At 40.3% G+C, this 144,179-nt stretch overlaps 4 protein-coding genes across 4 annotated transcripts; 2 read left to right on the top strand and 2 right to left on the bottom strand.

The window, feature by feature from the left end:
* Positions 1–75,819: 75,819 nt before the first annotated feature.
* On the top strand, positions 75,820–105,512 carry zcchc2 (zinc finger, CCHC domain containing 2). Its single transcript, XM_073488175.1, has 14 exons — positions 75,820–76,748; positions 81,378–81,495; positions 83,125–83,195; positions 85,812–85,883; positions 87,222–87,322; positions 91,644–91,747; positions 93,163–93,225; positions 94,006–94,066; positions 94,599–94,719; positions 96,449–96,516; positions 96,818–96,894; positions 97,407–97,523; positions 97,620–99,275; positions 101,379–105,512. Exons 1-14 carry the CDS (start codon positions 75,954–75,956, stop codon positions 101,438–101,440), a joined length of 3,486 nt encoding a protein of 1,161 aa, XP_073344276.1. The 5' UTR covers positions 75,820–75,953; the 3' UTR covers positions 101,441–105,512.
* A 545-nt stretch (positions 105,513–106,057) lies between these two features.
* Positions 106,058–123,818, bottom strand: ift74 (intraflagellar transport 74). The gene is made up of 20 exons (XM_073488394.1): positions 123,650–123,818; positions 122,554–122,696; positions 122,030–122,171; positions 121,817–121,865; positions 121,580–121,678; positions 119,371–119,431; positions 118,983–119,042; positions 118,758–118,819; positions 112,605–112,743; positions 112,381–112,443; positions 110,723–110,866; positions 110,465–110,505; positions 109,965–110,044; positions 109,427–109,480; positions 108,898–108,995; positions 108,570–108,696; positions 108,273–108,436; positions 107,887–108,012; positions 106,680–106,740; positions 106,058–106,509 (listed from the first exon to the last, which is right to left on the bottom strand). Exons 2-20 carry the CDS (start codon positions 122,680–122,682, stop codon positions 106,394–106,396), a joined length of 1,815 nt encoding a protein of 604 aa, XP_073344495.1. The 5' UTR covers positions 122,683–122,696; positions 123,650–123,818; the 3' UTR covers positions 106,058–106,393.
* Positions 114,161–116,857, top strand: LOC141014877 (uncharacterized). Its single transcript, XM_073488815.1, has 6 exons — positions 114,161–114,259; positions 114,466–114,713; positions 114,904–115,015; positions 115,270–115,357; positions 116,239–116,430; positions 116,535–116,857. The coding sequence occupies exons 1-6, from the start codon at positions 114,161–114,163 to the stop codon at positions 116,855–116,857; spliced, it is 1,062 nt and encodes a 353-aa protein (XP_073344916.1).
* A 3,759-nt stretch (positions 123,819–127,577) lies between the features above and the next one.
* On the bottom strand, positions 127,578–132,962 carry LOC141014678 (major histocompatibility complex class I-related gene protein-like). Its single transcript, XM_073488567.1, has 7 exons — positions 132,914–132,962; positions 132,329–132,592; positions 129,640–129,918; positions 128,630–128,932; positions 128,385–128,486; positions 128,143–128,160; positions 127,578–127,988 (listed from the first exon to the last, which is right to left on the bottom strand). Exons 1-7 carry the CDS (start codon positions 132,960–132,962, stop codon positions 127,939–127,941), a joined length of 1,065 nt encoding a protein of 354 aa, XP_073344668.1. The 3' UTR covers positions 127,578–127,938.
* Between the last annotated feature and the right edge of the window lie 11,217 nt (positions 132,963–144,179).

Here is a 144,179-nt window from a genome sequence, read left to right as displayed (position 1 = left end):
TGATCCCTGTAGCAGCTTAAATGTTGCTAATCCCTGGACCTGGATCTACATAGCTGCTCTATATCCATAGACCTGTTCCCACTGATGTTCACATAGCTGATGTGTGTGAATACACAGCTCTTCTATTTCGTAAAGGCTGTTTAGGCGTAAAGGCAGCCATCTTGGAGCTGTAGAATAAACTGCTTATTATTCTGTCTTATTTATGTCCCATAAAATCAGTCTTACTCTTGGCACTGTTCAATCTCTGTCTATAGACATGTTGCTTTGGTGTTTGTATGAGCAAAATACCGTGTAATGCTACAACTGGTTTTGCTAACAATGGCTAACCTGACTAGAACTGGTTTTCTGACTTCTGCTCAACTCAGGTATGAAGTCATTCCCAGCTCAGAATTCAAGATGTTATCATTGGTCAATACTTTTCACAAAAAAAACAAGTATTATTCGTAAAAATAAATGTAAAGAAGATGTATTTGCATAACTTTAACAGAGCCAAGGGAGAGGCTGCACCTATACTCATAGAGTCTGCTGTTACGGTACATAACTAACACTCACAATTCCTTTGGCTAAGTACATTTTAAATCCACCACAGAATGAGAGAGAGCCTCGTTTTTATTATCCAACCAGTTGAAAAGATTAGCAGAGAAATGCTAATGTACTCTGCGGGATTTGAGTAATTTCCATACCAAATCTTAAAAGAAAGGACAGAAAACTTGATGTTTTTTGTATTAATGATGTCAAATAACGTCTCTTTTGTGGGCTCTGTCTCCTCAAATGTCTGCACTGTCAAAGTGGTTTACTATTGGTGAATGCTGCAACTGATTTTGGGGATGGTGGGGATTAGTGGGATGGCCAACAATTGTACCAGGGGGCCATGGCCCCCCGTGGGGACACCACTGACAGATTTGATAGAGAATTCCCTCTGAGGCTTTCAATGATAAACATCAGTACAGGTATGGTGCTTGTATACTATATTTTTTGGTAACTTCAGTGACCAAAACCGAAAATAGCGATTAGTGCTGTGAAAATTAAATGACACTGTATTTACCAAGACAGGCAGACATTTTGAGTTTGCAACAGCAAACAGCAAATTAAAGTGGGAGCACAGTGAGAAAAGGGAAGCTTCTTACTTAAAAAAGACACACTTGCAAAAGACAGAAATTAGAACTAAAGGTCTGTCAGTGATATAGGCCTGCATTAATCTGCAGCTGAGGTAAATAAAGGTCATTATTTGATAATCCATATAATACTGGCAAACAAGAAAACAAGTCTGATAGGTAAAAAAAAAACAGTGACAGGATTCTTACAACCAAGTGTGTCACAGTGATGGATTAGCACAAACCCTGCCACTGCGTTCACAAAAGGTAATAGAAATATGTTCTTCCACCAGAGGGGATTACATTTAGGAAGCACATGATGCAGGCAGACAGTGAAATATGCACTGCAAACTAGTGTTGTTGTTGGAATGATTTCAGCTGTGTTTCTCGTATTCATTTATGAACTTTTGAATTTCTTTAGGTTCTTATCTTTGACCAGACAACCTAACAGTTAGCTGACCTTTAACAAGATAATTATATGAAAACGGTGTGACCTGTTCTTTCATTGTGACATTGCCTGATTTTTTTTTTTTTTTTTTTTTTTTAATTTATTTTTAAAAAAAATTCATTGTTAAGGGAATGTACTGTACTTTTCATGTAATTTCTATATACAATCATTTCTGTGAGTCAGAGCTGCACTGAAGGCAGAAATAATCTCTGGCTGATAGATACCTCATTTGGTAAAGTCATGAGAAGTACAGCATGAGAGCTGATTTGTGTCCGCTTCTGTTAATGATATGCAGTTTTAAACAGTTTTTACCATGGTCTGCATAATAACTACAAAATAATTAAAGAAGACTTTAATTACCTGAATTTCCTGGTCGTCAGTAGGAGATCGCTGATTGAAGCTAGTATCTTTTTTGCCACATTAGCCCACATAGAAAAGCCCAAAGTCTTCTTTAGCATTATAAAAAATGCATTTGGACTTTTTTTTTTATTTTACTAATATTTTATACCTTTTGGTGAAGAGTTTTGTTTGTGTTCTTTGCGTGCGTTGTGAAATTTTGATCCGGCTGCTGGTGTGGTTAGCCTATAAGCATCATGTCTTGTTAGCAAAGCCTTCAGTAATACTGACTTAAACATAAAGAGCAACTCAGGTGAAAGAGGAGGTAGCTGTTTTTAATGTTATTCCAGATCCTAGTTCTATCTAATAATACTATTTTGGTGGATTAGATCTCACTCTTTAATCCTGATATACAAATTCTGCAAGTTTAAAGGTGCAATGTGTAAGAACTGGCCACCTGTCGTATTCATATTTCAAACAAATAGGGGCAGCATATCACCAGAGAAACCGCTAACTGCTGCTAACTGTGCTATTAGCCAGTGAGCTCAGTTAACCGTACAGCTAGCGGGATGTGTTCGCTGACTCTGTCCAGACTGGGAGCTTGGAGCACCAGGGGAGTGTCGGTGTTGTTTACTCTCAGACTATCACCTCTTGAGGAAAAAAGTGCTAGCTGGTTAGCATGCTAATCTCAATAGATATCTCAGCAACACAACACAAGTATGTTATTTCTTCACATTCTGTTGACAATATTGGTTCATTTTTTAATGTTTGAAACCTAAATTCTTCCACATTGCACCTTTAAAGCCACACTAGTCTGGTATATCAGCTAGCTCACTAGCCTGCTGACTGTTTTTCATGATATGTCTTCATGAATTCCATAATCATGAATCAATGCCCAGCCCATTTCAGTTTAACACAACTAATGAGGTTGTTTCTGCCTCCTGTGCAGCTGTTCTCCAAACACACTTTGTCATAAATGAGTCAACAGTCACACACTTCTCTGTGATACAGTAAATCGCTTTTTAAAAACACTTGGGTGTTTTAGTCACCAGCAGCCTCTCCCACGCTGCTCTGTCATCAGACGTTGGGTCCTTTGCTGTAATGTTCCCTGAGGTTGTACGTCTGATAGCACATGGAAATGTCACAAACCCCCGGAAGGCCTGGATTGCCCCGTTTCCCGGGATCTCCTGGTGGCCCTGGTTTCCCAGGAATTCCCTGGTTGCCTGGATGGCCGATTCCATCGAAACCACGAGGACCCTGAATCCCTGCAGTGACAAAGAAAGACAGAATAGAAGATAAAAGTAAACTGCAGCTGCAACTGGTATTTTTGCTCATTTATGGAAAGGAAGTTAAAAGTTTGACTCAATGTGTCATGGGTTCTGAGCCATGAACCAAAAATAGCACGTTATATTACAAATGACATCTACTAGTTAGTAAACTATTATAACTTCCACAGAGGCTGAGCTGTCACTAAGAGCACTCCTTGAAAGTTACATACAAACAGGGTCCACCCACATATTAATTAAAAATGCATGACTACAAACAGCCTTGAATCAGTTTTGTTAAAAGTGCACTCACTCACTCACAGATCTAAAAAAGCTCAATGTTGGAACACTGTGGTTAGGTTGCTGAAATAGCTGCAACTCCACAAAAAGACTTAATAGCTGAAGGCATTTCAGAAACCAGGCTGACAGGATGGACTCTTTACATACCTGGCTGTCCAGGTTGTCCTGGAGGTCCACGATCACCCTCTCCTTTGCTGCCTTTGAGCCCTCTTGGTCCCATGTCACCTGGAGACATAACATGTCTGCTTTGAAAAATAGCAATAGGGCTTCTCCAAATGAGCTGACAGATTTAGAGCTGCAGGAAGCTAAAGGTGATCTAGAGTCGTGTCCAGTCCTGTGCTGTTAAAGAATCTGCATGCTTCCATTAAAGTTTATTTAACTAATTCTGATTAATCGGATTAAATAAATGCAGCAGAAAATATTATGACTTTTGTCCTTGCAGAAGCTCTGAAATGTTGGACACACTTCCCACAATCCAACGTGATGTCTTTAATTCGACCAGGGTTTGAGGGAACTGGATGACCGGGGAAAAAGGGAATTACTGGTCTTTTTTCATCGCTTGCTTGACTTTATTTGAGCATTTTTACTAGCGTTAGCCAAAACTCAGCCACTGGCTACATCCTGAATTCCTTACCAACGTGTTGTTTAGTACGCTTGGACAGTATGTGGGGGTTTTATAGTATGTCAGAACCTTAGTTTGAAACCAAAAGTATGTGAATTGAACAACACCAACAACAACAGACAATGTTTCTTCTTCGGCTTTGGATCAAGCAGAATAGAGGCTCTAATGCCGTATTGCTGCCCTCTACTGTTTTTATTGATGGTCCTTTTGACAGTTATTTACATTTTCTCTATAGTCCCAAACTGTGCTGATTCTCCATCAGTTTCAACATTTTAGTCCAGCTTTCTGTGCTGTGTAAAGTGTAAAGTGAGTACAAACAGTTTCTCCCGCTGCTTCCAGCTCTTTGAACAGCTTCCTCCTTTGAAGCAGTGCTGGCAGCTTTTGAAGAGTTATTTTTTTACCACTGAAATGACATGTATGTTATTACAGAGAGAGTAAAATACTGAAAAAAGGTACCATGGGGCACCAGTGTGAAATTCCAGGTTCAAATGTGAATGGTACCAAACCCTAATGAGTATGGTTTATGTATGGAAAGTAAACAAGTTGTATGATGTTATCGTGCCGTCGTTCCCCTCTCTTTGTTAATGGTTGATAAAAGTAGTAGGGCAGGTGGTTTGCACTTTCTTTCCGCTTCTATAGCAGTAAATTTCCACTGTAAACTCCATGCTCCCAGTTTGAGATGCATGTCTGATAAAACTCTAATCCAGTTAAGTTACTGCTCTCCTGACCTACCGAGTGGAAATCACACACAGCAGTGAAGTGGTACAGTTTGGCATCTTTCACAGCTGATTAGCCACTCCCTGTCTTGAAGTAGTGATAAATCAAAAACAGCTCATTGAGATGGCTTTGCATTCAGTATTTGTTGTCTTTTGCTCTGCTGACTTTCACTGATGTTCACTTGTTTAATGATCTTGTTTTATGGGGTACTGTGAACATCAACAAATCCAATTTGTTTGTCGTTGACACTGTTTTGATTTTAATCGTTGATGAAAGCAGCAATAAATTTTGCCCTAGCTCTCGTTCATGAAGTTTTGTTGTTATTTATTGTCTTGTTTTCATCAGGGTAAATGGACTGATTGAAAGATATTGTCACAGTTTCAGACAGTGGATCAGCACCACTGGCTTAAAAGAGAGCATTAAACATGGATATCATAAACCTGTCCCAGGGTGTTGATTATTCCCTTTAAAAAAATCCTCCATTTTGTGTCATATCACCTTTGAGGCCTGCAAGACCCTGCATCCCAGGGGGTCCTGGGTAACCAGGACTGCCACTCCTGCCAGGGTAGCCTTGAGTCCCCATGGAGCCTTTGGGTCCTGGTGCTCCTGGCTGTCCTGGGGGCCCCTTTATGCTCTGGCAGGGCTCACATTGAGCTCGGGGGGCCAGGCTCTGGAGCAATGCTGGAAGTTGATCTGTGGGGCACAGCCAGAGGGTGCTGAGTTATTCATTAGTGTATTGAATATCATGTCAAAACTCCTTTCATAACAGAGTGGGGCCACACCATACTGTATGCTTAACCACACAAGAAGCCGTACGTATTCAGTGTGCTGAACCAATCACAATGTTTGTTTACAGTAACTTCCAGGTAGAAACCCCTGTGTCACATACCAGCTCATACAACTGTGAAGCTCTTCTAATCCCTATCATGTTAGTTTTGCACTTGAAGGTCTCCACGGTAAGTTAGCACACTTGGTTAAACCTATGCTACTTATATATGTTCCTTAACATGACTTACATAACTTACGTGATGTTATAAACATAGGTTACCTTAAAAACAAATTAACCTTTCTCCATTTCAGCTCATGACCCTGACATTTATCTGGGTTGACCATCATGGAGGATGTTCCAATTAGAGCTACACCCATAAATTGGCCAATATTTTAGCTGATATTCATAGCATCACTGCAAATCCAGTGAACTACCTGTAGGAAATGAATTAACAGCATTCTTGTGTTACTGAAACTTGTTTTTTTCAAATTCTAAAGACTTCAGTTTGAGATTGAGATGGTCTTTGCACTTTTAGGAAAACATTTTGTCATCCACAGAAACATTGTCCCAGTACACTGCCAGCCCAGCACCAACACCAGACACTGGCAACTAGCTGGTGAACATGGTGGAACATTTAACAGCTAAAGAACCTGATATTTCCTTCAGGAGTCAGCAGAGACCAAACCAGAGCTAGATGACCAAATAAAAGTCGATGATATGTCGATGTTAGCTATATCAACTTATACAAGGTTATGTCAGTGTTAGCCAAATGGAAAGCAGCCATACTTGGACTTAATTTGCTTTGGGATAAAGACTGTGGCATGTACCAGTTAATGACTGAAACTATCCATTGGGTTATTTAACACTGTGCCTCTGTTCTATAGGAAGAGTAATCCCCAGATGTCCTAGTTTAACCCTAGCTTGTTATAATCGATGTAAATCGATACAAGGACAATTATGTGAACTGTTAGCAGGAGTTGGTGTGTGTTGGGTGGGGGTGTCAAACTCTCTTGCTTGCTTGCTTTCTTTCTCTGGTTCTCAGCAAAGTGACATAAAAACAAACAGATACTTACTACGCAGAACATCAGCGCAGAGCTTTAGAAGATGTTCATCTGAGGGAGGCTTACCCTGCAACACATAATTACACTTTGATTCAGCTGAATCAACTGTGGGACTGAGAGAACAGACTCGACCTGTGATTGAGTACGCCTGCAGATTTACAGGATCTTCTCAATGCTTCATTCTCTGTCTTCACAAAGCCCACACACACTGACAGCTGTGCCCCCATTATTCCCCAACATAACTCCCCCAAACCAGGCAGGATATCACTGACTGTTTCTTTCAGACAATTTTTTTTTCTTTCAGCCGCTCAGAGGAGATGGTCAGGACGAGGTTCACTCACAGGTTTCCCAGGATATCCTGGTTGGCCTGGTTGGCCCGGCAACCCGTCCTGGCCAGGGAATCCCCTGGGACCAACAGAACCCATGTGGCCCATGTCCCCTTTCTTTCCTTCAGTCCCCCTGGGGCCCACGTCGCCTGTCACCCCTTTCTGAAGAAGCGGGAGGGAGGACAGAAAATCTCAGGTTACTAAAGGAAAAAGTTGAAACTGAGACTTATTTTACAGTCACTGATGAAATTCCACTGCCCAAACTGTCCATAGTAGAAGTAGTAGTGAGCTATACTCAGTATTAAAAGAGTTTTGAGGGTTGTGTAACCTTTTTTGACTTTATCAAACCAAAAAGTGCAAAAGTGCAAGACATTGATCGAACAGTGCGTTTGTGTTCTCTAATATCAGTTGAAATTCTAAAGGACTTTTACTGTCTGTGTTCTTACCAAAGCAAAAGAGCATATCACAAAAACATCTATTTAATCGGTAAATCTGCCACCATAACCTTTGCAAGCTGCATGTGTCGTGCGAGAACAGAAAGCTTGGAAGGTCTAGCAACAGTAACTACTGTAGGTGGGACGGGATCAGCAGATTATACACAGCAGTCAAAGGTTTGTACTTTGCCACTGTTTTTTGGTTAGTGATCACAAAGCATGCCAACACAGTGTGGGTTTGATAAATGATAAATGAGATCCTAAAAATGGTACAGCACTCGCACCACTGAGGGATGCTATATCTCCGTGAATTGTGATTCTGTAGACAGTACAATAAGTGTTTGATATTTCAGATGTGTGCGTCTTTAGAAAAGAGGGCTTTTGTGATGTATATTTTTGCCCAGGGGGCCAGATTTCCCCAGGCCTGGAGGTATCGGCTCTGTAAGTCTTCTATAGCAGCCGTGCAGGCTTGACAGGGCTTCTCACTGCGGTGCAGAATAAGACAGAATGGATTATATCTAATACCGCAAAGTCTAATTCGACAAACCTCTCCTCTCCATCCCTTGGGTCCCACTTCGCCCTGGCGGAAGAAAGAAAAGAGAGCAGGACGGGTGGGGAGGGAAAGAGAAGAGGGAGAAATAGAGAGAGACAGTTAGAAACTTCTGCTTACATATCAAAGGCTGAGTTAGTGTGTCAGAGAAGCTACGCTCGCTGCTCTGCATTGCTGATGCAGAACCGCTGTCTTCCCTGTCAAAGCCGGTGGCTTACAAAACATTTTAGATTGGTTATTGTAATGCGTTCTCGAAAGCTTTTTTTCTGCTCCTTGTGGTAATGTGATGAAAAATGCATCTGTGGATCTGCAGGTCCTTAAAAAACACCAGCCAGCGGAAACACCAATTTTGTAGGGCTTTTTGTAAAATGAAGTACAAGGATCTATCTGAGGCTCTGGGTGTGTTCTGTTTCCTTTACACTGATTCACCTTTTCCACCCAGTTTTTCTTCTTTCATGGTAAGTGAATTCAGCCATCCTAGTGCTATAGGAAATAAATAAACCAGGGCTTCCTCAATCTGCTTCGAGGAAGCTTCCTGGGAGGAAACACGTGAGTAGTGTGTAGTACTTTTTAATGTTTATCAGTGCCCAAAGCACAGCTACGCTGCTCTTTTTTTTATTATGAGTTCTGCTGTCATAATGGTTCACATTTAAGCAGAGATACAGAACTCAGCAACTGTTTTCTGTTTGTCTCCGACTCTCTTCTACACAGGTTGCATTTAGCGACCTGTCTCAGATGTCAATCTCACATATTTCTTACAGAGCACATAAACTTCAGTCTTACTCAGTACACTACCATACAGCCTGTGCTCCACATCAGCTTACATCTACCATTACTGTATATGAGGTATGTTTCTTTACGTATTGCTAAGGACCTACGACCTGTCTGCTTTTGAACTTGTTGCTATCATTATCGGTTGCGATCAGAATCAGAATTGAATCTTATCAAATCGTTCTATAATAAAAAGAATCGTACCGTAGCCCATGTGTCTAGATACACATTGAATCATCTTATAAGGGAGAGATGCACTTCCCTAGTCTCTTGTGACTTGTGATGATAGACACGTACATCACGGGGACAAACGGGCACAATGTTCTTACACAAAGAAAGAAAGAACTTAATGTATAACATTTGCAGAATGAACAAGAAGTTCCCAATAGTGAAGAATTTGTTGTAGACAGCTTTTTACAAAGTTTCTCCCACAAAATTGAGCGTTTCTTAAGTGAGTCTGGGGACTAATTTACAAAGAAGTAGTCTGTATTAGTTACTTTTCTAAAATGTATTTGTAAAATGTTGTCTTAGAGCTGTCCACCTGTGATCAGATCACTGTGGACGGAAGAATAATTCCAGGTCTGAACAGCCTCCTAGAGGTCCTCACAATCATGAAACGTCTGAATATCTTCAGTTTCACTGAAACTATGCAAGCTCAGACTGCTGATGAGGACTGTGTGATACAATCAAACACTCCAACACAGATGGACCTTCAGTGGAGATTGTTTTGTCAACCAACAAAACATTTGCTTAGCTAATTATGAGCACTCAGGTGCAGCTAGCAGATTTGTTCTAAAGATGTTGTTGTAATCTGTCTGATCTAAACACTGATAATAATGCTCACATTGTAGTTTACAGGTTTTTGCAAAGTGCGCAGTGTGCTCAAGAGTCTGGCTTCCGCACTGTTATCTGAATGTCGCGTATGAGGAAGGAAACCATGAAAACAGAACACACACTCTCCTGAACTGCACTGGAGAGTCACATTTATTTTACCCAGTTGGAATTAGGAAGTCTGTCCGAAGACAAAAATATGCCATATTCATTTCAGCAGTGACACACTTGTGATTCACTGCTGATGCATTTAGCCTTGAGAGCGTGTCACAGAGAGGCTGTGCTGCTCTCAACGCTGTGGAATAACAGAGTGTGAACATTAAGCTGCATACTGAGAAATACAATCGTTTTATCTGTCTCAAGTGTCAGAGACAAGACTACAAAACTCTGTCTCCTCATGATGCAATGGAGCTGCTGCTGTACACCCACACCCACACACACACACACACACACACACACCTCAAGCTGGATCATTGCCTGAACCCCTTCTAGGAATGTGAAGATCGATGCCTCAGTAATCGATACTCACCAATCGATTCTTAAATGCTACTCATTTGGTTTTGTACCTATTAAAAAGTATCAATTACAAAGCCTGGCCTGAAAGCTGGAAATTGCAGATCACACAGCAATTCACAGGATTATGTTTGTTAATTAGAAAATATTGAAAAAGATGATAATCTCAACGTGGATAAACATGTTCAATCAATTATGCAAATCTACCCTTGTAAAACCTTATTTCACCTTGGCGCTCAGATCACATCATTCCTGCTTCCTGCCAGCAGTTTGAAATTATTTGGAGTTCCATTATTCAGCATTAACAAACAGTCTTTCTTTACCTGGCAGCTGACACAAGCAGGCAGAGCTTCAAGAACAGAGAGTATATGACGCTGACCCTTTCCTCTCTTCTGTTGGCTACTGGAGTGTATATATGTTGTATGTCACTGATGTCTTCAGTGCGGCTGTGTGCACATTCTGATAATCTTCCCATGACTTGTTAAAAGACACTTACATACATAGTTACAGTGATTAACCACTAAATGAGTCATACAGTTTGGGTCAGGATCATTCCTATACAGTAATCTAGAAGTCAACTTACAATGTTCATTTTAGGTCTTTTCCTACATGAAAATATGTAAAACTATGGTAATTCTATTTTTTTTTTTTTTCTCTACTCTGATAACCTTCCTGCTTCCAGCTGGCTACCTGAGGCTGGTACTATGTGCACATTGAAATCATGAAGGGAAATGGAAATTATTTCTCAATGAAAAACATAGTTATCTTGAAAGTTATGACAAAGTGTTTAAAATCCAACTAAACTTATAGCAGTGAAACCTTGTTTCAAGGCTGCTAGTGATGAAGACAGAAAGGAATGGTCACGGGGAGAGAACTATAAAAAAAACATTGAATTATGCAATTAAAAAAAGGGTTAAACAGCTTTCTGTTTTATTACTGTACTGTATTTTCACGTAAATATATCTATAGGGTGGAAATCTGCATGAAAAATAAGGAAAAAAATCATTCTAATAATCATTTGCTTGTTGTGATTAATTTGACCCTGACAAACTCAGTCACTATAAGACGTTTCCACTGTATTAAAAATAATTATTTTTTTTTTATAATTATCTTTTCTCCTCTTCCCATATCACATCTCTTCAGTTTTTTTTCTCACCTGATCCAGCTCATGCTGTCACGCCTGCCTTTTCTTATCTCATGAAACCAATAGTTCAACAGATGGTCAAAAGCAGCAGGCTGGCTATTAATTGTATCTTATTTTTATTATGGATTTACTCTAAATGTAAAATAAATAGCACCTAATGTAAAATATCAGAAGCATGATATCAAACAATTCTCATTATATCAATGAGAAGCATATTTTGTGTATGCAACACACAGGGGGAGGCGGGAACTCACAATGCAAACCAGCGATTCCTCAACAAGTTGACCTGGTTTATCTGAGCGAAGTGTAAAATGACAGGTGGAAGTCACTGCATCCAGCACGCAGTCACATAACCCTCTCTAAAACCAGAGCATGCAAGTCACTTAATTTTTGCACGGTACGTTTTCGGCACATGTTGCACAATAAAAGCTTTGAAATGATTCTACCCACTGAAATGCTGAAGAACTAAAGTTCCAGCATCTTACCAATATCGTAAAAATGTTCTTTTTTCTTTTCTTCACATGACAGTTAGCTTAAACCAGCATCACCTTCATTTAACATTCATTTAACGTTTCTGTTCAGTTTAAGAAAGGTTCACGGTCGTACGTCACAGCACAACTGTACAATGTTGTGAAATAACTTGTGAAATATGATTTCCTCTCGCTTGGTTTTGGCTTTCTTTAGAAATGAAAAAAAAAACAAAAAAAACACGCAGCAAAAAAGTCTGGTTCTTTCTTTTGCTTGAAAGAGCCGGAAAACAGCCACCAGATGGTTGTGATAGAGATGCACGTCACCGGCTGGATGTGGCATTTACATTATACAGTGTATCTATGATCGATCAGTCAACAAGTTGTTGTTGTTGCTGTGAAGTCTGCACATTAAGTTCACGCAGTCATTTGTACCTGTGTGTCTAATCAACGTCTAACAACGTATTTCAAGAAGCTGTTTTGTGATGCCCGCTGACTGTGGTGATTCCTCATGAAAGAGGTGATTTTGCTGGAGAATGTTTCTGTTTTAAATGATGGGCCTTAGACCTGCTGCCTGTCTCTGATCTGCGCCGTGAAGTCTGTTAACTGACCACTGATTGTTAGTTGAATGCCTGTAATTCACCCATGGGTGTCTGCGTTGGGTCCTCTTCACTGTTCTGAACCATGACACTATGATCCTCACATGGTTGTTCTGAGGTTGAGCAGACTGTGGCTTTGCCACAAAGGCCAACTCCTCCAAACAGATCAGCTCGGCTGAATAGTTACCTCACTCTGTGTCCCTGCGTCACTTTTCAGACTACATTTATTTGGTTTTTATGATTTTATATTACTGTCTGAAGCCTCCATGCTGTTTTATTCTCCTTTTTATTTTGGCTCTTCTCATTTAGTCTGTTTTTCCTTTTTTTTTCTACACTGCTGTTTGTTTGTGCTGTTTTCTGTTTGGTCTTTTATTACATTTTTATGTGTTTTTATATGCTGTCTGATTTTAATCTTGTAAAGCACCTTGTAAAGTCACTTTCAGAAAGGTGTATATTAGTAGAGTTTATTATTATCATATTTATTTTGTGATAAAGTTTTTTATGTGACTTGTGTCAGGCGATTTATGACATTAACTCCAGAGAGACTTCACAAAAAGTTAAAACTCAAGCTCTAACCCCAAATTAGCTCTTTGTAAATGATGACCGGCTAATACATTCTCCCTCGTTCTTATGACCTTGCAGGGACATTTATCCTGGTGTCAGCACACATACACACAAACACACACATTTAAAACCCAGCCTCAGCCCGCAGAAAGATGAGCTTCGCTGCCATCCAGTGGAAACAGAATGACCTTACACTTACATTGACACCGGGAGTCCCTGGATCTCCATCTCTGCCGTTCTCCCCCTGCAAGCAGATACATCATGATTAACTGAAGGTTTGTGACAGTTTGTTTACACACGTGCTGCTGTGGCTCCATGTTGTGTGTGTGTCTGTGTGTGTTAGGGTGAGATTGAATGTGTACAACAACTGTGCGCGTCGATTTAGGTGTGTGTATTACTGTGTGCTGGTCCATGTCTTCATTCTGTGTGTGTGTGTGTGTGTGTGTGTGTGTGTGTGCGTGTGTGTGTGTGTGTGCGTGTGTGTGTGTGTTTGTGAGTGAGTGAGTGAAGAAAAGGTCATGATTACCACTAGCAGCCAATAAGAGAAACCCAGGGAGTGAGGGATAGGAATTGGCTAGTGGTGACCTTTAACAAACCTGACTTTTTATCTCGTGTGGTTTTCCTGCTGCATCCACACTGTTCTCCTTTCTCTGGGCTCTGACATCGATGCCCATTAGTGCATGTTAGGGGCTAGCTACTGAATCAGAGCATTCATCACATGCTTTGATTGATCAATTTGTGGCTGATCACAACGGTAGAAAGCACAACGGGTTGGGACAGACCTTCAGTGACATGAAGCATAAATGAACCACAGCACATACTGCACGTCACATGTGTAGGTGCGACTGTCAGAGTGAATTAAATTATTACACTAGTGTGAACTGGCTTTCCTTTACTTATACCAAGTACAAGTACAAGCCGACTTAAACATCCCACATATCCCAATTATCACTCAGAGGCTGATGTAAATGACTGCAACATAACCCCATCAAACATGCAAGCTGAAGACAAAGTACTATGGCTGATTCGGTAGTCACTGTGAATCAGGTTCAAAGCAGGGGTATGATGCACGAGTTTGCACTGCTAAACCTTGAGGAATGTATGGTGGCCCTGAGGGTCAAAACACAACAACCTTTCAGAAAACACAACATTTCCCAAACACAATGACATTTCAGAAAATGTTGTGTTTTGACCGCAGTGTTCCAGCTAACGGAGATCTCCAGCTCGGCCGAAGCTATCAGCTGCCCAGGATGCATTTAAAGCCCTAAAAGATTTTACAATATTCAGTCCACTATCGTAGTGTGATACTATGATGCTGGATTGGTGTTCTTATTATATACCATTGGACAAGCACTGAAAAGGTTTTAAAGCTGGGGTCAGTAAGATTGGAGAAACTAGCATGAGCAAGCTAAATCCCGCCAGGCCTCCCTCTAGAACCAGTCAGTCAAATAAATACCTAGATAAACAACTCTGTCTATGCCACGATCATGTAAACACAAGCAGAATAACCGACACGAACATACATGCTACCTGCATGCACCTGGTTACTCCTCACCGCTGTACGTGTGTGCTTTGTGCTAACGTTAGCCGCTAAACAAGTCTGTTGCTGCGCAGCGGCTCTGTCCTTTGGCTCTGTGGTCGTGTCTCACATGTAAGACACACCATACATTATCATAATGGACGTACAGCTAGCTAGCATGTTAGCATAGCAGTTTATTCATTTTCAATTAATATTTCTTAATTAATTAAGTTTGATATTTTATACAGAGACTGGGTGGCTGAACTATAAACTCAAGTGTACATTCTCATGACCATGTGCACACGACTATCCAGTAAAAGTGTGAATAAAAAGTCCAGTACCTGATATCCTTTAGAGCCTGCCTCTCCTCGCTCCCCCTAAAAATACAACACAGACCATTAGAACATGTCCGACTTGACACTGATGGTGTGACATCTAAATAACAGAATATGGTTTGATGAATTATAACGGCTGACAGCGTACTGCGGAGAAGACAAAAAACATTATGTTAAGCAGACTGATCCGGGTTGGGACTGCTCGTGTTATGTACCTGGGCGTACTGTGTTTGAAGTGTGAAGGACAACCTTCAGCACCATTCAAATTAATCATGTCATCTAAGCAAGGTATGAATAATACATTAACAAGCATGTATTATGTTAAGCTTAGAACATCTCCACAGTACAACATGAAAATGTACAAACTCCTGACAGCCAGAGCTATGAATCATTCATGAAGTGTCGCCTCTGTTGTAGACTTCATTAAGTCCGGACAAAAGCACCCACGTCATTTGTTTTTTTTTGTTCATGCATGTTAGTATATGAATTGACTCCAACCTTGTGACCTTTGAACCCCGGCAGCCCCATGGCGCCCGGCAGCCCTGGAAAACCTGGCTCCCCTGTTGAGCCCTGAACGATTTTAAATGAAATGAAAGAAAAGGTTGATATGATGCGGTTCTCTTCAAACCGGCCATTTATTTCACACAAGATGGAAAACAGAGCAACAAGGGACCGTCTTCATCCAGCAGATGAAAGGAGAGAACTGGAATAAAATATTAAAAAGTTGTCAAAAATATCAAACTTGAGCAGTTTCCAGGTGCGTGTGTTTGTGTGTGCGACTGTCTGCTCTGTCCCGTGTGACAACCTCCCCGGCTGCTGCAGTGAGAAAGAAAATGTTCTTAGCCAGTAATCAAGGCTGGTTAAATATGGGTTATAAGGACGTGAGTGAAAACTTTTCGAGCTCTCGTTTACTCATGAAATCATCATTTCCTAAAAAGCCGAAGTAATTGCAGCTTTAAAGGATGGCACCTTCAAAATAACTAAGGTTACCTGTAATTAAGTAGCACAACAGAGGCATCTTTTTTAAAACTACAACGGCTGACATTTATGGGCGTAATTGCTCAGAAACATGTCACTTAACAAACAAGTGGCACTGAAAGTGGAGCTGTCACTCATCAGCAGGATCCAAACTGCAGGCTGCTGGAATAAGAAGCGTCGTGCAGGATGAGAGGGAGCACGCACAGAGAATGAGGTTGGTTTTAGAAAAGAGAAAAGGCAGAAGCTGTCACCCAGATCTCACCCTGATCCCTCAGGGGGAATTAATAGTGCCCTCACTAATCCGACGACCATGTTGAATTCTTATGTGGCCCTGATAGACTACCTTGGACGGAGGAATAAAGGTGCAAATGGTGTACATGCTCCTGGCGAGGGAAGGCTAAGGGACAGGACAATCGAGCGTCCGTGAAGGGTCACATGAAGTATCGAGCTGTACAGAAACACAGGACACAGAGTCTGTGCCCTGAACTGACTGCTTTGCTGTGTTTTGGAGTGACCGTGGATTCTGACTGAGAAACAGAAGGGTGATGTTTTAGCATTTTGGAAAGTGAATCATGAATCTTTGAAAAATGTCTGTGAATTTCAAAAATACCTTAGTATTTGGTATGTCCCCCTTTTACTTTAATGAATGATGTGACAGTGTTCCACAAAGCTTCTTGTGATGTCACAGACTACTTGGCTTTCTCAGTCTTTTAGTGCCCCCATAAATATTGAATGGGGTTGAGGTCAGGACAGTCAGGACTCCTTGGCCTTCTTTGGTCTTCAAGCAGTTCTGTCAAAGTTTTGAGGTGTTTGGGCTCATTATTACGAGACCTTTTTTCCACGAGGAGGTGAGGAAATAAAATGATCTCAGTTTGTATAATTCGGTTGAAAATCAAATACATTTATATACACACCTGGAAATCCAATTATCACTAAAGCGTCTGTGATTCATGATGTGAACTCGTGCTTTGAGTATCATCCAGGAAAAAGTTCCACCTTTAAAAGATGCCAGTAGTCTATGAATGATTGAATGAATTATTAACTTTGGGTCTGCTCGATCGTGCTTTGGATGCGACTGGTTCAGTCTCCTCCAGTCAAGTCCTTGTCTCCCATGATTTGGCACTGAGGAACTCTTGCTTAGAATAACAACTAGAGTTCAGAAACTTTCACTTTCTAACCCTAACCCTTTCTTGAATTGTCAAACTTTCTCATTATTTGCAGGTTTACTTGACAATATTAGAGATTTTCAATATGTCTCAGACTTTTGGACCCCACTGCCAATCATGCCATCACAGTGAGGTTGCAACACGCAACAAAAAACCTGTGCACACCACTGAATCTGCCAACCCACACTGAAGCAGGAGAGGCTGGCTGGGTGCTCACGCTTTTGTTTCTCAAGAAATGAACACACATACAGGTTGATTAATGAGCTTTACAGGTGTGGGTGGATGTATTTTTTTCACTTTGGGCAGAATCAAGTTACTTTTGTTGTTTTTAGGCTTACAAAATATTCATCTAGCAACACTAGGAGCGATGTAAATGCTGGTAAGATGAGATGTATTAAAAAATAAAAATATGCATTACAGAAAACACACGGAGGCAAAGGAAAAACACAGACAGAGAAAGGGAGATGCTGAAACCCAGTGAGGACAGAGGTTAAAGAAAACAATGTAATCAGGTTGATAATCTGCTGCTCCACTCACCTTCAGGCCCGGTGGACCAAACGGACCAGCAGCCCCTGGATCTCCACGACTCCCCTGAATAAACACACACACCGTATTTGTCTGACAATGTTTTGTTGAGTTTTGTCCTGAATCTAATCCTCAGCACAAGTCTGAGGGCTCCATTTCTACCATCACAAAGAGCAGCACACAGGTCAGTGAGGGCATCTCAGAGTGTAGCAGCTATTTGCATTCATATAGGTGCAGCGCAGCATGCACAGAGAGGCTGGCTGAAGTGGAATATAAATCACAGTATGTGGTGATTAATCATTATCCTCTCAGCCAGTCCCATTATTGCTATCTTTCCCATTAAACAGCTGTGCCAGCTGCACAAGGCATGACAGTGGTGCCTCACAAAAAAGCTTAAAAAAAAAAAAACTGAAGAGAGAGAGCTCATGGAGGTGATACCGCTGAGTGTGTTCAGACAGACACGCTCATAGGGGCAACACGCACATCACAGCAGAACAAATATTGTGTCGCCAAAAGTCATGTTTTGTGAAAGTAAGACTAATGCACATTGCTGTTTTACAGCTAAGTGATGTTCACAATAACTGTGACGTCCAGTTAGTGAGTCTGTCGCAGGCTACAATGAAATTAGTACAATAAAAAGGGACGTGGTTTGATAGTAGTGGAAGAAGAATTGAGTTCATTTACTGAAGCTAAGTTAAGAATAATTATCATAATAATAACTTTATTTATGTAGCACATATCTAAAGTAAAGCAGTGTCACAGTGTAACAATACTGTGTTTAAATAAAAGTCCTGTGTGGAGGTAAAGGTAGCGCAGCATTTTCAGCTAAATGTTTTGTTGGGAGTGAGACTCAAAGATCAACTTTTCTTGCAAATAGGACCTTTAGACAATCAAAAGTGAAAAAAATGGTGGGCCTGTTCAGAGCCTTATATTATTTTATTTATTTTGTTGGACCTTTTTACTGACACAATCACTTGTTGGCAGATGAAAAAGGAGCCGTTTAAATAGTATGCTTATCTCTAACAATGCGTTATCTAGATTGCTGCAGGGATGAGTCCTAAAGCCCAGAGATAGCTAGAATTAGCATTTTTGCACGTCCTGTTCCATCGTCTCATAAGTCTATAAATTAGATGCCTTAAAAAAGGTCTGTGGTTAACACAAGCTTAAGACATATTCATGTTTTGTTCTAGGACATACAATATCAGTAGATAGCCCAAAGTTTAATTATAAAGCTCTTCTGTGTGTTAAAAATGAGACTACAGAGGTTGTCAGGGACATTAAACGTCATCAACGTCAAGTGGTGTTCAGGGCAACGCTAAACTTCATGTCAAATACATGTTGTTAGTTAGTTGTTTAGTTAATATTTATTTGACTAACAGTGAAATGCTTTATAAAGCATTTATCAAGCAATGGTACAGGTTAATAAACCACACAGTATTTACAAAATGTTATAAACATTAGTTCAACTTTACAATGAACAGCTTTGCTTAATAAATGGTTAATAAACATTTCATTGTTAACAGTGAAGTAACTGTTTAATCAACTATAAGTTAACCATTTATTAATGATGGTTATTATAAAGTGTCACCACAGACTCAAACTGATGACGGCTCGTCTGATGTGTGCAGAAGTACAGTCGTCGTGATGTTGGTTATGCATGATTTAATCAAGGTAACCATGGTGGATCATTGTGTGTCATAGTGCTGCTCTGTGTGTTCCAACTTCAATTATCTGCTGCAGATGGAGCACAGCCACCAGACGTCAGTGGGGATTTAATCAGCTGATAGGGACGTTCCCATGCAGGTGTAAAAGCAGGTGCAGATAAAAACAGACTGGTGAGAATCACCCAAGACCCCTCAGCTCGATACAGCCCGCTTTACCGACTGCTTGGTTAAAAAGAAATCATCTAAATTCATTTACTAGTGAGGGTGTGTATAATCAGAAGTGTTTACTTTCACCTGTGTGTGTTTACTGATCGAATCACCACATTATCAGGAGCCATTCTGCTGAAAACAGGCCAGCGCCTCGTTCTCAAAGAGCCAATTTTCACCTTCATATGTATGAAGCTGTATCTCCACTGCCGGCTCTCCTTCCATCTTTGCGCTGTGCTCGGTATACAAATTCCAAAGGGACAGGAAACGTGCATTTCAAGGTCAGGGGAATCTTAATATGCCTTCCTGCCCCTTGTGATAGTCTTTGCAAAGAGAAAACGGAGCCAACATTTTGTCACCTGTCATTTTTGCAACTTTCTTGGCACTAAAGTCAGGATGACGTAATATTTGTTACTTTGATTCTGTCTCTTTAACGATAAGTTCGCCCAAAAATAAAAAATAAAAACACACTTTTGACGTCTTTTCAAATAAATATGTGAGTTGTATGGAGTCATGTTCTGTTTTTTCCATTTTAAAACTAGTCCCCAGCTTCTTCAGTTGTTTAGGAGAATGCTGCAACGCTGTTTTGCTTTGAAGCTCCAGAAATGATGACTGGATTTCCATTTTTGGGTGAACTTATCCTTTTATTTGTCTCTTGCAGGTGCCTCAACTTTGCGATAACAAATCCCCAAAGTACCCCTTCAGTCTGCAGCCCCCTTTTAAGTTAAGTATTTCAAAACCTCACTTTGCATTTCGTCTCTTTGCAAGACTTTGAAGGAGAAAAAACAAGTATACACACACTAACAGTACTAAGCAGGATGACATTTATCACATATTCAGAAACACCTACAATTTGACTCCAAACAAGCTGACTCCCGTTCAGCAAAATGCACTTTTCTCTATGGGAACATCAAGAGAACAGGGAGGGAGGGTACAACATTTAAACAGGCTGAGAATAGCCGAGCGGCTGGGGAGCGGCAGGCCATTAGCATAATAACTAATTATAACGTTCAACGCACAGACCTTGGGACCATCTCGGCCGATCTCTCCGGGCGGCCCCCGGGGCCCCTGGATTCCCTGGACAGAGAGAGATATTGGAGGGCAGAGGGAAAGGGAGAGGGGAAGGGGGAGGGGAGGGACGGGAGAGGCAGGGAGGGAGAGAGAGAGAGAGAATAAGATGAAAGAGACAGACACAGTGCTGTGGGCTGAATGAGACAGAGTGCGTGACGGCTTAGTCAGGAGGCACTGAGGGAGAAATGAGATGGCTCAGGTCCACACACACACATGCACACACACACGCACACACACACAATCATAATTGCAGACTCGTGCATGTCCACATTTGCCCACTTGCACACTTTTCACATTGAGCAGTCCAAATTCTTAGTCATTTTCCAAATAATGGTCCTTAGCTAGATGTAGAAGAAGTTATCTAGCTAATTGAGCTAGCATTAGCTTCATGAGTTGCTGTCCAGGGTTCTTACCTTCAAGCGAGTCAACTGCAAACATTAAAACACTGACTTGATGGCTACATACATGATGTCACACTCAAAGACAGACGCTAATCAGCATCCCCAACCACTTGAACCACAAGGAGCAGAGGCGTCATACTTATTCACGTCTGGATTTTTAAAACATTTTGTTTCATTTTATTACTACTATTCATTTTAAATGTGTAGTTATGATCAAACCAATTCTTATATCTATGTCATAGGTCATTTCTCAAAAAGTCAGAATACCCCTTTCCCTATGGTTTTGGTTTCTTCCAAAAGTGCCGCATGAAATCGGTTAGTGATGCTGGAGGAGCTGGAGGCTACAGCCTAATGTGAGTTGCTGAAGTGATTAACAGAACATCAATCCCTCTTTCAAACGTGTGAAACTGAAATACAATTAGTCACACACACACTTTCTTTTTAAGAAGTATAAGCATAGTTGGCTGGTACCAGTTAACGTCAGCTGTCCCTCAATCCAGCCGTTAGCCATCTGGTTCACTAGCTAAAGGTGAATAGGTATAGATGGTCTTTGCAGTCGGGGCAGAGAGGACCCAAGATGTGACTCAGAGATTCCTTTTGGAGTATTGCAGACAGATGTTAAGGTAGGCATGAAGATCCTATACTTGGCTATTATTGCTCCCCTTCCTCTCTCCATCAGTGTGTGATGGTGTGGTAATATAAACTTAGGCACTGGTGATGATGGATCTGCTTCCTTTCATCTGTGGCTTTATGATCTACGTTCTCTAAATGAATTTGCATTGTGGATAAAGTCTTTTCATGCGTATCTAATTATGCTCTTCATTTTGGGAAGTGAAGCAGAAGATCTAGCTCCTTTTCAAAAAGTGGAAACAGTGCAGACCTTGTGTAGAAGTGAGTTTAAGTTTCAAAAACCATAACAGCAGAAATAATTGCCATTAAGATCTCTAAATAAATATACAGTATTCAGCTTAATATAAAGTGGGAGATTACGCAGCTATAAAAACTGGTTTGATGATTTTCTTCAATAATCCCCCTGAAGTCTTCATTATTGTATTTGTTTTTCTGCAAAAGAACCCCAACAAGGCTGGAGCTGCTGACGTTTCTAATCGTCTTAGATGGATTTATTATATTCAGAGGATCTTCCTGTTGATTGATCTGTAATATTGTATTGGCGTACAGTTCTGTGTGTGTACATGTTTACATAATTGAGGTTCAGCCCTGGGTCAAATCAGGTGTATATGCACCTTTTTGTTCACATGTTGAGTATTACATTGTTATTCAGTGTGTAGGAGGCTATGTCCTTGATATTGTTATGATCATGACACAGTCTCACAGGCTTCAAAGCCTACAGTTTGAATGACTGGTGCTGACATTTGCACACAAACATCTGAAGCCCTTTCAGCTAGTGAAAAGTCAGATGTTAGCAGAATCCAATACTACATTTGAGAGCTTGTAGCAGAAACAGTGATGGTGACAATAAAAGGAAATGAAATACACCATTCAGTGCAAATAGAAACATAACACTGTGTGTCCATTGATTTATAAAGAGCCAAAGCTGGAGTATGCACATCTGAAATGCCAAATTTGATTGGTGTTGGCCGGGTCAACTGACAATTACTTTGACTTCCATGTATTTTTCTTATTGCGCGATTGTATGTGGTTGCCTAGATACAAGAGGTGGCTCATCCTGCCTCCTCCTCCTAACTCTGTGCGTATATGTGTGTGTGTGTGTGTGTGTGTGTGTCAGATAAGTCAGAGACCCACTGCAGGCTTAATGTCATGGCGATGTTCACTTCTTCTGACAGGAATAGAAAGAGGGGGATGAAGACTAAAAGATGAAGCTTGTGGTTGTGGAAAGGTGAACTCTGTGCACTTTGCAGCAGGCTGCAGCAGCGTCTGGATGCTTTTAAAAAGGCTTTATGTGCTGCAGAGAAAGTATGAGTCAGGTGGAAAAGACCAAATTTATATTGAAACAATTCCATTTAATTATCAATCCAATCAGAGTTTCATATTTATGTGGGATCAGAGTGCAGGTAATGTACTGAATCATTTTTTGTCTTTTATTTTGCTCCATGACCGTTCACCAGTTCTTCTTAACAGGTTCCTACAGTGCAAATGTGTCCTTTCATGTGTTAAATGTCTTTCTTTTCATTTGTCACTTCTTCCTCACTCCATCTCTCTGTACAGTCTCACATTGACCACAAGAGGGCGGCACAGCTACAAACAAACTGCCGATTGACCACCACAGAAGGCTGCTTCCTCACAAAGCTCCGGTGTAATTACATGTGGCCACGTGTAATCTTGTTTACCAGAGGGGGGTGCCCTTACTGTGTGTACAGCCGTTGCCCCGCACAAACTCTGACTTTGGTTCCAAATTAACAACCACTCGCCGCCTTAATGGCACTGCTAAATAAACCAAATGGACTCATATGGCGCTTGAGCTAAATTAATGATCTCATTATGAGCCGACTGCAGAGAAGGTACTGTGAGTGGTTTTATGTTTGGAATTCTAGTGTGGGAGATAAGTGTGCATTAAGAGACAAATGTGAAAACGGGTGAACCTCGTTACCTTCTTGTCACTTTATGTTTTAAATGTGTGGGTCCTACCGTGGTTAGTGGACAGGAACTTGGATCAGTCACATCCCTCAAGGCCCATGTGAGCTGACTGTATGTTTGTAGATGTCTTGTGGACGCAGTAAAACCTGACCAAATGTCCTTCCTCCACTGTCGATTGGTACAATAGTCAGCAGACTTTGATTATTCAACATTTTTTGGAAACAGGATGAGGGGAAAGGCTGTTGAGGCTGTTCTGCAGGGCCACAGTCAAAATGAGTCAAGTCAAGGAGGGAGGGGGGAGTTACTCTAATAATGTAATCTGATACAGTTACTAATTACCTCTTTAAAATGTAGCCAGTAACTTATTCCAAGTATCATAATATTAAAGTATTGTAACATGATTACTTTCTAATACTTTTGAATTTGAGGGCTGGCTCAATGGTGGGCACAGAGCTGGACAGTGGCAGAGAGAAGGACCCTGGACAAACACCCACCACCCTCTGCATAGCACCTTCACCGGGCAGAGGAGCGTGTTCATCGGAAGACCGCTGTCCCGGTCCTGCTCCACTGACGGACTTAGAAACTCTTTTGTCCCCTTGGCCATTACTTTACTTACACCACTTTAATATCAAATATTCAAATAAAGACAAGCAAAAAGACATATCCTGCACTGTATTATATGAATATTTGTATGTTTTTCTGTTTTAAACACAAAAAAAGGTCATGATAATGAATTGGCAGCTGTAAGATCAGCTGTGGTTTCAGAAAATGGATGTGTGGCGTGAAAGGTGTTCATTGGGTGAGTCTCGCGGTCAACGTGTGAAAGTTTGCAGCCACGTTTAAGGTTGTAATCCTGATAACAATTCAACAGTTTCTTTTTACAAATGTATCAGTAATCTGATTACATTTTTTTCTGTGACTTTATCAGAATACGGAATTTCCTGTTTTTTATCCTAATAACATAATGCTCAGTTAAAAGTCAATACATGGTCGACACCATACACCAGACACCTTAATCTCTCTCTATGAATTCTGGGTCTTCTGTGTGCCTTTTTAGTCTTAACACAATGAATTGTACTAATGGAGGTAATGACACTCACTTTGTCACAAGTGTGTCTGGTCCAGTCACAGTGGACTAAAACTTGTGTCACAAATAAATCAAAAAATAATGGTTAGCTTTCATTCTGCAGGCAGACACAGAAAGAACCACATAAATCATCAACGTTTTGATGAATGGTCACATGCAAACCTCTCAGTGACAACTTGTGTTCATTTGAGCATGCTGAAGAAGATTAAAGGATTCCTGTTACACCAACCGTTAGGTTAACTCCAGTTGGTCCTTGAGGCCCAGGCAACCCCACCTCTCCCTACAACAACATTCAAGAACACAGATAATAAACAACTGGTCAGAATGACTTAAAGTAACAAACAACTCTGACAAGTTACTTCAGGTCACATCTTACCTTTGGTCCCACTGGTCCGGCTTCACCAGGAGGTCCCTGGACACCCTGTGGACGACACAGTGATTGATAACCAAGATTATTAATGTCTTCATCAAGTTTCCAACACAGTTTCAGTGGGAGGTCTTTGCATGTGTGTCCACTCACTGACACTCTGCTGGACGCGCATGGTGTCTATACTGAAAGCATTTGGCCGTGACTGCCAGTTGTGTATTGGAGCTAATATGGTTCCACCCAACGTCCACTTACTCGCTCTCAACCACATCACACAGTCTTCGTTATTATGTTTGCTTTTCCATTATTCTGAGCGCATTTTCCACTTGTCATCAATGTTGGCCTTAATGTTGAGTTTGACAGCGTATTCTTTACTTTGGAAACAGCAGATGACAAAACAATCTCCCCTCCAGAACAAGCCAGCAAGTGGGCCTTGAATGGTCCACTTACTTGGTCAAGAACAAGCTGTCTGCTACTTCCAAGGTCAAGTGAGTTGAGCTGCAAAGCACTGTTTTACACATGTTAATGAGACCTGTTTCCACTTTTGTGCCTAAATGCTTCATCTAAAATCTCTGGACAAATAATTTCATTATGTAACTAAACCAGATACAAAAACAAGTCACCCTGTTTATCCATGAATATCATTACAAATACAGCAGATGGCAGAACACAAGTGTCCATTAGGAGATACTTGCTCCAACAAGGGGAAGTGGCTGAAATCTCCTCCTTTGAAATGGGACAACTCTTCATACCTAATATGGGGGTTGCAATATTTAAATATATATCAAAATGCTTGACTGTCAACTCACAAATCAGTAAATAACACAATCATGTTAGCTAGCTAGCAAGTTAGCTGCCAAGGCAGTAGCAAACTATCAGCGATTGTTTTATGCTTGTTGCAAAGAAAAAGGCCAGACAACATTGAAATGACAGAGTTCTCATAACCCTCAGTCTGAAGTGTGCCTCTGATAACCTCCGTTTGCAGGGCCATGTAGCCCGAACACTTCACCCAGCACCTCTGTCCCAACGAGAACCAGGACACCCTACCCAAACAAGTGAATGCATAAAATTGAGGGGTAGGGCCAAGTGGTGAGCACAAAGGGTGTGTTGAGGTCAGACCATTGTTTCATTAGAGCATATGTTGTTGTATTGGTGAGGGTCAGGTTTGAATGTTTCTCTTGCAAACCTCTTAACAGTCATCCAACATTAGATTGTACATTCTGACAATCGTAGCGGTGAACACACTGAGAATTGTCTCCAAACTCTGCAGTTCCTCTCATGTCTATGGAACATTTTAGTATTTTTCAGCTTATTGTTTTGATTTCACAGGCAGCAGTTTTCAGTGATAAATCCACAGTACACTTCCTGTCAGTGTTTAATTTGTAAATCCAAAGGTCCCAGAACACAGACGGTGCTGTTCTGGCAGGTCAGGGGGAGTGAAAAAGTCAGGGAACACATCTGAAATCCACAGTACCTGGAGCACATTGGACAACGCCTGGAGGTAGTAAACAAAACTAAACTGTTCAGAATGAATCATCATATTTAGACACTAAGAAGCATGCCAGCTTAGCTTGCATTCTATGCACAAAGCTCACAGCTTTAACTACGCTTTTGGCATCAGACCAGAGTCATCAGTTATAAATGTGTTTTTTGCTGTGAGAAAATGGATGTGTGGCGTGAAAGGTGTTCATTTGGTGAGTCTCGAGGTCATCTATCTGTCCGTCCGTCCATCCGTCCATCCGTCCAATTAAGGTCAAAATGTGTCACTTATCTTCTTCTTCTTCTGTTGTCAGGCTACCCTCTGACATTAAAGAACATCTACTCTAATCCAGCTGGTAAAGAGGCTACAGCCCTGCATGGAACTATACAGTGTGGCATTGTGTGACAGTACTGCTGAAGGAAATAATGGATGTAAAGCAGATTCCACAATATGTTTCTGTCACTCTGTACTTTGCACATTTTATTGATGAAACTTTTTTTTCCTTTCATTTCTCTTTTCAAATTTAAAATCCATCTCCAGACAGACGGATGGAAATGTCAGTCCAATTGTGTGCACCAGTGTAAGAGTCTGTCTGTGTCTGTAGGAGTCAGGAGATGGGACTGATTGTGACCTTGATAAAGTAAATATGAATAGGGGTCACATTATGCTCTGTCCTGTCATGTCATGCATCGTTTTTCAGATGTCAGCCTGTGATCAAGTGATAGTTGAAGGCTTTGGAGAAGCGGCTCAGTTGAAGACTCCGTACCTGTCATGCAAATACTAATGGATCATACTGGAGGATCAAAGTGCTTAGAATTCAGACTACGTGAACCTGCACTGATGTTTCACCACAGATAAGTTTGCCGTGTGATAAAGTAAACTAAGTGTAATCCTCGGGGTTTAAGTAAGTCTGACAGAGCCGGATATCAGCGGGCGTCTGACATGGTGGCTTTACTTCAGTAACAACATCGGGGCTTTTTCTCTGCTAACATGACTTCCTGTGTACTCTCTGTCATCCTCTCCGAATCCGCCCGTTTGCAAACGATTTTAGTCAGTGTCACATTTTCATGTCGGAACAGCCAGAAAGACAAATCTAATTGAATCAAAGCGATTTGATTTGTAGAGGAAGGTGGTGTAGAATAACTGTGATGTCAACTGAACTATTAACAAAAGTTCTGTGGCTTTTCAGAGATCAGTTTTTCTGGTAAAAACCAGAGCTGAGCGTCGATAGGGGTCGTAACAAACATTTTACCCTGAAAACATTCACAGACAGAATTCACAGTGAAGCGGGCCCTGCATCATAACATTCAACTGACTCATCCATCTCTCATCAGCATACCAGTAAGTCTGTGGATAGATGATGATTTATGATCGGTCTTTAGATGATCCCGGTTATTGAAAAACCATCATACCTTCACTTTGAGGTGAGCAGAGGGCAGGGCAGGAAAGGGTAGGATGACAGATGGACTGAGAGGCCAGAGGAGGCAGGGAGAGGAGAAATAACAAAGAATTTTAATTTTAGTTTTGGACTGAAGAGCAGTGAATCTGTTCAGGACTAACGCCATTAGAAAACAGTAAAAGACTAATACCAAATTCCATGAAGTCTAAAATGATTCACTGAAAAAAGTCCAAAGTATTTGGTCCAATATGTCGTGAAGTCAGTCTAATGAATTTTGGATGCTTATTATCCTTTGCTGCTTAAAGTTTTATTAATAATGGTGAAGTTGTCAAAACACTGTTAAATATGGCAAAATTGCAATTGCAATCAATAAAATCCTATAAGGTTCTTCTGCAATGGAGATGTTGTAAATAGGACAAGCCTTACGTCCAGACCAAATGCAAAGAAAATATTTTGAGTTTGATTGCATGGTCATTGATTTTTATTCGTGTGTACAGGTGCGATGCAAATAAAAATAACCGCGAACACGTGGCACCCAGCTAGGTGGATTTCAGCATCTGGAGCTGTGTCCAGATGACTGCAGCTTCCAGCGCTACCTGAGGCTGACTGACCATTTGTCTCCACTGAGTGGCAGCTTCTTAATAGGTGTGTTAAAATCAATAAATAGTAACTGTGACCAGCAAGAAGACGTAGACTGAATTAGTATAATTAGGAGTTTGGATCGATCAGAGCTATGCTGTGCTGAGACATATTTCCAAAACTTACCAGGTGGTCTCACTTCCTTGATCACTTCCCTACACGGCAGCTCCTTATTTGACCTGTCTTGGTACGAGTAGATAGTGTTAGTGATTATTATCCTCTCCTCCATTGTTTTTCATGGTCAATGTCCAGACATCAGCAACGCAAATTTTCGCATTTTAGCTTCATTCGCACTGATACAGGGTCTATTCGCATCTTATCATTGACTTTGAATGTAATCTAGTCGCACAAAAAATTTGCCTCACGTTCGGTCTGAACACATTAGAAACAACTTAACAATGGGAGATTAACTAGTCCAGTCAGCTCGTAGAACCCTGTGGTTCAGCTATTAAGCATAAAGCTAACGTTATGCTTGCAAGATTCAAAGTCAATAACATTGCATACAGTTGATAAACAGTGAATATAATTGCTCAGTATGTTTAACAACAAGACTAGCTAGCTAGCCGGACATGTCATTGTCCCAAAATCAATCTCAAGATTTTCACAAACAAACAAACAGTCCACATCTGGCCACAGCCTGAAGTAAGTAAGTAAGTAAGTTTATTAGCGAATGGGATAAGATGATGACTTGTGTTCAGAGGGACAGTGCAGGCTGCTTCTTGCAGTTTGTGTGTTACAGGCGCCATCCTGTGGTGTTCAGAGGATGATGCACTGAATGAAGGCACTGTGTGTGTGTACAAGATATTCAGATCAGATACAGACTATAGCACATTACTTTAGAACGGTGAACAGACAGTTTCACTGGAACTGCTTTTGTAGTTCTTTAAGCATCTGTATATAGAGTTTATTGACAGACCCTGGTATAGTTAATATACAAGTTGTATTTGTATCAACTTGTGAATTCTATAAAATTGTATGTATAATTCACCAACCTGTCCCAAGCCCGTGTGTATTAGTGTATTAGTCAATACTGTATACAAACACATTTAATGCATTCTGCAGGTATATGGGTACACTCTTGTTGTTTTGTTATGTTTTTTTCAAGCATGAAAATCTTTCAGGCTACCCTCTGACATTAAAGAACATCTACTCTAATCCAGCTGGTAAAGAGGCAACAAATCCGGTATTAGTTATATTATAATGATATTTTTAGTTTTGCTCATTATCCTTCATTCAGGGATGCATTTGTGATATATGTCAGCACTGTTTGTGTCTAAGTTTGTGTGACAATCAAACACCCTAAAATGAACGTGGAGACATTCAGTCTCTGTTACAAGGCAATAACAACTGGGATGATGCAGTATAGTAAAACTATTTACAATAATAAAATCTGCATTCACAGTTTTTCTACCCCAGCGTTTCATGTAAACATCAGCTTGATTAGGAAGGGAGGAGGGTTTGGCTTTGCGATGCAGTGGTGAGCTACTCTGCACGCAATACTGTCTGCCACTGTGGACTGATGATGGTCTGTGTGTGTGTGTGTGTGTGTGTGTGTGTGTGTGTGGTGTTTGTGTTCACAGGCATATGTTAACATCATGTCCACTGTAATTTAAATAGTCTTACTGGGTGTCTGGATATCAGCACTGAGGGTTGTGTAATTAGCACAGACAGGAAAACAAGCTCCCAGTTTGTGTGTGTGTGTTTTTGTGTGGATATATGTTTGTGCACACAAGTAATGCATGTATGTGTGCTTTGCTTTACACCCTGCCTCCAATAAAGAGTGACTGTGTGGTTGTGGGAAGTGACAGTGATGAGTTTACCAGTCTGACACTTACAGACGTGTACAGGATGTAAAAGTGTGAACATTTAGAGGACGTAAATATGGAACACAACATTCAACAGTTCTCTTGCTGGAGGACTTGAAGAAATAAATGGTGACTTTCCATATGAATAAACCTGTTTATTTTTCACTGTCTGATATAAAAGTATATTTAACCTACAGTACAGCCAGAAATAAAAATCAAAGTCTAGTCCTTAAACAGCATGTGCAGAGTGTAGAATAATGTGGAATACATCAAACCGCAGTATCTTTTACTATCCAAGCACTGGCCTCCATGGCCTGTCAGAGAACAGGTACAAGAAAACTGATCTGCATCCATCCACATAACACTGCATGTAGATTTTTTGAATTAATATATATTTGGTACACATTCTGCTGAACACACTAGACTTATCTCCTGATCGCATTTACTATATGTTGGCCATAACGCTGCCTTCAGCATATCAGACGTAGCAAACATATGCGACCAATGTTGATGAAGGTTCACAGTCATCCAGGTCATGGTAAGTCTAGGTGCTGTATCGTAGGCAACTGGACTTGTTTCAGTTTTTTGAAGACGTTTCACCTCTCATCCAAGAGGCTTCTTCAGTTCTAACTAACTGGAGAAGAGTTGGCTGGCTTTTAAACTCCGTGTGGAGTTGTTCTTACAGAGACGTTAAGGACACGTGCGTATGTTGTTTAAGACTACAGGATTACCTGATAGGTCTTTGTCATGGGGATTTTTTTTCTTTTCATTACTACAAGGACAGTTTTGCCTAAACACTGACACCCGCTTTGGTATGGAAGTGAAATATACTTTGATGAAGCAAAACATGGTGCAAAATGATGATCTTTAATGCTTTAATGAGAAGTGAAAAATGCCTTCGGTTCATTATGAAACTGTGGCGGGACAAATTAGATGAAGGTGGGCCACGACGGGCTATAGTTAATTAATGGTAAACACTGTATGATATTATTATTGTCCAGTATATATATCTTGCATCTCCACGTGAAAGATGCAATCACAAAACTTTACTCTTAATCAACCCAACAGATTGATCAATCAAGCCTATTCTAGTGTGTGCACTCGTGTGTTTGCAGTGTGTGTGTGTGTGTGTGTGTGTGTGTGGGCAGTAAGTTTATAGCGCGCAGCAGTGTGTAAAAGCAGCAGTGAATTGTGAACTCTCATGTTTATGTCCTGATGACTCTTTCCTACAAACCTTTATGGGACCATTTAAACACTAGTTGCTTGTTATATCCACAGAATGCTGAGTTAACAGGAATGATGTTCTGTGAGCAGTCTGCATTCATTAACACTGAGCACTTTGTGAATCATGCTGTAGTGATACATTGATCTTTGACTGTTGTAATTGCTGCATATTCATTACAGAGTTTCATTATCAAGTAGCTGAACCCTCAACAGCTGACAGATGTCACATGTTCACAATATAAAACCACTTCATGCAGCCTTCTGTAAAACAAATGGAAACTACATATAATCAGTGTCAACTCACCTGGGGTCCTTGAGCTCCAGCAGCACCTGTTGGTCCAGGGTCCCCCCTCTCTCCCTGAGGACATAACAGACATGTCAGTGCCTTTCACTGTACAGGTGGTGCTGAGCTCTACAGAATAGCATTAGTTTTACAATGTCTGATCATTTCCATGTATTCATACATTCCTGTGAAATGTGGCTGACCTGAATGGATACAATTAGAAGAACACACGAGAGATACGGTGCACCTACTTGGACGTATACAGTACGCTGTGTAGTTCAGCAGTATTGTAAAGCAAATGCAGATGAATGATTATGGATTATGATTATAGAACATAGTTGTCGTTATTCAGATTATTTTGCAGCTGCAAATTTGAAATATTTGCGACAACTTTCTACAGACTTCAGATCAGCTGAAGATCCAGATCAGGAGAGGAACATGTCATACCTGGTGCTGCATGACAGAATGTCTCAGCTCAAGATCCACTTATTAACTTTTTTAAAGCATTGGCTTCATCCAGCAGTCTTCATTAGTAAGTGGACATGGAATCACATGGGTAACTGGATGACACCTGAGCCATTTCCATTCACTGATATACACCAACATAGTAGGTAGGTTCATAACTGAACTTACAGAAGTGACATAGTGATTTTAATCCAAACCATAATGTTTTCCTCAACCTAATCAAGTAGTTCTGTTGCCTAAAGCTAACCAACTGTGAGTGCATGATGAAGGTCCAGTACACATGTCATTGGTATGCTGCAGCGGTCATGTTCTTATGGAACAGTGATATATGTGATTGGGACTTACTGTCCATCGAAATATTCAGTTTAGTTGTGAGGATGTGTTGGACACATAACAACCAATCATATGGATGCAGGTGCCCAAGTTTGTCATAAGTTGTTTTAACTTAGTAACGTACAAAACATAACTTCAGCTATGTACGTGACATATGTATGTACGTCACGTACTTAACTTAGATTACACCACAGTGTTTTCTAACCAAGTAGTTTTAGTGCCTTTACCTACTGAAGTAGTTAGTATAACACTGTTGTTGGTTCCTAACATTGTTATTCACAACCACAGTGTTATAAGATCACTTAGTTTCCGTTGATGCAATACCTGTAGCTACCATAGCAACAGCAGGTATGGTGTTGTGTGTGCACATTACTCAGCAAAGGTAAGATTTTTAATTTAAAATATAATGCACGTAGTATATGCACTATTGTTGAAGACAAAAAAAGTGGAGAAGCATTCAAACACTGCATTAGTTGCTGTTATAAAGTTTGTCACACACACAAAAGTCATCTTTCAGTGCTGCTTGTGTCTAAGGGAATTGCCTGGATGTGGCTTGCTGTGAGTTTATCTGTGGCAGTGACTGACGTATGAACACCAGCTTGTGTGGCGAGTCCTGTGGTCAGAGATCTTGCAGTGAGCCGGAGGCTTGTTAAAACAAAAATGAACAGCGACAAACAAACACATTTAAAGCCGCAACACGACATGCAAATAAAGTTTTAACCGTCCACAAGACACCAAAGAATCCGCTGCTCAGACCTCTCCATACTGTTTAACTGTGTTTGTTGGATGTATTACATCAAAAGTGGTATGTGAGCAGGTTCCAGTGTGGACCGCTGTAATATCTGACACTGGCAATGAACATGTGAAAGAAGCTGTAAAATATATTGTGGTACTTCAAGCCATTCATTTGTAAGCTTACATGATATTGCCCGCGGAGCTCTGACGCATGACTGCTTATCATACAAATGCAGGCAAAGAGAATCTGTTGATTTCCACATAATACGGTATATATATCAAGCACACCACTTCAAGACTTTTTGTGTACTGTACTATACGGGCAAATGCTCTGAACATTATCATAAAACAGAAAATCTTAAAGACAAAAAAATGTAAAGACTAGAGTGAGTGAGTAGTTTTGTGCAATACACTCTACCTCAGGTGTTACTGTCCCATTCCTTATTATAATCACAGTGCCTATTACATTCATTTAAAGAGCACTATTATTATTAAAGTAGCAACAGACACAACCTTAACCATGCAACCCTGAGATCCTCAGACAGAGAACTCGACAGCTTAAGTGCCTGGCAGGCTTCACAGATAAGCTCTGAAGAATGAATCGATAAAATCTTCAAATCGATTCTATAACTCAGAGGCAAAAAGTGGAGGGCAGCGAGGATTAGTGTAATTTGATTGTACCTCTTTGGGTTTTGCTCATGCCTGGCAGCAGCATCTCACACAAACTGCAGACAGGAGATATCTCTCCGTCAGAGCCCAGAATGAAAGGGATTACACCAATCAAGCCTGCAGCAATCTTAGCCATGAATAACCTTTTAAACATCTTCAACTTATAAAAAGGATGTCATTTCGGCAATTGGTCTCAGCGGCGGAAAACATGATGGCATTCATCTGCTGCAGCTGAAGAGCGAAAGACTTACAGGAATTGAAAATCACAGTTGAATAACAAGCCTGAGACTTAATATTAAATGACAGACTGGACTGTGGGAGGCTGGTGAGGCTGTTGCCACCCACACAGCAGCCTCAGGTGTCAGGTTTCATTCAGGTTGTGAAGGCTCAGCATGTATTCAGATATGACCCGACCTCTAGCTAAATGTAAATCTATCTATCTTGTATCTACTGGATATAAAGTCCTACACCACTGGACCATTTGTGAAACATGCCCCATTATGTGTCAAAGCACATCTGAAGGTCTTAAAGGTCCCATATTGTAGCTTCTTTTTATGATAAAGCAGGTCTAGGTGCTGCATAAACACTGTGAAAGTATTATCACAATCCACAGAGAAGTGCACACAGCCTGTATTCAAACTGTGCCTTCTGCAAGGTTGTGATGTCACAAGTCCTCAGCCACCAGTAGAGCTGATGTGGAAACACCTGGGCGGTGTCTTGTACTTGCACTGTAATGTGATATTTTGACGTTTTCTGCTATAAAGTTAAAATAAAGGTGAAGCAGTTTTACAGCAGTGGACAGAATACCATGAAGCCTGGTGCAGATGTTCAGGCCCCTGAAGGTCTTTCGGTGACCCCCTGATCTTTCATCTCGGGCCACCAGCAGATTTAGTGTGAAGTGTCTCAGCAGCTGAGCAGTGAACCGCCTTGACATAGACTTGATGTACAAACATTCACGTTCCCCACAGGATGAACTGTGTCAACTTTTGAGGACCTGCCGAAATGTGTCCACTACTTAAACTGATGGCATTCTTATCAGCCTCAGCTTTACTTTGTTTTCTTGTAACAAGCACACTGAAGCATGCTAAGATGCTAAACAAGATGATGACTGTGGTAAACATCACCTGCTTATCATCAACTGTCACTGCATTTCCCACTTCCCCTCCCTCTCTACTGCATTTTTCACTTTTGCACATTTGCACAACTTGTTGCTGCCTCTTAATGCACAACCCAGCCTGCCTCAGTGCTACCTGCACCTCATGTAAATACTGTAAATATCTTTTTAGTTTATTTAGTCTATTTTATTCTATCTGACTTGTTTGTGTCTGTGTAACTAATGTGCTGACTGTGTACTTAATATGCTGACTGTGTACTGAACGTACAAGTCATTGAAAGAAATCTTTTAGCACAAGTTCTACCAGGAGGTCGGTCTATTTCATCATCACACTGAAGCTCCGCACTTTAACTATTGTCCAATGATTTCATTGGGTTCTTAAGAATATCTCAGCCACCTTAACCTGTTTTGTCTCTCTCTGCTGTCACTGCAGCCACTTCACAGCCTCACCCCACCACCAGCCTCCTGCCACCAGTGTCAATCTTCTGTCTCTCGCTCACCATTTGGTTGTTAGAGGCTCTGTCCTTGTACATCTATCTAATTAATAGGTAGGGTCATCTCCAAAATCTTCAACAATTAAAGCTTCTGCAGCCATGTTAACTTGTGTTTTTCCTGACAGAACAGCCTCACAGAGCAGCGAGCATGGCTGCAGACTCACAGCGTTGTAGGGATTTAATGATTTTGAGGACAGTATAAAGAAAAAACACATTTTTATGTAAATAATTTACAAGATCAAATAAAACAGGATGTTCAAACATTTTTAGACATGTTTCTGCATTTATGGTGAAAATGAACACATCTAAAATAATTTAATTTGACTGGCTCTTGACTCGGTGTTCAGGTCTTTGGAGCTGCTCTCGACTTGAACCTGCTCTTCCTGGATTGATCTGTGTTGTAATTATAGTCCTGATTCAGTGCTCTGCAGGACTTTGAGTATGACACCATGAGGTTTGAAGCACTTTCTTTCGGTTCGAGCTCCCTGCAGACACAGAGGTTACCAGGTCCCACCAACATATATTTTAAGTGCAGAGCTCTGCACTTAGGCAGCGAGGAAACAACTGAATTAGCTCTCCACTGCGTCTGTTTTCTTTTGAAGTGTCTCACCGCACTACGCACATAAACCCGTAAGAGCAGCAGACCTCATAATTACACAGTCAGGACGCCCACCACGGCCCAATAAATGACAAAATGACATAAATCTCTGGATGGCTAGAACAAGAGAAAATAGACAAGTGCACAGAGACCAGTCTCACACTGTCCTGTAAGCTGACTAATCTGCTATTCAGTCTGCCACATATTGTTTAAGACTAAAGAGACTGTGACATGAAGGAATTCTAGTGGGGCATCTGGAACAAATGTCAATAAAAGATAAAGACAGCTAGCAGAATAAAACAATGACAAACTATACTATGTCTGACCAGATCCTTTTATAACAGAGGATCAAACTAACTGCTCACTCTGTGCTGGGAGTGAATTACAAGACGGACAAATCTACAAGGTCATCTTTTATTTGATTTGGCAGACACGTTTGGTCGCCCTCCCGTTCACACAGATCTCTGGCCCGGGTTAGGCCGATCACAACTGTTTATCTAATATCAGGTGGGTTTGACATAATGAGTGCTTAGCTGAGGCATTTTCATAAACAATCAAGATGGCTGCCACAGATGTGGACTCTTCTGATGAATCTGCGATCGTGTCATTTTTGCTTTTGAAAATGAATAAATTCATCTCAAAACGATGTAACTGTAACTGCCCACATACTTCCACGCGTCCCTTATGGTGGCATGGATGATAAGCAATATATCCACTAGAGAGCAGCTCAGTGTCAACAAACAGTGGAGGAGGTTGTGATTGTGTATTGACTACACTGCTGCCCAGGATTTCCAGTCGTACTGCTCAGTTTTCGTCCGCATCCATAAGCCTCCAGAAAAGGTTCACAAATACAGACAAAATGAAGGCAGAGTACAGACAGAGGGTTCTGTCTGTATCCATGTCTAAGGTTGAGCCTAAATGAGCTTATATATATGAATATCCAAATGTGTCTTGGAAATGAAAAATTAACTGAGAGGTTCCTGAGTAATTTCAATTTGCAAATTGGTCTGCTGATGTCAGGTTATGCCCCAAGTGAAAGAGTTCAAGTATGGCAGGATAGATAGAGCCAACTGGTGCAGCGTCAGCGGGGATAGAGATAGAAGAGATAGAAGAGACAGAAAAGAAATAAGAAGAACATGAACAAGAAAAGACTAGAAAAACTTGGCCCAAACGTTGGTTTAAAACAACACCATCAGATCAAATGAATATTGGCAACTAGGGGCAGTCAGGTCACCCAGTGATAGATTGACTGTGCAAGAGGAGCTGCAGTGTGTAGTTACACTCTATGATGGATTAAGGAGCTTCAGATAAGGCTGGTTTTCAGTGACCAGGTGAAACCCACTTGTATCGTACCATGATGCTGAAACCAGGTTTAACTGCAGGGTGGCTGAGCTGTCACTCTGAGAGACGAGTAAAGGAAGGAGCTCAGACATTTGAGGGGTCATAGCAAAAAAATTGCATATTGGCTGATATATGGATATCACAAAACTTACATCGGTATCTGTGGCAAAGATCCAGTACCTGTCAGGCTCTACAACACACACACTATATATTTTCAACCCCTATACTTGTTGTACAAAGTCCTAACAGAGCCGCCTGTCAGCAGACTGTCAACAAGCTCAGACTTGACTGATTGATTCCAACCTCAAATTATGTCACTACCCCAGGAAACTGTCATGTATAAAGAGCGGGGCCTGCGTGTGTGCGTGTGTGTGTGTGTGGGTTTAGGGGTGGGGGTCGGTGTGTGTCGAGGGATGTGCCTCATTTGCCTCACTCTGAGCATTTACATGAGTAAAACAGCACCTATTGTGCCTCCATAATCACCATGATTGATCACCTCATTAAATTGTGTAATGTATGATGGTGCAGCTATTACATGTCTTTAGTAGAATTCATTGTTCTGGAGATATTTCATTGAGCATCAAAGTGGGAGTGAATGTTTGAGGCCTCCAGGGTTCTGTAAGTAAAAGGCTTACTTCACTTTCTGCACAGAAAAGAGACAAAAACATACAGTTTAATTTCAGTTGGACTTCCCTGAGTGAATCAACGGTATAAAAGATAAAATGATTGTGTTATGAAATATCTGGGTCTTATCTAAAAATGAAAAGTCTGTGTTCTTAAAAAGGTAAGAAAAGAAGATACAATGTTTAGCTCCAGGTGCAATATTTGTAAATTGTGTTGTGTGCATCACTAACATGATATTCAGCAGTTTAAATCAACTTTTGGATTCTGCATTTTGGATGTATTCAGTAACCATGGTACAGGTCGTGAGTGAGTGTCATTGACTGCTTGCCAATCACACACTCGCTATACACACACAAACATTAAGCTACGCTACTCTTGGATATCGAAGGGAAGGTGGTCTCAATAGGTCCACACCTTGTCAATTGGCCGCAGCATGGTGTTATGGGCTGCCATTTTTACGTTGAGTAAGTATAAAATTCAGCAGCTTTTGATGGTAGCTTGGATATTTAAAAATAGGCGTGATGATTTTGGTAACACGCCACTGGCCAATCACCACTGTTGTTCAGTTCAGTTAAGTTTGACTGACCTTTAGGGCAGATAGCTATCCACACACACACACACACACTCCCACACACACTTGGCTGCATGATCTAGCAACAGTTCTGGTGGATATTTAGAGCTCCTGCTGGTAACATAGAAGCATTAATGCTTTGGGTTTGCCAGCTCGTCAAACACTGACGTTTCAAGCTGCTGTTTTCTGCTGTCAGACAACTGAACAATTATGAAACTGAACTATGTTGAACAGCATTCAACTGCTGCTATATTGACTTTTAAAAGATGACAGAGAAGGTAAACCAACTAAAGCTTGCTAAGTTCAGCCAGCTGTCAGGTGAGTGCACAGGGACCGTCTGTAAGGTGCAATACCAAAACGCAAAAGTGACACCAAATTCACTCCACACATGGACAATTCAACAAAGTTTTAACCTGCAGTCTAACCAACAGGAGATCACGGATGTGTGAAGTGATGTAGGCAACACTCCACTGCATAAGAGTGCTGAGTGTTGCACTTTGTTGACGGTTTCAGCGCGCTGGCCTGGCAGTCAGCTGCACATACAGAACAGTGTCATTTGTCCAGCTCGTTTGGACACAATAAGGCTGTAGTTTGTCGTCTATTTTGAATAAATGAAGCATTGTTTGTGTTTTGACAATCATTGTTGAGTTATTGATCTTGTGAGTTCTGTAACTCTGAGTTCTGTAACTCATTCCAGCTACTGAAGTTGACAACATATTGAGGAGATAATGTCAGAAAATATGAGTAAAATACAGACTTGGTTATCCTGGTGTGAATGTGCCGCATGAAACACAAACATCAGGTGGTGATTTCTAAATCACACGAGGTCCTCTGATAATACTAGTCCTGTGCAAATGGGCCTTAAATAATACCCCTTTTAACATGTTTTACCCTCATAGTTTTCTTATCTGTTGTTAGTGAGTGGTGAGTTTATTAAAGTGTTTTCCACATCAGTAGGTTTACCACAACCACGTGACCCCCGGGGGGTTCTGTGCATCTGCACTTGTGGTGAACAACTGACAATTTGGAGGTCTAACAGTCGGCAGGATGGAGGAGCTGTTACTTAGGAGCTCTCTGAACTTACTGCAAAATTACAAGCATGGGTTAAAAATAAACCTGACTTAAATCCAGTGGCTTCCCTCTGATTTGTAGCAGGACTCTATTGTCATGTGTTTGCTTATTTAAGCAGCCTAATTGAAAGCATCCGTTTGTTTCTTTGGACTTTATAACACACTTCTGCTGATGGTGTTTAATCTTTATTTTTTTGTTTTTTCAGAAAAATTCCCATTTTAAACACAATACCATGTTTCCAAATGTCTACTCACAGGTAACAGTTATACTATGAGTAATTATAGGGAAGGAATGTGTGATATACAGTATCTTTATCTCTCACACAGCTGCATCTCAAAATCCATAATTTTGGGTGTAGAACACTTTCTGCCTGATAATAAGAGACCTCTGACCACAAAGCTGATAATTTTTAACTTGCTTCACTTTAGTGTGAAACATCAAATCCAAAATTGTTTAAAGCTGCAGTACATGCTGCTGAAAGAAAGTTTAATGTGTATGTGTGTGGGAATGTGTGATTAAAGAGCGTGCTGACAGCCTTAAGCCTTGTACAGTATATCTAAGTTTAGGCCTCATTAACATTCAATGGAGCTGTCACGGATGGGTGGCAGAAATTCTTTACAGTCATAAGAAGATGTTTCCTCCGGCGGCGACCACACTGGGAGCTAATTTGGTTCCGCACGGATCACATCTGGATCTCCCTTTTACAACTTTGCCATCACTGGGTGTTCACTCTCACTCTGGCACTTGTACGAGCGTACAGTACAGCAGTATTTACAGGCCACATTCTGATGATTTCACAACACTGTTACGAGAGATCTGTGACATTAAAAATAACACACTAATAGTAAGGCCGTAGCCAGCATTTTGGACGATGGTCTAATTGCTGTTTAAAAGGATCAGCCTTGTAGAAAATCCTCCATGTGGCAACAATTGGATGTAAACTCCTTCTCAGGTCATTAAACCCCCTAAATTCCCAGGAACAATACTGAGGACATGACCTCAGTGGTACTGGAGCTGTTACAGGTTAAATAGTAAGAAGCTTGTTGGTGAAGAAAATCTAGGCTGTAAAGAAACAAAATTCAGTCACTAACCCAAACCCTAAATCTACCTCACTGTGGTTTGAGAAAGACAGAACTGCTTTACTCAATCGATTTCCTGTCCTACAGCTGAAGTGAAACCTTGTTAGGCCTGTGACACTCTGCTCACCTGTGGTGTATTTATATTCAGGCTGCTCCAAAATAAATGTCCTTGTCAGACTTCAACAAATATTAGAGGAAAACCAACATGTGCACACAAAATACTTCAAATAAGTGCAGCCATAATGCTTCCTGTTAAATTCAGAGATCCATGACGGGCCAGCAAGGGAAAATTAGAGTCATGACAAACACTGGATCTCATGCCATTTGATTTGCATTGTGCCAAGCATAAGAGAGATCAGTGTGAGAGGAAATATCTCAGTGGTTCAAATGTCTCAACATGGTAGGAAGTGTCTGCTGTTAATCTAAAACTACATTTGTAGCGTTGTCCTTGACTCTGCATCTAAACTCTGCCCTTTTAACCCCAACATCACACTCAACACTCCATTAGTCCTTCTCATAGCTCACGTTGCTTTGTTCTGTTAAAGGCAGGCTGTTCCTGATAATCATTAAGACGTTCAATGTTCCCTGACATTGTTTGCAGGAGGAAATTCTGTCTGTTTGTTGGTTTTGTGGAATCTGTCATGCAACTCAGTTCCGGCCAACACTGGATTGTTCCAGGAATTTGTGAGAAGTCTGGCAGTCTAGCGAGCCCTATAGGCACTTTTGTTTTGCTGTGTATTAACGTAACATAATATAACATAACATATATAAACACTGAAGCAGTCAATCAGTCAAGTGGTGGTCTACAGTTCATCCGTACTGATTCGGTTCCCACTTCATGCTCTCATCAGCACCGTTCCCATCAGCAGCAGGCAGCTGTTTTCAGTGATATAAACTCTGATGAAGTTGATGATAAACTCACTGAACACTACTAGGTACAGTTAGAGACTACTTGGTGAACATAATTTAGCAGCCAGAGAGCCAGATATGTTTCTCACAACTTGGTGAAGACCAAGCTGCAACTTCTGGGCTGCAAAATGAAGGAAGTACCAAAACTTGTAGTTCCTCGAATGACCACTCGAAGGTTCCAAAAGTGAGTCAATCCCTATGAGAGCCCATGTTAAAATGTCCAAATTTACATCAGAAATAAACATGTTTACAGCCTGGTACATAGGCTTTGCATAATTATGCATAATTAATGGCCACTTGCTGCCTCCTGGGCTCCACCTCAGCTAATTCACGATCTTCACCTCTCGGACATGTGTGTGTTGTTTTGGAGAATTTTTAATGCAAACATAGAATAAATAATATCATTTTGTGTGCGGTTAATTGTACTAACAGACCAGGGACAGACGCTGGTTTTTCGCATAGAGACCCTGAAGACTAGCTTACAGCAGCTATAGCAGGTAAGCTGTGAAGGTTCATCCATGGGCAGAGCCGTTAGCTTCTGGAGTAATACACACCTGGAGTCCAGGAAAGCAGCAAGCTCAGAGCTGCTGAAATCCACATTAATATACTGTAATTCTCTCTTAGTTGAGTGCTGAATGGAAGGGAAACACCAGTGAAACTCAGCACTGGTGAGTGCTGACTTTGGTCAGAAGCTATAAGATTACCAGAACACAAACACAGACACACACACCCTCTGTTACCCGTAAGTCGAACAAACACAAATGATCCCTGCGATCAAACTCAAGTGAATACACCAGGTGATTCACAATTAGCTTGTTAGCCTCTGCTCACTCAGTAGCTTCCAGATTGGTGGCCTTGGTTCACTAACAAGGTTTCATTCACTTTATGTCAGCTCCATCCATACTCCACCTTTAAGCCTATTTTTGATTTAGAATTAAGTGGAGTCAGGTACTGCCAATATGGTGACGGCTGGTACCACCCACTTTGAGCTTCACATTGGACCTTCAGAAAGCATTTTGTGACGTCACGGTGGCTCTGTACACTATTTTTACAGTCAATGGTGGAGACCAAACTGTAGCTAAAATCGTGAATGAAAATTCTTTTTTTATTAAATACTAAAAAGATTAAAGCAGCTTTAAGGAATTTCTTTGGTCTCTGGACTCGCTCAAAGGGACATAAACTTGATTCTAGTCACTGTCAAGGCTCCAGCAGACTCCCTGTCTGAGGGTGAGAGAGTCTGACAGGCTCATGGTTAGTTAGCTCTCACAATAAAGTCTACGTGCTCCAGGTACCTTGACCCCTCAGCATCACACACTATGTAGCCATGGGACCACTGCAGCTGCTTGGACACCCACTGCTCTATTGAATTGGGAAGGAAAGTTCTAGCAACATTGAAGTACTAAAGCAGGAAGTGTTCTGATGTTCATTTAGAGCAGAAGATAGTAAGGTTGAGGAGGCCAATGTGGAGAAGCATCGACATCAGAGTCTATGTCCTATCTCATCCTTGAAATCAGCTGAGTTTGATTCATGACAAAGATCTTTCCCTTTATGTCAACAATATATTTTTCTGAAAATATGTTAAGCAAAGTAACTTTTATTTGGTTTGCTTGGATGGCTAAACCTCAGCAGGGAAGACACTGCTTACTGTCTTTCCTAAACACACTTACCGCAGCACCCACCCCTACCCCCCAGACATCCACACATGGAAGCCAACTGTGCACTGTTTCAGCTCCCTGTGTACCACCACCCTCCACTTGGTGCAGAGCACTTCCAGATTCTGGGGGAAAGTAGTTTATTGTGATAACAGGAAGAGCCCCAAATTGCTGAGCAGGCTGCCAGTCAAACTGGGAGAACACTCCAAGGAGTTCAGAGAAGACTCAAAATAGCATCACACACTTGTAGCTGGTGGGCGTGCTCACATGCTTGCAGATGTGTGCATGTGCTGTTTCATTTAGCCACTTGTTCTTTTCAAGTTACCACAAGAGAACATCCCATACAGTGTGGCCTGTGACCCTGCAGCAGTGTTAATTTCATTAGCTGACAAAAGAGGAGAGTGTTTTCAGATTTACTGTTTGACTTCATATCAATGCATGCAAGTGTGTTTGATTATATCCCATAATAGTTTTTATCCCAACACAGGGGAAGATGTTGACTGAGAAATACTTTGTTTCACTTTCACACAGGAAGCTACTCACTTTCCATTTGTGGAGCCACTGTAAAAGTTGTGCTACAGTGCACTGCAGTTCATCCTGAGCACTATCCTGGCTTTAAATTCTTCAGTGTGGCCACAGAGGTTTGATTACTACATTATACAGTACAGTCAGGCACCAAGGCTTGAGCTTGTTCTGTCATTTACATTCATTTGTGGCGTTTAATTGCTTCATGGTGAAGCAACTGAGTGCACAAATTTAGATTCCTGCAGAAATGTCATATGACAAAAAGCTTACATTTTAAAGACCCAGACCAGGGTTTTTGCATGTTGTAGTCCATTTAGTGTAAAGGATGTAGGCTTTGCATTTACTGCTGCCCACTTTTCAAAGCAGAGAGCTGTTTCAATTGTGATGTACTTACATTACAAAAGGCCATTGGTATCTATTTTTTACAGACTTAATTTGTAGCAGCTACAACTTTCTTTAATTAAATAGTAGGCTAGTAAGTAAGGATTGCCTGTGCTTTGATCTAAATTATATATGTGGATATATACAGTATTTATTCGTACTTTCAGCTGTAATTTCAGTTAAGATAAGTGCTAACACTACGGCATGCAATGATATTTAAAGATGTGCTCAGACAGAATGCGAAGCACAATTTATATGCAATGTGATGGCATGACTGTCACGTAAGCGGCACGAACAGATGCAAATTCACTCAAAGCAATCCTGCAGTGAGAGTAACAACGTGTCCACACAAGTTGAAAATGTTTCACCTGTGGCAAAAAATGCTCACTTATCACGGGTCTTTATAAAGACTCTTCACAGACGTACAGAGATGACAGGAGAGGAGCAAAAAACTGAAAAAACCAGCTACTGCTGAGCTCGGAGATCAGTCAGCGCCAGAGTTGTCACACACACAGTCAGTGCAGTGCAAAATTTGCAACAAGATTACTTATAAAGCCAATGCAAAGACATGAATTCACATCTAGCCGGACAGCACAAATGACACAGCTTGAATGCATATTTGCTCGAGTTGAAAATATTTGACTTTCAGGGGAAAAAGAAATTTATGTCGGGTGCAGAGCCAGACCTTCTGGAAGAATAAACATCTGGAGTCACATCAAGTTCTACTCTGATCCGGAGCCATTTACTGACGGTAGGAGAGCTCAGAGATTACTTTTTCATTTTTGGAATTAAAAAGTGCATTTATCCTCACTCCTGTTTATCAACCTGACTGCAGCAGTAATCAGCGGAGGTGACCTCCATTGTTGGGTGTTTATGTTCTGTAATGTTGACTGCTGACTGGAGCTGGAGGGGAAATGTCCTTTACTTCATGAACGTAATGTTACAGAGAGGAGTCAGAGTCTCTGCTGAGTGCTGAGTTTAGTGAGAGGTTGACCTGAATTTAAACACACAGACACAAACACAGACTGCAGTTGCTCAGTAGCTTACTGCAAAGTACAGTAAAGTGTTCTGGCTGTTTAGGGCAAATAAACACTCGCATGAGAAAAGTGAATAAACACAAATGTTCCTGCGGTCAAACTCACAGGTTCAAACATCTGGTGGGAAGGTTTCCCAGAAGAGTGGAGGCTGTCCTAGCACCATACCGCATTAATCCCTATGGTTTTGCATTGAAATTTTCAACAACGAAGCAGTGTGATGTCTGGATGTCCACAAACTGTACTTTGGGCCAAGTAGCGTACGTGTGTCCCAGGAGCAAAATCCTGCACTAACCTCTGGTCCCCGTGGTCCAACCAATCCACCAGTGCCTGGTAGTCCTGGCTCCCCCTGGTTGGACATTAAACACACTCTGAGAGGCAAGTGGAGCAGCAGAAGCCAAATTCAACACTATCGCAGCAATTATCTATCCCACTTGAAATACTGCAATGCTAATACTGCTGTGACAGGAGGAAATCCTAAACACACACACACACACACAAACACAAACACACACATGCACAGAGGAAGCCAAACCTCCAGAGTAAGAGACCAGTTCTGTTTACTTGATTTTAGAGTAGAATTATTTACTGTACCTCTAATTTGATGTGGTTAGGTTGTTACATCTGGCATAATATTTTATTTTCATGAACTGACACCTCAGATTTAACATCCTGTAACTGTCTGTTAAGCTGGTTTTCACATGACTGTTGAACAGAACTGGATCTTACCATTAGTCCAGCTTCTCCTGGAGTTCCCGGCTCACCTCTCTCACCAGGAAGACCCTGCATACAAAGACATCTACTTACACTCTGTAGTGACATTTAAAATATTTAAATCTAATCAGTTGTCCTTTTTTATTCTACCTACAGTAGTTTTCCTACCTTCAACTACTGACACTCACCACCGCAAACCCGGAATAATAACTAATGTTAGAATCAATGTGCTTCCCTATAGTATCCACAGTGACATTGCATAAAAGTTAATCAAATCAGATTAAATCATGAGAAGGAAAATACTGACAGCATTATACCTTTAATGAAAGAGATATTTTGGCTCCATATATTAGTCTATCCCTCATTATGGTGCTCTGTTGGAGGGACACATAAAAGTCTCTTTAAAGGACCACTCCAGAATTTCACTTTATCTCCTTTATCTCAAGCGTCTTCCACCAGGAGGATTTCTAACCAACAGGAACATGAATCGCCTCATCACTGGAACAAGATGATCACAGTGAACGTGGTGAAATAAGCCTACAAATAAGGCCACTAAGTATAGCCACTTGAAGTGGTCCTAAAATAAATTGAGGGTTCCTATGTACAGTATATATGAGTGGTGCTCATGACATCAGGGTGTGGTATGGTACTTCTGGTTAATTTCTACTTTCACATACTGCACATAAACATATACATGAAGATATACATAAACATACATATGACATTTGACCGTCTTTCTTATTGAGTAAAATGCTTTCCAAACTCATCAGTAAGACAAGGCTATCCTCAGATCCAACAAAGATAGACAAGTGGCTACTGGGTCATATATGTTGGATTCAAAGTCGACAATTTCTGCACGTTTTTAGAGCTGGGTATCACCACTGATTATTTGAAAAATTGATTTATCGATTTCGAAATTGCCTATAGAGAAATGAATGGGATTTTGTCAGGATTAGTTAGGACTCTAGTAAATGAACAAAGTAATGACAGATGTGGGACTATGTATTTCAACAAAGGAAAATAGGAGTTCACAAGGTGGATTCAAGTGCATCTGTATGCACCATGAAGTCTCTGTCCCTGTGCTGTGTGTGGAACTCCCACAGAGACAGAGTCTGTAAATGACACCAAAACTCAGTAGGGACTCTGCATAGTTTTTAATTACATGGCTGTTTTGGTACAAACATTTATACATCAGTGCAGAGGATAGCGTGAGTTAAGTAGGTAGCGTATTTTGTTTGTAACAGAAGTATTGTAGTGAATGGAACCCAAACCATGATGTCTAACCATATCTCTAAACCTAACCAAGTATTTGTCTTGCCTAACCTCAACTACGTAGTTTTTTTGGCAAAATGTAACCAAACTGCCGGCGGACAACAAAGGTCCGCTACATGCGTCGCTGTGTACGCTGCAGCAGCCATGTTGCAATGAATGAACGGTGATATATGTTGTTTTGGGAAATGCAGAGAATCAACCTAGTGAGTTGTTTGGGTATGAGGATGTATTGACTTAACAATTTCAGCCAACCTGAACATCAATAGCCAATCACAGCGACTATGAAACTGCAACAACAATGACAAAAGCCCAAAAAACATTTTCCCTATAGACCACCATTAAAAAAGCTTCTATGCATCATAGCCTCACCTTCAGTCCTGGGGGTCCTTGGTCTCCCGGTAAGCCTGGTTCTCCTCTGTCTCCCTGGGCAGTATCAGAACAATCAGGTACTATCAGTACTGGCAAGCAGATTAGAAACACCACAGCACTGATACATGTGCTTCTTTAAAGACTCACCATGATACCTTTTAGACCGGGCTCCCCTTTTAGTCCTGCTGGGCCACTTTCACCCTGCCCAGTCAGGATAAAGACAGTAGGTAAGAGCTTGCAATCAAAGCCAGATATTTTTTCACTTAATAAATGAATAAACAGTATCAAACATTTGCAAACAAGGTTTATTATGTGGCTTATAATACATGTCCGTGTAATGTTGAAGCCAGTCTCAGAAATCTCCAGCGAGCCTTGAAGTTCAGAGCATTTACATTTGTTGATCAAACTCCACGAGGGAGACGTTGGTCACCAAAAGCTCAATGACTACAGGTCATTAACCTACAGATGTTGTTCTGTTTACCTATTAGATATAGGAGAACAAACTGATAACCCGCTGATATACTGAATAGTAAGGCCACATTTGGAATGTATTGGATGGATTTGGAATACAATCTCAAACTTAACAGGAAGCAAATGTGGTCATTTCTTCATTGAAAATGACAGGACTGAAAATGACAGGAAACCATTTAGGTCCTATCTACTCATATACTTCCTTAGTTGGTCCATGGAATTGATAATTGGGTATAAATCAAGAACTACTCAAATGTAATTTTGGCATGATGGGACCACAACATGATCCTTTGTGTTTTCACTTTAAAACAGACATTTATCCAATTTTTCCAAAAAAAAATGTAGGTATAATTATGCAGAGTCCTGTAAGACTGGAATTGACATGAGTTGAACTTAAGGGATATTGTAATGTATTCCTCTGTTTGTTGTAGCAGCAGTGCAGTAAAATCCAAGTAGTAGTAACCGACTCTTTACCTTCACCCCTTGTAATCCAAGAGGCCCAGGGTCCCCAGGAGTCCCGTCTTTACCCTGAGAAAGGAGACAACATTAGCAGATTCTACATTGTGCAGACAACGACGTTTGAAGTGAAAAGAAAGACAGCGACGAAGAAACTGATGAGCACTTACAGGCTTACCATCAGGTCCTGGTGGTCCTTCCCTCCCTTTCTCCCCTCGGAAACCCTGCAGTATTAAAACACCCCGTCACGACACACAGTAACGTACACTGCTGAAATAGTACATTGTAATTATTTGCATGAGTTTTCCTCCTACATGAACAAATTCTTTGGTTTATGACCAAATATCCCATCAGCCTCAGCAGTGCTCTCTGTTTACTGCTAATTAACAAATGTTAGCATGCAACATGCTAAACTAAGATAGTGAACATGATGTAAACATATTGAATATCAGCATCGTCATTGTCATCATGTTATCACACGAATGTTAGCATTTAATTGAAATCACTGCTGTGCCTAGACTGTCTATACAGTAAACCAGCTCTCAGTATAGCTTATGCTAAAAGATAGATTATAGATAAGATAGATGTTGACATGTTAGAAGCACCAGAGCACGGACAGATGAGTGAAGGATACTGAGAAGACAGCTTATTCATTTCAAGTGATAAGAAAAGGCGATAAGACTAGTGACCGCAGTTTTAGACTGTGTTTCAACATTTCTTAGCATGAAACAGCTTGATATTTTTAAGGAGACCTTGGGATAATTTCCTGCCGTGATGTTTGTGGCGACAATAACATGTATTTTATGTATTTTTTAAACACTAACAAAGAGGTTTTTGTGCTTAAACCTAATCAGACCATGAGCACAGTCACACACATTTTGGGCCTTCTCATGGCTTTATGATATAGGACAGGTGAAGATTGACAGGAAATGGGGAGAAAGAGCAGGGCACAGCCTCTGTACATGGGGCGCATGCTCTACCAACTCAGCTACAGGGGCACTTCAGCACACTCACAGTTTGCAGAAACGTACATTGCCAAGATTTATTCTGGCAACTGAGCTGGATCAACAATAACTATGTAATGTGAAGGCCAACAATAGCAGTCAAACAGAGGCTTGAAATTAATACATTGTTAAAGTTTTGTTTGTAGTGTTAACAAATCTTTATAGTACATATATAAATAGAATGTTTAAAAAACCCACTCGCCCCTGCAGGCGGTCTCGTGTGTTCTCCCTCCCTCATCCAAGCTCGGGTCCTGGGAGCTTAAAGGTTGTGCGCAGTATCTTAGCTGTGTGTATATATATATATATATATATATATATATATATATATATATATATATATATATATATATATATATATATATATATACTTAATACTTAAATACTTATTTTAACAAAATATATATACTGTATGTATGTATATATGTATCTATATATATATATAGACATATATATCTATGTATATATATGTGGAATTGGTGCATTATACCAAAAATATACAGGCTTCAACTTCTGTGCTTTACTGATGAACTCTGATGACACAACTTCCTCAAGTACTGCATGGTTTGGCAGCTCTCCTAAAAGGACAATTAGAGATTCCAAAAGCCTCCTTGAGGAAACAAATACTACCATGACTCATGAGAGTCGAATCACCACAACCAGAAATCATTAGAGTTCATTAGTAAAGCACAAGTTGAGGCCTGTATATTTTTGGTATAATGCACCAATTCCACATCAAAGACACACAGATTTGTTTTTAAAAAAGAAGTGCATGCTACATTTATCTATCTTTGTAGATCCAAATTTGTTTTGAACTCCTTAAATAACAACAAAATAATAACAGCTTGGTCTAAATGATGACTGATCACACACACACGCACAAACAGTCGCGATGAGGTGCTGTACACTCACTGAGTGTAGAATGGTGCCTAAAGGCTGTAGAGTCAAAACCAATATAGGGGCAAGAGATGAGTCATTCTGTACATCGAATGCCCTTGGAGTCTTATAGGAAGCAATGTGTGTGTGTGTGTGTGTGTGTGTGTGTGTGTGTGTGTGTGTGTGTGTGTGTGTGTGTGTTTGTGTGTGTGTTACCATGCGTCCTGGCAGGCCGCGCTGCCCTGGTGGTCCAACCACACAGTTGCAGTCTTCTTCTTCTTCCACTGTGGCTGTTCGATTCAGAGGACACTGAGGAAACACAAACACACTAACGTCTGCAACACAAGACACACTCAGAGCTTCCTCGTTAGCATAGAAAAGATCAACCAGAGTGACGTCTAGGCATTTCAAAACTTCCTTTCCACTATATTCAAGCAAATTGGGTGTGACAGTAGCTAAATACCTTTAAACAAAGTCATAAAATAAAAGTGTGTGAACAACAGGATAGAAACTTCACTTACCCTTTCATCATCCTGTGTAGCATGAGAGAGAGGACAAGAGACGGAAATGATGGTTATAATCAGTGTAGCCTTGTACATGCAGCTATATGCAGAATACTAAATGTGACCTTTGCAGTGGAGATCACAGCAGAAACAAGCGAGAGCAGACGTCTTACCACAGAGTAGATCTCACAGGCTGTTTCTCTCTCGCTCTGATGAGGATCACAGTACAGACGCAACTTCTGAATCTCCACCTGAACAAAACGGACATTAAAAATGGAAACATGAGGGAAATGGTAAAATATTAAAGATCAAATGTGTGGCAAGACATATATATAAATATATATATACATATGTATATATCTACCAATGACTGCAGGTTCAAGGAATGATAAAGGAGAATATCTAAAAGAGAATTATCACTGTTTGTTCTACATAAAGTACACCAGAATGAGGATCTGCTGTCTGAGATTTTCGGGTAGATGCTTGAATATTTTATTATTGTTTCTTTTTTTTAAAATACATTGACAATGTTATGTACTGTTTTTACTTTTTCGGTTTGTGAAGCAGTTTGAAATTCATTTGGTGTGTGAAACATGCTGTATGAAGGAACTGTCTTTGTTTTGCTTGGCCCTCTCAGTTGCGGTGTTATTACTCACAGGCACAGTGATGTCTGTTCCTCGCCTCTTAGCCAGCTGTGTCTCCCCATTGATGTAAATGGGCACCACCGGTTCCAGCATTAATTCCTGGATTGGTTGATCATCAAGGAAACTGGTGACCTGGCTTGGCCTGACCAGGAGTTTGAGCTGGTGCCACTTTCCATCATACAGAGTCTGACAGGAAGCATATATATTAATTTCATAATTACCACAAGGTTATCTCAAATATAAAGAAACATTCACAGAGTTTCTTCATTCATGACACTGAAACATATCTTTGTTCAGGCTTTGAATCATGAACAAAGTTAGATGTGAAAACAATTGTTAATGTGTCAAATCTTCAACTCAAGCTTCCATTTCTGTTGGCAGTCTCATGTGTGTATGTGTTTGACCTAATAAAAAAAATGTGTGTTTCCTTAATGCTCCACAAATGGTTCTGACCAGGAAGGTATTAAGACCAGAACTCCTTCCTTTATCCATCACAATCTCTTTCTGAAAAGCTCAAACCTTACAGAGGGAAAGAGAGAAACAGAGCAGCTATTGTTTCAGTGGGATGGAGCCACGCCGTCCTTTCCGAAGGACAAATCACAGGCTGCTACCTCGTGCCACATCAAACCAAATCAAACATGTGAAAACACAAACTGAACATAATTACAACGCTCTACTCCAGAGTCTAGGTGTGTATTAAGATGGAGGGTGGTGGGTGCCTTTTGGAAAAACAACCTGGCGTGTCCAATTGGATGTATTATTACCTTGTGCTGCCATGGAAACAGAGGCATGCACTCCAAGACCTACACATCCACCAACTAGTTTCCACAGGGGAAATACAGTGGTTTAGAGCAGGAAACATTTTCTTCGAGCCTCCGTCCATCACATTACATCTTCATCACTTTAGCTGTGTATTGAATTGAGCAGCGGATGTTGTTTAAATAACTGCTAGTTTGGCTCTCGGCAAGTCATCTAAGTCAGCTTCATTCACAGCAACCAACATGAAGGGAAACCCGAGATTGGATGAGACAGAGAACTCTCCAGTAACACAATATGTTCTTTCAGGGGCAGGAAAATAACAGCAGCACAGCACAGTACACTCTTTATATCAACAAGTGGAAACTGTTCTGACCTTTATTTATTATTCATATACTTTACAAAAGCAACTTTTAGGTGTTCCCCGTTGTGAAGATGTCATTTATGATGCAGGTTTAAGTGGATGCATTACATTTTTTTTTTTTAAAGCTGCGTCAAGTGATTATTGACCACTAGAGGGCAGGGCAGAGAGATTTTCCATGCAATGAGCCTTGTTATACTGTCTCAACTTATCAGGTTATTCACTGTTGGTTTTTTGCTTTGTTTTTTGGCTTTTGTGTCAACAACAAAATTCATACATTGCTAAATAAAAAACCTATGTGCTGTATATAATTGGAGAAAATAACTTTGACTTCAGTTGTTCTACCTGCCTTTTATCTGCTGGCTTTTTAAGACATGTCCCCCCTGACCTAATACATAGCAATACACAATTTATACTGTTTTATTGTGTTTATATGTGGCGGACCCTGCCACCTTTCTAGCTTCAAACACTGTTCTGGGACCTTATTTCCTCTGAGAAAAGCTTGTTTATTCACTTATGGAAAAAATAAATATTTCTGAGTTTGTATTGTTACCTCATTGATTTTGTAAATATTAAAATTCTGGGTTTGAATTTCTTCACCAAAACTACACAGTGCCCCTTTAACTACCTCTTTGTTATTTATTAAGGTCTCAACATTTCTCCATGGGAAACATCCAACTGTGTGAGACTCTCCTTTCTTTATTCCAAATAATTCAGTTGACTTCTATCTTTAGAAAATGTCCTGGTTTAGTTTTACCCTTTTCATTTGTCTCACAATTTATAGTAAGGAATATATAATAATGTTATAATAATATTTAGAATTTATAGTGAACTGTGAGTCACTCAAGCACCTGTGCAGCAGTCTGGAGGCAAAGGTAGAATAAAATTTCTTGAATTATATTGGACAGAGCGGGCATATTGGAAAAAAAAAGCCCTTTACAGTCCTTAGAAATCGACCTATATATGTGACCAATTCTTCCCAAAGGCCATATTTATATGGAGCCCTGCTCAGGGCTGTCCCTCTGCATTTTCACTTTTCCTTGCTGATTAATTGGGGATCTGTGAAATGCTAACGATGTGTCAGATTCCCTTTATACGACATTATCCTTTTGATAACAGCATTTGAGTTTCCCACCCTGAGCATGGCCGCTGTGTGAATATGGTCTATCTGTATATGGTATGGACGTGAAAGTTAATCTTAATACCAACCTGAAAGTTGGATTTAAAGATGATTCTCTGCTCCTTTTCTGTTACACTGGTGGTGGTGAAGATGACAGTTTTGTCCTTCCCACTTAGTGTCACAGCAGCCTGGATCTTGTTATTCTTAGACAGTACCCTCCAAAGGTCAAAGGTCAGCTTGCTAGAAGACCCCTTTAGACGCAGGGTGGCTACGAACACATAGGATGGAGGCAGGCCCTCTGGGAAAATCTCCCTGGTATAAGGATGAAGTAAATAAAACTAAACATAAACAATAGTTGAGAAATGAAATGGAAATGAAATGTGAAAAGTAGCAGATTTTGAAGAACTTCATGATGCTCTTTACACAATATTCTACCTGGTATTCTCAGTGATGTCTGTGGAGGCAGTCAGAGCGAAGGCAGACTCAGAAATCAGAGAGCCAGGGATCTTCTTGGCTTTCGTATGAATTTTCATGCCCAACATCAGCTCAAAGCCTTTCTCATCACGAGATGCCACCGGGATTCGTGTTGGACACACAGACTCTGAAAAGGAATGAGGTCATGTATTCAGAATCCGTGTATCATTCGTTCTTTCAATATTCAATTGGAAAACCAAAATCAGAAAATGAAAAAATGATTTGTTATATTCATTAAACTATTCTCTTAATAGATATGTAAAAGAAAACACACACACAAAAAAAAACCTACTCATCTGTCTCATTTGGTGGTGTATTTATTTGTATTTTTGTAGACAACATAAGGCAATAAAGTGCATTTTTTGTTTTCGAATGTAAAATAGGTGTAATTCACAATTACAGAATACACTATAGGCCTTGTTTCCAGAAAAGTAACAAGATTCATGATGTTTCAAGTCAACAGTGACCCATAACGCACAAAACAGGGCACAGGAACATGGAGGCAAACTAAATAGATGCAGCCATTTTCATTGTTATTTATTACACCTCTCCTTGTCAAAATGTCTGCCCTTACATGGTAACTTGGTTAATGAAAGAAAATGACAATACTGTACTGTTGAAAGTCCAATATTTACTCACGTTTTAGCTCTGTTTTGGCCTCCATCAACCCCTGAGAAAGCTATCTTGCAGTCTTGCTTTAGCTAACTAGAACGTTTTCTACTTTTTCAACAGCTACGTAACAATTGTTGCTGACTCCTTGGTGCTGCTCAGTTAACCACGAGTCTTTATCAGAGCTTTTTCTGCTGAGCTATACAACAAACCAAAAAGTGGAAAAGTGGCTAATTTCTTTTTCTCTGTGGGCTCATCACTAGCAGCGACCCCTTTCACATCTATAGTCAATTGTGAATAAGGAAGCTAACAGGCTAAGTGAGAAAAGAACTTCCATTAGTAAAATGCCATCCGTCAACAATGCTTATATCAGCTCAGTCAGTCACAACATGAGAAAAGTAATAGAGTTGTGAAGTGGGAGGAACTATTTCAGGTGCCACTGGTTCCAGAAGTAAAAGTCACATTCATTTTCCCCATAGAAAGTGTTATGAGACTTGCAGTTGTAAGAGCTTCTATTAATCAGATTAGCATTAAGCTTTCCTAAGTTAGTTTTAAAGATTAACAATGTTGTAAGAAAACTGTTTTGTTCTTTGATAAAAGATCGATGTACATAAAAAAAATAAACAGAAAAAACCTTGCAGTAGAAGTAAACTACAACTCCCAAGGTGCATTTCAGCATGAAGCCTCCAATCATATACAGTGCTTAAAATTCTGCGGGCAGAAGGTATGCGTCAAGTTTGGGTGAATTTAGCAATACAGCAAAAACCTTTGTTCCAAACTGCAACAACAAGCGACAGAGGCTCATTAGTGTTGTAGTATTTAGACCAATCAACATGCCACGCTGGACAGATCATGATTTCTCTGAAATAAAGTTGAAAAAATTTAAGTAGCGGCCATTATCTGGGATAGTCGCATGTTTATGTGTTTAGTAACATTGACATTGTCGATCAAAGAAAAATTTCAAATTTGAAATACAGTATGGGGAAAAGACTTCCCCACTTTGCACCTCTATATTACAGCCAGAAAACAGAGAGAATGTCTGATAAACAAGCCAAAAAGACAGATGAACTAGATATTCTGACCTTCACAGAGCTTTTGCTCCATGGAGTCTCGGATACGGTCAATGGTGGTGTAGTCTTCAGCATACAGGACGTAGGTAGATGATGGTTTATTGGCGATGGACACCAGCTCCGAGGTGGTGATCTCGCTGCCAACTCCAACGGCGAATACTGTAATGTCCTCAGCTCGTGCCTGCATACTTGCATCCACCTAAAGAAACAGGCAGTCTGTGGTGAAAATGAGTCTGCCATGGTGAAGAGGATTTCCATTTAGGCAAACACACAGACAAAGAAAGAAAAAGACAAAAACACAATAAACACAGCCAACAGCTGTCATAAACACGTGGATGATAGTGTGGATATCTCATGGCAGATAGTGTTTCCTTGTAGAGGTTTTATAGTTGGGGGAGCGCCTGTCATTCTTTTCTTTTTGTCATTCTTGAACACAGCAGAGTGACATTTACCACGTCGTCCTGAGATTTGCCATCAGTAACCACCACAGCGATGCGGTTCTTGACCTGACTCGCTCTTTGGGAGGAGGCGAACACGTGGTCCACAGCAAACTTAATGGCCCTGCCAGTCTGCAAAAGAGTAAGAAGATAGTGATGAGCTGGTGAAGTGAATGAAAAACACCAAGATGCTGCGAGGGATCATATGTGTGAACTGGTATGTTCACCAGCTTCCAGCCATTGACAGCTACATCATATCAGAGTGCCTCAGGCTGCAAATTAAAGTATTAAACATGAAAGGGAAATTACATTAAGCTGTCAGGAGAAACTCGGGCTCTGTCTAGTCACAAACGGAAAGTTATGTTCCATCTTTTCTGAAATATTATGTTTTCTGAAATGTCACGTTATAGATATGTTGTGTTTTCTGAAATGTTGTGGTTTGACCGTCAGGGCCACTGTAAGCATTCATGTATGTTTTTTTTATTTTTACCATTTCTGTCCTTGTGGTGTTGCTGTGTGGTCATGTTGCTGCAGACGCAAACGTGGTGAGTGAATGTTGGTAGTCTCAACTACCAGCCTTGGCCTGCTCCGCCTCACCAGTGTCTTTTTTTAGCATTTTGAGGACTGGAATGGGTAAAGATTTTTATAGTAGATATTTAGAGTAGAGTATCGTCTGTTTCATTCTTTCACCGCTCTACTGCAGGTGTCAGGCAGGAGGCTTATTCTAATGAGGTAGCGCAAAATGAATCATATTTTTATAGAGATGTTTTTTTGCCACTTCTTTTTCTGGTGCACAGTCATTCAAATATCAATTTGATGATTGTGTTAACAAGAGAAACTAAATACTGCACTTGACAGAGTAGGCAAATGTTTAAAATGTAAAATAGCTTTTATTATCGAACACGCTCTAATCATTGGATACACGTGAATCTGCATGAAAAAATAATTCATATTGTGATTATATGTTCATATATGAAGAACACACAGAGGTGTTATATATTCTAATAACACCTGTATGCAACTCAGATTGATACAGCTGTAGAGAGACAATGCTGTCCTACTTGTGTGTTTCCTCCCAGGTAGGTGATGCCCTGTATGGCCTGGATGAGCTGCGCTCCACCCTGGTGTTCACCCAGAGTGATCTCCAGACGTGGAGTGTCGCTGTACTGGATTACAGCCACCTACAGCAGACACAAAGACAACTAATGCAGCTGTAGTGCAGATTTCCTGATGGTCTGTGGCCATAACAGTGTAATAATACAGTTTTTATCAAAGCTGGCATCTGACACACATAAACATTTTTGTAATAAGACTGGCCATAAACTACTAATTGCAAATGCCAATTACAGTCTCAGTCACTCAATTCATTATGGTACATACTGTAGAATACAACGTGGTTCATATTACCTGTGTGTAGTGGGAACTGATGTCAAATTGGCTGGTGATGTTGATAAGCCACTGCTTGGCTGTTTCGAAGTCAGAGAAGCCAACACTCCATGAACCATCGACAATATAGACCAGGTCATTTACAGCTGTGCTGCAGCCTACACGCATACAAACGCACACAGTGATCACAGACATCTTGAAAATACAAACTGATAAATCAGACTCAGCAGGTCAGTAACTAATGCTGCTATCATCTAAATGTTTTATGTAGCTATATCATCCCAAACCATCTCAGACTGCAACCAAAAAAACCACCTGAGGCCTGTTCTATAAACCTCAGCAAATAATCCAGGTTTATTTAGGTCCCCAGTCCATTCTGAGAGTGACAATAACTGCAAATGTGTGATGAACCCATTTGGAGGAAGAAGCCATGACATTTATCATCAGCTAATATTATCTTCATAAAATATATTGAATAGAAAGTATTAGCATGTACGAGCTATCATGAACTAAAAAAGGCAGCAGCTGGTGATGGCCCCTCACGTTGTAGAAACCCCACAAAGCTCAGATTACAACTAAAATGCTGCTTGGAATGACCTGAATGGAACAACTCTAGCCGTCTGATTTGTTAGGTTCATTTAAGTCAGTTGTCGGACTTAAATTTCCACTTTTCTTAGCGCGCTTTATGGAACAGCCCCTGGGTCAAAAGAGGACTGATGGTATTTAAGCATTGCTACTTGCTTGTTTTCACATGACAGATTTTGTTGAGCGCTGTATCATTGTCAACCCTACCTGCTCGGACATCTTCCTCGTCGGCAGCCACCAGCGGGGTCAGTAGCACTACTGCACTCCATAATGACCACAGCAACATGGCTTCGTCGGAGGGTGGTCTACCTCAGTCCTGTCCAACCTGGCTGAATCAGTGTCGAAAACAACAAGGACGTCAACAATGATAACACTGGTTTTCTGTGACTTCCTGACCTTTTCTCTGACCTAGATCAAGCCAAAATTTTGTCCATGACGATATATCTTTACATAATACAAAGAAATGTATTACATTTGCTGTGGATATTCATGACATCCAGATGATGATTCCCAAAATGATTGCGGCAACACCCCTGACCTTTTGCCTAGCACTACCTTCATCAAAATACTTCCAATTCACTTGTACAGAAAAAAATATTGCCACGAAATAGACAACACAATACAATGCAATACACTCATGTTCCCAATAGGCTGAACCAGGGCTCTGGACTAACTATTTTTACCAAGAACAGTTTTAACCTGCCCGAAGTGAATGTGATCCATCCCAAAATCAAATTGTTGTTTACTTTGTTATTGTCATTTATAAGTTGTTCATCAAAAGCATTAGCTTTCACAGTATCTTTATCTTAGGTGAAGTTCTTAAACCATAAACTGTCACATATGTACTGATAGATTGCAACAGGTATGATGAAGAAAGAAGGGAATTACTGTCAGTACTAAATCATGGAAAACATAATATAACATCTGGGAATCAAGACATCACAATTAGTACGCAAACTTCTAATTAACTAATTAAGAGAAACAGGAATAATAGAGAACATTTAGTTTAAGCTGGTTTGCCAACTGCCATTAAAACTGAAAAGAGAAGTAAAAGTTAAAGCTAAGAAATACACTTGTTTTGTCACAATACACTGCAGGTAACTGTTTCATGCTTTATGATCCTCTGAAAAGAAACTCTCAGTTCTGCTCTGTGTTTAGCTCCGTTAGCCCAATTAGCTAAACACACCACAGGACCCTGCTGCCCACCAGGTACTAATGGCTAACAAGCTCTCCTCCTGCTGACTTTAACATGGATTTGTTGTTCACATGTAGCATTATCAGGGTATGAGCGGGATACAACCCTGTCTTTAGAGTTTACTGTGTCTTTTTGGATTTTAACGTGTCATATTTTTTACAAGTCTCGTGCTGAGTAGCCAGCCAGTGATAGTAACTAACATTGACGCAGTGCCGCAGAGAGGGAGATTATTATAGGAACAGCGTCGTAGTCAGTGCTCAGTTCTGTTTGGCATTTGCTCAGCAATCGTCAGACATACTGCACACATAGAAAAAACCCTTTTGTCCTGGAGGCATTCTAAGGAAGACCTCTCTTTCTCCAAGACACATTTTCTCTGGGATAACGGTGTCCAAAGTCTTGAGCCCTCACTGAACAGTTTCCACTGTGGACACCCGTGTTCTACCTTCAGGCCACAATGTCTACAATGTGCAGCACCTGTCTCATGAAATTAATTGGTTCATGTTCATCTTCCAAAGAAGAGAGACCACAGCTGAGCCCAGCTTGGCACTGCCTACGGCTGCAACTTTTGAGGACACACTTCCTGAAAACTTATCACAGCTCTGTTGTACAAGGTACAAGTTAAATATATTATTATTTTCTAAAACACAAGGATTTTAAAAAACAAAACAATGTTTGAGTCCTTTCTGCTACATCTATTTTAGGAAATTGAGTATCAATGATGAATTGAGGAGTCTCACAGTCTCTGTAGTCTGGGGGTATGGCAGCAGATACTTCTGTATCTGTTGTCAGATGGCAGCAGGGTGAACAGACTGTGGCTGGGTGGGTTTCGTCTTTTAGTATCTTTGGGCTCTGTGCAGACGTCTCACTTCACCAATGTCACTGACGCTCTGTAGATGGATCCGATTAATGTTCTGGGTGGTTTTAATCACCCACTGTAGAGCCTTCCTGTCCTGGGCCGTGATGAACCATGCCAGTTTGTGAAGTTTTCAGTGAGGATGTTTCTATTGCTCCTCTGTAAAAGTTGACCAGAATCTTGCTCTGGAGTTTAGCCTGCTCAGAAAGTCAAGACTTTTCTGTGCTTTTTTTAACCAGGGTGGTGATGTGTGATGACCAAGATAGTTTCTCTGTGATGTTAATTCCCAGGAACCTATAACTGTTCACCTGCTCCACCTCAGCTCCACTGATGTAGACAGCGGTGTGTGTCTTTGCCTCCTTTCTAAACTCAACAATCAGCTCCTTGGTTTTGCTGACGGTGAGCAGTAGATTGTTCTCTGTGTCACTCTGCAAGATTGTAGATTTTCTCCCGATATGAACTCTCATCGTTGTTTATTATACGGCCGATGATGGTGGTGTCATCTGCATACTACATCAAAGGTACAATGTGTAAGAATTGACCAATTGTCAAATTTGTACAAATTGGGGTCAGCATATCACTCTAGCAGCTGTTAGCTAGTTAGCCTCACCAGCCCGGCAGCTAGCTGTCTGGAGTGAGAGTTTGGAGCACTGGGGGAGTGTTGGGTTTTTACACCACCAGCAATGGAGCTTTTGAGCTTCTGAGCACACAGCCGTGGGGAGCTCCAGTGTTGAGCAGTAACGTAGAGGAGGTGTGACTGCCAATTCGAACTCTGTGAGGTCTGCTTGTGAGGAAGTCCAATATCCAGTTGCAGAGTGTTGTAATGTTATGCTGAACTGAATTCAACAAAGCATCCAACAAGCATCCTGATGTAGCTCTTGGTTGGACACTACACTGTTTTAGTATTAGGAAGAAATGTTACATTCTGTGTGTGTGTGTGTGTGTGTGTGTGTGTGTGTGTGTGTGTGTGGTCCTTGTGCCAAACTGAAGTCACTAGAGAAGAACATGAGTACTATATATACGGAAATAGCAGCATTTTCCCAAAAATACTGCTGGTTCTGCGGTGTTGGCATTGCAAAGCTGATGCCTGCAGTGAGCCATAGGAGCATGAAATGAAGCTCATTAAATGAGGTACGTCAATTATCGCTGTGTGTTCAGTGTGGCTTTTATAGCCTGTTTCCACCCCTGAAACCAGTTCAGAAGTCCCAGGACACATTCTAGTAACTCAGGAAGCTTTCATGCATTTTGACTCACAAAAGAGTCAAAAATCAGGTCATTGCAGTTATCAGTTTCTGAGTGGACAAACACAGATGAATTTTTGTGAGCATACATTGCAAAATGAGTGAGTGGACTCGTGTTAAGGTCTTGTTAATTGACTTACTGAGTGAGAATGAGAGAACTGTAAGAGCCACTGAGTGAAGAACAGACAGATCTGTATTTGGTCATTAGTTACATGCTCAAGTTTAAATAAATGCATATGAATCAGCCAGCTGATCTTGCGCTACTTTCCACTCAAAGCCTTTTTTTTCCAGTGTCCATTTTAAATCTGCATATCTGCCTTGCAGCTTCCATTTAAATGCCAGTTAAAACAAAAACAAGATGTGGCACTGTTGTTTTCTCTTCATGTGTAAAAATCTTCATGTTTCTTCAGATGGTGAAATGCAAACACAGACTTCGTATTACTCGTTTCTACTGGCTCCTCAGTTCCTGGGAGTATTTGGTCAAAGAGCTGAGAGTCTTCTTCTGGTTGACATTTCAAATCTGTCACACCTGTGTGCTCAAAACACACTCAGTGTTCAGTTTCACCTTGCACCTTTAGGAACAACCTGCTCCAAACAATCAAACACTAATACTAAAGCTTGTCTTCAGAACAAATGTCTCAAGTCTTGAGGCTTTGTATTCTGTATACAAACACACACACACACACACACACACACACACACACACATCATAATACACACCCATTCTAATACATGTGTTTCTAAATTGGGAGGACTGTTTCCTTCAGTCCATATAAAGGTCCAATAAATACACAGTGTTGTAATGTTGATAAATGGCTTTAGAATGACTTGTCACAGCCTTTCGAAATCACATCTCTCTGTTCTTCTGTCCTCCCCCGCTCACTGTGTAAAGCCTTTGTGAGTTTTCATGTTGGGCCATTCAACATATGGTCTTGTAGTGTGTTTTCTGTGGAGCTCTGCCTGTGTTCATTTTGCAGCGCAAACATGGTTCCGCCGACCACAAGGCTGGGCCGGAGAAAATAACAACGTGAGCACTATGCTGGGATGGGAAAACAGAAATATAAACATGGCAGAGCGGGCTGCAGTGTGCTGGCAGATGCTTTAAAGACAGGGGAGGATCAGTCAGCTGAAGAGAGTACAGCTACCACAACCTTTCTGTTACAAAGTCTCCTCCCAGCTCCCGTAACTCTCTTTTTTTCTCTCTCTTTCTCTTGTTTGACTCGCTATTATGGAATCACATTACACCAAGGTACTTCCAGCTGTGACTTTCATGGGTCTTTTTTTAGCCCTACTTGATGAACAGTATAAAGTATACACATTGAAATGTGCAAAGACTACCTTAAAATGTCTCTAAAATAAAATAAATTAAATGGGTAAAACTTTATCTGTTCAATAGTTTCCTGCTTTCAGAAAATGCATTAAACAATGCCAGTATTATATAAGTGACCTAGCTTATAGCTAGGGATGTAACGGTACATGTTTAGTCAAGAACCATCACAGCAACAATTCTACGAGTGTCACATTTTTGGCCTTTAAAGGATTTCATATGGGGAAAGTGATTTTTTTTTTTTTTTTTTTTTTAAAAAGGCTTTCTTTTGATAGGCTTTAAAGTGGCCACAGCAAAAAGTGAATAGTAAACTTTTTTAAAGAAGGCGAGTAAGTTCAGGTTACTAAATTAGTAACAGTTTCACCAAGCCATACATTCGATAAGATGTGTGATAAGATAAACTGCTATAGAGATCCAGACAGGGTTTCTCTTGAATAGTGTCGCCTAACAGCTTGAACAATGGGTGTGAATATTGACATGATTTACATTCACTGGCCTCGAGCTTCCACCTTTCCTGATTAAAGCCCAGGGTTCACCCACACGTTTTCACTTATCATGTCTGATCAGACCTCTCCAGATGCGTTGGTGTGTACAGACTATGCTATTTTTTTTTCTAAATATCTCTCTGACCCTCCTATTAGTTTTGTTACGCCTGTTAGGTTGAAAGACCTACACCTTTATTATTATTGGATCATGTAGTTCAGTTCAGTAACAGTGAGATGCAGTCTGGACCACTACAGAACGTAGGATCAGTTAACATGACTCATTGGTAGGTTTACTGGCACACCTAAATGGAATCCGATCATTATCATCATTAGTAACATAAGCTTTTCCTTCAAACTGTCTGTGAACAAGGTGTGTTGTCATCTTAAACAGGCAGCACATGTCACTGCAAATCAGTGAAGACAGCTGACACCTGCAGACCTGCAGATCTGGACTCATGCAGGTGCAGCAGCTGGTATAGGTAATTCAAACTTCTCCACATTTTTGTTTTTAATCTGTTATTTTTCTCAGCTCTATTGCTAAAACACATATTACCTGTGACAGAAATCGATACTTTACATACTAGATCAGGATTACAAAAAAGAAGCGCAGGTTTTGAATTTAAGTTGAGCAGCAGACTTTGAGATGATCACTGCCCACCACATCCTGCGACCATCCAACCTGACCTGCTAGACTGCCCCAGGGAGGAGAGAAAACGTTGGAACCATTAGCTCAGGACAATCACATGGGAGGGAAAACAAGACAAAGACAGGAAGTAACACTACGTGACACATGAGGATGAACCTTAGAAAATAAAACAGGGAACAATAAAACTGAATCCCAACATTACAACACCTGTCTCCACCACAACATCCTGGATCAAGCTGTGCAGGACTCTGACAGGACGAGGAGAAGTGGACTGTGTGTTTACGTCAGTGATGCTTGGTGCTAACATGCAGTCAAAGTGGATAGACAGTGTTTACCTGATGTTGAACTTTTAATGTGATGATGCTGACCATATTATCATCACTATAATCATCACTATCTTGTTGCTGCTGCTTACATTCAACCTGATGCAAAATCTAAAAATGCATTACAGAATTATTTCCTGGCTGAGTTTATGTGTATAGTCTAAATATCTGTATTTATGTTTATGTTAAGTTTTATGTTTGGGTAGCATGAAGGAACTACAAACTCTTGTTTCATTATGCAACCCTGTGTTGTATAACACAATTCTAAATACGACCTTTATTTATATTTAGTGGAAAAAGAGCTCTAGTGTGAACAAAACCTCATCAGGAGTAGGTCAGGCTGGACGGATGGGTCAGCAAAGTGTGTGACTTTGACATGCGAGGTCACCATTTGCTTTGCAGTCAACACTGGTTTCTTTTAACCATGACCACAATCCTTTCCAAACCCAATGCAAGTAGTTTTGGTACATAAACCAAACCAAACCTTAACCATAGCGGTGGCAGATCAGGAAACATTCTTGGATGTTATTTGGAAGGAACTGACAAACTATGTTGTTCTGCCAATAGAGATGTTAGATCAGAGAGCTGTTATGAGTTGTTTTTTCAGAGTCAATGACACAATATGTATTTTGTTGTTTGGTACAGAGGACTTTTTGGAATAAAAAACAACAATTAGCTCTAGTTTATAGCAGCTGAAGAAGGAGATGTTCAGAATTTTAGGAAATGCCATCCAACCCAAATGGAAAGAGCAGAAATTTGAAAAATGTAGCAACATGTGACAGAAAAAGACAAATCATGAAAAACATGAAGCATTCACTGGAGAGCAGAGCAGAAGACTTAAATATCAGATCTGTCTGGAGCGATGGGGAGTGGGTAATATTCCATACATCAAGGCATCAAACAAACAGAAATGTAATATTTCAATCAAGCTTTTCACGACGGCAGTTTTATTCGTTTGTCCAGTCAAAACTCATCTCCAAAATTTCTACTTTTCATGAGCTAAGAGAAAACAGCCATGTTTTCAGCTCTGTGGTAATTCAATTCAATTCAATTCAAAATATTTTATTTGTCCCCGGGAGGGAATTTATGGCACAGAGTTGTACACAGACACAAAACAAGTCAGCACATTAAAACAAGTCAGTACTTGGAAAAGATAAATACGAATCAAATAAAGATAGAATAAAATAGACTAAATAAACTAAATAAGATATTTACAGTATTTACATGAGGTGCAAAGTAGCAATGCACATTTCAGATGATTCCATGACTTTGTAAATGTTTTGTTTGGCTGATGAAATAGGAGAATTGTCTCAACTCATAAAAGAGCACTCTCTCCCTCAGTTTTATCAAAATGTGTACACCAAGTTTGGAGTTACGTGGTTTTGACTGGACAGTGACGTTATGCTATTTCTTTGCATTGTCTTCTGCAATGATGAATTATGTGGTGATCCAGATCTGGTAGCCAGAACATGGGTGTCCAGTACTGGGCCACAATAGGGCCAGCTATAGTCATACAGTTGGCTGAGCCCAGACCTATGTCATGGGCACCTTTGCACTGAATACAAGTGCAATTGGCAGTGTGGCCCATCACTGTATCACGAGTATCATCTGAGTAAAATGTGTCAATATCTGTCCTCATGATAGGGAAGGAAAAGGAAGGCAATATGTAAACACCATCCACAGATGTCCGTAGTTTATGATCTGGATTTCCATTGATATCCAGCTCAAACCTCAAGACTCTGAGGTCACTATAAATATCACTGAGACAGCGAGCTACTGTAGGATGTTTGAAACGTTTCACCTTTTCTAAAAGTGTCTCGACCAGGATCCTCAAACATACACTGATTTTTTTCCTTCCTTAGATCAATCTATACATCCTTCCTCAGTGCCACACTCTTTCATGTTAAAACATGTTAGTCATTACATACACACAGTGTGGATAGGTGGGTAGTGAACCTGAATTCCTCCAAACCTCACTCTACATTTGGCAAACCAGAAGTGCAGTATACCAACCACATCAACAGCCTCCACTGACTTCAGCCTCACAGAACATTCCTTGTGCGCAGATGTTGTCGGGATTGCTCAGCGCCTTTGGTTGGTTTACGAAACAGAGCCGACTGCAGAGAGCAATCTCTGTACTGCCATATATTTATAATAAGATCCCACTACTACATCTGATGGCTGAGAATGTTATTTGGTCATTACAATATTTATGAGATGTGGGGTCATGCAGGATATTGTTTGTCAGTGTGGTTAAGTAGGCTACTGGTGTGAAATTTAATTAAATGCCTTCTTTAAAAGACCAGTGTTTTTGCATGTAGACAGTTAACTGTAATGTACAGATACTTTACATACCTACTGAACATTTCCCAAAGCACGTTGTGTTTTATGTTACATTTTAAATATTGTTTCACAACTTTGTAGCCATTGCTTTCAGTTCATTCTACTATGGTATGAAAATCAATTTGCAGTGACTTTCCATTACAAGATTTCTGTTGCCATGCAGTGTGTTTATTATCATTGTACAGTTGTGCAGTTAAAGGGTGCAGATTGATTCACAAGGATCCCAGTTTATTACCATGCATTGCTAATATAACTAAAAAATAAGACACAGCGTTTTCTGTGATCAGCTTTTGAAAGGACCCCAGTGCCTATTTGGAAGATAAGTATAATGCATTAAAAATCAGTAATGAATGCTTTGGATAATGGTTGTCTTTCCATCAACCTGCGTTTTATGTAGAAAGTGAAAACACACTGAAAAATACCTGTGTGAAATCTCCAGAAATTTTAACCAAAAACAACAAAAAAACACAAGAATTGGAAAAAAAAGTTGAAATGTCGCAAGAGTTTTTATGCTTCACTGAGGTGGAAAAGTCGGGGTATCGATAACAACACATGTGACCAATTGCAATGGAAAAAGATTAAGTGAATAAATCATGATGTGCATGAATCATGTGATTTAACATGACTCGTGACTAAAGAGACAGAAACATCAGATATGTTTGGAGTGATTAGGAGAGTGTAACCTTCCTCGCGTTAAAGGTGATGCATGCTTTCTTCTGCACGGTAACATGGTTCTGCACGGGTGTAGTTTGTAGAAAGGAAAAACTGCCAGCACATCCTCATACCCAAACGACTGAATGGGTCTGTTGTCAGCGGCTCCCAAAACAGCATATATCACCGTTCCTAAAACAACATGATCGTTGCAGCGCACCAGTGACACACCTCTGTCGTACGGTCGCAGTTTGGTTGAGTTTAGACAGGAAAATTATACGATAGGTTTAGGCACTTAAACTCTTTGGTTGGGATTAGAAAAACTCACTACGATACTTCTGTAACTTCTGTACTTGACATAACTTCACTATGTAAGAAGAATTTATGTCTGGTTTCACAGTGGTCACTAACAGCAGCCTGCTGAATGAAAGTCCTGTGCTTTTTTCATCCGACCATTAATCCCTGACCTAATAATTACTACAGCCGCAAGAGATCTAACAACGCACATAGAAATATGGGTCTTAATAAGCTGCTTTCATTTTAGATTTTAAATGGTTGTTTTTCTGACTCAAAACTGCTCACAAGGCCTGTAGATGATCTTGAGTAACCGAGTCAGGACATAGCTGTTGTATATATGTAAAGAATTTATTTTTTTATTTTAATATAATCTTTTTTTTCTTTTTTTTTTTGCTTTGAGAACCACAAGCCAAGTGCCATCTAGTTCCATTATATTCAGCCAAAGGGCAACATCTCTACAGCTGATACATTTACAACTCTGCAACTTGCACCAATATAATCTAGATGGTTGAATAGCACTAGGAGTAAGAGGAAAATATGCATTTTTTAAGTTTGATAACATCAGCTGACATTAGCCTGCATACGCTAGGCTACTGATCATACCAGAACATGAAAAGCTGTGTCTGAACTGAGTGAGGGCAGATATTTTGCTTATGAATTAAATTTAGCTGAACATTCATAACGTTCTTTTTTGTAATGGATAAATTGTGATTTCCTCATACAGTATGTAACATTTTTAAAGGCATGAATAACTCCTATTCAAAGCAGAACAAACTACAGTGAGCCAAGTGTTTTAGCTGTCATGTAAAAGCGCTTGATTACAGATAATTGGATGACTTCCTCTGAAGCTTATACTTTTTTGGCATTTACCAATGAATTGATCTTTATAAATGAAACTAACATCTCTGCCTTCTGTCTTGACTATCTTGAACACCAGCCCACATACCATTTCCAACATTTCCAGTTCATTCAGGAGTTGTACATACAGTAATTAGGATGGAAGACCAAGTTATTTCAGGCTACAGACTTAGCGAACAGCATAACTCAGAGAGGCTGGTGCGCTGCGCTGAGGCAGAAGACCTCGGTGACCCATAATCACAGAGGTGCATGTATGCAGTTATACTGTATATTTAGCTTGTCTTCTCATTGTCCTGATGGCTGGTCACTTCTGGCCAAACCAAACTCATTCCATGGGTAACATCAAGTTTGGAAAAGGCGACTAAAAAACAGCGATGATACAGGAATGCACAAATACCATGTACACAGCTGCGGATTAAGTGGTAAATGAAACAACAACAACCTAACTAACAAACAACCACCAGCAAGAACAGAGATCAGGTATATTCTCTTAAAAAGAACAAATTAATGCTTTTCTTACACTATCTGCACCACTTTGATATTGATGAGTATGACCTCAAAATTATCACAAAACATGATCTGAGCCTGAACAGATCAAATAAGGCAGACTTACCCTCCATAAAATCCCATCACATAACAGCTCATGCAGTAAAGAAGTGATGACAGGGCCTTACCTTTCTCTTTCAGCTGCAGGCAGACAGTGATGAATGCCACTTTGCAAGGAGAAAGTGAAGAGAGTGAAGCCCTGACTTGGTGGTGACAGTCCTCCCACTGGTTGGCAGAGGGAGTGGTGGGAGTGTCAGGGCAGCCTTTATAAATCGTGGCTAGCTTTACCACAGAATGTGACACTACAGAGACCAATGTGGATCCAAAGAGGATTTACACACATACACACATCCGATGTGTGGACTTACCGCAGTGTGATTTGCATTGGTGTTTGATTGTAAGTGTTAATCATATTGAATCACTGTTACCATCTGCCATTAAAAAATGTACAGTAAAGTGAGTTTAGAAGATTTTTAGTCACTTTATGGTTTGTAATTGGACAGCAGTAGGCTAGGTGAACATACAGGCTTATGACATGTGACCAGCAGCATGCTCTTATTTTGAAATGATGAGATCGTGTGTGAATAGTTGAAACCATGATCAGTAGCCATACCATAAGCTGGAGCAGCGCTGTGGTTTAACAGCCAGCATGTCTTTACTGCAGCTGCGCAGGAGTTTAATGAAATTACAGGTTTCAGAATCCCTGCGGGAAGAGATGAAATAGCATCTGTGGCCCATGTTGGACCTCTGTGATACCATGTGTAAGTAATGAATCAGTCTCAAAAGTAATTATAATAGGCCCAAATGTACATATTTAGTACGACTGTACTAAGTAGTATAAAGCCTTTTGTTGCTCCAGAGGAAGTTGCATGTATTCTGATAAATTGCCACCAGTTATGTCTATAAGTGGCTAAGTTGCATTGTGGGTAATGTACACACCAGGGTTTGAAAGGCAGTCAACTGTACTATCATTACACTCCTATAACACTGTTGGACTCATCAAAACAATTCGATACAGCAAAACAGAGATATCACCTTTTTTATTTCACTAATTTCTCTTCTTTTTCAAAACCTGGCACCTAAATTACCCACAATGCAACTGTGAGTGACATCACTGAAGGCAATTTATCAGATTACATCCAGCATCCTCTGGATCCACAAATGGCTTGATACTACTTTTTACACATATACAGTAGTACTCCCTAAGACCTGTTAACACACTTAAATTGGTGGAGTTACCCTTTAACATATAGTACCCTTTAAGTAACAGAGAATTTGTAGTTGACTTGAATCTGTTTTTCTGTATTTGATAGATTAAAAAGGACAGTATGTGTGTGTATAGATATACATACATACACACACACACACACACACACACACACTTATTCTATACTATTTTAAATTCCATGAAAGGGCTCAAATAGATCCTTACAAGTATTGTGTATGTACCCAAATACATATGATTTATCACTTGTACTTCTTTGATCAAAGTTTCTGTCCCCAGACCTTGGTGAGAGTCTGAGGACAGAAATTTTGTCAGAGTCAAGATCCAATGCACCCTTCCATAAGGATTTAGAGCAGGGGTCTCTAACTACTTTCAGACCAAGGACTCCTTACTGATAGACACAGAGCAGGGAGCCCTTACTACATATATTGCAAAAATCTGCTGCATATTAACCTGGGCCTACAATAAGTAGGGAACCCTATAGATACATATTCAAACAAGTCAGCAGCAGTTGAATCATGGCTATGTCTAAGTAATGGATAGGTGCCGCACAGTGATTTATATGGTATCGTTAGGTTAGCTTGCTCACATGACTGCACAAGGAATCACAAGTAGACTATCATCAATGTTGCTAATGTGGTTTATTGTAAATGTATCTTAAATGATAATTTTGGATTCACTTTCAAAATATTACCAAACAATAATTTGGCGCCCCCCTAAAGTGACTCTGAGGATCACCTGTTGATGACCAAGCTTTAAAGTTGTTGCGTCTAATAACTATTAAAAACACATCAATGAGTCCGACCGCTGCCCGAGGTGACCTGTTCCTTCATCGCCATGAACTTTGACTCAACCCCATATACACCAACCTGCTGCTGTAAATACTTACTAAAGCACAAAATGTGTATTAATCCTCAGTTTTTTTTGAGTACTTATAAAACTATATGCATTCGTGACCCACTTCACTCCCCTTGGGCCTTTATAACCTAAGAAAAACATCAATAAACAACTCTGTTAACGAATGTACCTCAGTCCAAAAAGGGCTACTGAATGTGACGGTTACTGCTGTAGGTGTGTGCTCTGTGCTGATATTACCGCTGGATGAGTCTGTTGCTGCCACTGTGGCTCACTTGTTCATTGGCTCAGTGGCTGTGTACACATCTCACTCAGGTTAGAAAACCCTGAACATTTTCATAATGAACGTCAACATCAAACATGGCTATTGTTAGTACTCACTACTGTCATTCTTTTCCATTCTTTTCCATTCTTCTGTGAGAAGCTGGCTAACAGCTTTAGCGACATATTTGCACTGAGGCTTGTGGAAGACTCCGATCGTGCGCAATGACTGCACAAGCAGACTGCATGCAGGCAGAGCGCATCAATTATAAGAAATCTCCTTGTATCCTTGCCCACTTTATCCAATCAGGACAGAGAACTCAATAGAGAGGTGGTCCTGACACACACAGAGCAGGATCCTGCAGCAATGGTGGAACAAGGAAAACTACCAATTCCAGCGCTCCTGGTGACGGCTTATACTAACAAACATGCAGAGCGAAGAAAAATCCTTGAAGAAAAGAAAGAGGCAAAGCGAGCTGCCTCGAAAAAAAGAAAGGAGTCTTGCAAGTGTGGTGACGTAGAGAGGACAAAGAGTTAGCTACAACGACGACAACACTGACAGCAGCTTTAATTTGTAACTAGACTAACAAGTAACTAGACTGTCAAAATAATACCATGGAGTGAAAAGTAGATGTAATTACTCTCAACTGTGGTGGAGTACAAGTTAAAAAAAGAAATCAGGTGTAGCACACTTACCTCAGATTTGTACTTAAATGCAGTACTTGTGTCAATGTAGTCATTACATTCCACTACTGTCAAGAACCACCATCAGGTTACCCATTAGTGACAGAAGAGGTACTTCCTAACCCTAACCCTATACATACATACATACAGACATACATACTGTCAGACAGACAGAACTGTGAACTGCCATTGCCCCCTGTTGGAGCAGCACAGTGAAGATCAATGCTGCTCTTCACTCAGTGCTTGGATAGGTTTTTGTTGTTGCCAAGGCCTTTGACAGCACAGAAAATAAATAAGCAAAAATATACGACTGAAAAACAAAAAAACAGGTCCAAATATGTCCTCTCACTTCCTCTTCAGCCCAGACCACATGAGGCTGGAAGGAAGACAGAGCACAGGAGGCTATGTAAGCTCCAACACTGCGTTTATTACAGAGGAAGTCTAAGGGAAGTATCAATTCAGTTCAGTCTGGGATGCAGTGCCCCTTTTCATGCATAAATCATCTGAAATAGATTCACTATTCTACTGAATGTATGTCCTGTATGTGTCTTTGTAAAGTAAAACAGGAAAGGGTGGATCTTGTGGACTGCAGACATATAGTACAATACTGTCTATGTACTAAATACACTACAGGTCAGCCTAACATTTAACATTTTCATACTCCATGTTAGGAATTTCACTGAAGGCCAAGGGGTGTGTCTTGAAAGACGTGTTCTGACAGTAGGTGGTGTGATTGTCCAGAACTTAAAGCATGGTCCATCAGAGGACCATTCACATTTGTTCCTGACTGTATAAATCCAGAGGAAATGATTTACAGTATTAGTATAGTATCCAGTATTTTTTAACTCTACGCTCTCATTCACTGTTCTTCTGGAATGAATTTGAGAAGGATAATAAAAACATTCAATGACATGGAGTGTGTAAAAGGCTGCTCCTCTTAGCTTTTACTGTACAGCCTTAGACAGAATCATTAAAACTAATGAAAACCACATGCAAATTATGACTATGACCCTTCAGCCTATACGTTTGATCTAACTTTGTTCTGTGTGAAATGGAGTACAGCTTTATATTTCACACAGGGTCAGCTCAGCGGGATTCCCCTGGTTGTCTTATCTTTACAAGTCTGACCTAATGTGTCTTGGCAAGCTGCAGGTCATGTGCTCAGGAGGCAAAGGAGGCGGCTGTTTGACTTTTCTGATCCAGACTAAGCAAACACTCCATCAGCCAGTTTCACTGAGAAACACAGAGGAGGTAAAGCTGCACCAAGCAGCCACATTTACACGGTCTGGTTTCCCTTTCTTTGTAATTGTCAGGTTTGGTCTTCAGAGGGCAGTATCGCCTAAGTGAAGTGAGTGAAAAATCTACTTTAGTCTTGTTTTCAACAGGGTTTTTTCCCCTTTCCCATCAAGTGAAAAGAGGCAGGAATATAATGTGCTTCTAAAATTTACAAAAAACTGTTTGACAATTTGAGAGTTTCACAATGAAGACACACTGTAAGGTGTCTCAAACATTTACAGAAACAATTTCATCAACAATCCTCTTAAAACCATATATATGTGTGTGTGTGTGTGTGTGTGTGTGTGTGTGTGTGTGTGTGTGTGTGTGTATATATATATATACATGTATGTCTATATATATATATATATATGTCTATATATCTATATATATATATATATATATATATATATATATATATATATATATATATATACATATATAAAGACCTGGTCTATAACCTTATCTTTGCTACTATTTTTTATGAATTAAAGTAAAAGATTTCAGACTTTTTATGCATACAAAATACTTATTTCTCTTCGATTCGACCAATTTGTTCAAATCTGTGTAAGTAAGCATTTCTCCTTTCCCCAATATAGTCACTTCACCTGGCAGGTGTGGCATATCAAGATAATTAAACAGCATAATTAGTGCACAGCTGTTCTTTGGCCTGGACACAATAAAAGGCCACTCTAAAATATGCATTCTTTTCACACAGCACAAAGCCACAATGCTGTTGCCTGTGAATTGAATGTTAATTTCACCACAACTGAGCCATCTCCAATATCTTTTCAGAGAATTTGGGGTGGGGGTCATTATCTGGTGAGACTACCATTTGCCTCATGTGGTGTGACAAAATGAGCATTCAATTAACAGGCAACAGGTCTGGAGGACATTCCTCCAGCCAACTGCACGCTCCCTCAACACTTGCAACATCTGTGGCTTTGTGTTTGTGTTGTGAGATAAAACTGCACATTTTACAGTGGCCTTTCATTGAGACCAGTCTAAAGAACACCTGTGCAATAATTATGCTGTGTTAATTACCATCTTAGTAAAACACGCCTGTCAGGTGGATGGATTATCTTGGCAAAGGAGGAGGGCTCACTGACACAGATTTTAAAGGTGCAATATGTAAGAAGTTTAGTTAAAAACATTGAAAAATTAACTAAAATTATCAACAGAATGTTTAGAAAGAACAGTTTTGACATTATGATGTCTGTGTATTGTGCTGCAGAGATATCTACTGAAGTAAGCATACTAACTATTGCTCCTTTAACAAATCTGTGTTCAAAATATGGAATATATAATTATTTTGTGACCAGAACAAATGTCTCAACTCTTTCACTCTTCAACTTGTGAAAAATGGGAGCAAAAACAAAACATTTGTATTTTGTGAGTGTAGAATCTGTTAACATTATTCCAGCCATGTCTTGATTATATACACTACTGTTCAGTCTGATAGGAGAGTGCAATTAACAGGAGGATGGTGGTGAAAGTGCATGGTAATGATAATTACTGTTGTTGCGGTTATGTTTATACTGTATACTTTAATTATTCCTGATTTATTTTGATGTTATCAATTAATTTGTGTATGAAGGCTGCTATATAAATACAGTTTAATATTATACTGTTGTAATCTCCGCCAAGGAGGTTATGTGATCATTTGTGTCCATTGGTTGGTGGTTTGTCTGAGTTGTTATTGAAATAAAAACTCAGATCTAGCTGATTTCAGTATGTTTAATTTGATATTGGACTCGGCTTGTTTGAATTAAAGGGGGCTGTTGGGCCTTGGAGGACGTATCGCTCCCCCCTCCTGAGAGCCATTCCAGTTTCTGACATTATTATTATCAGACTTATGACTAAAGTAGTAGTAGAAGTTAAAAGCTGATTTTTGTTTGAGTGATACTCTTATAATATTATATCCTGATAAGTACAGAACAATAACGTTCTAATACTGCAACTGATGAAAGTGCAAACTGGTGTGGTCTGAACTGAAAATCACAGTATTATGAACCATGATTCCCAAACTCCTCTGCATTATTTTAATTTAGACAGACAACCTTTTGCAACAATATCCTTTATTTATTTATTTGATGGGACACATCTATGAAAATCAGTCTCTATACTACTATGCAATTGAATTAACTGAATTAACAATTAATAATAAACAAGTTTAAAAACAATATTTTTAATAGACTAACTGGGCTACAGAGGAGGCTACTAATGTAGCCGGAGGTAGCTAAATTGTTTTCTGTTTGAAAACTGTGTAGTAAATAGCTGGAGGGGTATTAAGCTTACTGCAGTCTAGTGACCCAGTCGTTAAAAGATCCGAGGGACAGCTGGAACACAGATATAAATAGCAGTCCAGCCTACATGTTCAGTTTGAGTTATATAGCCTCCTGCGGGTTACTGCAGGCCCGCTGACAGTCGCACGGCGGCAGCACTGTGCTAACCGAGCATAGCCACTGCCGGAATTGAGGAGTAGAAGAAGAATGTAACGTAGGGAAGGAGCTCCAGTCCCATCGCAGCGTCAGATAATTAGCTAATAGTAAAAACACTGATCCATGACTGACAGTCCGCCTCTCTTTTCAACATTACGAAACGGTGTAAGTGGTCAATAATGCGCACTGCTCCGTTATTTACACTTTGAAGGCTCTCTCGCAGCGCTGATAATGCCGAAAATGAAGCTACCGATGAAAACGGGCGAGGAAGGAGGCGACGAAACGGCCGAGGACGATTCATTGGATCAGTCGGAACATATTCCCAGGACTGTGCCTCCCTCCTCGGTGTCGGACGGACTGGATGAGTCGCCCAGACCGTATGTGCACCCATCCCAGCTGGACAAGGAGACTGTTTTTGAGTGGTTCGGCCTACATCTAAACCCCGCTAAGCGGATCGAGTTCATGTGCGGGCTGCTACATATGTGCCAACCCCTGGAGCTCCGCTTTTTGGGATCGTACTTAGAGGATCTCGCTAGAAAAGATTACCATGTTTTACGGGACTTCGAGTTTCGGGCGAATAGTCCGAGCGATTTGGGAGTTTTAACGGACGTGATTGACCCAGTGGTTATGTCCAAACTCCTGGTCTGCCTGTCCCTCCTCGGGTCTGACAGCAGGGAATGTGCTGGAATACTCTTTCGGATACTGAGCCATGTAGACCCGGCCTTGTTCTACAAAAATTACGAGTACTCGCTTCCTCCATTCAGGGACACTCACCACCACTCGTCCCATCCACCGTGTCAGGACGGGAATGTGTACGGGCGGTCAGAGCAGAACTGCGGCTTCTCCACTACCGACACGGCGGCAGGACCTCTGGAGCAGTTGGCGCTGCTTTTTACCATGGCCTCTCTACACCCAGCTTTCCATTTCCACCAACGAGAGAAGGTCCGAGGGCAGCTTGACAAAATAGAGCTTGCCATAGAGGAGGAGAGACGTCAAAGACGGCTGAGAATAAACGCCCAGACAACGGTAACGAACCTCAGTAATAGTTACCATTTGAAGCTAGCCAAGCTAAGCTAGCTCAAAACTTGCTCAACTTAGACTTGTGCTCTTCAGGAGGGAGTTAATGTTTTTTTTTAGCTTTGGTGGCTAAAGTTATAAATCATTTAAAATGTAAATGTATAGCTAGTTAATAGTACGTGATGTTACATTGCATATTGTCCCAGTATTCCTAGTGGTCCAACAGGAAACGTCCCTTTCCTATCATGAGCTGTCCTCCACGGCAGGACCGCTATTGCTAACATATGCTAGTTAGCTAACATATGTAAGCTCACCAGTTAACCTGCCAGCAGCTAAAGTTCGGCCGCTGGTTTCAGCCAGTTACACAAGCCATGCCCAAATGTATGGGACACTGCCATGACTTGTTTTCCTTGTTTTTTCCTAGTGTATAACGTCGTCTTTGATGGTGCTGTGGATTAATACTGGCTACCTATAAACTCTGTACAGTGAAAGTCATTAACAAGCTTATCAGACGCTTAGCTGTGCCCCTATTAAAGCTACATCCATAAAATGCCAAGTGCTAACACCCTGCACCCTCAGACTGTCTCTCCCAGCTGCTCTGTGCTGAACTGTTGCAGCATGAGTCTGATAAAGTATTGATTCACTTGTGGCTTGCACCTGTTACTTTTCATTTTCATTTACAACTTTCAATGACAGCATTAACTGCCAAGGTCATCGGCAATGCTAATGATGACTTAAATACATAAAATGGAGCTTTTGCCTACTTTTCACACAGCTGTTTCTCATTTCATCACATAGTCTGTGATGCACACAAATCAAACATTATGAATGGAGCCATGTCTGGGAACTTGAGCATATGTGTGAGAGGGACTGGATTTACATAACATGGTGCCTACAATTGTTTTCAGGTCTGTTAGTGTTGGGCAAAACAAGGTTTCTGAATAAGACATGTATAAAAGGCTTCATAGCATGTGTTGCTGAAATGGTATGCTGACAATAAGTATAAGCTTAGTTACACAATAATGTAATGTTGTTGCCACGTCAAAGAAAACAATCGCAGCAGCACATTTGCTTCTCATATAAATCAGAAGAAAAAAAACAGATGTAGACAGACATGGAAGTAGCATTTTAGGCGGAAGATTAGGGAGCAAGCTCCTTTCCTAAAAGGGCTGTTTACAAGGAAATCTGAACTGAATTTCTCAGCTAAACTTTGAGGCAAATCATTCTACACCAGTACATGCTCCAAATTTTAGAGGGTTCTGCCTTGTACAATGGTATATCTAGATAACTCTGTAAACCCTCTTAGTGTAACAGGCCCTTGGATCATTAGTTTAGTGCAGCAATTCTCATCAGTTACTGAAGCCAGAAAATCCAAATATGTTCAAAGAGGGGGCAGTCTGGGTCAAACTAATGTGGGAAGAGCAAGTAACAACCTCCAGGGCAGAGTTCCAATCAAACAAACATAAATGTGCCCATACCTCTGTTAGGGGTGTTAATGATTACTAATTAAATGATTAATCACAGTCAATTAAAAATGAATTAACCGACAATCAGAGATAGGCACACATACATTCAGACGTATCTTATTACAAATTACAAATACTTGCTTATCGATCAAATTAAAATAAATGACAAAATACTAGAATGAGTAAATATATTTAATTAAAATACAAGTAATTTGTAATTTAAAACATACAAAAAGACATTCTATACCAGTGTTCTTCAGTCCTGGTCCTCGAGGACCCCAGCTCTGCATGTTTTAAATGTCTCCCTGCCCCAACACACCTTTAAATGATCAGCTCGTTATCAGGCTCTGCTGAAGCCTGATAGCACACGTTCATTCTAATCAGCTGTGTTGGGGCAGGGAACCATGATTGAAGAACACTGTTCTACACAAACTGATATTATCATATTTTAGACATTTATTAGGCTCAGTATAAGTTGGATTTTGTTGGGCCAGTTGTTGAATAGTGACATACTGGAGCTTCCTCATTATTATTATCCTGTGTAATTTATTTTTTCATTCAATTCAAGTTGTTGTGTACTTTTTTCTGTTTCCTCTTATTCCTAATGTAGGTTACTCTGATTTGCATTTTATCAGGTTTTGTTGCCATCTTCTTCCAAACAACTGCAGATTTTCTTGATTGGAGCTGTTTCCTCCCCTCAGGTTGGGGTTATTAATCAGTAGAAGGAGCCACCATACAGTTTGTTTGGAATAAGAACTTTCAGTTGAACACAGAGTTACTGTACTGTTTGCCTTTGAGGCATTTATGGATTACTGACTGAGCTAATGGGACCTCTGACCACAGAGAGCACAGGGTTTCTCCCAAGAAATGATTTAACAAAGGTTGTAAGAGATTTCTGGCAAAACAATGAAATGTTTCTGTCTGTACACTTATAAATTACTGCTGAACAAATACTCAAAATATTATCAATTATCAATTTCCCAATTGCAGATGCTACATTTTTATGATAAAGGTAAAAATGTGTCAGAACATACAATATACATGAAGCGTTGCGGCATTTCAGAGACGTCCCAGCCTATTAATCAAGTTCTCCAGACATAAGAGAACATACTTGTTTGGAACGAACCCCAGCAAAAGTCACATCATTATTTATTTTCATTTTAATTTTAAAAAATGTAATGCAAAAATTTGCCATCCAACTAAAATATTTACTTACAACACAATACATGTTGAAATTATCAGAATATTAATATATTTGCATATCATTCAGCCCTATTTTAAATGGAAAAAACACTTCCCAAATCTGAAGTCATGGTAGGAATGCAAAGCTGTTATGCAGCCAACTCTCAAGTGTCAGAGCTTCCCAGCAGCCTCTCACACCTCAGGGTCTAGTGTCAGTGTCAGTCTGCCTAAACCCCACATGTGGTATGTATGGTAATTTACATTAGGAATGCTTGAATTGATTGAACAATGATTGGTAATGCATATTGTGCCACATGAATGAGTCCTCAAACCCAGAAATAAGTTCACATATTAGCACTTTCAGTTCCCTTGTCTCAGAGTCAATGTGTTTTTTGAATGGGCTTTTGGTTAAATACCTGAAATAAGGTATGTGGTTACCACAAGCTTAGGAGATTTTCATGTTTAAAAAAAATACATCAGTAGATACCCCACATATGAATTACAAGGTGTTTATTGCTGAAAAGTTTGTAAATGAGACTACAGAGGTTGTCGGGGACATTAAACGTCATCACAGCGAACACAGAGTCTCATCTACTCACTAATCTGTCTTTACAGGCCGACTTTAGAGGGATCCCTCCTCTGTGGCACTTCCTGAGGTTTCGTCAAGGGTTTTTTTATTCTGAGTTTTTCATTACTTGAACCGAGGGGCTAAGGACAGAGGATGTTGTTCATTGAACAGATTGTAAAGCCCACTGGTGCAGTATGATTGTGATTTTCAGGCTATATAAATAACTTTTAACATTCTAACTCTAACTTTCCCACTTGTAGATTGATGTTTTTGGTAAAGTTTCTATAGGTTTGTTTAGTTAGAAGCTTAGTGGTGGTGACGTTGAAGTCATACAACAGCGATGTAGTTTATTGCATAACTTGACCTTTTTAGCTGTGAAGATTATCTTGCTGAACAAAACATGCCAATATCTTTAACTTGTGTTTGCCACGGAGCTTATTTTGTGCAATAATCAAAAAATCCAAAAGGAAAATCCCAGAGGCTTTTTGTCGAGGGAACCAGGGCGATGCTAACTTATTGGTTAACCTCCTAAATATGTCTGCCCCTGCTGCTATAAATTACCACAATCTGTAGTCTCACAGAGAAGTAATTGTAAAATATGCGCAGATTAAATTTTTTTTAATTGAACTAAAAATGTCAACTTTGGTGTCTGACTTTTACCCTGGTTATTTAATGCTGACTTATCACAGTGAACATACCTTTAGGCAGACATCCAGTTTATAAAACACTCCACGGGGCAGCTGTGTTCTAGATGAATCTATTGTGAGTCAGGCCTGGTCTGAAGATGCACTGCTCTTAATAAAATCAAACATGCCATTTTTAGTCTCTGGACTGTGGCACTGTTGAATGTGGTAAAAGACAGAGGGAGAGAACAGTGAGTGAGAGGAGAGTTGGAAACAAACAGTGGTTATTGGTGTTTGTTTGTGGTTACATCATGTCTGTTTTGGATGCTTGAGCTGCCTTTTTGAAATCCAACATGGATGGTGTAGCTCGGCTGTTTTGCATGTGTCCTTTATTATATAGTGTAGTGTTTGTAGATATTGAACATTTAAAGTGGTTTTGTGTGGATATAATTGTAAAGATTATAATTTATCAGAGATAAATATGACTATGGGCTGTTTTAATCATATTCCTTGTGTATGCCAGAACTAAATGATATTACCAAAAAATGTACAAGAGAGTAACATTGCACTGTGCCCAAGCAGACTGACCTAACAAGGTCTTTGTTTTTGAAACATCACATAATTCAACCTAAATATGATGTCTTGGATACTGCCAGTATGATTCTGCAAAACATAAAGGGATGTGTGTCAGTGTATTTTGAAATGAGCTAAATATGAAACCTGTGACACACCCTATGGACATGCTGTAATTTATTGTCATGATTGTAGCGGGCTAACTTGGTGTATTTTTTGTCTGCAGGAGCTGGTGGGTCAGAAGGCGGATTACCTGCCTTCCCCAGCAGGTTTTGGGGATTTTGCAGCCTCCCATCCTCCATGCCAGAGCCGACGCTCCAGCCGCTGGGCTACACAAAGAGAAGGTAAATGGAAAAAGCAAACACATTACACATATACTCATATTCACTTGCGGCAGGTAAAACAGGGTCTTAAATAAATACTGTGTAAGGTGCAAAAACATGCCAAACTAAAAGGGTTCTACAATAAAACAGAAACATTTCTCACTTTAGCTGGAATTCATGTAGTGTCATTTTTATTATATATCATTTAATAGAGTGCTGCAGGGATGACGAATTTTTGTAGGCTAGACTGAAAGTTAGCATCATCGTGATTGACAAAAATCTTAAGGAGTTTTTTGATTATTGCAGAAAATAATACACGTTTTGTTCAGCAAGATAATCGTCACAGATGAACACTGATTTTTGAAGTGTTAATGAAATCGCTAGAAATAAAAAGCTAAACTATACACACTTGACTATTAATTGATACAGATACAAGTTACAGTTAGAATAGTTTAGTTTCGGCCTGTAAAGATGGAGTAGTGAGTACAGTTGGATACGATGATGTTTAATGACAACCTCTGTAGTCTCATCTGTATTTACTGATGACTGGTGAAAACCTCTTCCGCTTGTTTTAACCACAGACCTTATTTCAGATATTTAACTAAAAACTCATTTAAAAACCCCATTGACTTTTAGACGAGGGAACAGGAAGTGCATAATGCTAACTTATTTCTGGGTTCTAGGGCTCATTCCTGTGGCCCCACACTGGCACATTTTTTCATGCTTTTTTATGATGGTTGTCCTTTTAATAACTTTAGAAGTGGAAAAATGGTCTGGACACAAAGACAGTACAGATCAATCCACAGTATTGGTTAGTGGTATAATAGTATATAGGCTTTCAGGAGACACACACAAGTAAGTGTTTGTGAAGATAATATTTGCTAAGTCATATTAGCTGTGTTAAAGCCGTTTCACACCGGTGCGATACGAAAATGCGGCACGGATTTGTGGAATATCCGTGCAGCAATTTTCCGCATGTAAAGCATGCACACTGAGTCCGGTGCAATGTTTGCATTCTTGTGTTCTAATTTCGCACCAAATGAAAAAAAAGTTGCGATTCATTATCTGTATATTGGAGACGGGGAGGATATAACGAGTGCTCAAGCTCCTCAGCACCCACAGAGCTGGCTAATAACAATAGCAATAATGATAATAGCAAATTAATCATTATAGCAGGACATCTACATTTTGTTTTTAGCATTTTTGCTATCCTGGCTAGCTAGCTTCACTGCAAGTATAACACGTTCAGCTTCAGCACTTACCATAATCCCCGTAGCCAAACTTCTGAGCAATCGAAAGCCAAATGTTGTCTTTCCCCTCCGTGTTGAGATAATCATCCATACTCTTGTCTATTAAATAGGGTGCTGGGACACCAGAATGATTAATCTTTCGTTCATCAGCTAAAATCGTTTGCTTTGTATGATGAGGCAGGAAGTGACATCATACAAAGCAAACGATTTCATTGGTCAAGCGTGTAGTTTCGCAGATGGAATTCCGCAGACAACAAAGTGGTTCCGGATTTTTTTTTTTTTTTGCGAATAATCCGCACGGAAATTTGCACTTGGTGTGAAACGGCTTTTACTCTTGTCCTGCTGAACTTGTTGGAGAGATGGACTGACGATAGTTTCTTACTGGTCTCTGTTGTTACAGCAGTGCATATAGAGGGAATTGTGCTCAGGGGCATCTCACGGACCAGAATAGACAAGGAGTACAACTTTGAGGTAGGTAACAACACTACACGCGCACACACACGCACACACACACACACACACACACACATACACACACAAACTAACACACTGACAGCAGGTTAAGATGTCTGGAGTAACTTTTCATTCAGCATGATTCTGTGTTTCTATATAATAAGTTCAGTAGGGTTGTCAGTACTCAGTCCTTATGTCTGGTGTTTTCTTTAGTGAACCTACTGGACAAACACACACAAACACACTTACATGCTGTTGATTAGTTTTTACAGTCTGAATAGAGTTGTGATTGGTTATATGTTAGACAGCAGCTTCTGTTGTTGCTGTCTCATCGCTGAATCACAATCAGGTCAGTTATCAGTTAGCAGCCTTCACCTGCTACTCTGTGCATGATGAAGCTTTCTGAAAGGTGTGTACTACTCCTGTTCTTTGGCATCACTGTCTCCCTGTGGTGCATTGTGCTGGTTGTATTCGTGCCAGCCTGGAAGTAAGGCGTTCTTTTTTTCTCCAACACGGTGACGTTACGGTGCGGTCAAGCAGGATTTGAATAAGGCTGTTGCCTCGTATGTTGTAGAAGCTACACTAGAAAAACAATGCAGGTTTTGTTTGTGTGTGTGTATTTGTTACAGGCTCAGTTTTATTTTATTAAAATGTTTTTTATATCAGTTGGCCATTGCATTAATCCCAGACTTCACTTCCATAATGAGCTAGTTCAGTGCCAAGCTAGTGGTATCTGATCACTGCTAATGAGCTTGTCCCTTCAAAAAACATGGTTTACAAACATGGATTCACAGTAACAAATGGGAGTATTTGTGCTCATTTACAGAAATAAAATTTAGTAAGACAGATGGAGAGAGAGACCAAGTCCCGTTGGCTTGACTGAGCTTCAACAGTCAAGCCAGAAGCACTCACAACAGTGAGCAGTTCTCTCTCTCCATCTGTTAATACTGGACCAAACCACTGATGGACACACGCAAAGACAACACATACATTGTCACACATGTATTTATCCTGCACCAAGTTGCTAAATAGGCATGTGCTATTTCCATCATGCTGTGTAATAGCATGTGACTGTTTGCACAGCTGATTCTTAGACTATAGCTTCTATCAGAATGAAGAATTTAAATGCAACCAAGAACGATTTTATTGTAAAGCTATTTATTAGTGTAGAAGAAATCGACTCAGAGTGGTACGGTCAGCTTTCTCGTTGACATTGGTGGGCCATAATGGATCAGACAGTGAATACACAGTCGTAGTGACATTTTACTGTCATCAGTGTCTATTTGATGTTACGTCACCATTCACAGATGACTTTGTTTTAAGAATAACCCAGCAGTGCTGTTTCTTCCCTTTATTAATGTATTCCTAAGGCACACACAGTTACTCATGGTGTTGAGTAACTCATGAGCTCATACTGCTCAGAAAAGATATCACTTCCTTCTGTGTCTATTTTCTTTACATCCAGACCTGACATGCCAATGGTTCTTTTTCTTTCTTTTCTTTTGTAATCTTACTTTGTACACAGATAGAAAGTGCCCAATAAGTATAAATCTATCTGTAAAGTACAAGTTTTAGAATCTCAACCATTGCATAACTTTAATACAAGTGACTTCTGAATGGGCGTAACTAAAGTCACACATGATTATAGAGCGGGATGAGAAGGGATGACTTCAAGTGTGGGGAGTTGACCTGCTCTTACTTCTGTCTATCATCTTTCCCCATAATGCTTACCATGGTTTGTTAGTGGAATTGTTGTATTTCTACTGCATGGGACCATTTTCCATTGGTAAAAATTGTGGAGAGTACCTGGTAGCTGGTAGCTGGTACTGTTTTTTTGTATCATGTCAGTCTGGGTTCTAACGAGCTGAGGTGATATTAAAAGATGGGAAATGATGGAAGGTGGAAAAGGTTTGCCTTTCAATTAGTGGTTCAGTAAATTTAATAACATCTATCAAAAGGATTCAATTCCCTTGTGGTATTTAGAATGATAGGGATATATGTGGCACTGCAAGTCCTTTTTATATGTTGATGTTCCATTGTCTGATGAGTTTTGTTGGGTTTTTTTTTTTGTTTTTTTTGTCTTTTCTTATTGTTCATTGTTTTTGGTATGCACCACACATATGTGTGTGTGTGTGTGTGTTTTCTACTTTTTCTCATTGTTTCCTTTTTAAGTTTTTAACTTTCATGTCTGATTTTTCAAGTTGTCACTTAACAACCTTAACTGTGACTGATTATGTGATCTGTACAAACAACTATTACTCTTCCGTCACTAATTACAGTCTTTTGGAAAGCCTAATAAACAAAGTTTAAAAGATAAACAAGAAGATGATATCACACTGTTGTACACAGCATCACTATGATAAAGAAAAATAGCTTGAGTTGATTGAGCCGAGCCATTGCAATAGAATGAAACTTATCGTCATTTGGAGTTATTTTGATGTTTTTATGTCAGTTGTCTAATGTCTGTCCTTTCAACAAGTAGTCACCAAAAGTAGATCACTTCAATCAATATGGTGTAATCATGCCTGTTTGGATGTGTATTTTGTTGTACCATGAAACACTAGCATGACTCCATTTCCTGTCTTACTGTTGTAGTCTGTGTAGTGATGGAGAATGTCCTCTGCTGTGTTTCAGGTGAAGTGGTCGGACTCTTCTTCTAGTAGTGTGACCAAAACCCATCTGGAACTAGAGAATTTCCTTCTTAAGGTGAGCACTCTTGTGTAATGACAAAATTGCCAAAGTTTCAGGTCATCCAACCAGTCAGTTGCTTGTCATGACTCAGACTAGGACTTGAATTCAAGATTTATGCTGCTTTTGTGATACATATGCAGTACAAAATTGTTAAATAATTTATTATTAAAAATGAATTGTGATAATTGGAAAACATATAAATAAGCATGATCTAAGTTTTGAAATAATGTAAGAAATTATAAAAGAACTCAACTTATTACTATGAAATGTTATTTTATCTTGTTTTTATTTTATTGGATATAATTTCTGAATCTCCTTTCAAAAGGCTGTGTTTATGTCAGGGACAGTGGTGTTGTCACCCTCTCAACTTTCAGTCAGTTACAAACTCCCTTCCTCTCTTAAGTTAGCAAGCTCGACAACGGCTACCAGATTTAGCCATAGAGCTCCTTTTAGCTTCAGCAAGAACCAAGTCAAAGTAACACTGTCTACACTGGAGGAGTGGTGTGAGCAGTATGTTAGCAGGGTAGCAGCAGCTCCAGTGCTCCGTCTGTCTAAACAGGATGCGTTCAGGCACAGTGTTGAGTGTAGGTCACATACGAGCCAGTTACACAATGACTGTAGTTACGTGCATAATAAACAGAGGAAAATAGCTTTTAGGTGTAAAATTTATGCGGGAAGTTCCCACTTCCCGCAGGAAAGGCTGTGATTTTTATCTAAAAACTTTCTGAAACTTTACGTTGTACGTCGCTTACACCATGTTCACGTCATGAATGTGCCGGAAACAGTTGTAATAGAAGAGAAAACAACAATAGACCCATTGTAAAAGAAGCATCTGTAAAACAGACAGGTGTGTCACGACCCCCACGAAATGACCCTTTCACTATCATAATTTGAGCCATTAGGTCTAATAACATTTGAAAAGTCTAGAAGAGGCACACAGTTAAATTATTTTATCCCCAATCAAGTTAGCCGGGTGATAAACCGGAAGTTAGCCGGCTCGGTCAGTGAACCAGGTATTTTCATAGCCGGGAAGTTGAGCTTTTTTGGCTTCAAAACTCCACTGAGGAATGAACGCGGCTCCGCCTCCAACACTGTGTCCAGTAATAAAACGTACTTAATAGACCACAACCCAAATTCCTTCTTTATTTACGCGCATTTGATATTGGTCAATTTTTGGGGGTGTTTTGGTATCCCCTTAATATGAGATTTAATGAGTGACACACAAATTATTTCAGCTCTAACTTACTACTGTACTTGTTAAGACAGATGGTGGTGATGACGATGATGATGATGATGATGAAGGTGTTTCTCAGTGTATCCTGCCTGTTTGACCTCCCCTCTTTTTCTATGCAGCTTCCTAAGGATCAGTGTACTGAGTCTTTTGAGAAGAGCATTCTGAGGCTTCTGAACCAGGGGGACCACAGTGAGAGCAGGGATGTGGAGAAGAACCTCAGGTACTTTACATTTAGCCTAGATAAAGACCTGTCGTGTCAATTGATGGGGTTATTGCAAGTCTAATACCATGATTCATTTCCAATTCATCAATATTAATCTTTATTATGAGGAATCTGGCCTGATTATTTGCGTTTAGAGATAATTTGCATTTCTCTAAATGACTATAACATGAAGAATTTTCAGGGCTATTTTGAATGAATTGTGAACATAATTAAACTGAAACTGTATAAGAATTCATTTTGAACAGGCTGACTAAGATGGGGCAGTCAGTTTGGGAAAACACTCTAAGTACTCTTTTTTTCATATATTCATTCAAGCATTTATCCTTCGCTTACCTTTAGTGAGATTCAGTGGCCAGTCATCCTGCTGTAAATCTAATTTCAGTTCCATCAGCAGAACATGATGGACTTGTGTGATCACATGAAAACGCTGCAAATTGCAGCTTTGACCAAGGTCAAACCGCAGTCTGACTGTGGTCATTTCATTTTGTTATTCTGAGTTCAGTCGACATCTGTCTCATTTTACTTTTTGGGGGGGTCATTTCCTGTATGTGATAGATCCGGAATACATTCTTTCCCCATACTGTGCCACAGTTCACTAAGGAGACAACTGAAACTTGTGCTTTCTGGCACTTTGAAGCAGTCCGAAGAATTCGAATGGCATTATTGCCACCTGGAAGAACCTAAATTCATGCAGTCAAGTCCCCACAACAACTGTAGATTGTGCTTGATGTGGATAAGCTATTGGTTGTCCCATGACATAACTTATCGTGGTTGAAGAAGTGCAGCCAGTGAGTGTTTTTATGATGATAGCAATGCCAAGAAACACAAGATGAGAGTCAGAAAAGAGTGTTGATAAAGAGCAATCATTTCAAGTCTGACCCTGGGAAACCCCCACATCCACTAAATCAGGTCAACTGCATCATTATTTGGGGATCATCCCTCTAGTTTATGAACTAGAGTTCCCATAATGCTTTTACAAGTAGGTTGTAAAAAAAAAAAAAATGTGTAAAAATAAGTGATAATTGATAATAAGTGATGGACCTACTGTTTGAACATAAGACATAGACGATTTGTTATTTTCCAGGCAGCAAACATTCATTCTGCTTACTTGAACTGTGTCGGGCTTGAGTTGGGTTCGGACTTAAAATAACAGAACGCCTGTCAAGTTCGGGTCGGGCTCAGTTAGTAATCTCTCGGATCTGCGGCCCAGGCTGAACTCCACTGTGGGCCACAGTTTGAGCAGTGTGTTTTAGCCTATATTTGTTTACATGTTGGCAAATTGCCGCCATTAAAGCATGTAGTTTAGCTATTACCATATCCAGTTTGCAGTGTACCCATGAATAAACAGAACACTATAACTGGATTAGTTTAATACTAAAGAGTGATTCTCAGGCAAGTGCTTAGATGATTTCTAAACAGATCTATGGAAGTTTTATGTGCTGTGAACATATTGACATAGATAATGAGAGTGTGAGTCATACTAAATCTAAAAATATGTGCACCGTGACTGTGTGCTTCGATTTGACAGAGTTATGACAGAACAACAGCATGTCCCCCCTGTCATGTAGTATCAGTGCCGGCCCAAGCCTTTTGGGGGCCCTAAGCAGAATTTGATTTGGGGCCCCCCTCCCACCACCGCAGAGTCACCTGTGCTTGACAATTATTGACATAAATGTCACACTATATTTTTACATTATAAGTTGTATTAATACAGTGACGGATTATGACCTACTGTCCTCCTGGGCACAGATGCATAACGACCCCCCCTACCTTATTTGTATGAAAGTGGGTACAAATGGGGAAGTGGGGTCTGGGGGCCCTCCCCCAGAAAATTCTGCATTTGGTAGATGTGATTTCCTGTACTCTGGTGCATTTTTGGGATGGCCAGCTGGAGAAGGGCAATACCTAAATTCGTTCAGATTCATGGCCTTTTGCTTTTTGACTTATTGGGGTAGTGACTTCACGCAACGACTTGGGCTTCAGGGCCCCTTGACCTCTTGGGCCCGGTAGGCTCATTCAGTAATCCATCCTTGCTCACATGCCACAAATGTTTTGGGGCTCCTGGCCCCTCTACACCTCTAGCCCCCTGGGCTTGGTAGACCCCTGTATTAATGTAGTTGTTATTTACACCAAATCAGTCACCTTTTAACCTTAGAGGGTACTAAAATCACAAATGAAAAAGTGTGGTTTACTGAACTTGAATTGAAAAATAACAAAATACAACAGCAGAGATTGCATTTGTTGTAAATAAGTGTGGTCAGGTCATAAATGAGGAGACCGGACACAGTAGAATAATTATTGTGGGTCTTTTATTCTCCGACTGCAATTTATAAAAGAAACCGCATTAACACTGCAATTTTGAGGATTTGAGGTAATCAGTATCAAACAAACAAAATATTTTTCCTCACTGTACGTCACACTGACAGTTAACCTCAGTTAGCTTATGAACTTCAAAAGCTTATCTCTGTGTCCTAGACATTTGCTCCAGTTAAAAGTGACTCTAGACTTGACTAGACAACAGTAGTGGCTCTTTCTGAATAAATAAAATAAAAAACAGAAAAACAAATACATACATTTTCCCAGCCACATAACTCATAGTCACATTACAGCATATTCTTTAGTTCACAGAAAACATACTGTAAATTACACTAATGAACAAAATACATTTTCAAGTAAACATTCTTGCATGAGCTTAAAACACATTTTGTGAATAGTCTTAAACTCACTGGCACTCCTGTGTGCAGCTTGTGCGCCAAGTCACACACCTTGACCTCAATGCACTCTATCTCCCCTCTAAATTCACCAAACACATAAAAATGGACACAGTTTATGCAAACAGTTATTCTTGTGCTTTATCTATGGGGATATTTTTCACACGCGACATCAAAATACACACCTCAGCAGTCCGTCTTTCACTCCCACTACTGCTACTTCCGTGTAACTAACTCTGCACGGGAACACTGTGATCACCCATGATCTCCCGCGATCTCGCGCAACCTACTGCTGCGCCGCTCTTAAAGTGACAGTGTCACCTAAACAAAAAGAAACTGCTAACACAGTAATAATTCCCTACAGTAAAATAAAACACTGTCTTAACAGTCTGAAAACAGTCTTGGTCTCTTGTTCACCTGGCTACACAAGCAAAAAATAAATAAATAAAAAAATCTAATTTTTTTTCTTGATTGGGGGCCACCTGGTGGCCAGGGGGCCCCAAGCAGCCGCTTAGTTCACTTATGCCTCGGGCCGGCTCTGTGTAGTATCTTTGCCTCATGTCTCTTCTTAGTGCTACAGATACAGCTACAATAAGCTATATAGATTTTTCAAACACACAGACACACACACACAAACACACACACACACACACACACACCATGGTGTCCATCAGTTTCATTTTTTGCAAAGTGAAACTGTGGAAAGTGAAACTTAACTGCCTGACTTGAAGCTTTTCTTCATTTGTCCAGTCTATAACTGGGCTGTATTGCAAGGAAGTGTGACACTTGGTCTTCTGTCTCCCTCTCATGGGTGTAGGTTTAAGCACTACCAGGGAAAGCTTTTTGTTTTATTTATTGTAAAGGTTTTGTTGAAGAAATGTGAATGAGAATCTCTTCTCATAAACATTTCTTCAACATAACTTTTATAATAAATTAAAAAAAATATCATCATTGGCTGATTTTTTTTTTTCTGCCTAAACAAACTAAATCAACAAACTCTCTTTGTTTTCATGACTAAATAAACTGAAAAAACAAACTGACCTTAAAGGACAACACAATTTCATACTGTTTACTGTGTTTATATGTGGCGGACCCTGCCACCTTTCTAGCTTCAAACACTGTTCTGGGACCTTATTTTCCTCTGAGAACAGCTTGTTTATTCAGTAAATTATACAATTCTGAGTTTGAATTTCTTCTCCAAAACTACATAGTGCCCCTTTTTACTGCACTGTGTTGAGTAACGTACAGCGTATGGGCGTTGCGTGAGAGGTCTACAGATTGTTTTTTTATGAAGCACTAATTTGTATGTTCAGGACAAGTGTGTTGTTGTGGTTTGATCATCAGTAGTCACACAAAGCCCAATACTGTAAAAACATGCATGACGGGGGCAGAGTTAGTCATTTTTTCAATAATAAGTTGTGTCCTCAGCATCTCCAGTGTAAATGACATTTATGTGTGTAGAAGTGTCTAAGTTTTACTCAGCTGCTTACCACAAATGTATTGTAGTCATTCTGCTACCTCATGTATTCTTCCTGCTAAGAGAAGCACCCTAACAGTCAGGTTTTCCTTATTCTCAATCTCTGTGTCTTACCTCTAACCACCTTTAGGGAAAGGTTCCTGTCTGCTCCTCCAGTCTTCAGACAGACCAGAAAGGTCTGCAGCTTCTTCAATTGCGACTCCAGTTACTCAACAAAACCTACTTGCTGCAGATGTAAGTATCGCACTGAATGTCCATAAAGTTGTAATCATAAGATTTGGAAGCAAAACTTTTGACAGGGGGGCATTGGGGTGTTCTTGGGGGGGCGTTTGTGAGTTTACACCAGAAATTCGCGCCAAGACGAGTTGAAACTTGCACCTACATGAAAACATTTTTACAGATTTTGAAAACATCTTTTCAATGTTTGTATTGGGTGCTGCAGTATTTGCTGTTGCTACTTTTACTGCCAAAGAGAGATCTCTCCTCCTCATGATGCTGGCATCAGTGCACTGTGCGAGGGGCAGGGTAGCTGTCTCAGCCTGCACACACACACACACACACACCACAAACACACACACAGACCTGCTCTGATGACAGTGCGCTCAAACTTCACTAAAGCTGACACGGATCATGCTCATTGTCACAAGTGCAACAACTCTTCTGCAGGTGGAAACATGATAAATCTTTCTAAAGATCCAGTGAAGGTGCTTCACTTGCATACAGGTGGAGAAATGCCCAGACTGCCAAGCTCGTAGTTTATCTCTCGTTTCCAACTCAGATGGTTGTTTAGAATTTCACTGTTCCAGAGCGCTCTGAGCATCCTCAGATATATTTGGCCATTATTAAAATTCAAGTCCAAATATAAAACTAAAAGTAAAATAAATACAATTAAAAAAAATTATAATTGATCTAGAAATGATCAGGTATTTAATAAACTTAAAACAAAGAAGTACATGGAAAAAGTTACATTTAAAATGCAAAAGCTGAAATAAAAATGAAATTGTAAATGGTAATGGAAATAAGACCAGGGAAACATGAAATGTGAAACTCAAACTCAAACAAATGTGTTAATTGAATTAAGGGGAAAATCTAAATCTATGAATGGAACTTATGAACATAACAACAAGTCATTCCTGTCCAGTAAATACAAATCTGTTATTTGGTATTCACTGATAGGCTTTTTAATGCTTTCTAATGATATGACACAACATAATAACAATATAATAAATATAATGATATATAAACAGATAAAAAAAATATGTAATTGATACGAAAAATAAATGCAGGATGACAAATAATATAAATAATAGCAAGTGTAAAAATCATAATAGTAATAATAATTATAAACAGATGAATCATCAACATTCAAGGAATATAATTAGCCTACATTTTATTTGATGGGACTGTACGGGGCCTGGATAACAGATAGGGGATGGCTGGCCCAAAAACAGACACAGTTGGTCAAAGCCAGAACACATGGCAGTGTTACTAGGTAGTGGGCCGGACATCACCATGAAACATCTGGTGTGCCTTCTTTTTATTTTCATACATGACACATTGACATAAATGTCACAGCAACACACTTCGGAGAGCCACGGTCCAAAATGGGATTACGGTCTCCAGTAACAAAGTTATCTTGTTCTTTACAGGCAACTGCCAACTGGGTAAGGCCTACCAGGGAGACTGCTCTGATGCCTCCAGTCAGGAGGAAGGTGAGAGGAAGTGAAATGATTCCACAGTGATGGCTTTTGTGTTTTTCTCTGTGGAGAGTAGTCGGCAGGGAGAGAGCAGAGGACAAAAGACATGCACAAGAGCATGTATAATCAGTGAATGAGGCCTGATTGTGCATACGGACAAAGCAAAGGAACGGCCCACTAACCAGGGCTGCAGTCATAGCCTGAGCTGCATAGTAAACATGAAAAGTTAACTAGCGTTTATTTTTGGAGGTCGTTTGGAAAGGCTGAGCCAAAATCCTCATACTTCACGGCTACATTTGCCTCATCGTGAGCTGGACCAAGTTCAGCTCGAGCAACACTAACCAAAGCTCTGACCTGCATTTTCACCACAATTGTCAAGACCTTGTGTGTGTTGGATTGATGTTGTACTTACTGATGTTATACTGTCCCTTTAAAGTTGAAGAAACCGTGCAATGTAAAAATCTTTTTTTTATGTGTAAGCAGAGTGACAGCACTTGGTACAGTGAGATAGAAAGAAGGAAGGCTAAATAATAAAATTCTGCCAGCATGGCCCCATTAAAACTAATTAACACTGAACTTAACAGTAAGAATCTGGTAATGATTAGAGGCTTATTTAGTGTCTGGCTGTTGTTTCAGCGATGCTTTACATATATGTATTATATTTAGTAAGGGGTCCAAGCAGTTTAACCCAAATCATTACTTCCAGAATAAAAGTGCTCTGGCAGCAGCTGTAACAATAGAATAATTGAATATTATCATAGGTATAATTTAGAATGTTGTTGATCTCTCTTTCAGATTTAGAGTCGTATGTTCAGGGACACAAGAAAAAGCACGGGACCAAGAGTCCATGTCAAGGGTAAGTATATCGTCTGGTTTGATCTGTGCCTCAGAAATGTACAAAATATTATATAAAAAAAAAAAAACATTGGTTACTATTATAAGAACACTGGTTAACTGCTGCCACTTGTCATATTGTTGTCATGTTTTGTAGGATAATGTGTAATAATCATAATGTAAGGCTCAAAGGGTCACACATTCCACAAGCATTTAAAATAGGATTTGGTTGTTTAGGAATGTGATTGGCTGAATGTGATTGGATTGAATGTGAACGGTTTCAAATGGCTATTGTAATATATGCAATATGTTGGACTAGCTGGATATATTAAAATGCATTTTCTTTTCTTGTGTTTTCTTACTTTTGGTTCATACTTCCACTTAAACATTGGTAGATTAGACATTTGGAACGTCCCTAGTAATACTACTCTATATTATAGAAAACATCACCAACAAGACTTCTTGCATCGAAAAAAAATGGAATTTTTATAATAATTTTATGATCAGATACACACTTAAATGGACAACACTTATATTCTTCTATTCTCCACCAGTCTCTCTAGTGCCAAGGGCTCCCAGGGTGATAGTCGGAGAGGTGGCCATGCTGCAGAGCTAAATGGTCCAGCAGAGAGGAGGAAGAGCTGCACGCTGAGGAGCAGCCAGGAGGTTGAGCAGGTGAGGTTTGAGAGCTGTGGGATTCTTCTGAAGGCCAGATATCTTTTTTACTGCTTCTTAAACTCTAAACTTAGTTTCCGTCTCTCATTTTAAAATATTTGCTGAAAAACAGGTTCATTCTCTTCAGCGGCAGTACTTCTACACACCAATGAAATACATAGTTGATCATTTCAGTGTATTACACAAACATTAACATGCTCTGTGCACAGATTCTTTTCATAATAATCTAAAAGTGTTTGGATGTGTACTGTCCTTTTATAATTTCCAGTAGGAAGCCCATTTCTTTATCATACTTGTTTTGTTTGAAGATGAGTGAAACATCTACTTCAAACTGTGATAGTATATTATTATATATATTAAAAGGCAAAAATCACTGAAAAGTGACTGATAAGAAAATCTGTTGGTCATACTGTCCAGGTGTTCTCTTGGCTCTGGCACATAGAGAAGGAATCCTGTCTACAAGAGTTCAGAATGGTTTGCATGTATAAATGACTAATGACTTACTAATAACAAGGAACACGCTTACCTGACTTAAAAACTAATTGTGAATCATTTAGGTGATGGTTGTTTGTGGGTGTGTTGACTTGCTAGGTTAAGATGTCAGCAGGGGTATTGAGCAGTGTTGGTCAAATGATTAACTCGACTGTAAACCTCAGCACAGCGCAGGTCACAGTTGAGGACAATTCCATGAACACCAGTTAATCATTAGAGCTGGTAGTTACATGCTACTCCTTTGTATGAATGATACAGCTGAGTGTGTGTGTGCGTGTGTGTTTGTACGTGGTTGGTTGTGTCACACACTGCCACGTGAACAGGGGTACTCACTGCTAATCTCACTGATATAGGTCAAGACTATGTGTGTGTGGGGGAGAGAGTGAGAGCACTTTGCTGACAAAGCACATCCTCTCTCTCTCTAGCTCTCTCTCCGTCTCTCTCTCTAGCTCTGTCTCTCTCTCTCTTTCTCTAGCTCTCTCTCTCTCTCTCTCTAGCTCTGTCTCTCTTTCTCTAGCTCTCTCTCTCTCTTTAGCTCTGTATCTCTCTCTCTCTCTCTCTCTCTGTCTGTCTCTCTCTCCCTCTCTGCTGCTGGACGAGACTCCACCACTTTTGTTTATTGTTCCAAATGTCATGATTTTGTCCATTTAGTTTTGTAAATGTAAATCACTCTGGCAAATAACATGTTATCCACTGAATTTATTACATGTTCCATTAATTTAATTTTTATTTTTTTCGGTGACGGCTTCCTTATTCCTTACACCCTGAGTGAATCTCACATTTTCTCAAAGAACGTTTTCTGTAGAAGGTGGAAGGGGACAGTTATTTGACCTATGGTGCACTGTGTCATTTTGGACATTAATTTCTTAATTTTTTTATGAAGTTTATGAAACCATATTTGAGCGATCATTGCAAAAAAAAAAGTTTATGGTATATTCTGTGAATGTAAGAAAATCATCCAATAACATTGATATCGACACCAGCCTCAAAACTTCCTCCTTTTGTCCATGTGTTGTAACTACTGTATATGTAAGTCATTTTGTCGTTAGTAGTGTCTCTTTAACGGTATGATCTGTAGCTTTGACCACATTGGGCAGTGGTACGTTGTAAAACAAAATTACATCACCAAAAATGCAATAATGGTGGCAAAAAGCACCCCAGGAATGCTCTGTGATGCTGTGTTAAAGGTTTTGTTTCAAACTTGTGAAGCTGTTCTGACTGACTGTTGTCCTCACAGCACCCGGACACTGAGAAGAGAAACCATCCAGCCACTAAAACAAAGAGCAGAGGCCTTCCCACAGACAGGTCGGTCATGTTATGGTAACTCTGCAGATATCAATGTTACAGGCTAAGACTGTTGAGTAAGATGAAAAGATAGGAAGATGGAAGATTAAAGTCATTAGTGGATTTTTGAAAGTCACAGTCAAACATGTTTGTCTGTGATCTGTTTATGACAGTGTGTAGTGTTACTGACATTAAGATACTTATAGTAGTGCTTTGTCAGATGCCTATCAGTCTATATAGTCTGCCTCTGACTCCTCATCACAGACCACAATTATATCCCTTGTTGCTGCGTTTCTCTGATGACATAACTCTCTCTTTTCAGGGACAAGGGGAAAGGGAGGACTGCTGCCTTTGTAGCCAATGGGAGGTTGGTACCAGCTCTGTCACCTCAGAGGAAAGGTGAGTGTGTGGATGGCTGGTTGGATGATGGCATGAAACTGTCTCCTGTAATAGAAGTTGCATGGAATATATTACTATAAAAAAAATTACCTCCAAAAGCATGCGAACACTTTTAGCTTAGCGACCACAGTGGAGATTTCTGCTTAAATAAGGGTCTTTTCAAATCAATTTGGGGCTCAACCTTTTGGCTTCTGGAGACTTGGATTAGAATAGAGGGTAAATAGATATGACTGAATGTTTACTTTTGGTAAACCTATCCTTTAACAAATGGGGGATCTTGTGATGTTAGCGAAACAGGCTCATGTTCACTCCCCCTAAAACTCAGACAAGACCCACCAAATAGAATCATAATAAGATTGATGAAATCTAAATTTTATATGTCACATAACTGACATTCATCTTTTAGAGCCACCCAGTAACACCCAGTTCCAGTTTCTGCTTAAACGGGAACATCCTCTGTAGCCTGATGGTTGGTGGCTCCTCTGTAGTTGAACACACACATGTTGTTGCAGACGGAGGTTCTGGTCCAGATACCTTTGGTGAAACCTCGTCCGAAGGCTACAGCTCTCCATCCAGCCCTCAACACAGAGGACCAGAGAGCATGGACAGCGAGGACGACAACAACAAAGGTAAAACACGCACGCACGCACTCACGCACACACACACACACACACACACACACACACACACACACCTTTGCTAATCTAATGTTGTCTCTCTCTTAGATACAGACAGCCACTCGGATGACTCCAGCAAAGGTCGGGGCCCTGACATGTTCTTCACCCACCAGACTGATCCAGCTGCCACAGGGGACGTCTCCTGCAGCCATCCTTTGTCTTCCAAGAACCATCGGGCCCAGATGGAGCCGCTCTGCACAGAGACCAGCACAGATTTCCCCCCTCTGCCCCTCTCCACCTTCATGCATCCTCTGCCTCATGTGCTCCCAAACGGGGCCGCTGACTCTTCTCTTCCACTGGCCCCTCCTCCCAGCCAAAGCATCGTCCCCGATGTGAAGCCCTCGTCTGGGACATTGATGATGCAGATGCCCCTAGTGCCTTCAGCAGTCCCAGGACCTGGAATTGTGGGTGACCCAGAGAAGAGGGACATGCTCCCAACGTTTGGGATTCCACCTCTTGGCCTCCACCCTTCAGGAAGTCCCGCTGTGCAGCCCATGGTTCAGAGGTTCAAAACAGCTTTGCCTCACAGCCAGGGTGGCACTGATGGAGCTCCAGGGAGTGGTTCTACTCCTGCTGGCCTGCTGGCTCCACACCAGGTTCCTGTCAGAGCCATCAGTGTCATGTCTCCTGGCCCTACATCCTTCCCTGCTCCTCTTCAGCAGTCTCTGCCCTGCCAAGACCCGGCCGGTGTCAGCTCAGTCCTGGCCTCCTCTCTGCCACATGTGGAGACTCCACATGCCAAGCACCCCGGATTAAATTTACCGTCTGGCCTGCCTTCTCCCTACACTCTGCCCCCTGTCCCCACCTCTGTCATGCCTACTGTAGGAGCACCTGCAGCCACTGGAATAGCTCCATCTCCTGGTCATGTACAGGCAGCTGTTCCTCCAGCTGTGCCCACCCACACCCCTGGACCTGCTCCCAGCCCCAGCCCAGCGCTTACTCACAGCACAGCACACAGCGACTGCACGTCGTACAGCAACAGCAGTGCTTCCTGCGGAAGTGCCCCTGTGTCACCTGGCAACCTTCAGCATACCCAGCAGCAACAGTTGCCCCCCCAGCAGCCAACACCACCACCACCGCAGCAGCAACCACAGCAGCAACCCATGGGCTGTGGGACCTGTGGCTGTCACAACAACTGCGGCGGCCGGGTCAGCGTCAGTAACAACAACAGTGTGAGTGGTGCCTCCGGCTGCCAGGCGCCTTTATTCTTCCCCGCCCACCAGATGGCAGCAGCACGGCAGGTGTTCAGCGTTCCTCAGCCTCTCTTCCATCTCACGAACCTGTGCAGTAACAGTTACCTCACCCAGGCTCAGCCTCCACACCAGGCCAACGGTGCTGCCACCTTGTCCCCCTTCTTCCCCACCGCTCCACCTCCCGCACACCCGCCCCCCTACGGCACCCTCCACACTCACTCTCACAGCCATGCGGACGTGCCATCACATATGCTCAGCAGCCAGGCTGCGGCCGTGGCAGCTGTCGCAGCTGCAAACTACAACCTCCAGCAGCAGATGGCGCCGGCTGCGTCGTTCTGCCAGCGTGTCTACCAGCACGTGTACCCAAACCCCCTGGGTATGCTGCCCACTGCTACACTGGGAGGAGGTGGAGTCAACAAGAAGAACGGCAACGTGTCCTGTTATAACTGTGGTGTGAGCGGCCACTACGCTCAGGACTGCAACCAGCCCTCCATAGACTCCACGCAGCAAGGTAGAGCAGCTACACGGAACAGAGAGAAACAGAAGAGCCTGTAGTTTCCCTCCCCAGAGTCCATTCTCACCAAGTATCTTTTGAGCCTTTTAGGTTAAACTATCCTGACATATCTCCTTCAGTTTGGTTTATCTGGCCAGAAGAGAAGGGGTGCCACTGAAACAATCAAATCGCACCAATTTAAAGCACTAAAATCCTAAAAATGGCAGGTACCCTCTGTGACACCTGTATTGCAGGATAGAAGGAATGTGGCACAAGGTTCTTGTTCCTACCTGGTATGAATGCCAGAGAAGGAAAAACATGGCGGCAAGCAGACAAGTTTGTCATTCAGAGCTGTCGTTGACAAGAATTTGTTCTGGCTACATCTCTGCCATCAAACTCCTCTGTGATTGGTTATCCCAAGAGTACCACGCCAGAGTGAAACTAACCAAACCGCACTAACAGCTACAGGCAGGAGGTGTGACCTCTATAGATACAGAACATGGTCACCACTGTCTTTCTAGGCATTTTAGGAAAACATGCATTTCAGGCCCCTGGCTGAACTTTAACATGACGCACTTCATGGAACTCATTGATAGACTAATGAGCTCACTCATTTACAATTATCAGGCTGCAAATCTTCCATATGTGGGAGCTGTTCAGTTTTTGGCAGGTCATTGGCTGTTACCCCTGCCAACCTGCAGCACCCAGAGCGGATCAGCAGACGCAGACACTGTCCTTCATGCTATTCAAGTTTTGGTTAAATAGTTAAATACTGGTGCTGCCGACAGTTTTGTGTTTCTGGGGTTTTTACAAAGCTCTACAACAGAAAACAAGTGCAACAGTTCAACTCTAAACAGTACAAACTCTTCATGTATATTGTTGAGCCTGGTTTGGGACAGTCTCAGAGGCTTCCTATAGAAACAGTAAGTGGCTGTGTGCTGCACTTTGTCAGAGCTGGAGAAGTTACCCAGATGTGCATTTACCAAACCAAACTAGTCTTCATCCTTGAAATAATTTCTCTTATAAATAACTAAGCACGTTGTATGAGAACATGTGTTCATACAAAGAGTTAATCTTACCTGCCTGTACTCCAGCGTCTTCTTTGCCTCATTGAATGGGTTCATTACTGCCCCTTGAGGCTGAAGGTCTGAACATACCCACAGCAAATATGTTTTTTGTAATGTTGTAGTCAGGCCATTGACGACAAGTTGCAGCAGTGCTTGAAAACAATGTTGGACTACTCACACAAAGCTGCTGCCCTAAGCACCCTGACGCACCAGACTGACAGCCAGTGCTGGGACTGTTGGTGAGTGTCTCTGGTCTTGGGCTCCTGTCTGCAGCTTTTCGCACATTGAATCAGTGTCTGAGCCTGTCTGTTGGAGAAATAAATCTGGCTGTTCAGCGAGGCCAATCAGTGCACGACAAGAGAAATAACAAAAGCCGCTGTAGTATCCGTGATTCAACCATTTAGTGCTGTCGCTCCTTATTTTTCATCTCTGCCTCTCCACCAGGGCCATTTGCAAATTTTTATCAGAAATATTCTTCATTAGAAGTGTCCATATTAGCGAGAGGGGTGTTAAAACACTTCTTTATGTACATCCACAGTTTAGAGTCGTTGTGTTTCCCCTGTTTTAATACAGATACAGAACACAGACCGTACAGTCAGGTCGGCTGATGGCTGTAGACTTTGTGTTGTGTTGAAGTGCAGCTTTTTGGCCGACACAGCGGTCAGCGTCCGTGTCTGATTGTTGTGTCTGGGCCCTGAGCTTTTCCACGGGAAGCATGTCTGCCACACAGTGAATGACAGTTTTGAACTTTGCCTTACCTGTTGGTCTAAACTGATGCTGCTTTGTTAATGATGGCGGACATGATGTTCATTGAAAAATCTGCAGTTAGACTTCTGTCATAACAAACCAGTGACTGCCAGGGAAGTGCTTTGAGTTAGATTAAGAACCTAACAGTGTACAGTGTACATGAACAGGCTGAGCAGCTGAACAAAACACTGAGAGCCCCCACTTAGTGATGTTCACTGTTATTTTTCACCTGTCCACTGATCGTGTATCGTGTGTGTGTTTGGATGCATCTCTGTACGTGTGCATGTGGTCTCGTGTGTGTTTGCAGGTGGCTTCCGGTTAAAGTACGCAGCCTCCCACATTTCAGAAGCACTTGACAATGCCGACTGAAGAGGAAGAAAAGATGAAGAGGAGTTCCGCCGGTCTGGTTTCCACAGTGACGGCCCTCTGTTCTTCCACAGCGCTGTGTGTGAGCAGCGCACTGAAGCTTCAGAAAAGCATTTAAAAAAAGAGAGAGCGACCTGCCAAGGGCTCAGTGGATGAAGCCGAAGTACTTGTGCCTGAGAAAATCTTGTTACCATGGAGATGATTGACTGTCTGGTGCACACCAACAGTCCACGTGACTCCCGGTCCCTTCCCTTTCAGTTTGTTTTTGATATTTTTGCACTGAGGGTTGGAAATGATTAACTTATTACTTAATTATTAGGATGTTCAGAGATTTTGGGGATTTTTTTTTTTGTTTTTACATGAAAGTGGAGACTGAAGAGGTTCTTATACACTTATTTCTAAAATAGCGTATTTATGCTTTTTCCTCATTACTGTTCAACTAGGATTTTATTGTCAGACAGAACTGTACAGCAGTTTTCAAAGATTAAAATAAGAATCAAAAAAGTAATGTAAGCAAAATTGTTTTTAGGTTTGTTTTCATTTTTAATTTTGCTGTAAGGTTTTTGAATGTACACCTTGTTTAAGGCATCGGACTGTATCAGAGTCTATTGGTCTCATGCATTTTTGCCACTTGATATACTGTATGTTTAGATGGAAGGTAATTGCTGCTTTGTCTGTTATTTTCTCAAATTTTAAGATTGTTTTACTTGGTGAAATGAACTAGAGAAAGGAAGGAACAGGTGCACTACAACAGGAGTTATTCTTTCCATTATCAAACTTGAAAATACACTTGAAGTAATCGGTAACTTCAACATCTTGATTACTTTTAAAATGTGTATATATATATATATATATATATATATATACATATATATGAAAACTCAGTCATTTTTTACTCTCCCTGATGAGTTGGGTGGAAAGTCAGGTGAAGTTTCATGGTAACATTTCTGGAGCTTCACACTGAAACAGTGTCGCAGCATTCTCTTATTCTCATTCAGCTGAAGTACATGAGGGCTAAAATGGCTCCATACAACTCATCCAGCATCTCCAGAACCCCCAACATCCCAAATTGAATTAACACTACAGGTAGTTCAGTGCTCTAGAATAGTAGGTTATATAGTCAGTTGCAGTGGAATGACACTACATTAGCGTCCTGTCATACCAACAATGATTGTCAACACTACAACAAGCTCCCTGTTTGAACCACACTGACGCTTTAAGAATATATAGATTGGTATCGTTGACTGCTTGTTGGTGATCTACACTGTCAAGCTTGTTTCTTTTTTTCTAATGTAGAACAATTAAGTACAGAAATGTCAGCTGTCGCTGTCCTCAGTGTACCAGATACAATACTACGAAGGTGCAGCCAGCTTCAAACTATTCTGGATTCATTTGTCATAGATTTGACAAATAGAAACAAAATGTACATCAATCCTCACATTATATAGACTGAGTCATCAAGACCGTTCTTTCCTGCACTCTTGTTAGAATAATGCAATGTGTTTGTTCTATCTGACGGCTGTTTTTGTGTCAGATCACCTCTTAAAGAGTTAATTGTTCACAGCTGGTTCCGTTTGAAGCCTATAAGAGAGCAGAATGTGTACTGAAGTTGAAACACAGGAGGGAAATAACTGACTTTCTACTGTTGATAATTGAGGAAATAAATCTGAAAGATTTTTTTTTTGCAGAAAAACGTCTGACAAACGTGACTTTATCTTCTGAAATGATGTCCCTCTGTTTAATACTTACAAAACAGCAATTAGCTAAACGATCTGAATGCCTAAACAAGTTCATTAACATTCTTTGAGGGCTCTAAAAAGTATTTTGGGAAATGCGGCAATGTGTGAGAATATGGAGGCCCAAGTGTACAGTATTAAATAATAATAATAGTAAAATGTATTATTGTGAAATGTTATGTCATCATTAGTTTCAGTTATATAGTTAATGTTTCCTAGTGTCATGACAGCGGTGTTTGAACTCTCACCTTTCAGCATATCACACACACCCTCCCTTATAAGCTAGCAAACTCAACAACTGCCTCTAGATTTAGCCAGCTAGCCTCTTAGCTTGACAACTGCAGGACAAACCTAACTGAATCCACCGACTAGCTGTTGCTACTAATAAATACAGAACACAGACAGAGACTAGATTGTCCTTTTTTATATAGTTTAACAAGGCTGCACATCCTTCCTTCCGAGCTTAGCTGGTTAACTAGCTAAGTAGAATTGCAAGCTTGGTTTAGCATTAAAGCAATGACACTGTTAATGGCTGTAGCTAACACCAGCTGATTAATTCTAAGTTATGTCAGTAATGTTTTCAAATTAAATATGTTGGACACAACTCTACAAGTAGAAAGGCAGTCTTTCTCTGTGGCTGCTCTTGCTAACAGGAGCTAGCTAACACTGGCTCTGATGCTGAGTAATAATACAAGTTTACAAGCCAGCTGGGGTTGGTATCATGAGCAGCCATGTTGAGCTAAGTTACAGATTTCATTACTGTTTATTTATAGCAGCAGGTCTGTTGCTGAATCAGAATGACTTTGACATTGTCTTGCTAACAGGTGCTAAATATGGTAGCACGTCTCGAGCTTGCTGTTTTACGAGTGGCTTGAGATCAGCTGAGAGGCCGCTGTCATGAAAAGTGAAATTATGACAATAACAGATAATAAGGAAATGTTTGGTTTATGTTTTACACTGTTTATTTTCTTCATATGTTCATTTCACAATACATGTTTATTTATTTAGTATTGGCCACATTGGGGTTCCATATGAGAAAGTGTACAAGGAGTTAACAGTGAGGATAACAGTGAACAACAGGCCTGTTGTTAGATCTGAGCATCTGTGGGTGTTTTCTGTCCCGTCTCCCTCTGAAGATGACAAAAATATGTAACATTTATTTGTTTGAAGCCATCAGATTTTCTGGCAACCTGGAGGACGCCATGTCTCCTCAGTGAGGCTCTCATTTGTTTTATGTTATTCAAGTTCCTCCTTATTACCGTGGGGTTTTATTCTTCCCTCAGCATCATTTTGTCCAGCTGTGTTGTTGCTGGTGAGGGGGGAGTGTGTGTGTGTGTGCGTGTGTGTGTGTGTGTGTCTCAGGCTGCTCTGTGCTTGTCTTCAGGGCTGTTGACGCTCTGCTTGTTTGTGTTGTTTTGCCTGCCCTTACTGCTCAGCCTACTGTCAGTGCATTAGTTCAATTAAAATCTATGCATACACACTTGTTTTCCTGAATGCTTAAAAAGCTGCAATATGTAAGAATTGGCCACCTGTCTGATTTATACTTCCAACAAACAGAGTGACCGCTAACTGTAGCTGACTGTGCTGGCTCGCTCAGTTAGCCATGCAGTTAGCGATACCTACATGACTCTGCCTGGGACCAGAGCTGGGTGAGAGGGCACAGAACTGGGCTTGGCAGTCACCCAGTGGGCTAGCTGGTTAGCATGCTAACTTCCATAAATATCTCTGCAACACAGTACATAAATGTGTTTTTACATAATGTCAAAACTGTTATTTCTTCACATTCTGTTGATAACTTGAGTTAAATTTTGAATGTTTGAAACAAATTTTACATATTGCACTTTTGAAGTGTCTGTCAGGAGATGTCAGTCGTGGAGACTTTGTGATATTTGATGTAAATCTGTAAAGGATGCACACCCTCGAACACACTGCTGTCAGATCGGACTATGCCCCAAACTGTTTCCCAGAAACAACCTCTCCTTTCATTTGACACTTGAAGTGGATCTGGAGATCCTGGAGAGTTCTGGATCCGATGATCACAAGCAGTGAGCAGATGTGGACCAGTCAGACTGGATTCAGAGGCAAGTCCAGTGTAAATACTGAGGATGCACCAAACAACCCAAGTGTAGTTTTGTTAACCTTAATGGTTTGAAAAATGCTGTACTGTACATTTGCAAGGGGTCACTCTGCTGCCACCCTCAGTTGTAATGTTTACTGTACTCTTTGATATCTCTGTACTGGAAAGGTCAAATATATTTCTAGAGTGGAATTTGGATTTTATGCAAATTGTTGATGTTTTTCCTGTAATTAAAAGCAATAAATATAAAAATGATAAGTGACTTTGTCTCGAATCATATGATTTATTGTTGGGCAGCTGATGCTCGTCATGTTTCCTGAGTTGTAAAAGCTTTGCTTGTGTTTTATATGAAGTGTAACTGAGGATCAGTGCTCAGGATAATCACCCACACACACACAGTGATGCCTTGTAGAGTAGTTTCCTGGTAAATGGATTTGATAATGTCGATTTAGTCACATATTTATGAGAAAGTTGTTTTCAAATCTGTTTTTTAATTCTGCACTAAATGAATGAACACACCTGCAGCCTGTAGGGGATGAAAACCAAAACTAAAAGATCACAGTACAACTTGGGAAATGCAGGAAGACAGAAGCAGAAGAAACTAGTTAAAAGTTGCATTAGCAGAAATATTGATGGGTGTGTAAATCATCATTCTGTAAATATCATCCACTGCAGAAAAGTGGATGGACATCACCACTCTGTTGCAACCACATGGTAATTTGAGCCAATGATGAGATGCAGTGTCACCTTCAGTCATAAGCAGCTGGCTTTACATTGGCTGATAACTTATAACATGAATTTTCTCATAACCTCTTTATTAAAATCACCAGAGAGCTGTAAAGCTACATTCATAGGAACCTACATGGTAAGAATCTCCCAGACATTTAAATACAAAATATAGTAGATAAATACTTACAAACTTTGACTAAATAGACATATGTAGGTCATTCTTCTTTGACAAAGTCCATGTGTGTGAAGAAACAGTATTCAACTGGCAAAACACACAATCTTTTGTCTCGACTGAAAAACTCCACAAGAGTTTGAACGGCCATTAACTGAAATGTGTTGTGATAAGTGAGTAGTGACACAGACACTTGATGTCAGTCTGTGGATGTCTTCAACAGAACGTGTTCTTCTGTGTGTTTAACTCCTGTTGTTCTGTACCGAGTCTATGAGACTCTTGTTGTACTCGGACACTTGCTGGTAGACGTTGTTGGCGACTGAGTCGTAGTCGCTCTCCTGAAGTTTCGAAGCAATAACTGATGCTACGGTTAAGGGAAGAAACACTGACGTAACACTGGGCAGTTCTTACAGGGACAAATCACAGATCTCTCAAAACTGTCATCTTTAGAGGTGATGAGTGATGAGTGACATCACTCCACCTCAGTCAGACAGTACAGAGATGAAGGCACAGATGTCAGAAGGATACATTCTTTCATTACAAAGTTGTTCTGCTCCAGGTGCTGCCATTTCCTCTCAAGGTTAGCCAGCTGAAACACAAAGTGCGTACACACACACACACACACAGACACACACACAGTATAAAAAACACAAGATCAGCATGAGCAGAACAATACAAGTTCATACTGCCAAGGGCACTTCAACAGCAGCACATAACTCCTGCTGCTTCTGGTCACAAGACCACGTCTGTGACATCAACTGTGGGGACATTACAATGTCAACCAAATCCCTTAAAGAACAAGTTCAGCCAAAAAGGATAATTCAGTCATTATCTCCTCACCTCCATGTTGATGGAAAGTTGGTTGTCCACACAGGATTTCTTTGATAATTTGATGCTTTATTTATTTAAAGGTGTTATTTACACCCTTCTTGAAGATGGAAGCTTCACTGTAGCACCCGTCTGAAGTGGGTGCACTTTCTCTTCATTAGGAAGAATGTTGTGAATATTAGAAGCAGAGGGCTCGTGTGTTAAGTGTTTACAGACTTCGTGAAGACAAATCATTTAACTTTTAGTGAATGCATTTAAAGTTTGATCACTGCAGCAGTAACGTTATCAGTAGTTGTAATTGCTTCCAATTAGAGTTAAATGTTAAAATATCAATCTTATGTATTGAACTTGTAATGAAACTTGTTGAGGGCTTGTCAGCTTAGACAGTTTTGTAGTTTGGTGTCAGCCTGCTTTATGTGAACCACTGATTATATTATTTGTTGTTATTTAGCCTTCGATCTAAGGTGTCTTAGCTTTGATCAGAAATTGTGCCTTTTACAAATGAGCTTATTTTATACGTTTTATTTTATGGACACCTTATGTTGTACCTCTGCTGTGATGGTGAGTTAATTGTGATTCACGTATTATCGTCCAACCACTTCCCACAAAATGTGGCAGGACTGAACTGAACTTTCCACATGGAAGTATTGAATCCTGGAAACTAAAGGAACTGGAAAGACTTTATGTTTTGTAGTTATGTATAGGTATGTGTATATTTTCTGCTGCAATACAAAAAGCATACAGTATACAATTAATATTATATGGTGCAGTTATATATGGTATGTTAATAATATAAAACAAATTCTACATCTTTATTATAACTGTAATGAAAAATGCACTTGTACCAGTGTGTGTGTGGCTCCAGTACATTAGTGCCTGTGTAGCGGTGTTTTTAAAATGCTCTCACCTGAGCGTGAGTCTCGTTTTCTTGCAGTTTGGTCTTCAGAGCTTCATATTTCTGGTTCATTTCTTCCAGCAGCTGTTTGAATGAATCCTGACGCTGAGTAAGTGACACGCGCTCCTCCTGCAGTCTCTGCACAGGAAGAACAGACACTTGGTTAGCCTACAGTTAGCTGCCTTTAGCACAAGAGAACAGTTTTATGTTTAATTAATCAACAGCATGTAGATGTCAAAAGTGAGCTGATGGGGCTGATATCTGTCACTACAGATAAAATATACCAAGAAGTACATGTAGTTCATAGCTGTGTGCCGCAAACTGGTGCTACATCTTTCTCAATGTGCAACACTGCTGCACATCTCTGCAGCACATCTCTGCAGCACAGCCTGTGGTACCTTCTTCTTCTCCTCCGCTGCGTGCCTCAGCGTGTCCAGGTCTCTGTAGGTGGTCAGCTCAGACTCCATGGTGCCGACCCGCTCCTTCAGGCTGCTCAGCTCACCTGTGATCTTCCCCTCCAGCTGCTGCACCTTCTCCAGGTCCTGCTGCAGCCGGTGGGACTCTGGGTGGAGGTTAGTGCAGGGACAGAGGGATAGTTTGACAGCACTGGCATGTTTTCAGAAAGTTTCAAAGACTGTATCCTCTACTGGAACTCTGTGTGTGTGTGTGTGTGTGTGTGTGTGTGTGTTACTAACCAGTTGTCAGTCCCCTAGCGGTGCTCTCTGATTGGACCACCTCTGTCTCCTTGCTGACCAGCACTTCCTGCATGTTCCTCAGCTCACTAGCGGTCACTGTATCCACCTGACGTAGCCGCAGCATGTTCTGCACGCACACGCACACACACAGACACACACACACACACACACACTTAGTCTTCTCTACCACACTTTCTTTTGGGACTTTCCTGTTGTCCATCTCTCGCTACTCATCCCTCAGCCATTCGTTCTCCCTCCACTTTGCTATTTTCTTCACTGTCTTTTGTGTCGGTCCTTCACTGGAATATTTACACCCCTTCCTCCTCACCCTGCTGCAGTGTTCCAGGAGGGAGACGATGTTCTCCTGGCTCTGTGTCATCTTCTCCTGCTCCTGGGTTCTGGACTCCTCAAAAGACTCCAGGTACCCTGAAACACATTATTTAAACCAACATGTGGTCATGGAAGATCCTGTGTGCAGGATTTGTCGCCTCCTGGTGGTCATTTCCAAAACGGCACTGCATAGTGCATGCTGCCATAGAACTGTCAGCCATCATATCCCTGTATTAGTTAAAGCAGTCTTAGAAGCAACGTCAAACTCTGCACAGCGCTAGAGCAGTTAAACAACAATGTATTATACAGTATCTGGATACTGTCTTAGTAATAACTTCTTCTTGTTATATCTACGTAACTCAACAGTCACTCTGTTATCCACCCCTCCTTCACACTAAATATATGAAAGAATCAATAGTCATACCCACAACCTACCTGATCTACATCAGGTAATGAATAAATAATATTGTGATGTCACACAATTTGACTCAGGTCGAATCATATCGGTTGTCAAATGTCCAACTTACGGTCAATTTCCTCCTCTTTCTTCTTCAGCTCCTTGTATTTCTGCTGACACTCCCCTTATGGGCAGACGAGAAACTGTTAGTTAAGCAAACAATCACATGATTATTAGAGCGATTTATTGAATGTATACTTTATCTGGCAGTTTGTGTGTAAGAAAGTGTCCAAGTAAAGACACATTTAGATAAAACTGTTGATTAATTATTTGGTTGATTGAAAGAAAATGAATCAGTAACATTTTTGAGAGCTGGGTAATACTTCATACATCATGTGTCTTTTTTCTGTATTCCTTAACTTTGTGGACTGTTGATCAGACAGAAAAAGTCATTCACAGATGTCACTAAAATAAAAATAATCTGCAGATGAATTCCTAATTAAAACTATAGTTTCAGCTCATGATATATTCAAAAAAAGAGATTTGACGGGGTCTGTAATCTGATAGTTTGTAACATTTAAACTATGAGATGACAGATTTTAGAGGAAACATTAGGCTGAACAAAACTGTGACAGAGAATTTAAGAGCTGAAGCAGCGGTCCTGTTACCCTGTGCTTCCTCTGAGTCCTGCTCCAGCTGACGGATCTCCTCTGTGATTTGTGCGGTCCTGTCCCTGATCTCTGTGAGTCTGAGTTTCAAATTTAGAAGCAACTTAGGAAGAGTTCAAAGGTCACAGGTTGAATGAGGTAAAACATATACATAAGGACCTCTTAAACACTTCATTTAGCCTTTTTAAACCAGTTCACCAGAACTTCCAACTGGATCCATTTATGACAGAAATGCTTTCATAACTTTTGGCAAAAGATGCTGCAGAGATGCTGACTATGTTCTTGCATGAATTGATTTGGCCTCTTCAAGTAATTTATAGAAGAAGAAGAACTGAGATTGGAAGTTGTGTCACAGTGCTCAACATCTGTCACTGTTTCATGCTTTAACTTCTAATTTTAAGTAATAAATTCATCAAAATAAAAATGAAAATCAAAGCTAACAATGCAGACAGAGTTTTGGTGCAACAACATGACATGTTGTTTTCAATATGAAGACATACTGTCTCTCCATGCTGGCGATTTCCTGGTTGTCCTCCTTCACCTGGAAACAAAGCAGCATCTTAAATGTTGATGTCTCACCATCTGTCTCATCACGAGTCATCAATACTATCATTAATTTGCTTGAATTTAATGTAATTGTGTTTTTTTTTTGGTCAAAAAATGTGTTAATTGTGTTTTGAATTAATGCAGCTAATATGGGTCTGATAAAAACTTTGTTGTGACATATTGTCCACGTCAGTTTGTACTTGTCGACTTGCCTGTTTAAATAATTTGTCCCTCTCCTCCTGTGGGGAGCCCAGGCTCTTGTGCTCAGCCTCCTTGGCTTCACGCTTCGCCTCCAGCTCAGACAGAGTCCCATGAAGCCGAACCACTTCCTGCTTTATGTGTGAGTGGGCCAGCTCCTGCACAGAAGGAAATGTAAATTAAATCAGCTTATAATACTACTACTGTATACACTACTGCTACTGTTAGTACCACAGCCAGTGATGTTACTGCTGCCACAGCCGCTGCCATTACACTACACAGCAGTGGGATGTTACTGAAAAGCTATTTGAATTTACTTCACAAGTGCATTTATCTACTTTTTGTTTGCTCCTTTCTTCCTGCTTCTTCTGCAGGTCTTGAAAAGCCTTTGAACACATTTTTTCAGGTTTCCTCAACAAAAAAGCTTAAGAAGGTCAGTCTTACATTTAATTTAAAAAGGTATGGCATATCTTTTCTAGCACGCTGTAGGCAGTAATGTTAATTATAAAATGTTGTGTGTATGTGAGTTTAACTAAACCTGGCAGGAAAATCTCCACTACTATTGTTCCACATCTCAGAGCTTATGTCAATTTTATATGCAGACCTTAAGTTATTTAGCGCTTTTTATTAAATTGGTTATCCATCCATCCACTCAGCGATCCCTTTTCTGCAGCATGTGATTAATTAATTATATCACTGGGAATGATTGTTTTATATTATTAGAATACCAGAAAGTAGTGATGGGCAGAAGAAGCTTAATGCAGCTTTGGGGCTTTCTTTCTATTTGTGCTGAAAAAGATCTGTGCAGTGCCGAGTTTCAAACTCAGGACACACAGTGACATCTGGTGGCTTATTGTAAAACTGACAGCAGCCCTTCAAGACTGGAGCCGAACCATCATCACCACCACACTGTGCTATTAATAGTTAAGTGTTGTCCAGTGTTGTTTTCTTCCAAAGAGCTTCGATAGAAAACATGTTTACTGACATGAAAGATTAAAGTATCTTTTGTTGTAGTTTAGACTGAGTGCTACTGTGGGCTCAGGTTTTAAAACTCATGGTTGATATTTATTTTCATTTCATGAGTTGGAAGTGATTGGAGACCAATACTGATTAAAGTGGGAGTTATATTCATTAAATAATCTCACTTTTATGAAATTATTACTTGATATCATGAGGAAATGATACTAATGTCTGTCTTTCTCATATATATCACTATATTTCTCAATTATTCTGGTTTTTTATCCCTCTAAAGTGCTAACCGCATAGTTTAGCTGTAAAATTGTCACAGTGAATTACATTTGAAGCTTCAGATGTGATCAGTGACGTGATATTGTTCATTCAACACAAGCTCCGGCGCAATGCATTAACAGTGTGCTTCACAGAAGTGAAACAGGCTTCAGAGTTTCAGTATCAAACGGCCATCTCTACCAGGAAGTAATGACATAAATGTGCCTTTGATAAATAATCATTTTATAAATCTTATCTTCCCTACTGATTTCTGATGTCCATCATACTTTGGCTGGTATGACCATGTAACAGATATTACATTTTATTTTAACATTTTATGTGGCATCACAAATGGCTAAAAAGAACAAAGTGTAACTTCTCCTGCAGAAACCCAGTGTTCCTTCCACATATTCCTTCACCCACTAAACTCTGTAACTCCACTCACTGCTTCATAATCCTCCTTCCTGGTTATCAGAATGTCCAGCTCCTCCTGGAGAACAGCTAGCTCCTGCAAAAGAAAAAAAACCCAGGAGGTCAGGAGAGGAGGTGGAGAAAGGAGAAGAACACAAAGTACAGTAACACTGAGTGCAAACATCACACTTATACTTAAGTAACACAAGGAAAAAAGAGCAGTATCATAACAATATTAGACTAAAACTACATTAACACCTGTAGCAGTTCCTCATTGGCTCTTGTCATGGTGAAGTACTTGTCTTGCTTTGCAGCTGGCATTGCCTGGATGACCTCATCAGCGACGCTCCTCTCCCTCCTGATCTCTTCCTCTATCGCCCTGATGTCCTCCTCTCTCCTGCACAACAAACACACACGGCAGGGTGGAAGAGTTTGTTTCAGTTTGATTCATTTTTCATGTTTGCCTTGCCTTAATTAGTTAACAGCAGGGGGGTGGAGACACGTGACAAAGATCCAGGGCCACAATCATATCCAGGACAGATAATATAGACAGATATTCAGATAAGACAGCAAGATAGATAAAGAAAGGATGCAGGCAAGGAAGAGTGGAAGAGACATCAGACAGACTCATGTACCGTATATCAATGCTTCCTTTTGTCTTTCTTCCCCTCACTGATCCAATACTGTAACCTTTGTCTTCATAAAACCAGATAATGTAATTTGAAAAAACAACTTGTTGTCAACAACAAAAGCCTTGAAGATACTTGCAAAGTAAGAAACACAGTAAGGAAGTTGGACTGACATCGATCATAAATGTTTAGCTAGCTGTGTGAGTCAGCCTCTAGCTTTTACAACAAGGAACAAAGGTCATCTGCTGTGCTGGCTGCATCACAGGTGACAGGTGAATAAAAGTTTGTCTCAGGGCCGGTGGAAGGACAGGTAAGTGTCTTTAGTTAATATTCAGTAATATGGAATAGTGACAGAATGAGACAACCAACATTACGGGAATACGACAGTAACACTGACAGATGTAGTTGCACTGTATGCATGTTAAAGGTTATTCAGCAGACACATATCTACATGTGTTACTAACAGGTGTGCTGTTCACTGAATCTCAGTCTCAAGAACTTCAATGACTGTTTTCTCTAAAAGGTATCAGGAAAATAAGAGACACTCTGGTGTAGGTGTATCAATGTAATTGATGACTGTGTGGTGTGTTTTAAGAGAGATCAAAGAATTCATGAACACTGTGTTCCGATCAAGGTGTTACATAAGCAGATTCTCAATCTGTCATATATACATAAAAGTAATGACCAGGACGCGAGGGTTTCACTGAGAAACATTTTCTCTTGTGGGGACATAACTAACATGACAGCCATGATTACCCTCATTAAGCTGTGCATGCGCAATAGTCACAACACAGGATGTGCAATGAAGGCAGATTAAAAAACATTCAGCTACTGCTTTTTTGCTGCATGATACAAATTAAAACTCACTCTTTCTTTCCAAATAGAGGAAATTTGTGTATTTTTTTATATCTCAATATATATCGCAGGAAACCAAAATATCGCCATGTCAGTTATTTTCCAATATCGTAGAGCCCTAATATTCAGTCTATTCCAAAAGACTGTATTTTCTACAAGGTCATGTTTTTTTGTTGAAACAACAGCATGAATTGTGATAACCTGCAAAAAATATACATACTGGAATATGGAAAGCAGATTCAGTGTTGAGGCAAAGCTCTGAACTCAAAGTGATGAAAACAGGATTTTCCATATCAAGTATTGAGTGTTTTTTTTCTCCAGGGTAGGATAATGGAAAGGAGCCGGCGACCTCTTCTAAAGTGGTTGACTGCAGTGGTAGCAATTACTGTAGTGGGAAGTAACGTTGTGAGTGTGGAGGACAACATACTGGTAGGAGAACTTCTTTCTACTCTATTTGTGAAGTTGGTACTCAGTGAGAGGAAATGAGTTTTTTGCCGATAGTCTGATCCAGAGTGATGATGTGATTTCTGGATCATAACTTACTGTTTTTGTTGTGTTCCTTATGCTCTGTCTATAAGTGTTTATTCAGAATGTGTATTTAGTCTATTAAATGTCCATCCATTACCCATCAGCAGGTAAAGAACTTGACCAACAAGACTCTGCAAGTCATTCCTCAAGGTGACAACAGCTCCAGTGTTACTAAACTGGTGATTGAGGGGAACCTGATCACTCTGAACGATGATGACAGAAAAGCCCTGACTACTTATCCCGGACTGGTTGAGCTCCACCTTGACAGTAACCGGGTGACCGCTATACCAGCAAAATACTTCACTGTGGTACCACAACTCAAAGTGCTGTCTCTGTCCGGGAACAAAATCAGCAGGTAAATAAGAAACAAATAAAGGAATCTGCTCTCCACTTTTTGTATATAATAAGGCAAAACATTTGTTACTGATTAACCAAGAGTGTGACAACATCACTGGTATAAGTATGGATGTTAAAGTACTACCACTGCTGATATAATAAATACTGCATATACGTACAACTAATCCTACTGATGGATGTTACTGCAGCCTGGACCCAGAGTGTTTCTCTGGTCTAGATAAGCTGACAGAGCTGAACGTGTCCCACAACCTGCTGACAAGTCTCCATACACAGCTGTTCACCCGACTCAAAGATCTACAGGTAAACTGAAAATCTTTCAGTAGCTTTCAATAATTATTAGGACAATGAATTATAAGGTTAAAACTTCATATTAGCAGTTGTTTTTACACAATCTTTTCTTAACCTGAAGTTTGTATTCTCTCTCATTCCTTAATGATTACAGTTCAACCTAAATACACTGCAGCTAATTATTGTTAAGTGTAAACCTGCAGATCTTTCAGAAATTTAGTAGTTATTATGAATCCACTTAACCTGACCCTGTCTGGTGCCATCAGGTGCTGAACCTCCAGGAAAACCCCTGGAACTGTTCCTGCCCCCTGCTGAGCAGTACTGGAGTGGTCGAAGCAGCAAGAGTTAATAATGGTAATAATTTCATTTCTGCAACCTTTTAGTAATATAGCCAACATGTAATCCAGGCTAGTTTAATCATCAGATTACACTTCTATATTTAGGGTTTATAATTTGAATTTGGGTGGGTACCAAAGTGGATAGAAATGTAGACAAAAATGATTCAAGTTAGGGATGTTAATGATTAATGATTAATCGATTAATCATTGTTAAGAATTTAACCGATTAAAAATGTATTAATCGACAGTCAGAGATTGAAAAAAAATCCATCACAAATACTTACAAATGACTTGCTTATCAAATATGTCAAAATTAAATATAAAATACTGTTAAGTTATATTTAATACAAAAAATACAAAATGAAATTTTATATTAAATGATATTATTACACTTTATGGGATTTTAGTGTAAAATCAGCAGCTTGCTTTGTAATTTCAACACATTTTTCATCCCTTAACAGAATTACCAAAATAATCTTGTTTTACTGTAAACTCAGTAAAGATCTGAGTGAAAATGTCTTGAAAGCACTATGCTGGTTTTAAAAATCTGGGACCATTTTTCAGTTAAAATCAGCCTTATGATAGAAAATATGCACAGCTTGTCTGGTGGTGTCAAGTTGACTTCTAAAAGGTATCTTTTTTTTGCGATGGTCTTCTGTGTCAGTTCTCTTCCATTAATGGTGTTCTACGGCCATTAAGCCCATATGAGCAGGTGAAAATGAAAATGCAAATTTGCATTTTCATTTTTACTCAAAAAACAAATAGATATGTGGAAATGCATAATGCTATTGTGGAATTACACTTTCATTTTTAAATGTATATCATCATTTTAATAAAGTCCCTAATGGGCAGATTAAGTTAAAGGGGTGCTTTTCTATGTGATGTCAGGCTCTACAGCAGGACCAGAAGTCACCTGTGCTTCTCTAGAAGATCAGGCTGGAAGGGAGTTTTTGCAGGCTATAGCTGTGTGTTCAACATCACCACCACTCACCTCTACTAGACAACCACAGAAACCACCAACACCAGTCGGGTTTCAGCCGACTTTGGCCTCATCCACTATTCTGACAAGCCAGAACCACATCAACAAAGGTAGGACAAAGAGATTTGACTATTCTTCAACCTTTGTTCTATTATGGGTCGTACAAACAAGCTTAACAGTCTCTCTTCCCTCTCTCCATCCAAACCCAAACTAGACCAGACACCTGTGCTCGGCAACACATGGAAGTTCACAGCATGTGTTGCAGTACTGGCACTATTCACCTCCACGCTCATCTTATGTGGCATAAAGGGGCCATCCTGGTACAAGCTCTTCCACAACTACCGTCATCGGCGACTACGCCAAGAAGAGGAGGAGGAGGAGGACGCTGTGTCAACAGTGTTCTCAGAGACAGGAATATACCAGAACCATTTGACATTCACCTTTGAGCAAGAAAATGAGCAGATAGAGGACGAGGAAGAAGAGGAGGAGGAGGAGGATGAGTATTTTGAGGATCCATACATTAAGAGGGAAGAGTGACATTTAGGAGAGGAGGCATCGGCAGAACCATGAAGAGGCAAACATCCACTGGTGAAGCAGTGACAAGACGAGGAGGCAATCATCACAGACGGATAATCTGTAACACGTGTACTCAAAAAAACAGGTGCTCACTGGGAGCTGCTGTACAGAATAGTTCCTCTACACGGGACATGTACAGTACATTGCTAAGGCAGGGTGATTCATCTTTGGTTTTTTTTTGTTTTCTTATCATTTTGGCCTCCAAAGATATTAAAAACTAGAGAATTGAGATAAAATGATAATTGTGCTGTATTCCATTTCACAATGATGTTGTTGTTTTGTCTTGTAAATCTAGAGCACCCCTTTCCTGGACAGTGGTGTACTTTAATCCCTCCCTAAAAGCACAAACCCACTCTCAGCCAGGCTGTGGCATGTTTAGTTCAGCTCACTGCCATGTAAGAGCACTGTATTCAAGTGAGCAATCGTTTGTGAAAACGTGGTCAAGCCGCTGCCACTTGGATTTTTGATGCGCGTCTATCAGTAGTGTTACGGTGCTCGTGCTTGGAGCGGCTGAAAAGGACAAGAGAGCTGCTTTTCAGCAATCCTCTCTTACGTTTTATAATTTTCTAATACACATCATATATTACATAAGTCTTTATATTTGTTATGTTATGTTATATTAATATGATACATTATGACTATAATAAGGCAATTTGTGCTTTTCAGTTGAATTACATTTAAAGTTTAAGGAAATTCATTGTTCATTTTTTGTTTCCAAAGTAAATGAGTACTTGTGTTAAATAATCAATAACTCAATATTTACAAAAATAACCGTGATTATGATTTTTGCCATAACTGAGCAGCCCTTACATCACCATGGGTGGATTACTTGAATAAAACCATCAGTTATTTGTTTTCTCAGCACTTTAGCAGGATTGTTGGAATGTTGGTTATCAAGAATTCAAGAATATCATTTACCAGAAATATGAAGCAGAAACTTATCCTAGTTTGATATAACTAGTGCACAGATGTGGATCTTGACTGTCCACTCCACTCAACAGATCCATACTCTATATGCACACAGATGTGTTGCCTCCTTTTATATTGAAATTTAAATGAGTTGTTGGAATGGCACTCGTTTGAAGAGCCATACTGCATGGTCTCTGAACTGCACATCAGACTTTTAGTGAATGAGTTTATGTGAGCTCTTCAGGCAAAGGAGGAAAGATGTGATGCAGAATCAATGTTGAGTGTCACTGGATCAGTCTTTTAGTTTGCAGCTGAGCCATCAACACTGATTCGTCTCTCTTATAGAGAATGTACCCATGTAGCTTTCCTTGCAAGTCTGTATTAGTTTCTATTCCTGGTTGACATACAGCATCAATCACCTGCTGTTTATAGTTTAGGTCTACTTTCATTTGAGCTTCTGGGCCAGACATTACTGTAGCCACCACACTTCTGAAGAAAGTTAACCAGTGGGTGAAAACTACAGATTCTTTCTTCTGCTTTGTTCAGTTTGTGCAATGTAACATTTACACCCTTTTTGAAGGTAATGACAATTTTAAAAGATTGACATGTAAATATGTTGATTCCACATACTAGATATATTAACTTGTTGTTTAACTCTATATACATGTATGTAATACAGCCAGCATTCATGAGACATGACCATGACATGAACAATTAATCCATTTACTTAACTGACTGTTGATGACACTAATTATAAACCATTAAAATCTTACAAAATACTAAATGCATGTTTCTTTCCATGTTATTAGATTTCTTTCATTGTCATTTTATCATTACAACCATCATAAAACATAAGTTTAAGAACAGGATGTCCCAACATAAATTCTTTCTTCTGTGATTTTGAACTGTGAACTGTAACATAATAATAATCATAATCATAATAATAACTTACTCTCTCCTCTCAGTGAAGATGCTATCAATGCTTTCAGCCTCGCTGTTATTTTGGTCTTTCACCTTGGAGGGAGGAGAGGAAAGAAAACGAAGGAATGAGTGGGCATTCTCATTATATTTGCAATACGGAAAAGTCTCTCCAAAACCAGCCTGCTGAACGACATCTCTGACTTCTGAAGCTTGTGGTGTCACAAAAATAACCATATTGCTTTCATGGTGTACTTACAATGTTGTAGTCATTGATCATTTCCTCCATCTCTGTGTTGGTGTTGAGCTTGTCCACCAGCTGGAATTAGAAATGAAGAATTTACACAAACATGAATTTAATAAAATCACCAACATATCAGTACTCATCAGGTGTTAACAAGTGCAGCACAGATCTTCAAACCACCAAAGATTTTTCAAACACTTTGTACACACAAGATGTTTAGTTACCTTTAAACTTCAGCAAACTGGCTGAACAGCTAGGACCCAACATTTAGCTGCTAATCTGGGGGGATTTTTATTCCACCTGTACTTGCATTGAGCTAATGCGTTGGTGTTTGCATTTTCTAGTTTTACGCTCTGTATATAGGAAGTAAAAAAATAATTATAAACAATGGCTAACACTTTACCATGTTGTAGTCAGCAAGCTGCCCTTGTAGATCCTTAATCTCTACAGCCAGGCCTTCAGCTCTGAGGGGAAGAAAACAACAAAGGGTTGGTGATTTGTTGGCACTGTTATAGTATTGTAAATCATAATATTTATTCATTGTATTAGAGGAGCTCTCGTGTTCGTACCTGACTTGTACCATTTTTACACCAACATTAGCTTGTATATGCAGTTTTTTTAACTGTGAGTAAACACGCTAAAAGCCTCTCTGTTTTTTGATCTGGCGTATCACGTTAAATGTTGAGAATGTGCCAGAAAAACAGCAAACATTAAAAAAGCAGCAGTCACTTCAACAGGTTACAGCATCGCGTCTGAAAAGGGGCAACAATGAAATTGTCCAGCCAGGTGTTGCGTTTCCATCAAAGTAGATACTACTGCAGAGTCATTTGACATGGGAGTGAACGTTGATTGTACACGTTCACATTAAGACAAAAGCCAGATGTCAGCAGGTGTTGGTGGTTTTTGTTCTCCAGTGTAAAAGGGGTGTTGGTAACACTACAGTGCCAACAGGTTTCCACCTCTCTCATCCAACACTTCCGGACTGGAGAAGAGGGCTATCTATTTTAACCCAATATGCTGTTCTTATTAATAAATTACCATGACATATATGCGCGATGGATGAACTAAATCCATCAATCACTTTCACCTACTGAGCTGGCTTTGATGGATTCTGACAGCAGCTCATCACATTTTTTTTTTATCAACATAGTTAAAGGTCACATATTGTAGAGAACTCCATTCCTTCTTTCATTACAAAGCAGGTTCAGGATGTTATATAAACACAGAGAAAATACCAAGTACTCAGAAACTGTGCCTTTAAATAAGCTGTCAGGACTTCTGCAAAGTTGTGATGTCCCATCTATACAGTCACCGCCGCCAACCATGTCCCCAGTACGGCCGATGTTGAAAAGCATAGTGGGCGTTGCCTGCTCAGGCCTTTGAATGCTGACCGACAGAGCAGACTGGGTTTTTTTTCTAGTAGACACCCAAAATAAAAGTATGAACCTGAAATTGAGCATAATTTGGGACCTTTAATAGATTTAGGAAATAGTTCTTATTTTTACTTGGAGAGCATGCGTTTAAGTAGGGCTGGGCGATTAATTGAATTTCAATTTCGATTTCGATTTTGGCTTCCCTCGATCATGAAAACAAGATAATCGTAATAAAACGATCATTCTGCCGCACGCCGTGTCTTGTGTGGTAAATGCAGCGAACCCTTCCATCTCCACCTGTGCACTCCGCTCCGCCCCGCCCCCGCCTGAACAGTTTCGCTTTCAGCCACGCCGGTGCGTGTTTGAAAAAACGTGTAGAAGAAGACGGTAGAAGATGGCAGAAAGGAGCCTCTGGTCGGGAAGAAAGATAAAGCGAATTCTGTGGTGTGGAAACACTTCGGTTTCGAGGAGTCTGACTCGGAACAAACGAAGATATTGTGCAAGATAGGCATATCCACCCGGCTCCCGCAGGCATGAAGAAATAACGGATGCCGTCACATACATGATTGCCAAGGACATGTGCGCTATCAACACCGTTAGCGAGCCGGGGTTCAATTAACTGATTAACACATTGAACAAGCGGTAGTATGTGTTACCATCACGTCACCATTTCAGCAGAATTGCGCTGCCTGCCCTTTATGACGAATGTCGCGGAAAAGTTGCAAGAGAAGTGTCAACAGCATTATATTTTGCCACCACAACGGACCTATGGTTTTTTATTTTTACATTACATATTATTTAATTCATTTTATTAAAATATTTTTCTTATTTATTTGCATTTTTCAGTTCAAACTTATCGTGTTAAAAGAAATACCAGAGTTAAAAGTTCAACAAATGCTTGTTCTCAAATCAATGAATAATCGTCTTTAATAATCGTGATTACAATATCAATCAAAATAATCGTGATTATGATTTTTGCCATAATCGAGCAGCCCTACGTTTAAGAAGTATTCTTTTATTACTTTTTCTTTTAATTTAGGTTAGAATTCCTAGGTTTGGATGGTGAGGTAGTGCAGTCCACAAACATTTCCCTTTTTGTTGCACAATGAGTCTATTTCCTTGTATTTATGAATATTTGAAGGCTGTGGGATGCAGTCGGCCTAAATGAAATTGGAGAACATGCTGTTTGTAATTACAAGTTGTACAGTGTTGGCACTACCTAGTAAAGAGAGCACTTACCTCTTCTCATAGGAGAGATAAACAGAGTTCTCCTGGTTGTAGTTGTCGATCTCTTTGTGCAGTTTGCTGGTCTCTGTGGTTAACTCGTTGATCTTACTCCTAACAGCACAACAAACACATTCACTTTCAAATGGTAAAACTGAGCAGTGTGTACCAGCAGGTACTTTAAGAAAGGCTGAACATCTTTTACACAACAATGTTGTCCCTGGCAGAAGGATCAATAGTAGCATGTGTTACCTCAGAAGGCCCAAGTAGTAGGACTTATCCAGAATCTGTCTCTGAGGTCCTTTTGAGGATGGAAGAAGGAGGCAGGTAGTGGAGAAAAGAGGGAGAGAGAAGCGTGACACCAATGATGTCTGTTTTAACATGGCTCACAATGTCTGCACCAACATAAAACCATACAAATACACATCTATCCATGTGAGAAGAGTGAGCTGATGTCAAACTTACCTTTCATGCCAGTCTTCATCCCACTGAGGCCCTGTTGGGTCACAGGCCTGTCGGTCACTTTGATTGGTGCTGACAGGACTCCAGGGGTGGCGATGGGGATGCCGCCCCTCATACCAGGATGTCCGCTTGTACCTGGAACCATCTGGAATGAAAATAAATGAATAAAATACAGTGAGACTGGGTCTCTAATCGCTCATTTATTGAAAAACATTGGCATTAAAAGTTCAGACTAGTTACCATCACTGCAACATGTAGAGATATCAGGTGCTAATTACATCACAGATGTACAGATCACAAAATAAAGCACAAGCTCAAGCTCTTTTTTTTTTGTTTTTTCAAAACATGTTCACCTAAGACATAAAAAGATCATCAGAGGTCAGGAAACTGAGAGATACATTTGGTACACCTTTGCTACTCTACTGTAGTAGATATGTTGCTGTGACTTTAGCAGTGTAACCAATAAACTCATGGGAGGAGCACTTGTATCTTAAAGCTAAAATCCATCCAAACTGCAGCTGACTTACCCCAGTTGCAACACGAATCGCTGTAGGAGGAGGTCTGACGGCTGTTGGGGGTCTCCCAGCGGCTGGGAGCACAGATCCACTGCGGCTCGCTGGGCGGCCCATGCTGGAGGGAGGCCGCTGGCTCGCCATGATGCCTTAAACCTCTGAACATATTAACAGTAACAATAATAAGTGCAAATCAGATATTTGGAGCTGATGGTTGGAAACAATCTCATACAGCCTAGTGGTGCTGCTATAACTCAGCACTTGTTAGTATGTTTGCTTGGTGACAGCAGGTGAGTGCTGTACTGTATATTTTCTATCCATCCCTGTTCTGCCCACACCTGATTAACATGGAATAAACAGATTATTTTTTAGTCTGAAGTAGAATCTTCTACTTTTTTTTCTAGTCATGAGATATTAAATTAATCGTATTTTGATTATTTTAACAAATATTGAGATTGCGACATGATTTAAAATTAATGGGAATGATCATTTATGTGTAACTAATTTCATTTTCACTGAAATAACTTTTAAAACCCTGATAATGTGACATTTGTTGGGGTCTCAGCAACTGAATGCTGCCCAGTGTGAGCCAGTTGAGGGTGAATTGTGAGCCAAAATCCTTCACACAGGATTTATACTTGCACCATTGACGCCAAGTCAGAGAAATTAAAGACAGTTTCTCCATGTGGCTCATCAACATGATATTTTGTAAGCGTTGTTTTCTGTTAAGAGAAGCATGCTGCATCAATAAGCTATGCGCTGTTGTTCGTTAGCATATACAACACAAGTTTAAACGATGAAAACCAAGATAGCTAAATAATTACTGGTAGCTTGCTGTAGCGTTACAGTTAAATCCACTTATCAAGAAAACATGAAGTATTGACTTGAATGTTACCGACCCAAAAGCGTTAGCATGTATGACGGTAAGTTATATGTAACATCAACTAAATAACCTATAGCTAAACTCATGGCGGCCGTAGCCTTTGTAGTACGTTAGCCATTTTACTTTTTTAACGTAATTTAATGTTAAGATAACTTTAGCGTTATCTTGTCACCACGGGTGAGCTAGCTGTTAGTAGCATGGATACGCTAGTAGTTAAATGTTTCGTACCTTAACTTGAACTGCTTCTTGGTCGTTTTAGCAGACCGTATGGACGTCTACAATGTCCAACCGAAGCGACTGTTTAATAAGCTTGCCTCAATGGGAAGACAAATATCAACTAGCGTTACTTCTGAAAAGGTAAAACGTTATGTCAGCCATTAGCTTTAAGACAGTCAGCGAATGGAGACGATGTTGTCGTTACCCCAGTAACCGTCTTCTTCTACTGGCTGAATCAGGGTTGGAAAAAGTCTCTCTGCTGCCCCGCACCGGCCAACAGCGGTGATACATGCCGATCACGATTCTGATTTGTAAAGTTACCGTCCACAACAAACTACGTTTCACAGTTTCCTCTACCACATGACCTGCATACGTACTTTTAAACCATATATATATATATATATATATATATATATATATATATATATATATATATATATATATATATATATATATATATATATATATATTTAAAAAGGTCAAACAAAATGTGAACAGTTTTAGTGATAGGTATAAAAATAAATCAAACTAAACTAAAACTAAAGACAGAAATGAGCAGTCTGTTTACTCTTTAGTAAATTGTATATTTTCTATTCCATAATGCCCCACTAGGGTTCAGTGTCTGTCTTTAGCATATTCATATAAACAATCTCTTATTTTCAGCAGCGGTTGTAACAACTGTAGCATCCAGAACAGTATAGGAGAATATTGCATACCCAGCTGAGAAAATGGTAACTCATAAGGAATTAGAAACTAAATGTTTTTCTCAGCTTATTGATTGACTTGTAACAGCCGGAAAAGCACCGGTGCAAGTGATATATGTAATTATGGCTATTAAGTTTTCAGGGTGCCAGTTCTCTGGCATGTCTAACCACTTGGAATGGACAGAGCCATCATTAATATTGTTAGTCACACCTGTGCTTCTCCAGCAAAGACAGTAAAATATCTGCAAGGTAAAGCAGCAAAATAACATGTCTTCTGTTAAGGTAGGACTGTGTTTGTTCTTGTTTTACCTTTGTGATACCAGTGAATCTGTGGAGAAATACCTAAGTCAGCAAAATGACTAATGAGTAATGGGCCTATTTGTTACCCACCAATATCCATCGTTAGTTTACCTTCCCTGACATTAGCCACAATTAGCTAGCGTTACTGGACATACCACCCCAATAAAAGCTTTGTCTGGATTAGGGTTTGTTTTTTTGTTTCTTTTTTACAAACACGTGAAAAACCCACATAGGTTAGGTTAGAGGATAAATTTACCCCAAAACTCCTCATTCAGTCATCATCTCCTCCCCCAATGCTGATGGAAAGTCAGGTGAAGTTTCATAGTCCACAAAACATTTCTGGAGCTTCACAGAAAAACAGTGTTGCAGCATTCTGCTAAACAACTGAAGTAGCTGGGGACTTGTTTTAAAATGGAAAAAACAACTGAATAAAAAAAAATAAAAATCATAAAGTGGCTCTGCACAGCTCGTCTTGCTAAATCTCAAAGTCTCCGGAAGCCCTGAGATCCCAAACTGAGTTCACCTTTCCTTTTGTCTAGAGGTGGGGATTGTGTTGAAAGATTAGAAAGTGTTTCAAGTTATCATCATCTGACTTCGACCAAAGTTTAATCAAGTTTAAAATCGTACATTTAATGTTTTTTTTTACTCCCAACCCAAATCACTACTGTGAATGAACATGTTTCATCATGTATTTCACTTTAAGTCTCTCAGTTTTCAACTTCATCATTTGTTTCACTTTCTTTCTAAACGGATCCTCTGACCATCTCGGAGGCAACGAATTACAGATTTGCTCTGACATGCTGAAGGCTTCTGGGTGTAACACCGCTATCATAAATACAAATCCCAGGTCTGTGACAATCTGTCAGACGTAATGTAGGTGATCACTACAAACAAAAGTCATTACGTCATAACAATGTTCAGTGTTGAAAACTTGCATGTTAAAGTAAACAAGTATACAACGCTGTGATCCTCCCCTCTCACTGAAGTTACATAGTGCAGAAACAAGTGACGGAGACACCATTCACCCTGTTACAAGACACTGTACCATCAACATGATTTTGAAGTTGTTCTTTTAAGGTGAAACTGGCTCGCTGTCTAATCTCTAACTTCAGTGTTCATGCTAAGCTAAGCTAACCTTGTCTGGGAGCTAACTCTGCTCAGAGTGGACATTGATATCAATCTTCTCACCCAAAATCCTGTGTGAGAATACTGAATGTTCAGGTAATATAATTATTGCAACTACAGTCACAAATGAGCATGTGGACGTAGAAAAAGAGCCAAACCTTTTAACTCTGAGGATTTATTGGAAAGACAAACATCAGCACAAAAAAGAAAGAACAATGCATTTGACTTTGATATTCATTCATGTTCATCAATGTAAAGGAATTAGGTATATTTAGATATACATCCCCCACTCTGCTCACACAGGAGGTACAGTCACCCTGAGGTCATGCTCTGGGTCAAAGGTTTCTGTGTGTGTGCAGAGGTTTCTTTTCCTCTCCCTACACCAGATATTGTTGGTAGTGGAAGAAACGGTTGTATTAAGCAGCTGGGCAGATAAGCTGCTGTCTCCCAAACAGGTCACATTCTGTTCCTCCAACATCCAACCTTCACTATATCTCATAAGAGAGACGCACTGGCTCCGTGACAGATCAAACTCTATATTCTCCCATCAATAACAAGTATTCTGTGGCAGGTTAAATAATCACAGACAAGGAAGTTTTTTTCAGCAGAACTGGCACAGAACAACACTGTTACCACATGTACTGTCCAACCTGTTCTCCTCAATTGAGCGTCATTAAATACTTCAGCATAAGCCATCACCTCTCTTGAATCTCCTTCCTCACCTGGGTTAATCAGATTAATGAAAATTCATCAACAATCAATACACAGTAAAATGTGCCAACAGTTGGTTGCACAGTATTCATATTAAATGATGTTTCGACCCACCAGTGAACTGCAGTGGGTATCAGACTGTGCCACTACAAATCTACTGAGCCCTCTGACAGGAGACACTATTCTCTAACCCTGACCTGAACATCTTTAAGCTGCCTTTAAATCCTTCACTCAAACAAACAAACAAACAAACAGCAGAAGCTCTGCAGTATGACCAAGCCTTATATATACACTGGAACTGCTCAGACTAAACTACATTGCCTGGCCCAACTGGTTCAACTGGCAACTTCACATGAAGTGAGTTCACAGTCTGGGCTGCTAGCTTCTATGCTAACTGAGCTAAATAGCTAATGGCAGCTACAGTTAGCAGCAGTTAGCAGTTACTCTGGTCATACGCTGTCCCCTGATTGTTTTGAGTATGAATTTGACAGATGGCCAATTCTTCACAATGCACCTCAAAGTTTTTAATATTGGCCTAGGCTGCTTCTCATACAACTACCTCATGACTTGCTCACATGTATGAAAACACCGAACATTATCAAAAGTAGTTAAACCGGCTGTTCCGCACAGTTTATCTGATAATGTGTTGAACTGAACTGCTGACAGACTCATCAGAGCCGCTCCGATAAGATCAAGCATGTTTGATGGTCACGAGTTACAATCTGTACTGTCTGAGCTGGACCACAACAACCAATGAGAGAGGCATCCTGAGCAGCTGATGGTGCGACTAAGCAACCACAAACATTCTAGCCCTCGAGGCAAATGTTAGCTAGCAAACTATTGTTGTTATGTTTCTTTTTCTATCTTGAAACTAATAAACAAAGTGGAGAAAAAAATTGTGTGCATGTTTTAACACAATTAAATTCAGAGCAGGTCAGACATAAAACATAAAAGTCCAGCCCCTCAACACGGTTGGATGGGCATCTCTTTTTAGCTTAAATTGTTCATTAACAACTCCTTAAAAACAGACTATTTGTAACAAATAGTTGTCAACGTAGAGTAAATGGAAGTACTGAACTGTTCTGTGTTCTACAGAACAGTTCAGTACTTCCATTTACTCTACGCAGACAACTGACAGCACACCAACAAATCAGGTATTAGAAGTCCCAAAACCAAACTATCTTACATTACTGTCTCTTCACATTTGCTAACTCTCTTGCTTAATGACAATTAGAGCTGCATCATCTGGCATCACCTCAGCTGTACATCATTAGAGGAAGAAAATGACAATCAATAAAACGACCAATCAGAGTCATAGAAGATAGAACAGTCCCACCTTTTCAATCAGCCCTTTTTTATATATTACTTCACTGTTATTGCAAGAAGCCATCTTTTACTCTCTTTTAGTCCTGCAAAGCTAAATAAAGTGACACCAGGAGAGTCACTGAGTGTGTTTGTCATTCAGGTCTCTGGATTCAGCTGCTCAGAGAGCTCTGTGTTGTTGTCAGGAGCTGCAGGTCAGAAACAAACATCCCATATTGAACTTTTATGAACAATAAATACATGAAACAGTGTTGAAAATGTTAATCTGCACAATAATGTGAAACATGTTTTTAAAGTATGAGTCAGATCAGCTGAAATAGAACCCAAGTAAGTTTTACTGACAAGATGGAGGGCTACTGGCTGAAATCAAAACAAAAGACAAATCATTTTAGTCACAGTTGTAAATGTCAGATTGTCTTTAGTCACTTTATTCCTCAAATTGAGTATCTGTTTATACTCAGTCTGTTTAGTGCTGACTGTATTTCCTTTCTCTGGTGCTTGGTTTAATTTTGCAAACTGAATAAAAAAAAATCAACTCAAAGACTGAAATCAAAGTAGTGAAATCTTTCCTTTTTCTCTCTCACCTTTCTTCTTTTTGTAAACGATGAATCCAGCAGCACCGACGAGAGTGAGAGCAAGAACAACCACTGCAGCAGTGACGGGGATGGTCATGTCACTGGGCTTCACTGGTGAATAAAATGAATTAAGACTGGTGCAGATGAAGCAGGTTAGAACAAAGCAAAACATTTAATCAGTTTATTATTACTGGGTTTTTTTCAACATGAATTCCCATGCACTCCCCTTCAGCACCCTCTGATCTCACTCTTACCCCAGTTGGTCCTGATCCGATCTTTCTCCAGTTTGGTGATGATGTCCTCCTTCACACCATAGAGCTGAAACACACAGTCGTACCTCGTCCAGTCTTCAGGTGTGACTGATGAAAGGTTCAGGTCAACACTCATCTGGAAGGTTCCATCGTGGTTGGGGAGGATCTCTCCGTGGTCCACCTCCTCATGAAGCTCCTCTCCATCTTTCCTCCAGATGAGTGAGGCTCTGTGAGGGTGGAAACCTGTAGCATGGCAGCTGACTGGAGAGGAGGGAGTCTTCTGGAGGAGAGACACTGAGGGAAGCTCTGGAGAGTAAAGAGAGAGATATTAAAGAGGGGAGAGAGAGGGAAAGAAACAAGGTAAAAGAAAGATGAAGAAATTCAATTTGGAATCAATAACAGAAGGTGTGAAAGTGCTTTCAAGCAAATGTCGAACAAATGTATTGGATGCATTTTGTTCCTCAAGAAACATCTGCAAAACTTTCAAAATATTAAAAATAATGCATCATATACATCCTTTTTTACTTGCTAGCGGGCTGCATCTGCACTGCCTATTTTGTTGCAATACTGTGTTTCTTGGCACATCACTGCTGCAAACTGTTGATCAGGGGAATAGTGTGAAACCAGCGGCATGATGTGAATCACGTCGCCCATGTGCTTGTGACAGTTTGTAATAGCATCCGTTGGCCGACTAAATATTGATTTTTTAAAAAGCAGAAGGACAGTGGCGATGGTGGCCAAGTAATGTGATCCATGTATCCAGACCACAGTGTGATAATGACAAGGTACATAACAACACATTTGCTACACAGCCTCCACATGATCTGTTTAATGGCATCACGGTCTGATCTTTGACGGTGAGTAATGTCACCCAAAGATGTAAAACAAATGTAACCACTACAAAAAAAGGTGATGTCAGACAGGTTGGATTGATAATTGGTGACAGTTCAGTCTGAGCAGCCTATATGAAGATCACTGTGTCTAATAAACTACATCAGGTCAGGTGATTCTACCTTTTCTCAGCAGAACGCTCCTCCCATACTCCACATACTCCTTCAGCTGCTCTGGATAAATCAGAGTAACAGAAGTCTTATAGGATTCTGTTAAATATTTATTAGCTTCCCATCTCAGTGTGGCGGTGACAGCCTCAGGTCTTAGAGCGCTCCATGTAAATGTTTTCGGATCCAATGCCAAGAGGTCTTCTCCATCATAACCATACTGCATGAAACCTTTGACCTCACCAGTCTCATCATCCCACTCACAGCCATGCACCTCTTGTAAAACATGAACACCTGAGATAGACAGAGACACTGTAATTAACAATGATTCACAGATGAAACATTCAGTGGAAAGGTTATCTTAAAAACATTGTACATTGTTTGATGCTGTTGGGACCCATAGATGAGGTTGTTCATTATGGTGTCAAAATGGACTGGAATTGAACTCAGATTCCCAGAATTCCCCAGTTTTCACACCTAGGTGCAAAGACTGCCAAGAGACCCAGCTTTGAGCTACTATTGGTCAGGGTGACAGACCCCCCCACTGACCAGATAGTCAAAACTCCAGCTCTTTCCTTTGTTCTCGCTCTTCTCCACCTCTTTCCCCTCAGGGCTGCTTGCCCTCAAGTTCTCTTGTCCTGGATTCTTCTGGGATCAATAGCTGCTGAGAGCCGCCAGCTGCATTTCCAGCAGGCCCAAAGAACTTCTCCTCACAGTAGTGAAGCGAGGTCCTGCAAATATTCCAGATCAGTTAGCACTAGCAGCTGCGACGCAAAGCTTGCAAGCTAACTCCACAATCTGAGGAACACAAATAAGTTAGCACCAAGCTGCTATCCCTGCAAAGGAAAGGGGCGACCAGTTTCCTCCGTCCACTGTCTTTCATCAGACCTTGCAAAGCAAGAACAGCACTGTTCAACATTGGAATTACAACCTTCTACTGCTTGGCTCATCAGCCAAGGAACCACCAGCACCTTTTCTTCAAAGACTGGTAATAGTGAACTGGGCCTAGATAGCACACAACATAGCATAGCATGGCTAAGCACAGGACTATTTAATTCTGGTTGATGTAATGCACATGTGTTCAATCTATGTGTTTGTTCATTGTTTGGGTTTTATAATGATCTCTGTGTGGTCAGGTTATTGATAGTTTGCTTTGCTACACGATTAATTTGACATTATTTGAATTATGCTTCACACAGACTCAGGGTCTTCGCATGCAGCTGTAACCCACATGGTTAGTAAACCCATTTATGTCATTTAACAGTGTTTACCATGCCCACCACAAGGCAGCACATCAGCCCTTGACTCATTGTCATGATCACGCAGCGTGTGCTCACTCTGAGCCGAGCCGCTGACGAGAGCATCCACCGATATACAAGCCGACGAGCCCTGGAACGAGTCTTGTGTAGTACGTTGGATAAGAGGAGCCGCTTCACCGTGTGAGCCCGCTGAGAGAACTCTGATTGGTTTTTTATTTGCCAGATTAGGAATTGATTCAGATTCCGAGCCTGTGGAGGTTCGGTGGCGAGCCAGGAAAGACGATCTACTCGGAAGGAGTGGAGCACAGTGTGGCCAGCTGTGGGATCCACTCCAGAGAACCCCAGAAATCATCATTTCACTCGTTGACACAGATAAGAAAATAACACAAAAATCTACCTGGGTAGTAGTCATATGAACAGAACATTACACACACACACACCACAGAACGAAACTGAACTCTGAACTTCTAATAAAGAAGAAGGGACACTTTTATTTGATTTTATTTAATTTTTCCATGAAAGAGCTCTATTTGTTTTGTATTTATTTATTTTTCATACACTGCCGAAAGTTTGTTGTTGTTGTGAGGCAATAAATTGTCAACTTTCAACTTTATGTTCCCTCATTTGAATAATTTAGGGGTCCAACTCTCCGAACCTAGAGAGAGAGTGTAAGTGTCAATAGTGTGTTTCTTCTAGTCAGGCTAAGAGCGCTACACAGCTAATCAGCTTCTCTAAGACTTTTGAACCTTCATGCTGTCTATTTAATATTGTACAAGAGTGAATGCTGCCACCCTCTACTCTGTCAAGGACTCAAAAATCCTTTGACCATTACTAGCTGTTATGGTAATTTTGGTTGTAGTTATTAAGTTAATTATTAGACAAAGTTACAAACTGACAGTTTAGTACCTTTTTATGAGACTGATTTGGTGAATTGGCTATATTTTCCCTTCTTCAAGGGTGGTGCTCCCGAGGTGATCTAATGTAAATTGGATCTTATTATTTATCATAATGATGAATGAATGAATATCTTAATGATTATCAGGGATAATGATTAATTATGATAAATAATAAGATCCAATTTACATTAGATCACCTCGGTGATCTAATGATTATCCCTGATAATCATTAATTATGAGGAACTACAATGCACTGCTACTTTTATTCATGTGCGTTCACAAATCATCAGATTATTAACAGTAGTTGGTGTTTAACAGTTTGAGCAACAAGCGGCTGATTAATGTTGACACAATGAATGACAGGTAGTGGCTGGACCACTGAAGACAAACTGATATGATGATTTGCTTTACATGAATCTCTATTTCAGGTTATGTGTAAAATGATGTTAGAGTTTGAACTGATTGGTATCTTGAGGCCCTGGGTTACTTTTCAACTAAGATGCAGAACAGTAAACGGTTAAACAGGCTATTACATGTTACATACTGTACCTCTACTTTGGTTGAAGAGACGCATCAAAGTGTTAGTGTAGGCTTTGAATTTTGGCAACAGATGGAGACATTCTTGTCTGTACCACTCAAACTGCTCAGGATACTTTGTGAGGAATGATTTAGCAATGTCCTGTTTTAGATCCAGCCTTTTGTTGCTGTCACAGTACCCCACCAGAAGTTCATCAACTTCTTGTGTTGCCACAAGTTCTGGGAGGTTTGGGATTCCAGTTGATGCAGTTATGAAATGCTTCAGGGAGTGTAGCACTGCAGGACAAACAAAGGAGCCTATGAATAGCACCAATCATAAATATGATGCTAAGTGAAAATATAAATGTGATATGAAATGTGTGTGTTTGCTGCGCAGGAACAAAATGCAAACGTTTTAAATGTAATGTGCAGGATAAAGTTAGCCTCCATTCAGTACGAATACACACTCATCATCACCACACTCAGAAATATGATGAAATCAGTATGATTCAGTTTAAACAGTCTGATCAAGTTGGAGCAAAAGTGGAACTAAACTTGGAGCAAAAGAGTTGAGTGGACTGTGAAGTTTAAAGATTTTAAAGATTTAAAATGTGATGCCTTGTGATGAAACATGACAGAAGAGAAGCAACAACAATAACATTCTCATCTTGATTAGATGAAAACAAGTGAGTGAAGGACTGAGCTGGGTCAGCTGTTTCCTGTTATTTTACCCTCGCAGAGGGAGGAGAGTGTTTCTGTCCTGAGAACAAAAATAGTTCAGACTGGATCACTTGTGGGCAGTCTGCACTATTTTTGATAAGGACTCATCAACACCCCTCACATACAATCAAGTGTTAACAGTGAATAATTATTAACTGGGAAAATCCCTTATCGTCAAACAGACTGGACCACAGAGCCCAGGGATTAGCTTTTCCAGTGAACTTCCTCTCTTCCTTCTTTTTCACACAACTATGGTGATTTAAATAAAATAAATAAATAAAAACAGATCAACCAGCTTCGATTCAGAGATTGGGTCAGACTGAAAGAGTTTGTTTTTTCTAAGCCTATCTTTGAGTTCAAGGGAGTGACACTTGTTGCCAAGACTTGCATTCATGCTGGTATGAGGGGGAGGATCCCCTCTCCTCTCCAGGAGCTCGTACACTCACTGTGTGCAGAGATGCTCCTCTTGGCCTCTCGCTTGAAATCAGACCACTTTTTTTAAACTCTTCCAAAGTCTGCGGCTCTGAACTCACAGCGTTTAAAGCTTCTTTCACTTTCTGCCATTCCAGTTCATTCATTTTGTTGCTAAAGCCAGAAAATACTCTTTTTCGTCTGTCAGGTTGATCAATCATTAGTTTAAGTTCACGGTCTGTAAAATGATGCTTCTTTTTCAACTGCTTCTTTCTTCTGACAAACACTGGATTTCAAACATATCAGCCTTGACCATCACTTGATCCAACTCATATCTAATTGTTCCCATTTGGTGTCCTGTGTGGAATGAATAGCCCATATAGCAAAGCTTGTTTGCACATCTGGGGCCTTTAATAATCATTTATTTAACAGCTGTTTATTCAAAAATAGAGCTGCTGTATTTTCACCATCTTGTCATGCTTGTCATAAATACACTGTTTTGAGCTATTGGGGGAGGGTCCAAAGAAAAATATTAGTTATGCTGGATGGTCTCGCTTTCTTATCAAATGATCCCCAGCCCAATACATTCTGTACAGTCACTAATTCAGTTGAGTCTGAACTAGAGAGAGGCGGATGAAGCCTTACGGAGCTTTTGGGCTTCAAACGCTGCAGCATATTGACATCTGGTGGCTTGTAAAGATACAGCAGCCCTTTATGACTGGAGTCTAAGCACCACAACACCTCTTTGATTTGAACAGTTTGAGCAATAAAAGTCCAAGAAGCCTGTGTGTTATCATCAAACCTGTCATACTGTTCTATTATATGTAGATGTTATTGTGCAATATGTTAGAGTAAAATAATGAATAAATGTCCAAGAAGCCTGTGAAAAATTGCTGACACAAAATTTTAATGTGGCTTTTTGGTGTAGTTGAGCCCATTGTCACTGTTGGCTCATCATGTATTCTAGCCTCGTCTCGAGTGACCAGTGTAGAGCAAACAGATACACGTTTTTTACACAAAGAAAGAAATATCTTCATGTATAACATTTGCCGAATGAACAAGTAGACTCAAATATTCAAGAATGTGTTGTATACAGCGTTTCACAAAATGTGTACAGTTTCTCCCAACGCAACATGTTTCAAAATTGAGCTTTTTTAAAGGGAGTCCGGCAACTTTCTCTGCTTTCTTCTTTCTCCAAAGAAGTAACAGGCTGTCATTCAGAGAGAGAACCTATTTATATCATTAATGTAAAAAAAAGTCATCACATTGAGAAATTCATTATTTCAGAGAGCAGTTATCATTGTTATTACTATAATCATTTTCCCAACTTTATTATTGTTGTTAATGTATTATTGTTGTAATTGGATGCACTTTATCAAAATATTTCTTTTGTATTCAACTATCTTGTCATCTTGTCATTAGTGTATGGAATATCATTTTACTGTGGGATGAAAGGGAGAAATGTTGGGTTTTCACCAGCAGTAACTTAACATAACTCCAGGAACAGCTGAAAAGCAGCATCATGTAACTAACAGTTGAGCTCATTGGTTGTGAATGCTGTAGGCCATCACACTATTGTTCTTCTGGAATTTAATAATATTCTTCTTCTTTGTGCTATCAAATTTGAGCTACAGAAACCATTCAACTATCAAAATGTTCACCTTTTTAAGGACATTATGGCTTCTAGGTTTGGTTCTGCTACTGCTTCAGCAGTGTAGTGCAATGCATTATAGTTTTATGCATTTCAGGCAAGTATTTTCCAGTATATTCAGATCACTTCAGCCGTCAACATTCATACTGTATTTTCACAGGAAATACAATTTGTTCTAGTTCTCTTAAACATACTGTAGTGTAGTGTATGGAGTTATCTCTACCTAAATTCAGCTCTCTGTAAACACCTGCTGTGTCCCTTAAAGGAGCACTCTGTAGTTTTGTTGAAGAAATGTTAATGAGCAAAGAAAGATCTTCATTGGCTGATTTTTTTTCTGCCTAAACAAACTAAATCAACAAACTCTCTTTGTTTTCATGACTGAATAAACAAACCGACCTGTTTGACTTGGTTTATATGTGGCGGACCCTGCCACCCTGGCTTCAAACAGTGTTCTGGGACCTTATTTTCCTCTGAGATCAGCATGTTTATTCACAAAAAACATATTTCTGAGCTTGTATTATCAGCTCATTAATATTGTAAATATTTTATTTCTGAGTTTGAATGTATTTTCCAAAACTACATAATGCCCCTTTTAATATTGTCTGAAACAGAATAAAGTTCAACACAAATGAGTTTTAGTCCATTTTATTTCATGTTCAACAATCACATCACTAATTAACAAGTAATCACAATAAACACTTTTTTTCCAAACCAAAAAATAAAATTCAAATTAATGAAAAAAAAGAAAAAAATTAAAATAAAATAAAACCACAAAAAACAATGAGGAGGTTCTGCAAATAACATAGTAAGTCTACCTAACACATCCCATTGTTGTTTTTCATGCTCTGCAGGTACAGTAGGTGTTTATTAGCTAGTGTTACACTTGCATGTCAGGTATGAGTGCACTGGCTGAAGATAAAGCTCTACAATAAAATACTCCTTACTGAGGAGCATTTATTACACAAACCATTCTGACAACTACAGTTAGTCTTTTTAACCTTAGACAAGGATGTGTTAGGGTCTCGCTGTGTGTGTGACTCTCCTGGGCAGGTTGCTGCTCTCTGAGTGCCATATGTAGCAGCCAGTATGTTGTGATATGCAATACTCCCAAATTACAGGCCTATACACAGACCTCTACACTTAGTGCCTGCTTAAACAAGAAATTCCCTGTGTCCACTGTGATATACAGTGTCATGTGTCTCTGGTGCATTAGCTTCAGTCCCTTTCAGCTTTGTTCTATTATCATATGAACCTGCAGAGGTCACTGTGTCCTGAATGAGACGTATGCCAGCCAGTCAGAACATTATTCTCATCTCTTAAGACTGGGCTTGTGGACATGATAGTGTGCAGGCATAACTGTGCACTACACATTTTGTTAAACATGTCTTAAATCAATGAAGCTCTATATTTCTAAATCAAGGTGCTGTTGAAAGCGCTTTGAATAAAATCTGGTTAACTGAGATTTTAAAGACTTTTTAAGTGTCCAAAAATTGTTGTGCACATCCTTGGAGAAACTCCAGGACACTGTTTGTGAAACTGGCTGTCACAAATCAAAAGTATAATCACTTCAACCATGAGAGCACAACCACCACGAGGCTACAGGAACACAACGATAAATACATATACAAAAGCGTTGTGTCTTTAGTACAATATATCTCAAAAGACATTCTTTCACTTCAGTGGCCCCTTTCTAATGAAAAAGGCAGACCGTTTCAATTTGTCATACTAATAATCAGAATAATAGTCATGATAAAACACCATCAGAGGTACATGGAGCCGTTCTGAACAATCGTGAGATCCCTGACCCACCAAACCCTCCTCATGCTGTTGCTGTACTGTCTTTTGTTCTCTTCTTAGGGCCATAAAGAGTGCATCAGCAAGAAAGTATCTATACATCCATGTGCAATCTCAGAAGGAGCGATAAGTAAAAACTCTGGGCTAAAAGCAAAGCTAAAAACACTGTTGTGGACAGGCACAAGGACAATTTAGCTAGGCGGCAGCCGTGTCACAAACAAAGCAACTCAACTATTAAATGACAGCTGATCTTTTAGCAACACTCAACCTCAACTGGCAGAAAAGTTCTCCAACATCTGTGTGTAACGTTTCCACTTTCAGAAGATGCTGATCAGACGTTATTGCCCATTTTCGTCAAAAAACTCGATCTTTCTTAAAATGCTCCATTTTCTTATATTCAATTGAGAAGGGATTCAGTATAAACGAACAATGAATCTGAACTGAACTGTGCGTCATGATTAAATAGAAGAAGAAAAATGAGGGCACTGTCATTTTCTTTATTGCTCTATTCATGTCATCATGCAAAAGCTCATTCATAATTAGGTCATTTAGGATCTCTTGTTCCTAGAGGGGCGATTTAATTGTTGATCAAATACCACCACTCCATCACAGTGAGACCTATTGGATTTATTAAAGCAGTAAGGTGCCGTTTAGTTCTCTCAAAGCTTCTTTACCATCTTTACCAATCATTCATAAAGTGACAATTTGAATAAAAAACTCAGGAGTGTTTTTATAGTTCGATGTCTCTTGGGGGCAGTCAGTGAGAAGACAACACATTTGCCATCATCACACTTGCTCTTCATTGAATTCTCTTTATTGTCAATCATTACTCAAGAGAAAGAACTGTAATGAAGATATTGTATAGAAGTCATTTTATCATCTTTTACCAGATATGTGTTGTTACTAGTGCTGGTTATAGAACTTTGATACTTAACTGGTATCAAAACTTTTCCATGGCAGAGTCAAACCAAATGTTGGCATCAGATATTTGGGTCAGATTCATAATCTTCTTTCCATATTATTTAATTATATATTTTCAGATTTAAATCAAAATTTTGATTTCAGAAATGTGTTTTAAGTCTTGCGTGGCTGCTAGTGTGTTCAAAATATTCAGCATCAAGACATTTTCTCGCTGGAGAATACAGTCGAGGTTTTTGCAGCTTAAAAAGCCTCAATTTCCCTCAAGAATATCGAATATTGGACTTAAATTTGCGAGGTGGATGCAAACATGACTCTATCTGCGGGATGTGTGCACAGGTAACACGCTGTTAGCTAGTTCGCTTGCCATGACAACCTGCCAGACGTTGATGATGTCTATTTTGTGTTTACAGCGAAAAAACTAAATCAATGCAGCTGTAAGATGTCCACAAGGGTAAGTTTCAGTAGCAGAAGCAGAACTGATCTTGAAAATTTCAAAATGATAGCCAGCCCTTCGTTATGATACTATACTTGGAAGTGAGCATGGCTGACAACTGAATAAGGAGCAGATTCAATTTCACTAGACCACTGTGTTTTGTAGCTGATCTATCATTAAAACAAAATACTAATAGGTCAGAACCTTTGTTAAAAATATCATCGCATGAGTATTTCTGTATGAGCCATGAAGTAACGTATGCCAATGTGCACTAAGTCTGGAGCTGTGGGATGAAATCATGTAACTACCGAGGTGAAACCAACAGACAACAGCTCTCCCTGCTCGTCTGCACTCAACATCGCCATTTGAGTAACAACACATCAACTGATTAAGACTGCCCCAGAGATATACACACGGTACTACCACAACACTTTGAGTCATAATGCACATAGGCTATCAGCTCTGGGCATCATATTATATAATCTGGCCATGCATTGTAAAGGCAATTGGAGGCAACAGTTGAATACATTGCTACAATAGAAGAAGATAAAGCCACGTCATGTTCCACTGCCAATACCAGACACATATTACAGATGTTCATGTAATCAGCTGAAGATTTTATCAACTGCAAACAACATGCTGCCAAACCCTCACAGAAACAACCATGACTACACAACAACCAGCCAGATTTACAGAACTTCATTAAAACAGCAATACCAGGTTGCCCCCTAGCATTTATGTCCGTTTTGTCAACAACGATATTCTCTTATTCTGAGCAGTTTTAGGCGTGAGCCTGCTGTAGTTTTCAGGTAAGAAGGACAGGAGGCACATACGACACACACAGCTCCTTTGACTTGACGTTTCCTATCTGCAGCATTTACACATCCTCATCTCCCTCTGGACTGCACGCTCCATTAAAGCTTCTCCACGTTTTTCTATTGCATTTCACACACTTTCAGGTTTCAACATGTCTTTTGCTACTTTAAATGTAAAACACACCTCAAATGCTTCTTTTTTTACCCTTCGAGCAACACCTCATTCCTGACTTTCTTCCTCCCTCTGTATATCGCGTCCTTCTACACTGTGTGTCTTGGTTTATAAAAACCTGTGCGTGTTTCCACGATTTTCTGAGTGCTATCTTAGAAAAGAAAGACCGCTGCTGTATTGCTTATACAGGAGGAAAAGTACAATAAATAAACAGAACCTTGTTTTAAAACCAAGAAACTAGGAGGAAAGAAAGAAGAAAACTCAAGAAAGACAAAAATAAGATCCGAACAGAACACCAAAGCTCGTTTGTACACAATTTTGTCACTCAAACACATCATCACAAACACAGAGAATAAAGAGTTAAACAGCCTACTTGTTGTCTAGCTTTTTTGTTTGTCAGCTTGTTTATGATAGGTGATAGTGAATAGAGAGGAAGTGATGAAGCAGATGAGATGGACAATGAACTACTATGATGTTACTGAAGCAAAGAGTAAGTGGTTATTGGGAACACACAGCCCCTAAAGTCACAAGGAACAGAGAAGCCATAGGTGAGTCCAAGAGGGTTTCCACGCTGCTCAGTCGACAGATGAAGTGATCGCTGCTGTTAGTTGGTGTGTGGAGGTGAGATGATGCAGGTTTACTGCATCAGGCTGTGGGCAAAGAGGATCCGATGAAACCCAATGATTCCAGGTCAGCCAGCTTGGAGAAGACGCAACCAAATATGTGAGAAAACTTTGCCATCCCCTCTTTTCCCTCCACATGGATTCCCACCAAGGCCCAAGCTTAGTCTATACAGTCACTTCAGCCAGATATAGGAGGGTAGAGATGGCGACGATGAGCACGATGTTGTGTAATGATGAGCTCAGATGTGAGAGAACAGGTTTGATAACATGATACTAGACTGGCAGAACTATTGGATGATTCAAACATTTGTAATGACAGATTTAAGATAAAAGGGGTTTTGGAGCTCAATGGGGGCAAGAAAGGTCAAGATCCCTTTAAGGAGCTGCTGTCGTCCCCCTGGACCTCCCCCTGAAGATGCAGCAAGGAGGGGGCAGAGGGGGAGCTGACACAGCCTGCAGAAGCCAACGGTTCAATGAGGGAGACACTGCGAGGAGTCGGGTGGTGGTGGTGGTGGTGGTTTTGGTGTAGAGAGTAGAAGGAACCGTGTGGGTGGGGACTGCTGTTGTCCTGGGGGGCAGGCCAGGTGATGATGTCGGCGCCGTGGTCCGTGCGAGAGCGAGCATTCTCGCGGAAGTTGAGCTTGAAAGACTCAATCTGCAGCAGAAAGGTTTGAAAGAAAAGGATAGAGAAGAGGGGGAGGAAAGGGAGAAATAAAAAAAATATAGACAGGAGAAAGGGGGGAGGGGGAGGTTGTTGTTGTGGGGGGGTTGAGATGAGGAGGGCAGATGGGATAGCAGAATTAAATGCCTGCAAGATAAGAAGTCAAAAGATGATGGTGTGATCAGGTGCTTTGGACTGCAGACAACATGATGGATACAGCACAGACACAGATATACAGTTACTGCAGTCACATAAGACGTTAGGATGAACAATTTGATCTCAGTCAACTCCCACAAACTGTCAGTCCATTTATCATACCGTACCCTATGTTTCAAGCACTGTTGGCCTTTCCTGGGCGTCTTCTCTTTCCATGTTAGTCACACGTGAAATAAACCCTGAACTGACAGCATAAGAAGCTGGCACACACACAAACTTACTTGTCTCTGGGATACGTGAGTCCAGAGCCTGGGGCTCCCGAAGGACCTCACTATCACAGGGAGCCCCCTCCTTCAGCCCATTCTCCTGGGCAGCAAGGCTCCCGGCCTGCCCTGGCTCGGAGCCTGGGGCTGAGGCCGCGGTGCCACCGAGGGGAGTTCCATTCCCCTCTGTTGTCTCCTGGGCCCCCTCAGCCTAGAAACACATAGCAGGGCGTGTCAATCGGTGGGGATGGGGATGGAACAACCTGGCTCCAAATCTCATTTAACTGCAGCACATTTCATGTCTTTTGTAAAAGAGAATAAAGTTATGTGTGTAGTTATTTAAAGATAATCCAGACAGACAGTTTGTGATTACAAAAATCTGTTGAGGCAGATGTCCTGATAAAAACATTAAAAGATCTGGAGCCAGACTAAGGTGGCAGGAGATGGTATTTTGCAAAAATAATAATAAAGAAAAAGTGCAGAACATTCAAACTGAATAACTGAACATGCCCAATGAAAGCAGTGATAGAAAAAAAATTCAAGCACATCATCTTACAATAAAAAGCAGAGGCAGAGTGTGCAGAAATTATGTTTTTCCTGGACCACAAACCCTTCCACATGATCTCATGTACAAATGTGTAAAAAAGCCTGAAAGCTATTATTTTCACCTTGGAGGAAACGATCGCAGTGGCCTTTATACTTTACAAACAATTCAACAACCTGTAGGAACGCCCTACGTACAGCTGTGCAAACTGAAACACTCACTTCAGGAAGTCACTTCTCAATCAGTAGCAGGCTTAAAGGATACGGTCAGCGATATTATTTGTTTTTCTTAAAGCGACTACAAGGAACTTTCATTCTTTGTTAATTCTGAGGACCCCTGTGGTCAAAAGCAGTATGAGCACCACTGCCTCCTGTCTAAAGATCTTGATCTGACGAGTGCGTGAGGGACTGAAAGAGGAAACATATTTTTGAAACTATTAGACTTTTTAAACTCAGCTGTTTGCAGGATGCATAGCGATGAGGCAGTTTATCTGTTTGTGGCTATGTAAGATTAATAATGTAACATGTACGCTTACAGCTAACAGGTTCAGTTGCTTGGCAATAGAACTTTTGTTGAGCCAACTTCCAAGTTATCAACATTCCCTAGTAACGTTATATCTTCATAATAATAAGCCAACAGCAATATATAGATCAATATCATATCACCAGACTACAGAGCAGCTTTATTCCTCAGGCTGTGAGTTTATCCTCAGCACTCCGCCATGAAAAAATATTCTAATTTTCACAGTCCGACCCACAGGCTGATGGTCTTATTTGCTTATCTAGATCATATGAAGCATCAATGTTAAATTCAGACTGTTCCATAACCAGTTAGAAACTCCTTGTAGTACATTTAATGTCAACAAATCCCATGAAAAACACAAACCAACAATGTGTGTGTCGTTCTCTTGGTACTTTCTGACCTCTCCAGCCTATCCGTGGCACTCAGCCCTCAGCCCAGCGGTTCCTACTGTAGGAGGCTTGACCTGTTCAAAAATGGCTCACCAATACTTTCATCAATAGTAGTGTCCTAAAAACAGGTGACCGCTGTAGTTTTTAGCAAAGGTTACACAGACACAACGAAATTGTGTATTTGTTGGGGACTATTTTCAGTGCTACATTAATCCACATTTGGTGCTCCAGTGAGTATTTAGGTCAGCCTGACAGTGTATGTGTGTGTAACTGCAGTGTATGTTCGTGGTAATAAAGGAACATGTCACCCAGTGCCAGTGTCAGGCTTTGGATACACACACAATACTTGTTAGCACTGTTGGTTTGTTTTTTCATGGAATTTGTTATTAATAAAAAAAAAAAATTAGAAAAAAGGCAAGCAAAGAGCACCATTGCTAAACATATGAGGAGACTCAACAGTGACACAGCATGAGGTGGGGTGCGGGGGATTGTGTTTCTGTGAGTTCTAGAATAAAACATGAGGTATTTTATGCATGGTGAACTTTCCAACAAAAAGTAAGAGCAGAAATATCTTTCACGTTTCAAAGCGCTACACATCATTTTTTAAAAATAGACTTCAGTTAACACTCTCTGTCAGACAGGTTATTATTGTGTGAATGCTATTTTCAGCTGTCCTTATGATTATGCATCTTCACCAGGTTGACGGGTGCAGATGATAACTGGGTGTGCACAACAATGTGTGAAGATGAGAATGTGAGTGACGGATGAGATCATGCAGTGATCATGAAATGCAGATGGGCTGCGATAGGCTGAGGGGACAGGTGACATCATTTCTGATCACTTTGTCCAAAATGTCACACGCCCCTCCCATACGATGACCCGAACCAGAACGTTGGAACTTAAATCCTGTTTTATATTATTTTATGACCATCCCCAGTCTGTTAATCACATATGGACTGCTGCGCCTGTTCCATATATCATCATGTCAACATCCCTTCTCTGTGCCCCTATTCTTCCATTTTCTCTCACAGAGACAGAGCTGAGCTGAGTTGTGCCCTGCAGAGAAGCATCCAGACACAACAGAAGGACAAGAGGCCAGGAGAGGGGAGCCGAGTGCAGGTGTGGAGGGTTGGAGATGTTCCAGGTTGCTGTAGATGGTCTATGACAGGCTGTCATTATCATCCACGACTGTAGCTTGAAGCCCCCCAGCATCTTTTAGCTTTCGATGTTAGTATGAAAACAGTTTTTTCTCCTCACACACAAATGCCTCCATGAAACATTTTATTAACATGCAGATACACAGGAAATGAAGGAACTGAATCAGCACCAGTGTCCTTCACATAGCTAAGCTGACCAGGACAAAAGTTTGGTGCTATACAATATACTGCATGTGGACAACTGAAAACATCTGATTTTCATGAGGATTTTCAAAGGTTGCAGGCATGATATGCTGGATTTTCCTAAAAATAATGTATAGACTCATACAAAGGAATCCCTCTTCAACCTTTGGGCAGTGGTGTGCAGCCCCCAGCCAGTAACTATAAAAACATATCAGCCAGGTTACATCTTGTCTCTGTCACTCTGCAGAGCTGCAGGTCTGTGTGTCTGTTCGACTGAGGCTGGGGCTCAACACACACACACACACACACACACACACACACACACACACACACACTCTTTGTCTGCGTACTGTAAAACCTGATGCAACTTTGTTGTGATTGGCTGGCTCATGAAAGACTTCAAAAAAGTTGAACAGATCAAAATTTCAGCAGGTGCTCTGATCTGCAGCCCCATACAATCATCAGGACT

Source organism: Pagrus major, chromosome 19 (genome assembly GCF_040436345.1).
Source record: "Pagrus major chromosome 19, Pma_NU_1.0".
Lineage (NCBI taxonomy): Eukaryota > Metazoa > Chordata > Actinopteri > Spariformes > Sparidae > Pagrus > Pagrus major.
Note: the sequence above shows the minus strand (reverse complement) of the source record. Positions and strands in the feature narration are given on the sequence as shown.

Excerpts from the sequence above, each read along its gene's own strand:
- LOC141014678 (XM_073488567.1), bottom strand. The coding sequence starts at position 132,962 with ATGAGAATGTTATTGTTGTTGCTTCTCTTCTGTCATGTTTCATCACAA. Across the intron at positions 129,919-132,328 it reads TCTCTTCAACCAAAGTAGAG|GTGTTCATGTTTTACAAGAG; the intron begins GTACAGTATGTA and ends TGTCTATCTCAG. Across the intron at positions 128,487-128,629 it reads TCGGATCAGGACCAACTGGG|TGAAGCCCAGTGACATGACC; the intron begins GTAAGAGTGAGA and ends TTTATTCACCAG.
- zcchc2 (XM_073488175.1), top strand. The coding sequence starts at position 75,954 with ATGCCGAAAATGAAGCTACCGATGAAAACGGGCGAGGAAGGAGGCGAC. Across the intron at positions 94,720-96,448 it reads GCAGCCAGGAGGTTGAGCAG|CACCCGGACACTGAGAAGAG; the intron begins GTGAGGTTTGAG and ends TTGTCCTCACAG. Across the intron at positions 99,276-101,378 it reads CATAGACTCCACGCAGCAAG|GTGGCTTCCGGTTAAAGTAC; the intron begins GTAGAGCAGCTA and ends GTGTGTTTGCAG.
- ift74 (XM_073488394.1), bottom strand. The coding sequence starts at position 122,682 with ATGGCGAGCCAGCGGCCTCCCTCCAGCATGGGCCGCCCAGCGAGCCGC. Across the intron at positions 108,437-108,569 it reads CGCTAGGGGACTGACAACTG|AGTCCCACCGGCTGCAGCAG; the intron begins GTTAGTAACACA and ends ACCTCCACCCAG. Across the intron at positions 106,741-107,886 it reads AAAACGAGACTCACGCTCAG|CTGGCTAACCTTGAGAGGAA; the intron begins GTGAGAGCATTT and ends TTTGTGTTTCAG.
- LOC141014877 (XM_073488815.1), top strand. The coding sequence starts at position 114,161 with ATGGAAAGGAGCCGGCGACCTCTTCTAAAGTGGTTGACTGCAGTGGTA. Across the intron at positions 114,260-114,465 it reads GTGTGGAGGACAACATACTG|GTAAAGAACTTGACCAACAA; the intron begins GTAGGAGAACTT and ends ACCCATCAGCAG. Across the intron at positions 115,016-115,269 it reads CCCGACTCAAAGATCTACAG|GTGCTGAACCTCCAGGAAAA; the intron begins GTAAACTGAAAA and ends TGGTGCCATCAG.